This window comes from Cherax quadricarinatus, chromosome 32 (assembly GCF_038502225.1).
Source record: "Cherax quadricarinatus isolate ZL_2023a chromosome 32, ASM3850222v1, whole genome shotgun sequence".
NCBI lineage: Eukaryota > Metazoa > Arthropoda > Malacostraca > Decapoda > Parastacidae > Cherax > Cherax quadricarinatus.
In genome coordinates this window covers 10218389-10345888 of record NC_091323.1, presented here as the reverse complement: position 1 = coordinate 10345888, position 127500 = coordinate 10218389, and the positions used below count along the sequence as shown (strand labels likewise).

Here is a 127500-nt window from a genome sequence, read left to right as displayed (position 1 = left end):
ACTAAGTGTGCTAGAGAATGGAAACGATACAGAAGACAAAGGACCCAGGAAAATAAAGAGATTAGCCGAAGAGTCAGAAACGAATATACACAGATAAGAAGGGAGGCACAGCGACAATACGAAAATGACACAGTATCGAAAGTCAAGTCTGACCCAAAGCTGTTGTATAGCCACATCAGGAAGAAAACAACAGTGAAGGACCAAGTAATCAGGCTGAGGAAGGAAGGTGCGGAGTTCACAAGAAACGACCAAGAGGTATGTGACAAGCTCAACATGAGATTTAAAGGAGTATTTACAGTGTAGACAGAAAGGACTCCAGGAATTCAGAATAGGGAGGTACAACAACAAGTGCTGGATGAAATACACACAACCGAGTAGGAGGTGAAGAAGCTGCTATGTGAACTTGATACCTCAAAGGCAATATCTCTCCCATTGAAACTGGGCAACTACCTGAGATATGAAAGATGGCAAATGTAGTCTCAATTTTTAAGAAAGAAGACAGACATGAGGAATTAAACTACAGACCTGTGTCACTGACGTGTATAGTATGCAAAGTCATGGAGAAGAGTGGTAGAACACCTAGAAAGACACAAGTTTATAAACGACAAGGAGCATGGTTTCAGGGAAGGAAAATCCTATGTCACAAATCTACTGGAGTTTTGTGACAAAGTAACAGAAGTAAGGCACGAGAGAGAGGGTTGGATAGACTGCATTTTCTTGGACTGCAAGAATGCCTTCGACACACTTCTCCACAAGAAGTTAATGCAAAAACTAGAGAATCAGGCACGCATAACAGGAAAATCATTGCAATTGATCAGAGAATATCTGACAGGGAGGCAACAACGAGTCATGGTACGTGACGAGCAAGGTTCCACAGGGGTCAGTCCTAGGACCTGTGCTGTTCTTGGTGTATGTAAATGACGTAACGGAAGGGATAGACTCAGAAGTGTCCTTCTTTGCAGATGATGTGAAGTTAATGAGGAGAATTAAATCGTTCGAGGATCAGGCAGGACTACAAAGAGACCTGGACTGGCTACAAGCCTTGTCCAGCAGCTGGCTCCTTGAATTAAACCCCGCCAAATGCAAAGTCATGAAGATCGGGGAAGGGGCAAAGAAGACCACAGACAGAGTATAGTCTAGGTGGCCAAAGACTGCAAACCTCACTAAAGGAAAAAGATCTTGGGGTAAGTATAATACCAAGCACATCTTCTGAGGCACACATCAATCAGATAACTGCTGCGGCATACGGGCGTCTGGCAAACCTAAGAATAATGTTCCGATACCTCAATAAGGAATCGTTCGAGTCTCTGTACACCATATACGTCAGGCCCATATTGGAGTATGCAGCACCAGTTTGGATACCACTCCTGGTCAAGCACGTCAAGAAATTAGAGAAAGTACAAAGGTTTGCAATGAGATTATTTCTCTAGCTAAGGGGCTGTCCTACAAAGAAAGGTTAAGGGAAATCGGCCTAACGACACTGAAGGACAGGAGGGTCAGAGGAGACTTGATAACGAAATATAAAATACTGCGAGGAATTGACAAAGTGGACAAAGACAGGATATTCCAGAGATGGGACACAGAAACAAGGAGTCACAATTGGAAGTTGAAGACTCCTATAAGTCAAAGGGATGTTAGGAAGTATTTCTTCAGTCATAGAATTGTCAGGAAGTGGAATAGCCTAGAAAGTTACGTAGTGGAAGCAGGAACCATACATAGTTTTAAAAGGGGGCCGTGTGTCAAAAAATTGTAGCTCGTTTGTTTACCGTCCGATTTCCTCCAGTTTTAGTGTACAAGACAAAGTGTTTTCACTCTTTCTTGGAAATATTTATCAAAAATATACCTCAAACAACAACTGAGAAAAGACTGAAAAAGGACTGATTTACTGAAAATGCCCTTGTGTAAATTTTTTTTCCTATATGGGACGACGTGAGGTTGTTTAGATAATTGGTGCCGAGAGAACAATGCTTAAACGTATTTCTTGTGGATTAGTTTCCTCTAAATATCCTATCTTTATTTCACAAAAAAAAATAAAATTTGTTAGTTCTTGGAATGTTGCAAAATATCAGCCCTTTACTCCCACGTAAATCCCAAAAAATTGGAATATTTCCCAAAATATTCCACTACAAAATAGAGAAATCATTATTTTACAATTTCTGTGAATATTATTCTATTTAATTAAGTAATAAAGGATGAATATGTTACATTAGGTGAATAAGTTACTTCCGAGATATTGGCCGGAAGCGCCGGCCGGCCCCCGTCTCAATTTTTTTTTTTTTTTCCGCGAAAATCGCTTTTCCATACACAAATAACCCGCACATAAAAGAGAGAAGCTTACGACGACGTTTCGGTCCGACTTGGACCATTTACAAAGTCACAGTGTGACTTTGTAAATGGTCCAAGTCTGACCGAAACGTCGTCGTAAGCTTCTCTCTTGTATGTGCGGGTTATTTGTGTATCGTTCCAGTCACGGTATTGTGCCTTTTTTTGTTATTTAAAAATCGCGTTTGCTTGGGTGTATTTCTTAGTAAACTGATGTTCTAGTGCAGTTATCCTCTTCAAAACACCGTTTTCTCTTACTCAAAGACGACATGGAGAGGAGTAACTCATTTATATCGAAATATTCCCGACAATCTCTCGCCATATAATGGCCTATTTTATTCAGTCTAGAGTATATAACATGTTTGTATGTTATTTATAGTGTTTATTATATCATATTAGATCAATTCTGATAGATAAATAAGCCGTAGAGTTGATATATAAGCTGATATAAGCGTAATATAAGCCTGGTGGCCTGGTGGCTAAAGCTCCCGCTTCACACACGGAGGGCCCGGGTTCGATTCCCGGCGGGTGGAAACATTTCGACACGTTTCCTTACACCTGTTGTCCTGTTCACCTAGCAGCAAATAGGTACCTGGGTGTTAATCGACTGGTGTGGGTCGCATCCTGGGGGACAAGATTAAGGACCACAATGGAAATAAGTTAGACAGTCCTCGATGACGCACTGACTTTCTTGGGTTATCCTGGGTGGCTAACCCTCCGGGGTTAAAAATCCGAACGAAATCTTATCTTATCTTATCTTGATAATGAGCGGAGCGGTGGTAGACCTGGTAGGCTCAAAGCCTACGGATAAGCTCCGCCTACTGTTTTATGATGCCAAATAGTCAGTTATTATATTAGTAAGTAAGTAAGTAAGTAAGTTTATTCAGGTATACACAAATACAGTTACATAGAATTATCATACATAGCAGTATATGTGTAGAGAACCTAGGATAACCCAAAAAAGTCAATTAGAAAGAATAATGCAAGAAAAAGAGATAAAAAACAAGGAAAAAATTCCAAAATATATATGTGCAGACTCGCTAGCCATATCACCGTCACCATACCTGATATAAATGACTATAATTTCTTGTAGAAACGTCGTAGAACATTCATTCTGGTACCATTGTGTTGCCAAAGAGTTAAGCTATTTTTCGGTATAAATAACTCAATTTCCATAATTTTTCGATTTTTTTTGAGCGCGCTGGAAAAAATGGCTCACGGCCCCCTTTTGACGAGGTTTGATAAATCTCATGGAGCAAGTAGAGAGAGGACCTAGTAGCGACCAGTGATGAGGCGGGGCCAGGAGCTGTGACTCGACCCCTGCAACCACAAATAGGTGAGTACACACACACACACAAGTACTAATCCAGAAACTGTTGAGACCCACCAGTGTTCACCCTGGGTCTGAAGCATCGTTCACGAGCCACAGGAAATATATCTTAAAGCCTAGGTAAGGAGTGCCATGATGCTGCTGAAAGTTAAATCGTTGAAGCGACCCTCATTTTGGGTTAAACATTCTTTACTGTTCTTCATGCTTCTAGTTAATTACGTTGTATATCTCTATATTTATATACGTATTGTAAACGTATTATTTAATTTCAAATTACAATAGTTATTTCTGTTAATTGCTAAAACGAAAATATCGTTCTTTATAATATTACCTATATTTTATACTTACTTTATCGAATTAGTGGGTTCCGATAAAAAATTTCTGTGCTGGCAGATTCGAGGTTCTTTATTGGCTGTAGCGCAGCTTCTACATTTAGAATTAGTGTTCTTTAACTTATTCTGTTGGTGTGTCGTAAGTCAAAATGATTCAGGTTCAGAGTCTAATTTTATATTATAGACTGCCTCAGACTGGTATCTGTGCACTGTAGTAGTTGGGATTTGGAGGAAGTTGAACTCAGGTTCAGTAATTTGGGAGTTTTTTTTCCTCTCTCTTTCTAGCCGCTGCTGTCTGTATTCGGCTGCTGCGTGTTGCGCATTTCTTCCTGTTCTGCGATCTTTTCGTTCATTTGTTAAAGCAAGATGAGCTTTATCCTCTGATAGCAGTCAGACTATCTAGGGACTTATTTGATTTGTCGAGTTTTCTGCTAGTGATATTTAGTATTCTAATTTACAGTATTGTGCTAGATGGTATAGTTAATATTTGATATAATTACGGACCAACCATTTATTTGTGTGTGTGTGTGTACTCACCTATTTGTACTCACCTATTTGTGGTTGCAGGGGTCGATTCACAGCTCCTGGCCCCGCCTCTTCGCTGATTGCTACTAGGTCCTCTCTCTCCCTGCCCCATGAGCTCTATCATACCTTGCCTTAAAACTATGTATGGTTCCTGCCTCCACCACATCACTTTCTAGGCTATTCCATGGCCTGACTACTCTATGACTGAAGAAATACTTCCTAACATCCCTTTGATTCATCTGAGTCTTCAACTTCCAATTGTGACCTCTTGTGTCTGTGTCCCATCTCTGGAACATCCCGTCTTTGTCCACCTCGTCTATTCCGCGCAGTATTTTATATGTCGTTATCATGTCTCCCCTGACCCTCCTGGCCTCCAGTGTCGTCAGGCCGATTTCCCTCAACCTTTCTTCATAGGACAATCCCCGTAGCTCTGGGACTAGTCTTGTTGCAAACCTTTGCACTTTCTCTAATTTCTTGACGTGCTTGACTAGGTGTGGATTCCAAACTGGTGCTGCATACTCCAGTATGGGCCTGACGTAGATGGTGTACAGAGTCTTAAACGAATCCTTACTGAGGTATCGGAACGCTATCCGTAGGTTTGCCAGGCGCCCGTATGCTGCAGCAGTTATCTGATTGATGTGCACCTCAGGAGATATGCTCGGTGTTATACTCACCCCCAGATCTTTTTCCTTGAGTGAGGTTTGCAGTCTTTGGCCATCTAAACTATATTGTGTCTGCGGTCTTCTTTGCCCTTCCCCAATCTTCATGACTTTGCATTTGGCAGGGTTAAATTCAAGGAGCCAGTTGCTGGACCAGGCTTGTAGCCTGTCCAGATCTCTTTGTGGTCCTGCCTGATCCTCGTCCGATTAGATTCTTCTCATTAACTTCACATCGTCTGCAAACAAGGACACTTCTGAGTCTATCCCTTCCGTTATGTCGTTCACGTATACCAAGAACAGCACAGGTCCTAGGACTGACCCCTGTGGAACCCCGCTTGTCACAGGCGCCCACTCTGACACCTCGTCGCGTACCATGACTCGTTGTTGCCTCCCTGTCAGATATTCTCTGATCCAGTGCAGTGCCTTTCCTGTTATGTGTGCCTGGTCCTCTAGCTTTTGCAGTAACCTCTTGTGAGGAACTGTGTCGAAAGCCTTCTTGCAGTCCAAAAATACGCAGTCGATCCACCCCTCTCTCTCTTGTCTTACTTCTGTCACCTTGTCATAAAACTCTAGTAGGTTTGTGACACAGGATTTTCCTTCCCTGAAACCGTGCTGGTTGTCAATTATGCACTTGTTTCTTTCCAGGTGCCCCACCACTCTCCTCCTGATGATCTTCTCCATGACCTTGCATACTATACACGTTAGTGATACAGGTCTGTAGTTTAGTGCCTCATGTCTGTCTCCCTTTTTAAAAATTGGGACTACATTTGCCATTTTCCATACCTCAGGGAGTTGCCCAGTTTCAAATGATGTGTTGAATATCTTTGTTAATGGCTCACACAATATCTCTGCTCCCTCTTTAAGGACCCATGGAGAGATGTTGTCTGGTCCCACCGCCTTTGAGGTGTCAAGTTCGCATATCAGCTTCTTCACCTCCTCCGTGGTTATATGTACCTCATCCAGCACTTGCTGGTGTGCCCCCCTGTTCTGATTTCTTGGAGTCCTACTGGTTTCCACTGTAAATACCTCTTTAAATCTTGTGTTGAGCTCCTGACTTACCTCTCGGTCGTTTCTTGTGAATTCCCCATCACCCTTCCTCAGTCTGATTACCTGGTCCTTGACTGTTGTTTTCCTCCTGATGTGGCTGTACAACAGCTTCGGGTCAGTCTTTACTTTTGATGCTATGTCATTTTCATATTGTCTCTGAGCCTCCCTTCTTATCTGTGCATATTCGTTTCTGGCTCTTCGGCTGATTTCTTTATTTTCCTGAGTTCTCTGTCTTCTGTACCTTTTCCATTCTCTAGTACACCTAGTTTTTGCCTCCCTACACCTTTGGGTGAACCAAGGACTCGTTCTGTTCTTCCCATTATTTCTGTTTCCCTAGGGAACAAACCTCTCCTCTGCCTCCTTGCATTTTGTTGCTACATAGTCCATCATTTCTTGTACTGGTTTTCCTGTCAGTTCCCTCTCCCACTGAATGTCTTGTAGGAAGTTCCTCATGCCTGAGTAGTTCCCCCTTTTGTAGTTTGGTTTTTCCCAGCCTATTCCTGCTACTCTCTCCACTTGGAGCTCAACTATGTAGTCGTAGCACAGAACCACATGATCACTAGCTCCCAGGATCCTTTCATACATGATACCCTCGTGTGTGTGTGTGTGTGTGTGTGTGTGTGTGTGTGTGTGTGTGTGTGTGTACTCATCTAATTGTATTTGCAGAGGTTGATTCATAGTTCCTGGCCCCGCCTCTTCACTGGTTGCTTTATCAAACCTAATCTTGAAACTATATATGGGACCTGTCTCAACTAAGTCACTTTCCCGGCTATCCTACTTCCTGACATCTCTATGACTTAAGAAATAGTTCCTACCATCCCTTTGGCTCACTGAGTCTTCAACTTTGAATTTTGACGTTTCGCCACTGGATGGTGAAACGTCTACAATAAAGATACCCAGATGTTGCACATGTGTCTAATTTTTCAACTTGTCGGTATTGTATACTGTTCATGTACAACAGGACAAGTGTTTCCTGACGAAGGTCTTAGTCACATGACCGAGCCTTTCGATGGCTTACCGGTCCATCCCTTTAAAAAATTACATTATTATTAATACAGGAAAGCATAGTCTGTCCCCCTTCCCTGGACAATTCCTGGAACCGACGCTGGTGGAAGAGAGCAAACGCACAGGGGTCAGACACCGCCTGGGGAAAAGGGAGGTACCCAGGTTGACGGGAAGGGAACCTCCAGTTCCTTGAACCAAGAGCCCTTCACCAGCCTCGGTCACTACTCCTCCCTTCTCTTTGCTGGAACCATTCACTTTTTCTGTCATGACCTCGGAGCACCGGGAGGGAAACTAATATCTTCACAGCAAAGTATTAAATTCTTAAGAGTTGCAACAGAACAACACCTAGGGATGGGAAGATGTGTAAGTGGGAAAGATTTGATTCGAGGAAAAGATGATGGTAACTCAAATTACTTTGCGTCAAGAGACGTTGTCGCCAGCATCATGGTCTACCTCCCTCTCCTTTTAGGGTTCACAAGGAAAACTTTTCCTAGACTGATGCCTGGGGACACGCTGAGAGTAGAGCAACACCAACATATTTGTATATCAACCAATCCTAATAAATTCTAAGTTGGTTTTTAAAATATCGTTTTCAGCAAATTTCTCGTTTTACGTTATTTAAGTTTGGTTATTCATAAAGTTCGTCTCCTATGTGCGAGTTCTGGATGAAGTGTTCCAGTCAAGTGTGGGGAATTTGTATTGTTACGTCAGCCATATTAATAGTTTACGACACCGAGGGAGTGAACACCCGCCAGGACTGAGGGACTGACCACCTCAAATTACCTCTTCACGTCTTCCACGATTTATTCTCTGTACTGAAAACATAAAGCCACTGGTTGGCGAAATGTCTTCATAGTGTAGATAACCAAATGTGGCACACGAGTCTTAGACATCCGTGTTAGATTAGACTTAGGTTAGATTGTCGTTTGTTAATTGATATTACCCAATTGAACATGCTATTTCTACAGTAAATGAAATATTTCACATAGACGATAAAAATTTTTGAATCATGAACAGAAAATAAGTATACATGAACCCCACTCTACAATACACATTCAAATAATCTCATTGTCTTAGCCACAGTAAAATACTGACTGACTAAGAATGATGGGCTACATACATACATATAATAAAGATCAATACTATTTTAATAATAGTCGTAGAATTACCGACAAAATTTTAGGTAAAAGAACACAGTTGCGACTAATGTGACATTTTATTGTGGCAACGTTTCGCTCTCCGGCAGCTTAACAATAAAATGTCACATTAGTTGCATCTGTGTCCACTTACCTAAAAAGACTATTTAACATGACGTTTTACTCAGGATTGGGCAAAACATTGAAAATAAAGTCTTGATCAGCATTATGTGTGTTTACACCTCTCAACAGCTGTGTCTTGATGCTGAAGAGGGAGCTTTTAATTTAAGAAATTATCCTGCCTTTCCTTGGATGGATACTGATTGCCACATTTCCCTTCATGCGCTGTCTGACCCCTGACAAGTTCAACTTTCCTTCATGGCCAAGAAGATAATATAGTAATACACCCATTTCTTGGCTCAATGATCCAGTCATCAGTTTGACTACTTGCTTGACGATCAAACAAGCTGTAGTGTCCTAAAATGTGTTTCAATAGATACATTTTTAATTAAGGCTGCATACACACATTTTGAATTTCGCACCAAAATTGATTTACAACCTTGCTAAAACTATACACGTTTATAAGCCTCTTCTGTATACTATGGTTTTCTACAAATGCATGGTAGAGCTGTACTAAATTGTATAGTTCTACTATGAAGGAACGTTCACGGGCTATTCAACTTTAGGTGGATTTTTTCAATCGCATTTGTAAAACAAAATCGCAAAATTAAGAGAAACTTTAGTCGCCATATATATGATAAACACAATGGCGCTGTCACGACTTTTCAACGCCCTCCATCCATGTATCAGGGAAATTAACAACAAATCACTAGTTGTCTTCAAGAGGGAACTCGACTGAGTCCTCAAAAACAGATCCTGATCAGACGGGTTGTAGTGCATATGTTGGGTCGCGGGTGGACGGTACTAACAGCCTGATCGATCATACCAGCAACCAGGAAGCCTAGTCTGGGACTGGACCTCGGGGACGGTGACCTCCGGAAGCGACTCCAGACGAACCTCCAGGTAAACTCCATAAAATATTTTGGGAATTTATTTTACAGTTACAGTTAAATTTCAAGCATAATTTATCTTATAAATATATGTCGGAAGTAAGATGTACTAATGCCATATATATAATAAATATATCACCTTTAAATCCTTATATGTCAGGAGTGGTCGAGGCTGCTTTAATGTTGTCTAGTATATTGAGCAGACTTACACCTTCTCCTTCCTAGAACGAATAATTTATTGATTCTGTTGCTCGGCTTTGCTCGTGTACTCACCTAACTGTAATCACCTAATTGTGGTTGCAGAGGTCGAGTCATAACTCCTGGCCCCTCCTCTTCTCTGGTCGTTACTAGACCCACTCTCTCCCTGCCCAGTGAAATTTATTGTATATCTTCCTAAAGCTATGTATGGATCGTTCATTCATTACATCACTCTCCAGATTGTTCCACTTCCTGACAACTCTATGGCGGAAGAAGTACTTTCTAACATCCCTGTAACTCATCTGACTTTTCAACTTCCAGTTGTGACCCCTCGTTGCTGTGTCACATCTCTGAAACATTCTGTCCCTATCCACCTTGTCAATTCCTCTCAGTATTTTATGTCGTTATCATGTTCCCCCTATCCCCCCTGTCCTTCAGTGTTGTCAGGTTGAGTTCCCATAACCTCTTCTTGTAGGAGAACCCCCGCAACACCTAGACAAGTGTTATTGCAAACCTTTGTACTTTCTCTAATTTCTTGATGTGTTTAACGAGGTGTGGGTTCCATATTGGTACTGAATACTCCAATACGGACCTGAGGTACAGAGTGTACAGTGTCGTGAATGACTCCTTACTCAGACGTCGAAATGCTATTCTCAGGTTTGCCAGGTGCCCGTATGCTGCAGCAGTTATTTGGGTTATGTGCGGCTCAGGAGATGTGCTCGGTATGATGCTTGCAGCAAGATCCTTTTCCTTCAGTGAGTTTTGCAGCTTCTGACCTCTTAGGCCGTATTCCATCTACAGTCTTCTTTGTCCTTCCCCAAGCTTCATAACTTTGCACTTGCTGGGGTTAAACTCCAGGAGATATTTGACGGATCAGGCTTGCAGCCTGTCCAGATCCCCTTGTAGGTTTACCTGATCCTCGTCTGCCTGTATTTCCTCATTAGTATCACATCATCTTCGAACAGGGACACCACCTGTTCCATCATTTCATTTGCTGTCTTCCCTTCTAGCTCACTTACCCACTGCACCTCATGTAGGAATTGCCTCAATACTTATGTAGTCCCCTTTTTGGAAGTTTGTCTTCCTCTGTCCTTCTCATACTGCTTCCGTCATGTCATTCACATAAACAAGACAGAGCACCGGAACCATTGTGGAACCCCACTCACCACATGCATCCACTTTGATACCTCACCTCACATTGACACACGTTGTTTCCTTTCTGTCAGGTATTCCCTGATCCATTGCAGTACTTTCTCTCCTATTAATCCCTGCTCCTCTCGCTTTTCAACCAGTCTATTGTGTGGTACTGTGTCGAAAGCCTTCTTACAGTTCAAGAAGATGCAGTCTACCCATCCCTCTCTCCTGTCTTACTTCTGTTACCTTGTCATAAAACTCCAATAGGTTTTTGAAGCGGTGCTGGTTGTCATGTATGAGTCTATTTCTAGGTGCTCCACCACTCTTCACCTGATAATCTTCTCCATGACTTTGCATACTGTACATGTTAATCATACTGCTCTGTTATTTAGTGCAGCCTGTTTATCTCCCTTCTTTAAAATCGAGACTACATTTGCTGTCTTCCACACCTCAGCCAGTTGCTCTAATTGAAGATTGTTGCTAGTGACACACAGTGCATTTGCTCCTTGTCTCAGAACCCAAGGAGAGATATTATCTGGGACCACTGGCTTCGAGGTATCTAGTTCACCTAGCTGTTTCTTCATCTCAGTTGTGTGCAGTGTGTCCTGCACTTGTTGGTGCGCCCTACCACCTCAGTTTGCTGGAAGCCTCTCTGTCTCCACTGTGAATACCTCCCTGAATTGCAAGCTGAGCTCCTCATATACTTCCTGGTCGTTCATTGTGAGATCTCCTTCCTTCCTCAGCCTGATTACCTGGTCCTTGATTGTTGTTTTCCCCCTGATGTGGCTGTATAACAACTATGGATCAGATTTGGCTTATGACGCTATGTCATTCTCATATTGATGCTTTGCTTCTCTCCTTATCCATGTGTATTCATTTCTGGCTCATCGGTTCAACTCCCTGTTTTCCTGGATTCTTTGCCTTTTTCTATTCTCTGACACACTTGGCTTTGGCCTCTCCACACTTCCTGGTAAACCGTGGCCTCACTCTATTTTTCCCGTTGTTTCTGTTGCTCCTTGATATGAACTTCTGCACTGCCTCCTCGCACTTTGTGGTCACCTGTTCCATCATTTCACTTACTGTCTTCTCCTCTAGCTCACTCACCCACGGCACCTCATGTAGGAATTGCCTCAGTACTTATGTAGTCCCCCTTTTGGAAGTTTGTCTTCCTCTGTCCTTCTCATACTGCTTCACTCTCCATTGTTAACTCTACTATGTATTTGAAGCTTAAGACTACGTGATCGCTAGCGGCTATTGGCCTTTCGTGTGTGATATCCCCTCTGAGCTGTTCAAGGTGAATGTGAGGTCCAGCCATGCTGGTTTATTGTCTCCTCTCTCTCTTTGGTTGTGTTCCTAACATGTTGGTACATGAAGTTTTCCAGTGCTGCCTCAAGCATCTTGGCTCTCCTCGTCTCTGGTCCCCCATGTGGCTCCAGATTCTAACAGTCAATCTCCTTATGGTTGAAATCCCCCATGACGAGTAATTTTGTCCTACCCACGTAGGCTTTGCTGGCCACCTCTGCTAGTGTATCCACCATTGATCTATTTCTCTCATCGTACTCTTGTCTTGGTCTCTTGCTATTCAGTGGTGGGTTGTATATCACTGCTATCATCACTGTTGGAACCCTGGTCTGAAGCTTTCTTATTTTGAAGTAATCTGCTTCCCTTATAACCAGTCCTCTCATTTCCTGAAAATTCCACTGGTTTTTGATGAGCATTGCAACTCGCCCTTCTTCCCCTCTGTTTCCTCTATCTTTCCTCAGGCTCTGATATTCATATTTAAAGATCGCATCTGTTATCATCCCCATGAGCTTTCTCTCTGTGAGTGCCATGATATCCGAGCATGTCTCAAGGATTCGTTCTTACCATTCCTTAATCTTGTTTGTTATTCCAACTTCATTGGTGTACCATACCTTCGGCTTCCTTTCCAGTAATATATGTTGGAAGGAGGGATGGGTTGGTGCAGACTGGGGGGGTTTGGAAGGCAGGGTGGGATATTATGAAAGGTTGCTAAGATTATGGTATTAGTGCCAGGAGGGGTGATTTGTTTTTGGTTATTGTTTGGTTGGTATGGGGTGGTAAAGGATCAGGGGGTTCTGTGAGCATTTGTGTTTGGTGTCCCCCATGAAGCTGAACTTTCCTGTCTGTCGATGACTGCCCTGTCTCTCTAAACGATATTTTCCCTCGAATACCCCCAAGTCTGTGAAAATTTGTTACCTGGGATGTCTTTCTTTCCTGTTAATGTAATGATGCTCTCATTATCGCTTTCCTCCCAATGTTTTCTTTCATTATAGATCGTCCCTTCAGCCTCCTGAAGCCCATATATAATTACTGACCTCTCTCTTACTTCTTCCCATTTCTTTTCCCTCCATTTCTCTGAATCCAATTTAGGCATCTCCATTGTTGTTTCCCTTATCATCCCTTGGACACTCCAGTGGCCTGATATTGCTTCTGCAATGGACATCTTAGCTCCTTCTCTTTCAGTCCTCTCAATGTCCACTGATTTTTCTATTTCTACCACCTTGCTCCTTTCGGTCCCTTTCTTTATATTCTGCTTCAGCACTTCCAGTTCTTTCTTCATTCTCTGTAACCTTTCCCACTTGCTCTCTTCGGATATCTTCTCTACCATCGTAGTGCAAAGCTCGTTTATCTTTTTTCCCATTCCTCATCCATTTTGCTCTTGAGTTTTTATGTCCTATCTTCCTTCTAGACCAGCCATCCTCGGTTCCCTTGCCACCACGTCCTCACTTTTGAGATCCATTTTTTTATCGTTTTAGAATGCTCTAGTTTCTGCAATCTGTAAATTTTGTGCAGAGGTGTGTGTGTGTCTGTCAGTCTGTCTGGGTAGGTGGGGGTCACTTTAAGTACACTAGGCTACACAACTCTTCTAGGTTTTTAGAATTCTCTCTCACTTAATTCCTAATTAATTTACTAATATAATACCTCCTGCTGCACATATTTTTTTATTTAAATATCCATAGTACACTTAACACTGTCATGTAGTTTATTATATGCTAGGCTACACAGGTGTTTTGAAGTTTATATTTATCTCTCACTTTATTCCTGATTAATTATGTATTAGCAATTATTATTATATTTACTGATGCACGTGAGATCTTCTAAAAACACCCGTAGGTACACTCAGCACTGCTCATGTTTTCAAAAGTTTGTCCCTGTTTATAATATGCTAGGTTGCTGCTCCACTTTTCTGAAGTGTTTTTCTCTTGTATCGCTCTATTCATAATTATATACAATAACAGTTATTAAAGACATCCACATATACACTCATCACTTCCTCTCTACTTGAAAATTAGTCCTAATTATTATCTTAATGACTTCCTAATTATTCTGTCAAGGCTGCCCCATTTTATGTCGTGGCATGACTTACGAAATCGTAATGACACGATTGCAAACAAACCATACCACGGGTGGGGATAGAACCCGCTATCAGAGAGTCTCAAAACTCCAAACCGTCGCGTTAGCCACTGGACCAGCTAGCCACAATAAGATTCGTCCAACTAGATATATTTCTACACCATAGGAAGCTTAACATAGGCACCACTGTGACCACAAATGCAAGCTGGTCCAGTGGCTAACGCAACGATCTGGAGTTTTGAGACTCTCTGATCGCGGGTTCTACCCCACCCGTGGTATGGTTTGTTTATGTCCTGGCAGTCAAACATAGGGAACGAGTGATCCTATACAACCAGCTGGGCGAGACAAAAAACAGAGACAGTGATCAGATTCCTTCCACATATAGATGAGAATTTGGCGTCTGCAGCCACAGGCGTTGATAAATTAGACACGTGTGCAACTCTTGGGTATCTTTATTGAGGAATCGTTTCGCCACACAGTGGCTTCATCAGTCCATACAAAGGAGAAACGTTAAGAACAGGAGAAGAATGAGGTAATCAGTCCCTCAACCTTGAGTCGATGTGGTCAGTCCATCAATCTTGAACAGAAAACAGCATATCTGTAGAGAAGTAGTTTATATACTGTAGGCAGGAGAGGTGCAGCAGTCGTAGGTGGTGTCACATTTGTTCAGTGTGGAAGTAGGTCGTGCCCAAGAGTTAAGCAAGTGAAAAATTCCCAAGGATTAAGATCCCTAGAAGTTTCAGTGTCTGACAGGATTGTAGATGAATGGTTCAGAGAACCGACACGTTGATAAATTAGATACATGTGAAACTCTTGGGTATCTTTATTGAGGAAACGTTTCGCCACACAGTGGCTTCATCAGTCCATGCAAAACAGAAACGTGAGGAACAGGAGGAGAATGAGGTAATCAGTCCCTCAATCTTGAGTCGATGTGGTCAGTCCATCAGACACTGCAACTTATTGGGATCTTAATACATGATAATTCATCGCTTGCTTAACTCTTGGGCACGATCTACTTCCACACTGAACAATTGTAACACCACCTACGACTGCTGCACCTCTCCTGCCTACAGTATATAAACTACTTCTCCGCAGATATGCTGTATTCTATTCAAGATTGATGGACTGACCACATCGACTCAAGGTTGAGGGACTAATTACCTCATTCTTCTCCTGTTCTTCACGTTTCTCCTTTGTATGGACTGAAGAAGCCACTGTGGGCGAAACGTTTCCTCAATATAGATACCCAAGAGTTGCACATGTGTCCAATTTATCAACGCCTGCGGCTGCAGACGCCAAATTCTCATCTATATGCGGAAGGAATCTGATCACTGTCTTTGTTTTTTGTCTCGCCCAGCTGGTTGTATAGGATCACTCGTTCTCTATGTTTGTCTCGCCCAGCTGGTTGTATAGGATCACTCGTTCTCTATGTTTGTCTCGCCCAGCTGGTTGTATAGGATCACTCGTTCCTTATGTTTGACTGCCAGGACATAAACAAGCCATACCAAGGGTGGGGTAGAACCCGCGATCAGAGAGTCTCAAAACTCCAGACCGTCGCGTTAGCCACTGGACCAGCTTGCATTTGTGGTCACAGTGGTGCCTACGCTAAGCTTCCTATGGTGTAGAAATATACCTAGTTGGACGAATCTTATTGTGGCTAGCTGGTCCAGTGGCTAACGTGGCGGTTTGGAGTTTTGAGACTCTCTGATCGCGGGTTCTATCCCCACCCGTGGTATGGTTTGTTTGCTATCGCGTCATTACGATTCCGTGAGTCATGCCAGGACATAAAATGGGGCAGCCTTGACAGAATAATTAGTAAATCATTAAGATAAATAATTAGGACTAATTTTCAAGTAGAAAGGAAGTGATGAGTGTATATGTGGATGTCTTTAATAACTGTTATTATATATAATTATGAATAGAGCGATACAAATGAAACACACTTCAGAAAAGTGGAGCAGCAACCTAGCATATTATAAACAGTGACAAACTTTTGAAAACATGAGCAGTGCTGAGTGTACCTACGGGTGTTTTTAAAAGATCTCACGTGCATCAGTAAATATAATAATAATTGCTAATACATAATTAATCAGGAATAAAGTGAGTGATAAATATAAACTTCCAAACAGCTGTGTAGCCTAGCATATAATAAACTACATGACAATGTTAAGTGTACTATGGTTGTTTAAATAAAAAAAATATGTGCAGCAGGAAGCAGACTTAATCAAAGACATTAGTACTAAGAATAAAGTCTCTGTTGACGACATTTACAGACATGAAAACTCTACCATCTTCAAAATACGCTGCTCAACTCCTTCTGACGCCTCTACACTCTTTAATCAAGGAATCCTTGCCAAGACCATCCGCATTCCTCCAAACACTCTCTTCACTCCAAACTTTCACCCCATCACACAATGTCTGAAATGCTACAAATTCGGCCACGACAAAATCTCATGCACATCCACACAAATCTGCTCCAGATATTCAGCAACTGATCGCTTCTGGAATGCTTGCAACCTCCCCCTGAAATTCAACACCCATATCCAGCACATAACAAAAAAAAAAGTCTCTAAAACAGTCGGCATCCTCTCAAAGATAACGTTACTATGTGCTACGAACAGCACTACTTACACTATACTTTTCACTAATCTACCCTTACCTCACCTATGCTATTTGTGCCTGGGGCTCCACAGCGATCAATCACCTAAAACTAATAATAACCCAACAAAAAACTGAAGTACGAATGATCACACAGTCCACTGCTAGACAATCCCCCCCCCACTCTTCAAAGACCTAAACCTACTCACTATACATAACATTCACTCATACTATTGTGCAACCTACAGAACAATCAATTCTAATATAAATCCCGGCCTGAAGCGCTTTCTTGACAGTTGCGATAGGACTCACAGACATAACACTAGGCACAAAAGCCTCTATGACATTCCCAGTGTCAGTTCAAATCTTTTCATAACCTCAGTGTACATAAAGAGGTCCAAAATCTGGAACTCTCTGCCAGAAATCTCCAGAACCAGTGGTTCAGCTAGCATTTTTAAAACTACAGTAAAAAAAACACTATCTCTTCAACTAAATGACCATTATTTTTAAGGGGGTGGACCGGTAAGCCAGTGGAAGGCCTCGGTCAGATGACCAAAGCTTCAAAGGCGGGTCATCATCTGACTAATACCCACGTCAGGAAACACTTGTCCTGTTTCCTGACAAACCTTACCTAGCCGAACCTAACCTATCCCAGTCCATCTTAAATACATATGTAAAAACTATACATGCACTCATTCAATCTCATGAACATTGGTAAAACTTTATAATCAATATGTACTTACTCTCAATATTTGTATTCATATGTTAATCACTCCACTGTGTCCACCTAAGGTTAATAAACAAAAAATGCAATTCTTCTCTACAAGTGCAATTTAATAGAATATTTAGTTCTCTTGTATACATTGTAACTCACCTAATGACCACACGTACAGTTATTGCCTTATTAATCTTAAGTTAGTTTTGAGTCTGCCCGAAATACTTCGCATATAAAGGGGCTTTCGGCATGTACATCCAACTTTTATATTCCTTAGTACAAACATTATCATGTTGAAACAAAATGTTATTATTATTCAAGCTCACGTCTGGCAACACCAACTGCCGGAGGATTGACTCTATTTTCTGTTTTATCTTTCTTTTCCAAATTGTTCATTAATAACTATATCACTGCACTACAGCCATCATTGACCAAATATTTGCTCTTTTTACTGATTAAGGTCACAACATTGACCTGTTATTAATAAATGTTTGTTGTGATCACTTTTCGTCAACACTGCCGCCTGGCAGCGCTGACCGGCTGCTGTTGCCCCTCATTCACCTTCCAGTAAAAACACTCACATTCAAATTGTAATTTTTTTGACCTTATGACAGTTTTCAGACTCTGGAAACTTATTATACTTTTGTAGGAATGTTCACTGACTATGGCGCACAATGACCGCTGATAATATCCTAGAACTGCCAGAAGAACGCTAAATGCTGGGAGCACCGTTAGGGAATACTGCCTCGAATGTATGTTAGGAGTGTATATATATGTGTGTGCATGTGAGACAAAGTGTGTGCAAGACATTCTGCTCTTGACTCTTGCCCTGGCAGGTCATAGCAGCTCTCCTTACTTACTCAGTCTCCCTACGATCCCCGTTGGGGAGGGGAACCTTTACCAGCGTTGTCTTCACCTTGACTTGCACGATGAGCTACGCAAATCGTGTCAAGATCAAGCCAACAAGTGGTACCGTTGATGATTCAACGAAGATTGCTCTTGCAACTGTTGTTCAAGGAACACTGAAAGTTAAATTCAACACCATTTTGTCTCTGAAAGAAGCATTCATTGTTGTGTGTCACGATGATGCTGAAGCAGAGAAGCTACTCACTACAGATGCCACCACTACACTTACTGCTCAAGGGTTTACTGTTATGTCATCTCCTGCCCTCAAGGCCAGGAAATCAGTATTCCTTAAAAAACTAGACAAGATTCTGACGTCTCAATCACCTGCAGAACTCAAGACATCCATCGAGACGCAAAATACTTGGGCTACTGTTGACAGCATCACAAAAATCCCGAATGCATCGTCCATGCTCAAGGTCACCTTCACTGACGTTAACATGGCTGCCACTGCTCTGAACGAAGGTCTTGCTGTTTATTACTACTTCATCAGTCCAACTTACATCGAAGCAGAAAGATATCAGTACATCCAACACTGCTGGAACTGTTATTCTTACCATCACACCACCAAAGCATGTCCTGTAAAAGAGAAGAAGTTCTGCACTACATGTGGTAGTGAGGGACACACCTTCAGTTCCTGCACCATTGCTACTCCACCACAACCATCGTGCTTAAACTGTAAAAGTAACGACCACCATACACTGGCAGCAAAATGTCCTACACGTAAGGATATTGTGAAGAAAACACAAGAAGCAGCAAAGAAAAAACCTACTAGCAACACACCAACGTATGCAGCAATTGCAAAGATCCAAGCTAATACTACGAAATTACTTCAAGCTACTACTCAGCCAGCCTCCACCATTATCACTCCTCCAGCTTGTGACGTAACCAAGATCCACTACTGTCTACTATACGCTCACATGCAGAATATGGCTGTACCTGGATCTTTTAACTCTACCATCAACGAGTTATTTGCACTAAATAATATGCCATCATTTATATTCCCAGCATCTCCACCTTCGGAAGAAATACTCAAATTTACCAAGGATCTAATCAACACTTCTGCATCAGCAGCTCCAACACCACCAACACCTAGTGACGTCACTCCAACAAGGCCTCCTATTCGTCGATCGCCTCCTGCTCGTCGATTGGCTCGTCGTGGCGGCGTACCTCCTTCACCTCCACCCACCACTACTCATATGGACCAATCAGAAGCCACGATTCTCCCACAGTCTTCTACACACTCTCTAGCGGAGACACCAACATTGAAAGAACCTTCAATGCGGCAACCACCAACAAAAACCTCTCCAGCTATCTCTCGACGTATTAATATAGAAGACCAACATCAAGATCAATACCTGCACTGGAAAGATATAACTTTTTATACGACTCCTGACCAAGAACCTAACATGGATGTCGACACTTTGTACAAGAAAATAATCGACAGTAGAGTCAAGTTTACAAACCGTAAAGGATCCCACTGCTCCATCACTACTCTCCAGATGACCTTTGACCAGTTACTAGCCAACCCAGCATTTCGACCTAAGATTACAAGACTACAGATCGTTTCCATCCAAAAACTGCACAACATAAGGAATGCCTCCTTCACGAAAGAAACGAAGTAACTCCAGACACACATATAAAAGACACCTGACCAATCAAGAAGCTTGCCTCCCTTGACCACTCCTCCAGCTCCTGCCAGCCGCCAATCAACATCAAGATGCAGCAATTTTTCGTCCAGCAAGTTGCAGTCAGTGCCTGCAGAGCTCCTGTTGTATCTACATCGTCTTTTGTTATCGTTATTGTGGCTTAGCAGTTGGGTCTAGTCCTGACTCTTCTCTCTTCGACTCAAGACATTCCTCTCACCGTCTATTCTTCGCACTGTCCCCACTTGCCCCTCGCCCCTCGTGGGTACTTACCTGTGAGTCCTATCCTATCCTATCCAAAGTGTGTGTGTTAGTTACCATTGTGTCCTAGGCACATGTCGATTAGACACTAGGCCTGTTGTATATGCGTGTGTGCGTGTGTGTGTGTGTGTGTGTGTGTGTGTGTGTGTGTGTGTGTGTGTGTGTGTGTGTGTGTGTGTGTGTGCGCGCGCGCGCGCCTGCCTGTGTCTGTCTGTCCCCCTCCCTCCCTCTCTCTCTCTCTCGTGCCTAATAAGCCGAATAGGGCGAACTCGCTTAAAAATTGGACTCGAAAAAGAATTACAGATTGACAGTATAATTTTTATTTTTTTAATCAAACCTAACTTGGAAACCTCGCATAACCTAGCCATGCTTCATAAGGATCTGTGTGTGTGTGTGTGTGTGTGTGTGTGTTAGGAATGTATATGGCGGTCAGTGCATGTACTATGTATGTGTGTGTGTACTCACCTAGTTGAGGTTGCAGGGGTCGGGTCCAAGCTCCTGGCCCCGCCTCTTCACTGGTCGCTACTAGGTCACTCTCCCTGAACCGTGTGCTTTATCATACCTCTGCTTAAAGCTATGTATGGATCCTGCCTCCACTACATCGCTTCCCAAACTATTCCACTTCCTGACTACTCTGTGGCTGAAGAAATACTTCCTATCATACCTGTGATTCATCTGTGTCTTCAACTTCCAACTGTGTCCCCTTGTTGCCTGGTCCCATCTCTGGAACATCCTGTCTTTGTCCACCTTGTCAATTCCTCTCAGTATTTTGTATGTCGTTATCATGTACCCCCTATCTCTCCTGTCCTCCAGTGTCATCAGGTTGATTTCCCTTAACCTCTCCTCGTAGGACATACTTCTTAGCTCTGGAACTAGTCTTGTTGCAAACCTTAGCACTTTCTCTAGTTTCTTTACGTGCTTGGCTAGGTGTGGGTTCCAAACTGGTGCCGCATACTCCAATATGGGCCTAACGTAGACGGTGTACAGGGTCCTGAGCGATTCCTTATTAAGATGTCGGAATGCTGTTCTGAGGTTTGCAAGGCACCCATATGCTGCAGCAGTTATTTGGTTGATGTGCGCTTCAGGAGATGTGCCTGGTGTTATACTCACCCCAAGATCTTTTTCCTTGAGTGAGGTTTGTAGTCTCTGGCCCCCAGACTGTACTCCGTCTGCGGTTTTCTTTGCCCTTCCCCAGTCTTCATGACTTTGCACTTGGTGGGGTTGAACTCCAGGAGCCAATTGCTGGACCAGGTCTGCAGCCTGCCCAGATCCCTTTGTAGTTTTGCCTGGTCTTCGATCGAATGAATTCTTCTCATCAACTTCACGTCATCTGCAAACAGGGACACTTCGGAGTCTATTCCTTCCGTCATGTCGTTCACAAATACCAGAAACAGCACTGGTCCTAGGACTGACCCCTGTGGGACCCCGCTGGTCACAGGTGCCCACTCTGACACCTCGCCACGTACGATGACTCGCTGCTGTCTTCCTGACAAGTATTCCCTGATCCATTGTAGTGCCTTCCCCGTTATCCCTGCTTGGTCCTCCAGTTTTTGCACTAATCTCTTGTGTGGAACTGTGTCAAATGCCTTCTTGCAGTCCAAGAAAATGCAATCCACCCACCCCTCTCTCTCTTGTCTTACTGCTGTCACCCTGTCATAGAAGTCCAGTAGGTTTGTGACATAGGATTTCCCATCCCTGAAACCATGTTGGCTGCTGTTGATGAGAAATTCCTTTCTAGGTGTTTCACCACTCTTCTCCTGATAATCTTCTCCATAACTTTGCATACTATCCATGTCAGTGACACTGGTCTGTAGTTTAGTGCTTCATGTCTGTCTCCTTTTTTAAAGACTGGGACTACATTTGCTGTCTTCCATGCCTCAGGCAATCTCCCTGTTTCGATAGATGTATTGAATATTGTTGTTAGGGGTACACATAGCGCCTCTGCTCCCTCTCTCAGGACCCATGGGGAGATGTTATCTGGCCCCATTGCCTTTGAGGTATCTAGCTCACTCAGAAGCCTCTTCACTTCTTCCTCGGTTGTGTGCACTGTGTCCAGCACTTGGTGGTGTGCCCCACCTCTCCGTCTTTCTGGAGCCCCTTTTGTCTCCTCTGTGAACACTTCTTTAAATCTCTTGTTGAGTTCTTCACATGTGTGTGTGTGTGTGTGTGTGTGTGTGTGTGTGTGTGTGTGTGTGTGTGTGTGTGTGTGTGTGTGTGTGTGTGTGTGTGTGTGTGTGTGTGTGTATGAGTGTGTCTGGGAGTACTCACCTAATTGTACACACCTAATTGTAGTTGCAGGGGTCGAGACTCAACTGGCCTCGCCTCTTCACTGAACGCTACTAGGTCCTCTCTCTCCCTGCTCCATGAGCTTTATCATACCTCGTCTTAAAGCTGTTTATAGTTCCTGCCTCCACTAAATCGCTCGCCAGACTGTTCCACTTCCTGACCACTCTTTGACTGATGAACTGCTTCCTAACCTCCCTGTGACTCATCTGAGACTCCAACTTCCAAGAGTGACCCTTTATTTCTGTGTCCCCTCTCTGGAATATCTTGTCTCTGTCCACCTTGTCTATTCCAAGCAGTAATGTGTATGTCGTTATCATGTCTCACCTATCCCTCCTGTCCTCCAGTGTCGTCAGGCCGATTTCCCTCACCCTTTCTTCATAGAACATTCCCCTTAGCTCTGGAACAAACCTTGTCGCAAACCTGTGCACTTTTTCTAATTTCTTAACGTGCTTGACCCGGTGCTGGTTCCAAACTGGTGCTGCATACTCCAGTATGGGCCTGACGTACACGGTGTACAGTGTCTTGAAAGATTCCTTACTTAGGCATCGGAATGCTGCAGTAGTTATCTGGTTGATGTGTGCTTCCGGAGACGTGTTCGGTGTTATACTCACGCCAAGATCTTTCTCCTCGAGCTTGCAGTCGTTGGCCACTTAGCCTATACTCTGTTTGAGGTCTTCTTTGCCCTTCTTCGATCTTCATGACTTTGCATTTGGCGGGGTTGAATTCGAGAAGCCAGTTGCTGTACCACGTGTCCAGCCTGTCCAGGTCTCTCTGAAGGCCTGCCTGATCCTCATCTGATTTAATTCTCCTCATTAACTTCACATCATCTGCGAACAGGGACGCCTCTGAGTCTATCCCTTCCATCATGTCACTCACATATACCAAAAATAGCACTGGTCCTAGGACCGACCCCTGTAGTGCCCACTGTGATACCTCATCACGTACCATGACTCGTTGTTACCTCCCTGTCAGGTATTCTCTGATCCACTGAAGTGCCCTTCCCGTTATACGCGCCTGATCCTCTAGTTTCTGCACTAATATCTTGTGAGGAACTGTGTCGAAGGCCTTCTTGCAGTCTGTGGCATGCAAAGAGTACCTACCCTTTATTCGGCGCATGTACACACCCTCATTGAAAGGCTGTCTTCCCCAACCGGCGATCCAGGTGCTAAGGGTTGACGATGGGGCCCCATCGTTCGATCAGTACCCAGGTTCCAGCCAATGAGAAGATGGTTTTGGCAATCGCAGAGGTGTTGTGGGTACCACACACCTGTCTGTCCTTGTCATTCCCATTCTAGAGCTGGTTGAAGCACGGTTTGCTCTCTAGTGGCTTCTATTCTGCCTTGCTTATCGTGGAGTGCACTAATACCTATTGTTGTACATAGTGTATATAGTGTACATAATTCTGTTCTTGCTTGGTGAAGGATAATATAAGTCGAAAGTTTTTCTGCTCTGTTTATTTTGCTCCCTTTCCACTCAGGATAACAGGCCTTTGGAGTCCTGGGTTGTAATAAGGGTAGCCTGTCCGAGAGCTGAGCCTAGGGTGATGCTGGAAGCAGGAACATTGTGTAGCTTGCTGTCTGGCATTGCATTAGCTTTGCCAACTCTTCACAAACTTTGCGTGTCAGTTGCCTTGCTATGGTCAACCTTGCTTTATATGATCGTTGACAGCTCGCTACTAGCTTGTTCGGTGTGCTCGCTTCGCTACAGTCAATCTTGCTGTTGTATCAAGATTTTGCAGTCAGCTTTGCTATTGTGTATCAGCCTTGCCAGTGTATGTGCGTATTCTGCAGTCGTACTGTGCATAGCTAAGCGTGTCTTCCAAATAACGTGTTATGTTGGGGTACGAGTATTCTACAGTCGTACTGTGCATAGCAAATAACTTATACGTTGGGGTATGCCACCTAGACGAGTCAGACGTCTGGTGTCGGAATACTCGTTGGTAAACCTGCCTAAATTTTCCCTACAGCTTTGTTGGCAAATTGGTAATTCCATTGGCATTGATTACGAATGCATTCTCACAGCTGCGCAGCTTCGTACTCTTATAAGTATCAAACTTCGGGAAGAGATGGCCCATCAGACTCCTCCCTCTACGGGAGCCAGGAATAAAACGCCGTTGTTCTCGCAGGAGGAAAATGATACATCAACTGAGCAAAATCGTCAGTCTCGTGCAACAGGGTTGTCTGAAGGCGAATCAGCTGCGCTGGCTCTTGAGTTGGCGAAAATTAATCTTGAGCAGACTAGGGAACAGAGGGCATATGCCAAGGAAGAATTTGACAGGGAAAAAGAAAGAAGGTAGTTTTCTCAAGTTGTGAATGACTTTAGTTTACAGAAAGCAGTACAGCTTGTTCCCCGCTTCAATGAGGCAGAACCAGAAAAATTTTTCGAAACTTTCGAAAATCAGGCTCGAGCCTTAAGGTGGCCGGAACAGCATTGGGCATCATTGGTTCACACAATGTTGTTTGGTAAGGCTCAGGAATTTACATCAGTGTTAAATGACACTGAGTTCTGTAACTATCAGGTGGTGAAGACCACAGTCCTTGGAGCCTGCCAATGTATCCCCGCTAAGTATAGGAAGTCATTCAAGTTAAGCAGACGACAGCTTGGTCAATCCCTGGTGGATTTTGTGCGACAGCAGACCAAATCTTTCATAAGCTGGTATAAAGCAAGTTGTGTTGCTACCTTCGATGATCTCGTGCAGCTTGTCCTAGTTGACAACCTGCTGGAATCTGTGGGACCAGAGGTTAGTTTTGCAGGATCGTATCTTAACCACTGCATTGGAGGCAGCCAGGTTGGCTGATACCTTTGAAACAACCGCTCCTTGTCCGAGCAGTCCCATCTCTTTTCAACAGCCTGGCAAGAGCAGAGATCGTCAACATTAGAGGATGAAGGGCCAGCCGGAGGGGGAACATCTACGTCAGCCAACTAAGTCACCTGGTGAGCCACGCTATTCAACTTATGGTCAACCTGGTGAGCGACCAACCACTCAACATGGTTAAACTCGCCAACAGTAACAAGAGCGACACCAGCCAGAGCGACATCAGTTGCAAAGTCAGGAGGGACTTAAGGGCAAGCCTGTCGTCTGCTTCCTTTGCAACAAAGTAGGTCACATCCATCCCAACTGTCCCCATAAGCCCCAACTGTTATGGAAAATCTATAGTGTCCCTAGTAGCATGTCCCTGAAAGAGGTAGACAAAGGGATGGCTCCTTATTACTGTCAGAGTCGTATTTCCCTTCAGGAAGACTCAAAAACAACTGAAGTCAGAGCCTTTAGAGATACTGGAGCATATTGCTCACTTATGAGAGAGGGAGTACTTCCCCTTTCCGAACATACTTCATTACAATCTTATGTTTTGCTGGAAGCATTCGGAGGAGCGATCTGTTCTCTCCCCTTGCATAGAAACTGTGCAAGGGGTGTATCCGAAGGATTTCCCATGAAAGATGCCATGTTATTTCTGGGTAATAACATTACTACTGCTAGTGTATGTCCTGAACCCATAATGATTAATTCTTCTCCGGTGTTGGCCATAACTCGGGCAACATCCCAAGGGTTGTCTATCCTTGGACGACTCTGATCTCGGAATAGCCAATTTGTTATACGAGGAAAACTGGCCAGAGCCTCGTAAATTAAGTGAACAGACCCAGATCAAGCCTTCCTATTCCAGAGTTGTAGGATTGCCAGATATCTTTTTCCATGCCCGAGGGACTGTCTTCCAGGAGGAACAACGAAAGGACCCTTCTTTGAGTTTTGCTTTTCAGGCAGCCATGGGTCAAGTATAAACTTAAAAACGACTATTTGATCTGCACTGAGACTGGTAAGGAGATAGAGGGCCTGCAACTGTCAGACAGTTTAGTGGTTCCAACAAAGTTTAGAGCTCAAATATTGAATATAGCTCATAATACTTCATTAGGAGGTCACCTAAGAATTACTAAAACATTATATAGAATAACAAGAGAATTTTATTGGCCAAAATTAAGGCAGGATGTGAATAATCATATCCAATGTTGCCGAGAATGTCAGCAAGTAGGAGAAACCTGGACATTCCATTAAACCTGCACCTCTCCAGCCTATACCTGCTGATGGAGAACCTTTTGAAGAATTAATTATAGATTGTGTAGGTCCACTACCTAAGTCAAAGTCTGGAAATCAGTACTTATTTACCATTATGGATAGGGTAACTAGATACCCAGAAGCAATTACCATGTGCAGTATTAATACTAAAGCCATTCTCAAGGCTTTAACCAGATTTATTTCTTGTTTTGGCATTCCTAAATCTGTTCAAAGTGATCAAGGTACTAACTTCACTGCCAAAGCATTTAGGGAAGCATTAACTAGGTTAAGGATAATCCACAGATTATCCACTGCCTATCATCCTCAGTCTCAAGGCGCCTTGGAAAGATTCCATCAGACGTTAAAAGCCATGATTAGAACTTTTTGTATACATTTTCCTACAGACTGCGATGAATCACTACCTTTGTTGCTGTTTTCAATAAGAGAAAGTGTGCAGGAGTCTACCGGGTACAGTCCGTTTGAGTTGATCTTGGGCCACAATGTACGAGGTCCTCTTCCGGTGCTCAAAGAAGGATGAATGGGAGAAGACGTAAGCTCAGCACTCTAGGTGGCACGTCAGTTAGCCAAGGCTAACCTAAAGGCAGCTCAAAACAAGATGAAAGAGAGGTATGATAGAAATGCACAATTTCGCTCCTTCCATCCAGGAGACAAGGTGTTGGTACAGGAACCTAAACCTGGCCACACCTTGAAAGCTAGATTTACGGGACCTATGCAAATTGTAAGTAAATTATCTGATGTATCTCCCCTTGAAAAGACCTCAAAAACTAAAACTTAACACAATAATCAAATAAAATCGTTTCATACACCAGATAAAGTCCCAGTAATGAATCTGTCCTCTACCTCTGAGGACGACTCTGACTCTTTGCACTCTATTTCTGAAATTAATGTCAAGCTTCCAAACAAAAGTTTAACTGCGCTTCTACGGTCATACCCTGATATTTTTTTCGGATGTGCCGAAAAAATGTACGTTAGGTTATCATGACGTAGATGTGGGAAATCCTAAACCTATTAAACTCTCCCCCTACAGAGCTAATCCTGAAAAGCAGAAGCTACTTCAGCAGGAGGTAGAATTTCTGTTAGAGCATGGGTTAGTGGAGGAGTCATCTAGTCCATGGGTTTCACCGTGCATCCTTGTTAAAAAAGCTGATGGAGGTTTTCGTATGTGTACAGACTACCGTAAGGTGAATGAAGTCACAATCACAGATGCTTACCCTCTTCCTCGTATGGATGACGTAATTGGCTTTGTGGGTAAGGCTACTTTTGTGTCCAAGTTAGATTTCCTTAAAGGTTACTATCAGATACCTTTGACGGATAAGGCGAAGGAAATCTCTGCCTTGGTAATTCCAGGAGGTCATTATCAATATAGTTACCCCTTTCGGAATGAAAAACTTCTCTTCATTCCAGAAACTTATCCATCAGGTTATTAAAGGACTTGAGGGCACGGCAGCCTATTTAGATGACATCCTAGTGGTGTCTGATACTTGGAATCAACACCTGTTTAGGCTTAAGGCTCTCTTTGAGACCTTCCAGAGTTCCCATTTAACTGTTAATTTATCTAAGTCTTCCTTTGGCCAGGCCACTGTTACTTTTCTAGGCCATGAAGTAGGTAGTGGCAAAGTTGCTCCTAAATTTGCTAAAGTTCTTGCCATTAAAGATTACCCAATTCCCCATGATAGGAAATCTCTTCAACGTTTCCTAGGCATGATAAGGTTTTACAGAAAATTTTGCAAAAATTTTTCAGATATTGTAGCCCATCTTACCTCTCTTACCAGTCACAAAGTTCCCTTTAATTGGACCCCAGAATGTCAAAATGCTTTTACGAAAGCAAAAGGATTATTGTGTACTGCACCCATTCTTTTGTCTCCAGACTTCTCCAAACCTTTCTCATTAGAGGTTGATGCTTGTGAGTCTGGGTTTGGGGCAGTACTGATGCAAAACGGGGACGAGGAGTTGCAGCCTGTAGCATTCTACTTGTCAAAGTTCCAGTCGCACCAGAGGGCTTACTCTATCATTGAAAAAGAAGCCCTCGCGCTGGTACTGGCTTTGGAACACTTCGATGTTTACGATGTTTACGTGGGCCAGACTTCACGGGTGGTCACTGTCTATAGTGACCACAACCCTCTGGTATATCTCCAAGCCATGAAGAACCACAACACAAGGCTCATGAGATGGAGGCTACGACTGCAACCCTATTCTCTCAGAATATTACACATTGCCAGCAAAGAAAATAAGTTGGCAGATACATTATCAATAGTATTTTAGGTTAGGATGTGTTAGGGACCTGTGGTGACCAGTTTAAGTTTTTTTTTTTGTCCCCTTGTGTGGGTTTTTTTTTAGTGAGGGGAGACGGGCTACCATCTGCCCGTGTCTTGGACCTATGTTAGCCCTACTTTCTGCTGTCTCACTCTGTGTTTAGAGTTTGGCATTATGTCGCAAATAAAGCTGAGCTCTAAGAGTTGGATGGTTGAGAGGCAAGGCGGTCTCATTATATGGTGCCATGGTGGCACGGTTACCAGTGGGATGTGGGAGCCTATTCCTGAGTCCTCTCGGGGTTGGGGTGTGGCATGCAAACTTTGCGTACCCTTAATTCGGCGCATGCACACACCCTCATTGAAAGGCTGTCTCCCCCCAACCAGCAAACCAGGTGCTAAGGGTTGACGATGGGGCCCCATCGTTTGATCATTACCCAGGTTCCAGCCAATGAGAAGATGGTTTTGGAAATCACAGAGGTGTTGTGGGTACCACACACCTGTCTGCCCTTGTGATTCCCATTTTAGAGCTGGTTGAAGCACGGTCTGCTATCTTGTGGCTTCTATTCTGCCTTGCTTACCGTGGAGTACACTAATACCTATTGTTGTACATAGTGTATATAGTGTACATAATTCTGTTCTTGCTTGGAGAAGGATAACATAAGTCAAAAGTTTTTCTGCTGTGTTTATTTTGCTCCCTTTACACCCAGGATAACAGGCCTTTGGAATCCTGGGTTGTAATACAGTCCAAGAAGATGCAATCAACCCACCCCTCTCTCTCGTCTCTTACTTCCGTTACTTTATCATAAAACTCCAGAAGGTTTGTGACACATTAGTGTGTGTGTGTTGTACCTTGGATATAGGTCATCATGTAATATTTAGCTATTGTCTGAGAATGTGATTATCTCTTAATATTACAGCGCAAAAACCTCCATTTATAGCTAAAATAGAGATTTTTAGCGTTATATGTAGTATTATGATTATATATATAAATATATATATATATATATATATATATATATATATATATATATATATATATATATATTTATATATATATATATTTATATATATATATATATATATATATATATATTTATTTATATATATATTTTTATATATATATATATATATATATTTATATATATATATATATATTTATATATATATATATATATATATATATATATATATATATATATATATATATATATATATATATATATATATATATATATATATATATATATATATATATATACCGTGGAATTGCTATTACTACTATTATTGTTGATATCGATGATTATTTTAGTTATTATTATGTTAGGTAGGATCTCTTAGTATAGAGAACAAACAAAATATCAGGAAACCATCAGGTAAATTATTGTTCACTTGTTTAAGTCTAGCTTACTGAGGTTTCGGTCACGTGATCCAACATTATGACGGGTCAACAGACTATCAAAGACTACTGATCATATATCTGTTCTCCCTGAGATTCACTCAATTGAATTTGCTTGAGAATTTGAATTAAGAGTTGGCTCATAGTTCATTCAATATTGTTCAGAAGACTGATTTATTCATATTCTTGGGCAATCTTTAGAGATATGTCTTTCAGACAAAATCTTGTTGTCTATCACTTTATGACGGAATTCAGAGGTGTTCAATTTTGCACATTTATGAAGTTGGTTTTAAGACATTGTCTTGTTGAGGTAAAGTGTTTGATGTTTGTGAAAACTCAAATTGTAAAGTGCTAAGATTAATATTCATCGTTAATGTGATATTTCCATGCGATTGAACTTTATATATATATATTTTGTAAGCTCATGAGTTAGTTTCCTTTAAATAAAACTATTGTACATACAATATTAAGCTATAATATTATGTAAGAAGAGAAGACAAAAGTATTGTATTCAAATACTTTGAAATTAAACATCGTAAAATTTTAATATTATTGGATTTAGTTTCCTAGTTGAAATAATTATAACCCCTAGAGTCTAAAAATATATTAAACTAGCTTTTTATCCAATACCGTCTTGCCTGAAAGGGGTAATATTTCATATACGCCAAGTTCTGAAGTTCTTCATAAAATTCTAAGGAATAAAAATTCCTCTTAAGTCACTTATTCGCAACAGTGTGTGTATATGAGTGTGTGTGTGTGTGTGTGTGTGTGTGTGTGTGTGTGTGTGTGTGTGTGTGTGTGTGTGTGTGTGTGTGTGTGTGTGTGTATGTGTGTGTTTATGCATCTGTATGTGATTGCAGGAGTGAAGTCTCAGCTCCTGGCTCCGCCTGTTCGCTAGTCGGTACTGGGCTCACCACTAGCATCTATAGCCGTATCATACCTCTTCTTAAAGTTACGTATTAGTCCTGCCTATACCACTCCACGGCCCAGACCTCTTCAAGTGGGGCTCCTTGGCGTAGTGAAGAGGCTCTTGGTCTGAGGAATTAGACCTTCTGGTCTCTTTCAATCCCCCCTACCCTATCCCATCCTCCCTTTTTCCCTTTCCTAATCCTCCTCCCCATCCCTCCCATATTCCCTTCCTTTCTCGGCCATTGGGATTCTTCCCACATGCATTCTGGTTCCTAGGTAGGGGGAAGGGTACCGGGGTCCATCCCATTCCGTTGAGGTCCTTGGCAGTGGTGTAGTTTGCTGTGGAATCTAGATCATCTGGGGATGTCCCGATCCCTCTCCAGTCTCCCGAGGAGTGGTTTTGGGTGTCTTTTGGGCGACGGGTGTATCTCTGAAGGCTGCCTGTCGGATTCCATGGGTTGGTGGCCAAAGGAGGTATGCTTGTGGAGGGTGCCCGGCCGCCCTCTCTTTTGTCCACCGAGGTGGTTCGGTGGATGTGAGGTTGCTATCCTGGATTGCTGGTTTACTGGCATGAAAGGTAGGATATGGCTCGGGTTCCATGCCGCATCTGCTCAATCAGGACAGGGCAGGTGTCGAACACTATATTAAACACGTTAGTTCCTGTAACCACCCACTGGGATGAGTTGCTACCCAGATTATTGTACCCAAGAGTTCTGTCACAGAAACATAATTGAATCTTCTCTCTTGAAACATGATAGGAATACCGTATATAACTCAAATTAGGGGTATTACGAGCTCAATAGCTATTTAGTAGAGTCTATTGTACACAATCTTAACAATGCTATACACAATCACAGGACTGCTTATTGTGCCAGGTGCTTTTATGATGGATTGGTGGCACTCGACTAGTGTCTATGCACCAAAACATCATGCTACGTGCGTCTGTGGTGAATGGTTATATAACGCGGTTAGCTGCTACTGCACCATACAGTAACTTGTACACAAGATTACATGATAGCATAGGTAGTAGGGTTAAAGGATATTCGATGAAGAAATTTGGGTCATAGAAATATTATCGGTATGGTATAGAAGATTCTCAATTAAGGCATATTTTAATCGATACTGAGAAGACTGGTAGACTATATTTTGGAATACTATAGGAAAAGATACTTCTGAGTACTCCTTGGAACATTCGAGTACTTCAGACTAGGGCATTTACACGGACAAAAGAGCACTTTCATGTTTTTGTTAATTAAAAAATTTACACAGAATAACAGCAGCCAATATGTACATTATCCATTGTGAAACGTATTTTCTCAAGTCATGTAGCCTGTTCTAAGCTGCTAGGAAAAGCTTGGGACTGGCTAGTATATATTCTAATCTCATATTCCTTGACTTCTCAAAACCAGGAGGCCCTCTCCTACCCCATATAGGGGGATGGGGATTGTGGTGGTGCTGGTGCAGGTGGCACCAAACCGTTGGCTCACATTCAGAGGCTGCAGCAGGTGTCAACCCGCACTGCGCTATTCTGAGGAAAAAAGCTTGCCCTCACTCCTTCAGCTGTTGTCTCGCAATATATATATATATATATATATATATATATATATATATATATATATATATATATATATATATATATATATTATATACACCAAACTGCGGCTGGCCAGGACTCGACCCTACGAACGTTGTACCTCCTCGTGAGACAACACAACGTACGCATCACCTTTACCACTCAGCCACCGATCTTACAAGAACCAAGCACACAACACAAAGCTGTGTGTTTTACCTTGGTCCGAGGACACTCGTGGAAGTGGTATCTCTAGAGTTAATTTCAGCCTCCTCCTGTTTGAATAACCGCCTCAACAAGCAGTCTAAATAGCAATGAAATCACGAAACAAGTGATTTTAATTCATTCACCAAACTGCGGCAGGCCAGGACTCACGAGGCAGTACAAAGTTCGTAGGGTCGAGTCCTGGCTTGCCGCAGTTTGGTAAATTAATTAAAATCACTTGTTTCGTGATTTCATTGCTATATAGACTGCTTGTTGAGGCGGGTATTCAAACAGGAGGAGGCTGCAATTAACCCTTGAGATACCACTGCCACGAGTGTCTTCGGACCAAGGTAAAACACATAGCTTTGTGCTGTGTGCTTGGTTCTTGTAGGATCGGTGGCCGAGTGGTAAAGGTGATGCGTACGTTGTGTTGTCTCACGAGGAGGTACAACGTTCGTAGGGTCGAGTGCGTGCGTTGCGTTGTCTCGCGAGGCGGTACTCATTCTTGAACATTTCTCTACATTCTAAGAAATCATCAGCACAACCACTCAGTAACAACTAAAACCTGCTTAAAAATCGAGTAGAATATATTAAAACTCTTCGGGTATAAATTTTTGCCCATTAAATAAGATGAGTATATAAAAAATTGCAATTATAAGTTGGTTGACATCCTATTGTCGTCGGAGTCAGCCTTGGGCCTGGCTGTAGCATAAGCAGGGAGAGACCATCTCATCCACGGGTGTATCATTGATGGCTCCACGCGACGACCTCCAGATTTACCTGTGGATACGAAGAAAATTGGTGAGTGCCGTCAGTGGGACTATAGATAATATATAATGCGGACGGACAATCCCGCTAACACGTTGTCTTGATAAATAGAAGAAGGATCAAGCCTCTACTAGCCCTCACGCGTTTAGTAATTCATATAAAGTAGTCAAAAGAACATGTTAGGACACACAGGAGCTGTTTGAGGGCTAAAAGTAAACAGTTTTTTATAAAAAGCAGAGCATTAAGGCCGCCCACTAAACTTCATTATCACTTCCTATAAATATAATTTTAATAAACATGTGGAATGGAAGGTAATCAGAATTTAATGTATAAGTAATGTTACGTGTCGGGAGCTCCTCTTTCCTATGTGCGGGTAATTTGTGTAAACATTACATTAATATGCGATTTAATCATTGGTGGTCAAGTGATGATGGGAGAGGTCAGGTATCGATGGAAGCAGCCAAGTTCCAGTGGAAGAGGTCAGGCACGGGGTCGGGGGGAAGGACGAGGTGCTGGTGGGAAAGGTCACATGTCGCTGGCAGAGATCAAGTTCCGGTGGGAGAGATCAGGTGTCGCTGGAAGGGGTCAAGTTCCGGTGGGAGAAGTCAGGTGCCAGTGGGAGAAGCCAGGTAATGGTGGGAGTCAGGTACTGGTGAGAGAGGTCAGGTACCGGTAAGAGAGGTCAGGTACGGGTGAGAGAGGTCTGGTACTAGTAGGAGAGGTCAGGTACTAGTAGGAGAGGTCAGGTACCAGTGAGACATGTCAGGTATTTACCCGTGGAAGAGGTTAGGAACCGGTGGGAAAGGTCAGGGATTAAGACCCTCTTTATATATAAATACTGTTTCTTTAATTTTTCAATTAAAAACTAAATTTCATTATCATATTGACCACTGACCTAAACAACGTGAGAATGTGTATAAAATTTCAACAGTATACTAGATTAGACAAAAACGAACGTTCGGCAAATCGGAGATAATTACAGTCTCTGATTAGTCAACATACATCTAGTTGGAAATACATCTAGTTTTTTCATGCTTTCATGAAAAAAACTAGATGTATTTCAATTGCTGCGCGATCTCAGAGAAGTATCCTTCTATTCTATTACCTTTTTGGAACGTTAGAAGGTATGCCACTGGGAATTTTGGAATTAATCTGGGCCATTCCATGATGCCGAGAATGGATTCAATAACTTTGGTCAAAGGGCATGCGAGCATGCCAAGTGTTCTAAGAATTTTGTCCCCGCTACCCTATACAAGTGTTGAAATTTTGAAGACGATAGGATGAAATATTCTTGAGTTATGAGCAAAATAATATCAGAACCTTAAAGGAAGAAAAAGAGGGGATAAAAATTCAAGCAACCTCTTAAAGGTACCTCTTTGGTAGTTTTGGTACCTTTGGTGGTTAAGAACCCTCTATAAGGTCCCGAAAAAAATATTTAAAAAGTAACCAGTAAAGGTTAGTAAAAATTAGAAATCAATTAGTACATCAGGTAATCCCCCAAAGTTTATTTCATATTGCTGGCGATTGAGGAATAAAGCAAAGGGGAGTTTTGGGTCATGAAGAAATGCTGACTGACCTGTGAGGAAGCTGACGAGGATTCCCACCAGAAGACCCACAACCAACCCCAGAGGACCAAGCTGTGTGTATGAGAGGCCGAAGATTTTTTGCGGGTACTGTAGGTCGGAGACTCTGTAGAAGAAGACAGTTGGTCTGTATTGTGACATCCCAAGAACTGGAAAAGGAAGACATATAAATGTGATGTACTGACACGGTAGAGCGAAGGTTTGTAGTGGGATGCCCTAATGTGGAGAACTGGTTAGATAAGTACAGTTTCCTGCATGAAACAACATATAGCCATCATTACTTATCTGTTAACAGCACGATGGTCAACAGGCTCTCCCTGACCATCCCTTCGGAATGCCGTTCCAGGTTCACTGTGGCTGATGATTAACAATTTTGTTATTTATATAATTTGCCCAAAAAGAGCATATATCTGAGCATTTCAGTATCACCTGAAATGTGTAGTGATACTTTGGGTGAATCACCCACCCATGACGGGATCTATTGGTAATTCTAGCCAAATCTCACCCCTACCTATTAGCTGCAGGTAACATAATTAGTTTTGGGTATGGTTGGACTTACCTGGTATTGTAACTGACCCAATTTCCCCTAGTTTGTGGTAGGGGAAGTATGACCCCGGTATCGATGTCTCGAGTAGGCTGCTACAGATGCGTAGTTATGTCCTCTCTCGTTGATAAGGAGTCAGTTTGGTCAGTTTTTACACGATAGGGTGATATTTTGTCCCTTTGTTCATAACACCTGAATGCATACCGCAACACAAACTTTACACTTATCGGGATTATACCGAAGACAATACACTAGATTTTTTTTAACACTAGGTTTCCTAGTGGAGATTGACAGTATTTCAGAGGTATAGCACAGTCAGTATTTTCTTTGTTCTCAGCGGGGGGTATGTGACGTGTGTTCACGTTCTGATGAGTGAATTCTACCTAGCTTTTCCTCTGCCCAAGAACACACCAATATACCCTCCTCACAAAAGAATTGCTGAGTTCAGCTTTATATTTTGTCTTTGTTATACACTGCAACAGTACTCAAAACAAGAAGGTAGGTTTCTTGTTACCTAGCTACAGACTAGAATTTCTAATAGTCCCAACTTGTAGATAAAGTGGGACAGAGGGTTTACCTTAATTTTCCTGCTATGGAGAAAAAGTAATCACTCTCGGTTAACTGTCACTGTGTAGGTGATCAAGAACTCTAGCAAGGAGAGAAAGGCGTGCCTCGTGACGCCATGGTACAAACATGTGGGTTAATGAAGCTGTTTGCGAGGAAGGAAGAATACACTAGCCCCTTCTGGGAGGACTAAGTCCCTCCGAGGGCTGATGGGGAACTGAGAGGGCTGAGAGATTCCCCCTTTATTGGAGAATTTTCTCCACAGCTAATACAGGAGAGTGAAGGCTTGTAGTGGGACGCTATATAGGTCGCGAAGATATCAAAGTTCCAATATATGAACAATACAGAATTTTTTCAAGTGAAGTGAAATGTAAACAAAATTATCTTTAGTGTGAGTCAATGACCAAAAGCTCCAAGGAATCTTTTTTTCATAATTTACTCTATCTTGAATGTTAAGCTACAATGCTGGCTAGGAAGGAGATGTAAACAAAACCCTCAGATTATTGCATTCTAATGAACATTTAACTGGAGTACATTATAAATCAGTTTTTGTTTCAAAATGTTGCTCTTCAGGAGGACTGATTCTGGTAATTCATGGAATTGAAGTCATCCTGTCTCCATTAAATATAATTACTTCTCATTTTCCCAGTCACTGTACGGCCTCTGCGGGTTTAGCATTTCCTGGTGAATATAATAATAATGATGACGACATTCGCTGCCTGACCACGGTAGAGTGCGATTGTGCTCTGCACCCCTCTGCTGTTTTCAGGCAAGCTACCTTGTACAAACATGGCGCAGAGCGTGAGGCGTCGCATAAGCACCATCGGTATAGAGCTGCTTCGTGGGGAAATTTCACCCACTTCAGCGCAGGTGTTACTCCCGACCATCATTAGGGAGATGTATGGTATCCAGGACGATGAGGTGTATGGTGTTGCCCTGAATGGAGCATATAGGAACTTCGTTAAACTGAATTCCACATCTGTGTACGAGTCATTGGTGCATAGATTTCAAGACATGAGTCTTGATGCTACTCCAGCTGTGAAGGTGCGTTTGATTGACGTACCCCGCCACTTTACGTGGGTCAAGCTCCGTAATGTACCATTCGAGGCAGATGAGGCTGACATACAAAGTGTTTTTGAGGCATGTGGAATCGTACATCTGGCATAGCAAGGCAAGTGGGCAGCAGGTGCTTATATGGGCCGTCTAGAGGGGACATTTACCTTGAAGATGACCCTAAGACATTCCATACCGTCTTATGTTGTACTGGAGGACTTTAGAATGCAGGTTCTTGTATCATACGCTGGAACGAGATGTACATGCAGGTTATGTGGGGCATACGATCATTTGGCGGCTATGTGTGTGAAGCAGCGGCTGGCACATGCACAAACTAGTGAAGCATATGTTACCAGTGTGGACGCTGTTGCTACGAGCCCCATGCACAAGCAAGAGCGTGGGCGATTGTGGAGTGAGGTGGTGGAGCCCCTCGAGAAGCCTGGTGTGTGTGAGGCAAGCTGTGACTTACCAGAAACCGACAGTTTGAAGGAGCCGAGCGCAGAAGTGTGTGTGCAGGAGGAGGTAAAGGTTATTGAGGAAGAGCTTGAGGATGTGTTGAGGACTTTGTCACCACCTGTAGAGGAGGATGTACCCGCACGAGTGCTAGACACTGCTTTGACAGCAAAGGAATGTGCCACACAAACACATAGCATGGAAGGCGAGCGGTGTGGGAGAAACGGCGCCGTGTTTCGTGGGACGAAGCACGGTGGAGGTTGAGGTCCATTGTGTGGCCTCCTTAGACGATAACATGGAGGACGAGGTCATCACGAGGAATAGAGTGGCGGCATCAGACTGATAATGTCCTGACGCCGGCGCAGAGACCTGGGAGGGTGGATGAATTTTGTTGTGGTAGCCAAGACAAGAGGCACCAGAGGAAGAGGGAAGGGAAGGAAAGTGATGTGAAGACTTGTAGAAACCCAGGTGCAGGTGGACCTGGGAAGAATGGAGAAAAGAGGCACGGGTGGAAACTTTAACAGCGGCCTCAGGTGTATGACTGTGAACGTGAATGGACTGTGTAAAGGTGTAAAAAGGGAATGGTTTAGAATGCTTCTGCTCAAATATAGAGTAGATGTAATGTTTCTTCAGGAGCATAATTTCAAGGAGGGGAAAGTGCTAGAAGTGGTAGAGTTTCAGGTGGTGACTGTGCCATCTGTACATCTGAAAGGTGGTGTGGGTATCATGATCTGGAAGATGAGCCCGTTTGTGTTAAGAAGTGAGGGGGAGGGGGGGAGAGTATTGCGTGTGGACAGGTGGTGGATGGGGCAGAGGGTATCCTTTGTAAGTGTATATGCATAAGCAGAAAATGATGTGAAAGTAAAGAGGGATTTTGTATGTGAAGTACTAGTTTTCTTCTTATGTGGTTTACCTGCAGTGGCCATCGTTGGTGGGGACTGGTACTGTGTTATTAGGAGGGCTGACGGGGAACTAAAAGGGGCGGGGCACGTCACGGCGGCCTTACGAGATCTCTTGAGGGATATTCAGTTGCGGGATGCGGTTGGAGGAGGGGCGTGGGAGGTAGAGCACACTTTTGTAAGAAGGGATTACACGGCTAGGTTGGATAGGCTGTATATATCTCAAGGGGTGGGAGTCATTAGAAGGTATCTCTAGGGGATATTGGAAGTTAAATACGAGTGTGTTAGGCAATGAGGAGGGGTTAGAGGGATTTGCAACACTGTGGGAGGGGTTAAGTGGAGAGGTAAATGGGGTGAAGGATGTGGTGATGTGGCGGGATAGTGTGGCTAAAGAATGGATTAAGCAATATTATGTAAGAGAAGGGAAACGCATCAATTCTTTAAAATATGGGCTTGGCAACTATTTGGAGGAAAGGTTACAGAGTTGTTATGCGAGGGGGGCGGTGGCGGGCACTTATCCTATGGATGATATTATGGCAGCTAGGGGAAGGCTGCACGAGGTACAGGATGAGAGGTTCCAAGCGGTGTGGGTAAAGGCAGGGGTGGAAAAGGTGTTATGGGGCGATAGGCCTTCATTGTGCGTATTTCGTAGGCAAAAACAACTACAGCAGGCAACAGCTATTCCATGGTTGGAGGGAGGGAGGGGCAGGTCATACAAGCTATGGAAGGAATGGGGGCGTTTGCAGATAAGTGGTATGAGAAGTACTGGCAATGAGAAAGGGTAGAGGCTGGGGTTTTAGAACAGGTGTGTATGAGTGTGATATGTCAGTTGTGTAACAGTAATAGGGAAGCACTGGGCGGGGAAATAAATGAGGGGGAAATATGGAGGGCTTTAAGTGGAATGCGAAAAGGCAAAGCACCAGGAATTGATGGACTCCAGCAGAATTTTATCAGCAGCATTGGGAGCTAATGAGGGATTTTTTGGTTAGGTTATTAAACTGCATGAAGGAGAGGGGTGAGTTGGGAGAGAAGCAGGCAACTGCTGTTGTAGTCTTGGTACCAAAGGGTAAGGGGCAGCATACACTTCGGGATTACCGAGCGATCTCGTTGTTATGCACGGATTGTAAGTTGTTTGCTAAGATTTTGGGGAATAGGTTTAAGTGCATAGTGGGGTGGGTAGTATCGAAAACTCAGTTTGGTTTACAAGGGAGGTGCATGGTGGAGGAGCATGGATTACTTAGGGATTTCGTGGAGGCAAAAGGGGGGAGGGGGGAGGTTTGGTGGCACTGGATTGGCAAGGGGCATACGATAGAGTGGACCGAGAAGCATTGAGAGCCATCCTCAGGGGACAGGGGTTTGGGGAAGAAATAGTGGGTTGGGTTGAAGCATTCTACCGAGGTGCAATGGCGAGGGTTCAGATTAATGATCGATAGGGTGAGAAGATTGTAATGGGTAGGGGACTTAGGCAGGGATGTCCTATGTCACAATTATTGTTTGTGTGCATACAGGATCCCTTTTATAGAGTGATGGAACAGCGTATGTGTAATGGAGAGGGAGAAGGGAGTGGAGTTGGGACGGTTTGGCCAGTCTTAATAATGTATGTAGATGATACCACTGATCTGATTCGGGAGGGGATGTCAATGGATACATCAGATGGGGTAGTACAAATGTTCACATGGGCAACTGGTATGAAGGTGAATTCAGACAAGTCCATGGTCATGGGGTTAGGGGCGTGAGCAGGAGGGGTTGAGTGGGGTAGTGCAGTCGTGAGGAGGCAGGTGAATTCGTTAAAAATTTGTGGTCTTATCTATGCAGACCATCTGACTGTGGCACACATGGAAAACTCGATTAGGATGGTAGACAGGATTCAGGGATGCTTGGGTGCAATGCGACCTTATCATTTGACCCTTGTGCAGCATGCCATTGTTATTAATGTCTTATTGTATAGCAAAATATGGCACATGGAAGCCGTGTTCCCATTAACTGGGCTGGCAATAATGAACATACTTAGGAAGGTTTTTAAATTCTTGTGGGGTTCGAGCTGTGATTGGCTTAAAAGGGATATGGTAATGTTACCTGTGCACCAGGGGGGGTTGGGATTGCTGGACTTAAAGTGGAGGGTCAAATGTGTCTTTATTAAAAGGGAGGTGATGAGGGAAGGTGTGGGTGGGGGGAGGTTTGGCCAGGATCCATAACAGATTGAAATGGATATATACAGAAGTTGAGTTGTGTGAATGTGAAACTGTTTTGAGGGCTATGGCGTGGGATCGAGAGCGGGGGAAGGTCAAAATAGGTAGGTTGTGTAGATTGTTAGCAGGGAGGGTTGTAGTGCCTGTAGAGGGAATTTTCCCCATGTATGCATGGAGAAGTATATGGAATAGGTTGAGTAGGATGAGGTTGCAACCTCATGGTTGTGACGCAATGTATCGTTTTCTACATGGCATTTTACCATCGGGTGTGGTTCTATGGGATAGACGAGTGGTTAAAGGGGGGGTGTGCGGGATATGTGGTGGGGAGGAGTCGGCGTTTCATGTAGTATATTTTTGTGAAAGGCCGAGGAGTGTCAAGGGGTGGTTGAATAGGGTGATATATGGGATAGGGGGTCAAGGAATTTCTGTATTGAGAGCATTAAGTCTCGATGTGGGGGGGTGGGATGCGAGTGTCATCAGAGCTGTGGGGTACATTATAGTAGATTATATATATATAGCGTGGGGATTGTGGGGAAAACAGGTTAGTGAGGTCAAGAGAAGGGTGTTAGCAGTAATGTTCTATAAAACAGTATGTAGAAATAGGGAAATTTATGGGAGGTGGGAGAGGGATTTTTCAGAGGGATATAGGCAACTTACATTACAGGTTTTATTAGACTTGTAATGTACGAGGGAGGGGAGGGTACGAATGGAGAGTGTTGCTGGGGGTAGGGAAGTCATGGGTGGAAACAGGGTCGCCTTCCTGGTTATGGATGAAAACAAAAGTTTGTGTGTGTGTTGGATGAGTGAAGCATGAGTGAATAGTGTATGGACCAAGGGCGCAAGCACCTATGGAGATGGCCAGTTTCTTATGTGTCACGGACTATACACCATTCATGTAGTCCTCATGTTCCTTCAAGGAAGTAGTGAATGATGGGTAAGGTATAAATGGGAGGGGGGGGGGGTCTTTTCCTCTATCACTGTGCAGAGTGATGAGTAGAGCAGTATATTGTGTTGGAAGTGATGGACAGTTGCTTGTCCAGTGTGGTTGTACTGTCTAATGTGTAGATAATAAGCATATTATTGTATGTAGAAAGATGAGACCGCAGACAAGTTGGATACGGACCTGTACAATGAGAATTACTCACTTACTCCTGATATGTTAAGGCGGATTTATCAACTGTGATGGCTTATTCAAATTCGATTTATTATTATGTTCTTATCTATGTACATAGCAGTCTTAAGTCATATGATGTGAGTTGTGTTTAGGCACATTTGTCTCTCGACCTCCGGGGAGAGAGGATGCACACCTAGTAGCTACACCTGCCCTCTGGTGACGTTTTGCAACTGGAAGACAAGATGGCGGTTCGAGTGGGCCAGAGGATCAACGCTGTTTGTACTGATCTGGTATGTGGCACGCTCAGCGGCAATACAATGAATACCTTGCTACCTGCCATCATCAGAGACGTCTATGGTGTCCCCAACGCTGAAGTATATGGTGCTGCTTTGAACAGGATGTCCAGAGTATTCGTGAAAATGAATTCTGCTGGCTTTTACGACAGGGTCGTTGACGAGTACCAGGAGAGGAAGATGACTGTGAACTCGACGGTGGACGTCGTCTTGCGCGACATATCTAAATACTATATGTGGGTGAAGGTGAGGCAAGCCACAGTGGCATAGAGGGAAGCCGCCATTCTTATAACTTTCAGGTGTGTCACCCTGAATGTGAATGGTCTCAAGTCTGAGATCAAAACTATGTGGTTGGTATGGTTTTTACGTAGATTTCAGGTGTGCACATGTTTCTTACAGGAACACAATCATAAGATTGGTAGTGAGTTGTTGTTGAATGGGTATAAGTTGTATGTTAGTTGTTCTCAGCAGTTGAAAGGGGGGGTGGCGATAGCAATAAAGGAGACCAGCCCCTTGCGTGTCACGAGTTGGGAGGAGGCAGGGGGAAGAGTTGTGAGGGTAGATGGTGTATGGGGTGATAGAAGGGCATGTTTCATAGGAGTGTATGTGCCGGCATCGAGCAATACACGGGTAAAGGCGGATTTTGTGAGGGAAGACTTATTGTATCATCTGCGTGGATTGCCTGCCATCACGATCATTGGTGGGGATTGGAATTGTGTAATACAGGGTTGGGATGTTGAACCGAGGGGGGCGGGTTGTGTTTTGCATGTTCTGAGGGATGTGTTGAGGGACGGGTGTCATAGATGTTGCAGGGGAGGGAGGTTATATGGTGGAGCACACGTTCGTTAGTAGAGGGTATGTGGCAAGACTAGACAGAATTTACGTCATGCAGGGATTGGAGGTGGGGAGGGTGCAGACATTTGATGTAGGTTTCTCGGATCATAGGGCGGTGATAGTAGATCTGTCGTGGGAGGGTGTTGTGCATATTTACCCTGGCCATTCGAAGTTGAATGTGTGGCTGCTCGGGGGTAGGGTGGGGGAACGGGTTTTGAGGAGTGGTGGAATGGGTTTTGGGGTGCTAGGGATCGAGCTATGGAGCTTATATACTGGTGGGAGTTGCGGGCGAAAACTGGGATTGCGGATTTTTATAGGGTCAAGAGATGTGAGGAAGCAAGATGGAGATATGGATTGCAGAATTATTTGGAGGGACAGTTGCAGGCATGTTACAGGAGGGGAGGAGGGGGGGGGAAGATATCGCACTGCTTCAAGGTAGGATTGAAGAGATTCATAACGAACGTTTTGATGCATCACATTTTCGAGGGTTGGACGATGCGTTGTGGGGATATAAACCGACTGGGTATGTTTTGTGTAAGTTTAGGGAATGTAGGAGAGTGACTGCGTTAATACAGTTAGTGACTAGTGCAGGGGTGGGGGATTACCCGGAAGGTGCGGTCCTCATCTCCTTGGAGAGTATGAGCATTTATGCTGATGAATGGTTCAGGGGAAAATGAAGAGAGTGTGTGAGGCGGGGCACCTGGCAGGAGTCTTGAGGAGGGGGGTTCATAATGCTATATGAGAAAAGGATAGGGTGGGGTTGGAGGCTGATATTAGTGAGGCTGAGGTGGTGGATGCTGTCTTCGGCATGAGCACGGGTAAGGCGCCAGGGATTGACAGTTTGCCTATAGATTTTTATAGGGCTCATTGGGGGTGCATGAGGCATTGTTTTGTTGGGGCTTTGAACATGCTAGGTGGGCAGAGAATGGATGAGTCACAATGTACGGGCATAGTAGTATTAGTACCGAAGAAGGGAGGGGCACAGGTGCTGAGTGCTTTCTGGGCAAATTTCTTAATGTGCGCAGACTATAAGGTGTTCACAAAGATTCTAGGAAATAGAATGAAGGCGGTTCTGGGATCGCTTTTACACTGCGGTCAGTCTGGAATTCCAGGGAGGAGTATGCGGGAAGGACACGGGCGCATAAGGGATTTCTTAGAGTTCTGTGGAGGGGGGGCTCAAGGGGTGGATTGGGAGAATGCCTATGATTGTGTGGGCAGGGTGTTTTTGAGTGAGAGCTTGAGTGGTTTGGGTTTTGGAGCCAGAGTGGTAGGGTGGGTGGATGCACTGTATGCGGGGGCGAATATGAGGGTGTAGGTGAACGGTCGGTTGGGTTGTAAAATTCGTATGGGGAGGGGTTTGCGGCAGGGTTGCCCGCTTTCACAGCTGTTATTTGCTTGTGTACAGAATCCATTTTATGAGCTTGTAGACCAAGAGTTATGTGGGGATGGGGCTGAGGGGAATGAAGGGGGGTTGTGGGTTACGTTGATGATACGACGATCTTACTTAGTGGAAAGGAGGATTTTTCAAGGGTGGGTAGAGTCATCGAAAAGTTTGGGGCCGCAACAGGAATGAGGGTAAACAAAAGCAAGTCGATGTTATTAGAGATGGGCACTTGGGTTGGCAGGAGATTGGGTCAGGGATTTGGATGGAATGTTGTGGAACAGATCAAGATTTGTGGGATTTGGTACACAGCAGATAGGCAGGAGAGTAGAAAAGTTAATTCAGAGGTGGTTAGGGAGAGGGCGGTGGGTAGGCTACGTGGCCTGCAGGCCAGGGATGTTATGTTGCACCAAAGGGCAGTGGTTGTGAATTCGTTGGTATACAGTAAGGTTTGGGGGCAGCGGCAGTATATCCCTTGAGGAATTGTGATGTAATAGACATCCAGAGGAGGGTGTTAAGGTATATATGGGATTATGGGAGGGCGTGGTTGGGACATGACGTAGTAATGTCTGGGGTGCGTCAGGGAGGGATTGGGTTTGTTGGCATTGGGGCCCAGGGTGAGGGCAATATATGTCAAGATGCGATACCTCAGAGGGGGGAGGGGTCGGGGGTCGGTATGTGGGAAAGGTGATGAGGGACGTTCATTGTTGGTGGAGTGGGAGGGACCTGGAGGTGTGTGAGGATATGTTGAGGTATATGTTAAGGGTTCGAGATGTGCGAATAGGGAGGCTGGTGGGTGTTGAGTATCGTCGGGAGATCCTGCAAGGGGTGGCTGTCTTCCCCACATATGAATAGGGTGTAATATGGGGGGAATTTCGAAAGCTAAGAATTCCTGCAAGGGTGAGAGAAATGGTGTACAGATTCCTCATGGGAACATTGGCGTCAAAAGAGGTGTTGAGGCAGATGGGATATGTGAGTGATGCTTCATGTGCGCATTGTAGTTACGTGGAAAATGCCTTCCATGTGGTGTATTTTTGTCCTTTTTTGGAAAATGTACGGGTGTGGTTGAGGGGTGTTTTGGGATTACTGGGGGAGAGGGGGGAAGTCCTCAGGGCTTTACTTTTAGACGTGGGAGGAGTGTCTCGTGAGGTAGCGAGAGCGTTAAGGTATGCAATGGTGGATTTTTTGTATGTTTCTTGGGGAATGAGGGAGGTGGGCGGTAATGTCAGAATCAAGGCTTTAGCGGCGAGTTTTTATAGGTCGGTGGGTAGGAACAGGAGCTTATATGGGGGTCAGTGGGCTACTTTTTCCGGAGGGTTATCGGGGTTTGACGGGGTTTGACGGTGGCACGACTGCTACGGTTGGTGCCGGGGAAGGACGGCAAGGGGTTGGCTCCCGGAGGTGAGTGATGAGTACTTGGGGATGAATGTAGTAAGGAAGTGCGGTGATGGTGGCTGCTCCATTGGTGTATGTGAGATAACTTTTGTTTTAGTGTTCTTTGTGTGAGGTTGGAATGCGTCAGAAGAGTGTGCATCAATTTCCAGGATGAGGAAGATGCCAGATGTCCTCGAGACTAGTATACTGGCGGAAGAGATGGACGCTTGTATTCCTTTATAGTTCACAGGTGGTTTAAGTTTTCGCCTGTTTTAGTTTTACCTTGTCTGGTAATTGATACATGTCTTAACGAGCATTCATTCATAGAGTGGGAAGTGTGCCTCTAGTTTCTTCGCTGTTCATGTTTGGTTCAAGAATGTATGTGCTTATAGTGTGGTGGCACTGTATATGGTTTGGGGTATGGGTGGAGAAGAATAGAAGAATAGACGTTGTATCCTCAGGCACAGGAACCCAAGGTATTGGGTATTATATACCATTCTTGCACAACTTGTCAGACTGCAACATCATGGAATCTTGATTCTGAGGATATGTACATAACCTTCACGACTACGACAACTACTACTACAATTAACCCATCTCTTTGGGAAGGACCTACTTCCACTGGGGAATCCCGCCTACCAGTGACTATGCCCTAGTCTGCTACACATGACGTTACGATAAAAGCGCCAGGCTCCTTGCTTCTGCTTCAGAATCTCCACGACTACGGTGCTCTTCGCACCTACTCCTAGGTTGAGGGACTGATTACCTCATCTTCTGTATATAGTCCTACTGTCTTCAATCTATGTCCTAGAATCTGTATTGATAAAGCCACTGGATGGCGATATGTCTACAATAAAGATACCCAGATGTTGCACATGTGTCTTAATTTCAGCTATTTTTTTGTTAAGGTAATTTCAGGTGTAGGTTGTCGTCTGTTTAGTTCTAGTAATTTTTTTTATCTTATATGTTGCTTACTTTTTCTTGTTAAGTCATTATGTATAACAATATGCATAATATATACTGTGTTTTTAAATAAAAATATAAAAAAATGAGAATTACTCTCTTACGCCTGATATGTTAAGGCGGATTTATCAACTGTGATGACTTATTAAAATTAGATTTATTATTATGTTCTTATCTATGTACATAGCAGTCTTAAGTCATATAATGTGAGTTGCGTTTAGGTGTAGTTGCCACAAAGTTGTTTTAGTTTATCTGTGTTAGGGAAGTATGTAGAATTTTTTGTCCTGTAGCCGCTACATGGCTGGAGTTTTATACTTTATACCTTTGTATTCTGTGATTTTTTCATAACATAAAGTTCTTATTTATATACTTTGTTGAATGAATAGGGTTTACATGCTAAGATAATTGCACATAAGTTGCCTTTGGGAGTTGTTGACATTCATTGTTGCAACCTTAGAAATATTAATCACTTGAAGTGTATTTTCTTTCACCGGGTTGAGGTGTCATTGTGTTAAATAAAGACATGTATCCCATTGTTAATAGTGTTATTAATATTTTTTGTGTCTTTGTTGTTACTGTATCACTCATGATAGTATAATTACTATGTTTCCTTTAATGTCAAGTTAAGATGCAATCAGGTTGGTGATGGTTATATTATTTTGCGGGTAGGGGGGGGGGGCGAAATTGTGACAAAAGTTTAAGACTTTAAAGGTAATATCATTTTGGTATAACACTGGATGCAGTATGGTGTGTGGAGTGACAGGGTGTCAGAACACTTTTGTCTCGTGCAGTCATTTTTGTGTAAGGGTAAATTGGGGATTTTTGATTTAACTCATTTTGTGTATCTTTTTAATATAGTTTCCACCTTGTATTGTAATGTTTTAAATAAAATATATATATATATATATATATATATATATATATATATATATATATATATATATATATATATATATAAAATAATAATGATGACAATTGTTAGTCATAACCCATTACCAAGTGATGTATTGTGATAGTAGTTTAAAAAATTTTTTAAAGCTTTAGGCTCGATTCATATTTTTATACACAGCAATATATTTCTCCTTTCAAAGTACTATTTCAAGTACAACACGGAAATAGCATACAACAGTCCCAGGGGACATATTTAGCATGTCTGTCTCACTATTAGCAGACGGAGGTTCGAGCCTAAATGTTAACCATTACGCACCTGACATATATCATACGATGTATTGTTTATTTTTTTATGTTGAGTATTAACTAGTATAAAGTCTCAGTCATGTGATCAGAAGCTCCTTTGACTGGGTTATCACATGACAGACTCGTTTGAAGGGTAACTCATATAACTGTAGGATGAAACGCCATGAGTCCTACCTGACTGGGTGGGTGTCTGAAGGAGGAGGTATTGTGAGGTTGGCAGGGCAGGCGTCTGTAGAGGTGGGCAGCATTTCTGCTGTGATGCCCAGGATTGTACCACCGAAGCTGAAGCCAAGTGTCACAGCCGTGCCCACGACCAGCGCTGAGCACGCCCCCTGGTCACACGTCATTAAATAGACATAATACATACCGAGGGGTGCATGTCTTCATGTATATACACTGAGAATATAATCTAATCCCGTTGTAAAAGATTGAAACATTCTTGATAGGTTACATGCAACCTTAATGAAGAATAAAAAGGCACAATAAAATGAATGGAGCAATACACAAATAATATCCCGCACATAGGAGAATGAAATTTACGACGACGTTTCGGTCCGACTTGGACCATTGTCTAATCACACAATTAGTAAGTTTATTCAGGTATACACAAATACAGTTACACAGATTATCATACATAGCAGCATATGTGTACAATACCTAGGATAACCCAAAAAAAGTCAGACTGACATATTTCTATTGAGGTCCTTTTACCTTATTATAATATAAAGGAAATAATATCTTATTATGATGATGTAAAGAAGATAATATCTAATTATTATTCTATAAAGGAGATATTATCTTATTATCATACTATTCAGACTATCTACTACACGAGGGTCATTAGACTATCTGCTACACCTGGGTCATTAAGAGTATCTGCAATACGAGGGTCATTACCAGGAATAAGATAAAATTACACATGTGTTAGCTAAAAAAATATGAAAAATCATTCCCCACCCTTTCTGTAGTTATATTCATCAGGCACCTTTTGGTTCTCTTCATGAACTGGTTCATGGAATAGAATGCAGGCATTCTATTCCATTCCTTAATTGCTGTACAATAAAAGGTGTTTGAAGTCTGGCCACTGACTGCGGGTGCTACAAAGTTGTACTCTCTTCCCCTAGTACTGTGATTGCTTTGGTTCCCAACCTTGACAAAATTGGCAGCAAGATATTCTGGACACTGTTTATGAGCAATTTTATAAACTTGATTTAGCTTCAGTTGTTTTGCTCTGTCTTCAACATTCAACATATCCAATTATTGTAATTCATCCTGGCCTACATGCTCTCTTAGACCCAGGTCTAGGATGAATCTTACCATTTTGTTCTGGGTGATTTGCAGTCTATCTTTCATTTTTTTTTGTCAAGGCAGAGTACCGTGAACAGCAAGCGTAGTCCATATGGCATTGTTTAAGGCTAGACATAGGGTTCTGCGAGCCTCAGTAGGTAGGCATTGTGCTTGTCTATAGAGGAATTTCAGTCTGTCATTCGCTTTCTTTACTACACTGCTCCCTATCAATTCTTCTGACACGCATGGGTCAAAGAGGATTCCCAGATATCTTACTGAGGAAACTGAAGTGGTGGTCTCCCCATTACACTGGACATTAAAATTATTTACCCTTTTCAGTTTATGTTTCGTGCCAAAGAGAATGGCTTCAGTTTTCCCGAGGTGTAATGATAGATAGTTTGTTGTCTACTAACCATTTGCTGCAGGACTCCAGTTCCAGCGTTAATACATTAGCTATATTTTGTGGGTCTTTACCTGACACTAGCAGAGCACTGTCATCTGCATACAGTAGGAGTTTGCACTTGACACTGATAGGCATGTCATTGACATATCATAAGAATAATAAGGGACCCAGAATACTACCTTGGGGAACTCCATATGCTATCGGCAGGGGTTCTGATACCGTTTTGTTGATTTTGACAATTTGTCTCCTGTTGCTAAGGTAGGACTAAACCAGTCTTCAGAACTTATACCGATAGCTTGAAGTTTCTTACCTAATATATTGTGGTTGACCATATCGAAGGCTTTTTGCAGGTCTAAGGTTACCATACCTATGAGGTACCCCATTGACATTTCAGTTCTCATGCAATCCATCAGATTAATTAGGGAGGTGTCTCTTCAGTAAGATCTTAAAAACCCTGAGTGATAGCTATGGAGAATGTTGTTGTCATTAAGGTACTTAACTACTTGACAGTAAACCGCTCTCTAGAATTTTGGATATTACACTGAGTATACTAATATACCTATAGTTGCTTACATCAGACCTACTATTTTTCTTGAAGAGAGGAGTAACTCTGGTCTACTTGAACCCATCCGGTACGGTATTAGCGATGGACAAATTTATTATGTGAGCTATAGAGATTGACAATTCAGAAGCACCATCTTTTAGGAACTTAGGCGGGATGTTATCCGGGCCAGTGCTCTTAGTTGTGTTTAACCTGCTTAGTTCTTTTTGAATAAAGTCATGAGATACACTTACTAGTTGACAACTGTTTGGGGTTACCCCTGTATTGGTATAGTATGTTTGAAACTTATCAGAGTCTGTGTTAAAGGTATTTGATGCTGCTGGTAGTTTACTTACTAGTGTTGATGCGACAGATGTGTAGTAGGAATTAAAATAATTTGCCACTTTAGTTGTTTGGTGGCATACCTCAATATCGATAGTGAGTACTATGTTAAACCTATCTACTGGTTTATGGCTATACCCCAACTGTTTTAGTTGTTGCCAGAACTTTTCTGGGGTTATCTTTATACTCTTCAATTTTTGAGCAATAGTGCTTTGCCTTTGCTCCTTTTATAAGTCACTGTACTCTGTTCTTCACCCTTTGTAATTCATTTAGTGCTGCAATATCCTGTTTGTTTTAAATCTTTTTAGCAGCTGGTCTCTGAATTTCATATTATCTAATATCTCAGTTTTTAAGTGACTCAAGAAATCGTAATGGATCGTAAGATTGGATAAATCTAATTGTGGCTAGCTGGTCTAGTGGCTAACGCGACGGGCTGGAGTTTTGAGACTCTATGATCGCGGGTTCAATCCCGGCCGGGGGTATGGTTTATCTCAGTTTTTTTTTTTTTTTATTTTATTTAAAACTCAGGTACAAAATAGATATGGGTGCATAAAATAATATGTCAACGAGATACCAGGCACTAACTAGGTTATTATTATATAATAAATAATAAATTCAAAACACAAGAAAATATAAACACTATACAAATAAACAATGTGACAAAAACAAGCACACAGAATTACACACATACACAAGCAATCACGTGTTATACAACGTGATACTTCATCTGGCATATAACTAGGCGTGGCTTCCGCCTGCCAACACACAACGTATCCAAGACTTAATCTAAGAACTCAGGTGCCTTAATTAAAGAGCACAACAATACGTTAATTTGGGCGACTACCACGGGGTTATTATCATTGACTAAGGATAGGCATTACAGTTCAAAGGTGGAACAGGATGACGCTACAATTCACAACAATGAAAATATCTAATATAACAAAACGAAACTACACTGTGATATTTGACATCTCAATAAACACAAATGTAAGCAGCTAAAGTGAACTTATACACTGACGAGATGCAAACATTGAAAAATACTGCTTCCACATATAGTTCAAGCTCCATCACAGCTTACAGAAAAACAAATACTTGCATAGATACATATACTATTGAAAAGCACACGAACACGGCATAAAGTATAAACGGAAATAAGAAAACGTTCAACTGTGCTAGGAAGCACACCATATACAAAATGTACACCAATGACTTGTAATTGAGGCATAAATGACGAGAAACATTCCTAAAAGTTGTATATGCAAAGCACGTAAGATATATCGTCATCACCGTTACATAGGAGACACATAAACTCGGAGAACACAAAACATTCACGCACTTGACAAACACAATTAGACACAGCTGACCAGCCCGTTAGATTACCCACTGAACACTCACAACTGTCTCAAATCTCGTAACTCCAAGGCTTTATATTCAGGCGGGAAGTCTCTCTCCCATCTCCCCTCATATACCAACCTATTTCGACATTTTGTCCTATAAATCGTCCCCGCTAAAACTCTAATTCTACTGTTACCATCAACGTGCCTCATAGCCCATGACACGAAAATATAATCGGCCACAACGTACGACACCACACGTTGTACAAGCAAGTCAACCCCACCTACATCAAAGCTCAACGCCCGGAGTACCGACAAACCTCCCCCCCCCTGTCAAACGCAAAACCCTACTGAACCACTCTCGTACCATACCTAAAGTCTCACAGAAATACACAACGTGAAAAGCAGATTCCTCCATCCCGCACGCCGGACAACCCCAGTCTTCCTCCAAACGCCTATTATACAACACCACCCCGGACGGCAAGATTCCATGTAAAAATTTAAAAACCACTTCCCGTACTTGAGCAGGCAGACGCAACTGTTGAACTCGCCTCCATATGTTACCCCACGCATACATGGGATACATTCCTTCAACTCGCACCACGACTACCTCCCTACCCGCCCTTTCTAAGGTACATAATTTTACACAGCGCATGTCCCTCATGTTCAATAATATGTGAAGCATCGCATCGCACCAAATTAAATTCCTCCCTCTCCACCACCTGCGCAGGTCGTGATACAATTCACTTAACCCACCATGCATCCCACCCAGTCGGAGAAAACGACGCTTCACGTAACATGCCATGACACGAGCCTCTAGAGGAATGAGACCCAACCCTCCCTGATGCATTGGTGTCTCCACCACCGCTCTTGTGAGCCAATCGCATCCTGAACCCCACAAAAATCGATAAACTCTATGCAAAAGACGTTTGACGTCCCCCTGCAACAGAGGATACAGTGCAGGAACGTGCCATACTTTGCTATAAAGCAGGACATTAATGACCACCGCCCTCTGATGCAGGGTTAAATGTCGCGGCCGTAAACTATTTAACCTCCCCAAGACACTATGTACAACCCTCCCCGAATTGCACGCCCTCATCTGATCGACCTCGCGCATATAATGAATACCACATATAGTGATACGATCAACCACAGTCCACCCCTCTGCATCCACCCCATCCCCCACCCACTCCCCCAACTCCATAATCTTCGATTTTTCTCTATTAACACACATCCCCGTAGCCTTGCCAAATATGTCAACAAGTCTCCCAACAAAACCCAATTGCTCCCGTGAACGTAATAACACAGTAGTATCATCTACATAACCCACAAGGGTCGGTCGACCATTACTCGGACCCCACGATGTCTCTATTCCCAGCCCACAAACAGCCCAGTAAAAAGGGTCCTGCATACATGCAAAAAACATTTGAGACATGGGGCATCCCTGACGAATGCCCCTGCTCAAGTGTACAAAAACACCTAACTTGCATTAATTTGTACTTTAAAACCCGCTCCATTGTACAACGAACGGGCCCACATGATGACCTCATTTCCAAAACCCTGCCATCTCATAAATTTCCACAGAACCTCCCTTTCCACACTACCAAAAGCGGCTCGCCAGTCTAAAGCCAAAACACCACCCCCACCCCTCACCCCGCATTCCTCAACAAACTCCCTGATATTCCCATGACCATCATACATTGACCTACCTGGCACACCAAACTGACTCTTATGGATTACGTTATCAAACACTTTCTTAATTCTATTCATCAATATTTTCGCATATATTTTATAGTCGCTACACATCAACGATATGGGACGGTAGTCCTTAATCGCTAACGGCACATCACATTTCCTAACTAAGACCAACACTGCCGTACGCTGAGACAGACCTAACACCCCCCCCCCCTCCTTCATCGCATTGAGTAAACGAACCATAAAAGTCCGTATTACCTCCCAATGTTTGATATAAAATTCACAAGGGATGCCATCAATGCCTGGAGCCTTCCCCTTACTCATTCCTTGTAGTGCCTCCCACACCTCTGCCTCAGATATAGGCCCACCCATGAGAAGGCGATCATAATCATTTAACTCGCATCGTACTCCTCTCCCCAAATCCTGTATCGCATGCTCACTCACGTCTTTATTTTGCATCTGGAGCTTACTCCAAGTATCGACATAAAAACTTATCCCCTCAGTTGTTGTTAAGACCTGTCCCTCACTATACCTGTCAATTTCATCCTGCACCACTATCCTCACAATTTCAGTCGCTTTTCGCCTTTGTGTCTGACATCGTAAGACACAAGCAGACGGCTTGTCACCCCACAAAGCCTCCTCCACCCCACTCGAAATGCGCGCCCCATCGAAAACCTTATTTTTCAATACTGGGATTTGTTCTTTAATAGCATCGATCTCATCCACTGGGTAAACCCCAGATGCCTCTCCCTGCACATAACATTGTCGTAGATGACCCTCCAGGTACCTCTGAAAACCATAATCCAAGCAAGTGGCCTCCTTACACCGATGCACATAAAAATTCTTAATTCGAGGCTTCACAACCTCATCCCACTGTCATACTAAATCCCACCCCTCCCAGGAGTCTACTCCCATAGACGCCCAGAAGTCCGCGAATAGTTCCCTATCATCCGCACTTTGTAGCATCTGCGTATTCAGTTTCCAGTATCCCTTAAAACGATGTGGGAGACCTCCCCAGTCGAGCTCTACAAAAACTCCCCGGTGGTCGGAGAAAAAGACATTCAATACACGCATATTGATTACGACCACCCGCTGAGACACATACACCCTATCTAAACATGCCGCATAGCCCCTACGCACAAAAGTATGCTCAATCCCCAAGTCACGTCCTCCGCGTACATCTACCAACCCCAACCCAGACAACAAGTCACCCAAAACAAGCGAACAGAAACCCGCCCCCCTTGGTTCAACATCTTTACGGCGCACCACACAGTTCCAGTCACCACCGATCACTGTAATTTCTGGCAGGGACCTCAAATAATATACCAAGACATCTCTAACAAAAGTATTTTTATTATTAACATCATGTTCAGCCGGCCCATATACCCCTACAAAACCAACTCTTCTACTACCCCAATCCCCCACGACTCGCACCACGCGACCCTCCCCCCCTTCCTCCCAATGTCTCAACACAAGCGGGCTGGTCGCTTTTATCAACACAGCCACTCCACCTTTCAGACGTCTGGAGTGAGTCACATAAATGTCATAACCATCCATCTCAAACAAACTTCCTACCTTATGGTTATGTTCTTGCAAAAAACACACATCCACTGCAAAACGATTCAACCACTCACGCACCTGCACACACTTTCTGACAGATTTCAAACCATTAACATTAATAGTTACACACCTAACTGTGTTAAAGGTGGCTTTCCTCTAGGGGCTACCACTCCCTTTTTCTCTTTGCACCGGCAAGCACCCAAGGCACTTCCCGCACCTTTGGCAATCCCCGTGATATTACCTGCTGTCCTGGACTCGCGCGACCTCCCCCCACCCGTGATTTCCGACCACGTCTTCTTCCCTGAACGTTGTCCAGGGGTCAAGACATCATCGGAGTCGGACGGGGTAGCCGCACGCTTCCTAGAAACAGCATCTTCAGACATGTCAGTATTTGGAGTGTTCTCCTTGTGAATTTCTGCCTCAACAGTATGAACTCTCGAACTCTCCAAATCTCTCACTTTAGCTATCTGATCAGCATCATCTGCACATAATCTCCCATCATCAGAACACGGCACAGAATCAGACTCATGCGATGCTAATAGGTCACTTAACGCAGATACAATTTCGGCCTCCATATCACCTGCCTCACTTGCTAGAGGGATTTCACTATTCACATGTTCCACCTCGTCAAGGGAGGCATTCCCAGGTAGAGTCACACAAGATGACTCTAGTAGCATGGCCCGATCAACCTCAGCACTCCATGATGTCAGACGCGGCGAGTTCTCGACAACCTCCTCTTCCAGAGCCTGACGGGGTACCTCACCGTCAGGACGATGACCACGCCCCGATGGTGGCTGGCGCTGAACACACTGAGCCGCTATGTGATCCAAAGCGCAGCAGAGGCGGCAAGTTCTTCTCTGTCCAGGATACATAACGTACACCTGGGAACGAAAATCCTCCAGTTGTACGTACGAAGGAATCGGCTGACGCAGGGATATTTTTAACGTAAATGACCCATCCTGAAGACCAGCATAGTGGCCGTCAGACCACCTACCCATGGTGACCAGGTGGATCTTCCCATAACGTTCAAAAACGTCACGTATATCAACTTCATTGGCCTCAAATTGCACGTTTCGCACACGTACCCACGTATAGTATCGTGAAACGTCATGCAACTGGACAGAAACTGCTGGGGTGACTTGCTTACTTATATCCTGGTACTGGGTCACAATCTTCTCGTAAATCTGAGTGTCACAAAACTTGACGAAGATCCGTGAAGTTCCATTCAAGGCGACGCCACACAAGGATTCACGTTGAATGCCATATGTATCACGAATGATTGCTGGCATTAACACATTTACTGATTCGCTGGTGATAGAGCCCTGCGTTAGTTGAATACAAACAGTATTAACACGTCGGCGAAACGCAGTCGCCATTGTTGTTGATGTTGTAAAAACTCCTCCACCAGGTGTCGGGACTGAGGAGAAGCAGCTGACAACCGCTCAGCACAACGTCTGAGCAGAGAATGGTAATATCTCAGTAGTCATCCAGGGTTCAGTTCTTCGTTTAATCCTGACCTCTTTAACTGGTGCAATATTATCAAGGATGGTAGTGAACATTGTTTTGAATTTTTCCCAGGCATCGTTTACGTCCGTGCAACTTGTTATCTCTGTCCAGTCACAACTGTGTAGCCTATTTACCAGTGTTTCTTTACTGTAGTTTCTAGTTGACCTCATTTTTATTGTCCTGTGTAGGCCTATCCTATCCCTAGTGATTTATTTGGTGCAGTAAATGATGAGATGAACACTAAGGCCTGTGGTAATGACGCCTGACTGACTAATGTTCTCTGAGCGGTTACAAAGTATGTGGTCAATTAGGGTGGCTGAGAACTGTGTGATCCAGGTTGTACTAATTAGCTGAGTGTAACTATTTAAACCTAGAATTTGCTTGTACCTTATTTTGCTGCTGAAAACGGATATTGAAGTCTCCCAGTATTAATGTCTCGCAATTTTTTTCAAGTCTGGACAAGACTCTGGAAAAGTCTTTAAGAACTAATCATGATGGGAAGACGTTAACTAGTTCCTACTAAGATGGGTTTGGTTTTGGGAAGCAGCACTTCAAACGATAGAATCTCCAGTTTATTGTTATTTAAATCAGGTCTTGGGTTGTAAGCTAAGTCATTTCTTATGTAGGCACATTCCTAAGCATTTTATATTGTAACCTTCTATTTTGACCTCGTCGTCAGTCTTTGTTTTATATATTTTATTTAAAACAGTACAGAACAGTAAATAAATAAAATAATAAAGGACCTATCCGGCAACAGATGTAATAACTTTCCATTGCCTAAAAAAATCACAACACACACAACCCCGTGTGGGTTCCCATCATCCCTCCCCCTTATCCCCCTCCTAATCTAAATCAAACAGGTTTACCACAGCAACCTGCATTAATCTTGCAGACATGTTGACATATATACATTAATATTACACTTGTCATTCTAGTCCACAAAGGGTATTACACGACCATAAGACTGCTTGAACAATGTACTAACAACAGTCATAGTTTAGGTATGTATCAGAATAATCAGCACATTACCACAACATGAATACATTTAGCACACACTAAGTCATTCACTGCAGGTAATGACACCTATTCCTAAAATTCTTCCCAGCACAAACGTGTGGGAAGCCTCAACCCCCCCCCCCTCCTTTTTGCCTTTCTCACCCAAACCTACTCTCAACCAAACATACAAATTATACAGTAAAGAAAATGAATACAACATCTTATCACATTGATACAGTACATGTATATACAATAGCCCATTTCGCAGCATCCTTAAGTAATAACAAAGATACTAAAGTGAACGTTGGGACACCCTCTTATTACATAGGTTCTGTACATGTGTATACAAGAGGCCACATAACAGCAGCCCCCTCACAACGAACACTACCTTTTTTTTTTTTATAGTGTGAATACATAGGTATAATATACATACCCAATACTAGACAATATTCTATAAAACATAAGGATGCTCCTCAAACCTCCACTATACAGACCCCACCCCATAATATTACACAACTTAACATAATAGTCCAAAATTCATACACACACACACCAGCGGCATACATCACCCTCAACCACACCAGCGTACCTTTGGCGCACACAGGCGTAGGCAGCAACACCTCTAAACAGGACCTAACACCTCGTACTCCACAATTTACAAACACAAGCCACTTTCATCCTAACACTGGGCACCCATGCCCCACCCCCAAGGCGCACGCTTAATGGCGCCCCAAGACACGCACTTCATTAACTGGCACTGCCATCATGCAGCATACCTGCTACGACGTGTCCCAACCCTACCTAAACCCCGCTCTCACCAGGCTAAGGTTTCCTCCCTCGCTGCCCCACTACTACTTTTGCATGCCCACCTGGACCCTGGGGACCACGTTTGCCATGCTCTTCACGCACGATACCCGTCCCACCAGGCACCTCCTGCTGTCGCTGCTCACCTCCACTAACACACCGCCCCCCCCCGCCTACCGCTACTTTCTTCCCTGAACGTTGAGCAGGCATCAGGACGTCGTCAGAGTCCGACATTGCTGCCACCCTCTTCCTCGTCCCAGCGTCCTCCTCCATGTTTGTGACCAGGATGTCCACACGATGAACCTCCACCACCACCTTCGTCGATGTCTTCTGACCAGGGGTCATTACGTTCCCGCCAGCCTCACCACCACCACCAACCGCCTCCTGCTGCCCGACCGGCAAGGACACGAGCTCCGGACTGGCCGACGGCACAGCCGGAGAGACCACATCCGTAGACGGGAACATGGTATGCAAAAGCGACGCTAATGTCGCATCCAAGTCCTCCACTTCTGCCATCGCCTGGTTCTCCCCAAAAGCCTGCTGTACCACCTGCGATGCAGGCAACTCGGGAGACCTCAGTTCCAATTCCAACTCCACCACTGGCTCCTCAGTCTCCTCACTCCAAAAGCGACCACGCCCACCATCTCCTTGTCCATGTATGGGAGCCTCCTGCCCAACGTCATTTTTTGTTCCACCGGCCGGCCTCCTGGCCTGCCCTCGCTGCCCACACTCTGCCGCCATATGATCATAGTTGCCACAGAGGCGGCACATACATCGTTGACCAGCATACGACACCATGACCTGTGTGTGGAAGTCATCCAGGTACACATACGATGGTATGGCCTGGTGTAGAGACATCTTAAGGGTAAACGAACCGTCTGGGAGACCAGCATACGCCCCAGCCACCCACTTGCCTTGTTTAGCCATGTATACCACTCCGTATCTGCTGAAAACACTGTGGAGATTCTTTGCATCGGCCTCGAAGGGCACATTGCGCAGTTTCATAAGAACATAAGAATATAAGAAAGGAGGAACACTGCAGGAGGCCTGTTGGCCCATACTTGGCAGGTCCTTTACAATTCATCCCACTACATCTACGCAGAGATCTTGAAATTGCTCAAACAGCTCCTCATACACTGGCCCCATAAGTAGTTTCACAAATATCCGGTAGACTCCATTTAATGCCACACCGTACAAATCCTTGTCCGCAATACCATAAGTGTCACGGATAATCTTGGGTAGCAATACTTGTGCAGTCTCAGACGTAATCGCCCCCCGAATAAGCTCTATACCAACAATATTCACCCGTCTCCTCACGCTGAATACCATGACCTCACTGGATAGCTTGTTAGGATGTCAGCAGAGATGTGCGAGGTACATCAACACTCCCTGGCAGCTAGGTCGCGAATGGTGCCTATGTCGTCAGTCACCGTATCATCCAACCAGGATTCAGATGGATGTAACTGCCACCCTAGTTCTGTTAGCTAGAAACCTAATCTCTGCCAATTTTGGAAAAAGTGATCTTTCGTTGACATTAATAAAGTGAAGGCCTGTTTTCATAAAACAATTATACTCATCAATATATGGCAATGAGTCATTTGTATTAAAATTAGGTAAATCAATGTCATCATTGCTAAAGGGTAACTGTGCCAAATTATATCTGTTACACACAAAATGAATTCTGGCACCATTACTATAATTGTACACATCCATAATGCACTCACCCCTTACACATTTTACATAAGGTGTCTTTTCTGTTCTTCTTTCGTACTTTAGTGCAGTGTATGCACCTGTTTGGTGGTGTTTGAGATAATAAGAATGGCTGTATTGTCTCACATTGACCTATGTATACATTACATATGGAGTTAAGGTTATCATTCCTCGCTACTAGACCGTCATTATCACCGTCATTAATCTGCCCGTTTTGCCTCTGCACAATAGTTTGAGGTCCTGGATTAGTTTGGATATAACCACTTAATAGCGCGACTATAGGAGCTGTGTGCCACTGTTTTCGTTTGGGTATGCGGTGTTGCCATACCTTGCGGCGATAGTGACATTTACATTTCTGGTAGGATGGCAACTGTTGGGCTTTTACTGTCCAGGGTGCTGTTACCCCATTCGCCTTTTCCAGCCCCCATGACTGATTTCTTTCATCATGGAATTGCAGGAGAAAGATAAATATAATTATGGCAGCCTGTACTTCCCTAATACCTGCCATTTTCACTCTTCACTCTTATTATCATACTCAACAATATTTATTTCTCTTTTCCAGTCACCTAGCAAACCCTAGTAGCTGCTCTAGCAGTCACCACTGATTACAAGTAAATTACGATTCGCTGCCTGACCACGGTAGAGTGCGGTTGTGCTCTGCACCCCTCTGCTGTTTTCAGGCGAGCAACCTTGTACCAATATGGCGCTGAGTGATAATAAATTAGACACATGTGCAACTCTTGGGTATCTTTATTGAGGAAACGTTTCGCCACACAGTGGCTTCATCAGTCCATACATAGGAGAAACTTGAAGAACAGGAGGAGAATGAGGTAATCAGTCCCTCAACCTTGAGTCGATGTGTTCAGTCCATCAATCTTGAGTAGAATACGGCAGATGAGCGGAGAAGCAGCTTATAAACCGTATGGCAGGAGAGGTGTAGCAGTCACAGGAAGTGTCACATTTGTTCAATGTGGAAGTAGGTTGTGCCCAAGAATTAGGCAAGCGAAGAATTCCTAAGTATTAAGATCTCAAGAAGTTGCAGTGTCTGACAGGTTTGTAGATGAATGGTTCACAGAACCGACATGTTGATAAATTAGACACATGAGCAACTCTTGGGTATCTTTATTGAGGAAACGTTTCGCCACACAGTGGCTTCATCAGTCCATACATAGGAGAAACTTGAAGAACAGGAGGAGAATGAGGTAATCAGTCTCGCCACTTTACGTGGGTTAAGATTCGTAATGTCCCATTTAAGGCAGATGAGGCTGACATCAGCAGTGTTTTTGAGGCATATGGGACCGTACATCTGGCACAACAGGGCAAGTGGACGGCAGGTGCTTACATTGGCCGTCTGGAGGGAACCTTTTCCCTGAAGATGACTCTGAGACATCCCATACCATTTTATGTCGTGTTGGAGGACTTCAGGACGCAAGTTATGGTATCGTACGCCGGACAGAGACGTACATGCAGAATATGTGGGGCGCCAGTTACCAGCGTGGTAGCTGTTGTTGAGAGCCCCACGCGAAAGCAAGGGCTTGGGCGCTTGTGGAGTGAAGAGGTGGAGGATTCCAAAGAGGAGAATGGCGTGTGTGAGGTAAGCTGTGACGTAAAAGGATCTGTTACTAGGCAAGGGAAAAGTACAGAAGTGCAAGTGCAGGAGGTGGTGCAGGCTCTAGAGGAAGAGCTTCAGGAAGTGTTGAGGACATTGACGCCGCCTGCAGAGGATGTTCCTGAGCTGGTGAGAGGCACGGCGTTGCCTGTAGAGGAATGTAATGATAAAAACCATAGCAGGGTTGACGGGCCAACTAGTAAGCGTGAGTTGTCGCCGTGTGCTGTGGAACGAGACGTGGTGGAGGTGGAGGTAAATCGTGAGGGAACCTCAGAAGATAACATGGATGTGGAGGGCATCACGAGGAAGAGAGCGGCGGCGTCAGACTCAGATGATGTCCTGACGCCGGTGCAGAGGTCTGAGAGGAAGGAAGAGCACTGTCGAGGCAGTCACGATAAGAGGCATCGAAAAAAAGGGGGGGGGGTTGATGGTGTGAAGCCTTGTGCTGGCTCTGGGACAGGAGGCCCTGGGATGAATGAAGAGAGGCGGAAGGGTTTGAAAATATAAAGAGGCCTTAGGTGTATGACTGTGAACGTAAATGGACTGTGTAATAGTGTGAAGAGGGATTGGTTTCGAATGTTTCTGTATAAATATAGGGTGGATGTAGTGTTCCTGCAAGAACACAATTTCAAGGAGGGAAGAGAGCTCGAGGTGAAGGGGTTTCAGGTTGACTCTGCCATCTGCACGTCTGAAAGGTGGTGTGGGTATATTGATCAGGGAGGCGAGCCCGTTTGTGTTGCTAAGAAGTGAGGGGGGAGGGGGGAGGGGGGGAGAGTATTGTGCGTGGATGGGTGGTGGATGGGGCAGAGGGTATCCTTTGTAAGTGTGTATGCACCAACAGAAAATGATGTGAGAGTAAAAAGGGATTTTGTATGTGAAGAACTAGTTTTCTTCTTAGGTGGTTTACCTGCAGTGGCCATCGATGGTGGGGACTGGAACTGCGTAATTAGGAGGGCTGACGTGGAACCAAAAGGGGCGGGGCACGTGTCGGCGGCCTTGCGAGATCTTTTGAGGGATATTCAGTTGCGGGATGCGGTTGGAGGAGGGGCGTGGGAGGTAGAGCACACTTTTGTAAGACGGGGTTACGCTGCTAGGTTGGATAGGCTTTATATATCTGAAGGGGTTGGGTTGACATTTTTCCGTACAATAGAAGTAGCTTATTCGGATCATCGGGCAGTAGTAGCAGAGGTGGGGTGGGAGTCACTAGCAGGTATATCTAGGGGATATTGGAAGTTAAATGCAAGTGTGTTAGGCGATGAGGAGGGGATAGAGGGATTTGCAACGCTGTGAGAGGGGTTACGTGCAGAGGTAAATGGGGTAGAGGATGTGGTGATGTGTTGGGATGGTGTGGCTAAAGAACAGATTAAGCAATATTACGTAAAGGAAGGGAAACGTATCAATTCTTTAAAATATGGGCTTGCCAACTATTTAGAGGATAGGTTACAGAGTTGTTATGCGAGGGGGGCGGTGGCGGGCACTTATCCAATGGATGATATTATGGCAATTAAAGGGAGGCTGCGTGAGGTACAGGATGAGAGGTTCCAAGCAGTGCGGGTACAGGTGGGGGTGGAAGAGGTGTTATGGGGCGATAGACCTTCATCGTGCATATTGCGTAGGCAGAAACAAAGACAGCAGGCAATGACTATTCCATGGTTGGAGGTTCATGAGTCGATAGGAGGGTACAGGGAGGGGCAGGTCATACAAGCTACGGAAGGAATGGGGGCGTTTGCTGATAAGTGGTATGAGAAGTACTGGCATCGAGAAGGGGTAGAGGATGGGGTTTTAGAACAGGTGTGTGGGAGTGTGGTATGTCAGTTGCATAACAGTGATAGGGAAGCACTGGGTGGGGAAATAACTGAGGGAGAAATATGGAGGGCTTTAAGTGGAATGCGAAAGGGCAAAGCACCGGGAATTAATGGACTCCCAGCAGAGCTTTATCAGCAGCATTGGGAATTAATGAGGCATTTTTTGGTTAGGTTATTAAATTGCATGAAGGAGAGAGGTGAGCTGGGTGAGAAGCAGGCAACGGCTGTCGTTGTATTGGTACCGAAGGGTAAGGGGCAGCATACACTTCGGGATTACTGGGCGATCTCGTTATGCCCAGATTACAAATTGTTTGCGAAGATTTTGGGAAATTGGGTCAAGTGTGTGGTGGGGCGGGTAGTATCAAAAACTCAGTTTGGTTTGCCAGGGAGGTCTATGGTGGAGGGGCATGGGTTACTTAGGGATTTCGTGGAGGCAAAAGGGGGGGAGGGGGGTAGGTTTGGTGGCGCTCAATTGGCAAGGGGCATACGATAGAGTGGATTGGAAAGCATTGAAAGCCATCCTCAGGGGTCAGGGGTTTGGGGAAGAAATAGTGGGATGGGTTGAGGCGTTGTATGGAGGTGCAATGGCGAGGGTACAGATTAATGGTCGATTGGGTGGGAAGATTGTAATGGGTAGGGGACTTAGGCAGGGGTGTCCTATGTCACAATTATTGTTTGCGTGCGTACAGGACTCCTTTTATAGATTGGTGGAGCAGCGTATGTGTCACATAGAGGGATCAGGGTGTGAGGTTGCGAGGGTTTGGCCAGTTATAATTGGGTATGTGGATGATACAACTGTTCTGATCAGGGAGGGGTTTGTCAATGGACACATTAGATGTGGTAGTACAAATGTTCGCAGGGGCAACTGGTATGAGGGTAAATTCAGATAAATCCATGGTCATGGGGTTAGGAGCTTGGGCGGGTAGGGTTGATTGGGGTAGTGCAGTTGTGAGGAGGCAGGTGAATTCGTTAAAAATTTGCGGTCTTATTCATGCAGATGATCTAACTGTGGCACGCATGGAAAACTCGATTAGGATGGTATTATTATTATTATTATTATTATAATCAAAAAGAAGTGCTAAGCCACAAGGGCTATACAGCTCTGCAGGGTAGGGAAGGAAGCGAGGGTATTGGATGGCAGAAGGGAGGAGGGATGATCAGTAGGTTACAGAAAACAGCGTGGCAGGGGATAGTACGGGGGTAGAGGGTAGCAAGAGATTGAAGTAGAAAGGGCTGAAGGTATCAGAATTTGTGAAGTAAGTCAGTTGTTGAAAAAAAGTCAATGAGAGAGTCCGGATGAAAGGTGGGTCCATCAGCGAGAAGGGAAGGTAAAGGGAAAGCAGCGGAGCGAAGACGACGACGGAGGTAAATTCTGCGTGCTCGTTGATAAAGTGGGCAGTCCAACAGAATGTGGCTGACTGATAATGGAGCTTGGCAATTCTCACAGAGAGGAGCAGGGCGCCTCTCCATGAGATATCCATGAGTAAGACGAGTATGGCCAATGTGAAGATGGGAGAGAGTAGTCTCCCAACCTCGACACTGGTGATAAGAAGACGGCAAGTAACCTATACTTGGTTTAATAGATTGAAGTTTGTTGCCGAGCATAGTAGACCAACGGTGTTGTCAACGGGTGTGAAGGTGGGAAGATATTGCAGCAAAATAGTCCGTAAATGGAATACCTCTATATGAAACTGGTAGGTCATGTACTGCTGACTGCGCAGCAGTGTCTGCCTGTTCATTGCCCTGTACGTCAACATGACCAGGGACCCAACAAAAAACAATATCTTTATGCTTGGTAAAGATGCGGCGTAGCCAAAGTTGGATACGGAGGACTAAGGGGTGAGGTGTATCAAATTTCTGTATAGCCTGTAAAGCACTAAGGGAGTCTGAGACAACCACAAATGATGACACAGGCATAGATGCAATACGGATAAGTGCTGCAAGGATGGCATACAATTCAGCAGCAAAAAATACTAGCCGAAGATAGTAAATGCCCTCGTACGACGCTGTCCGGAAACACTGCTGCGAATCCTATGCGTCAGAAGACTTAGAGCCATCTGTGTACACAGCAATGACATGAGAATGAGAGTGAAAGTGGTCAAGAAAAAGAGAGCGGAAAGCGACCATAGACAGTTGGGCTTTCGAGCAAGGGAGAGAGAAAGAACAGACTCGAACAGCTGGAACTTCCCAGGGGGGTAGGGAAAAGTGAGATGCTACATGAACATAGAAAGGTGGTAATTGAAGAGAAGACAAGAGCGAATGAAGGTGAAGAGAGAAGGGACGGGGTAAACAGGGGCGGCGAACAAATAATGTCTACTAATATCAGTGACCATTCTATAAATGGAAGGATTGCGGAGATCAGAGCGTACATAGTAGCGAAGGCAATGGGCATCACGGCGATCGGATAAGGATGGAACGTTCGCTTCTGCATAGAGGCTCTCGACAGGGGAAGAGCGAAAAGCACCAAGGCATAAACGTAATCCTTGGTGATGAATGGGGTTAAGGCTAGAGAGAGTAGCAGGAGATGCCGCTGAATAGATCTGGTCACCATAATCAAGTTTCGATAAAATAAGGGTGGAATGTAGGCGAAGGAGGGTTCGACGATCAGCTCCCCATGAAAGATGAGCAAGGGTTTTAAAAAGGTTCAGCCGGCTGTGACAAGTTGCCTTCAGAGAGGTAAAGTGAGGTTTCCAGGATAACCTACGATCAAAGAGGCCCAGAAACTTGACTGTATCACGTTCAGGGATACGGGAGCCATAGAGGTACAAATTCAAATTCAAATTCAAAGTTTATTCTCTATAAAGATTACAATGTTGAATTTACAGAATTTGGTTGTTGTGTGGTTTACATGTAGTTAAATAATGATTACAGAGTGTACCACTAGAACGCCTAGCATGGCTAGGCATTTCGGGCAGACTTAGTTTAATTCTTTATTTTAAAATATTACAAATTATGAGGTAAGTTGGTATTATGGCTAAGTGACTAAATACTAGTTTGTGAGTTTAGCAATGTGAATGCTTTTGTTTTGGCACAGTACATAGTTTCAGTATTGGAGTATCATAGGATTCATTATTTTAAGATTGAGATTAATATTTCTGTTTATGGTCAAATGGGTGAGTGAGTGTAAGTGTGAACCACCAGGTGGTATTCGTGTAGTTAGTTGATGGGGTTTATCAGGGAGATAAGATGTTTTCTAATGGTAGTTTTGAAGGTGATGAATGTGTCTGCAGTTCTAGAGTTCTCAGGTAGGGTGTTCCAGATTTTAGGGCCTTTGACATACATTGAATTTTTGTAAATGTTTAGTTGGACATGGGGAATGTCGTAGAGATGTTTGTGTCTGGTGTTATGCCTGTGGGTTCTGTCACAACTATCAAGAAAGCGTTTTAGGTCAAGGTTGATATTGGAGTTTAAGGTCCTGTAGATGTAGATTGCACAGTAGTAAGTGTGGATGTACTGAACAGGGAGTAAGTTTAGATCTATGAAGAGTGGGAGGGTGTGTTGCCAGGGATGGAATTTAGTGATTATTCTTACTGCAGCTTTTTGTTGGGTTATTATTGGCTTTAGGTGTGTTGCTGCAGTTGATCCCCAAGCACAAATAGCATAGGTGAGGTATGGATAAATAAGTGAGTGGTATAGTGTGCGAAGGGCATTTTGCGGCACATAGTATCGTATCTTGGAGAGGATCCCAACTGTTTTGGATACTTTTTTGGTTATGTGTTGGATATGGGTGCTGAAATTCAGGTTGTTGTCAAGGTATAGGCCTAGGAATTTGCCCTCATTATGTCTGGTAATTAGAGTGTTGTCGATCTTAATGTTAATTTGTGCATCTCCTGCTCTGCTACCAAACATAATATAGTAGGTTTTTTCAATGTTAAGCGTAAGTTTATTGGCTGTCATCCAAGTCGATATTTTGATCAGCTCCTCGTTAACAATGGTGTGGAGGGTGGCATGATTAGGGTGAGAGATGACATAAGCCTTGTCGTCAGCAAAGAGAATTGGTTTCAGGTGTTGGGATACGTTTGGAAGATCATTGATGCATATGAGGAAGAGCAGGGGACCAAGGACACTTCCTCTGCGGAACTCCAGTATCAAGTGGCCGTGTTGTTGATGCTGTGTCTTTAATGGTAACATACTGATACCTATTAGTAAGGTAAGATTTGAAATAAGCAAGCGCATGGCCTCTTATACCGTAATGGTCAAGTTTGTGGAGTAGGATGTCGTGGTCTACTGTGTCAAAAGCTTTTCTTAGGTCAATAAAAATTCCTAGTGGATATTCTTTATTTTCCAATGCTGTGTAAAGCAGATCTAGCATTTTTATGATTGCATCATTAGTGCTTTTATTTTTCCTAAATCCAAATTGGCAGGGGTTGAGTATGTTTTGTGCTGTTATAAATGAATATAGTCTCCTGTGCACGAGTTTCTCAAAGATTTTGGATAGCAATGGTAAGTTTGATATTGGCCTATAGTTGTTTAAGTCTGTAGGGTCACCACCTTTATGTATTGGTGTAACCCTTGCCATCTTGAGTAGTTTCGGGAAGGTGCTAGTTTCTAGTGACTTGTTAAAAAGTAATGAAATAGCATGCGAGAGGATATGGGCCGCTCGCTTGTATAGTAATGGTTGGACATTAGACAGATTCCCTGAGTTGTTTTTAAGTGACTTTATAATCTCGGTGACTTCCGAGGGCTCAGTTGGTGCAAGATAGAAGGAATTTGGGAAATTCCCATCTAGGTAGTCCCCGGCATGGGCATTAGTATGTGGGATTTTATTGGCGAGATTAGATCCTATGGTTGAGAAGAAGTCGTTTATCTTGTTAGCTGTGTCAGTGGGATGTAGTGGTGTTTCATTAGGTTTAGTTAGGACAATATTCTTGGTTTTTTTCAGTTTGTGGGTCCCTAGAATCTGAGAGAGTGTTTTCCAGGTCTTTTTTATATCTCCTCTAGCGTCTGTGAATCTACTGGAGTAGTATAGTTGTTTGGCTTTCTTTATTACTTTGGTGAGAACTGATGAATAGTGTTTAAGAATATCTTTGTGTATTAAGCCATGTCTATATTGCTTTTCATATTGGTGTTTCTTGTCAATGGATTTCAGAATGGTGCTGGTTAGCCATGGGCAACCAAGCCGTTTGTTTGTGATCCGTTTCGTTTTTATAGGACAATGTTTGTTGTATAGTCTAAGTAATTTGTTAAGAAAAATGTCTGTCCAGTCATCAATACCATTGGCCTTGGAGAATTCTGTAGGCCAGTCAACAATCTCTAGGTCAGTTGTGAACTTCCTTATTGAGGCCTCGTCATGGAGTCTAAATGAGACTTTGTTGTATTCAAGTGGTGGTTTATTAATGTTTGTCAGGAGGAAGGTAGGGTAGTGGTCTGTAGTGCTATCTGTGATTATCCCTGATTTAAGGGGGGCTAGTATATTGGTCCATATGTGGTCTATTATGGTTGCACTTGTCTCAGTGAGCCTGGTTGATTTAGTTATTGTTGGTATGAGAAGTGTGTTGTTCATATTGTTGATGAAATCAGTTACAGGCTGATCATCTAGTAAGCCAAGGTTGATGTTGAAGTCTCCAGCTAAGAGAAGGTGGTGCTTATTCATTTGTCTGTTTGTTATTAGTGACTTTAATTTCTCACTGAAATTTGGGATGTTTGTGAGAGGTATCCGGTAAATGGCACCGATTGTTATAGGTGTCATAAGGTTTTTTACAGTAAAATTAGCAAAAATGTATTCCCCATATTCATCACTAAAGCAAGTGGTGCTAATACAAGATAATTGGTTAGAGTAATAGATTGCAATACCACCCCCAACTTGGTTTGGTCTGCAGTTGTGAATTGCTGTGTATCCTGGTAGAGGGTAGATATATATTGTGTCCTGCTTAAGCCAGGTCTCAGTAAGAATAATGCAGGAGAAGGGTGTCTTTAGTGATTCAAAGAGTGCCAGGAGGTCATCATAGTGTTTGCTTAAGGACCTGATGTTGTAGTTAAGTACTGATAGGCTTTTAGCATTGTTTAGGATAGTGCTGGCTTGTGATGCTGTGTAAGAAAGGCAGTTACTTTCCAATAGGTTTTGATTGGGTGTCAGATTATGGAGGTTTAGATCAGGGTCAACGTGATCAACCATCTTCTAGGTTTAAATTATGGTTATTTATATCCTAAGTTAAGTGTTGAGTTCTAGTACTGATATCTGTAGTGGTGGGAAGCTTGGATAAGTATATAGCTAGAGTATTTTGGTCATATAGAGTATAGTCACTACTACACATAATGAAGTTGATGTTGTCTATGTGTTGTGCTGGAATGAACTAAAGTACAACTAGGTATAAACAAGTAATATAAAAATACAAATTTAAAATAGAATAAGACTCTCACTTGTAATTGCACTAAGGTCTAACATAATGACTTTTGTTGAGTCTATGTTTTGAGCTAGGATGATCGGATATGACAGAGCGTCTAGTGAAAGTAATTTTGTGGGTTTTAGTGCTGGAAAATTTAAACCCACTTGTGGTGGCCCAATTGGAAACATGGTCGACTGCATGCTGGAGAGAAACTGTAATGAGGTGACAGTCAGCGCCTGCACAGGCAATAGCGAAGTCATCAACATAGAGTGATGACCAAATATTTGATGGAAGACTAGAGGCCAAATCATTAATAGCAAGGAGAAAAAGTGTTGTGCTCAGAACACATCCCTGGGGGACACCTTCAGCTTGGATAAAGTCCGGGGAGAGCACATTATTAACCCGAACACGGAAATGCCTGTCAGTTAAAAAGTTCATAAGGAAGGATGGTAGATTGCCTCGAAGGCCTAAGGAGTGGGCTTGGGCTAAAATATTATACCTCCAAGTTGTGTCATATGCCTTCTCAAGGTCAAAAAATATGGCAATAACTGAGTGGTTATTCGCAAAGGCATTACGAACATACGTATCCAAGCGTAGTAAGAGGTCTATGGTAGAACGTCCCTTACGAAAGCCATATTGACGAGTGGAGAGACTGTTGTGTGTCTCTAAATACCACACTAAACGTCTATTTACTAGGCGTTCCATCAATTTGCAAACTGCACTGGTAAGAGCAATGGGACGATAGTGGGAGGTTTCATGTCCCGTAGTGCCTGGTTTGCGGAAAGTGAGAACAATGGCGGATTTCCACAGCTGTGGAAGAACTCCTTGTGACCAAATAAGATTGTAAAGGCGTAATAGGACTGCAAGGGCTGACTGATGTAAATGTTGTAGCATACGAATATGAATGTCGTTGGGCCCAGCTGCCGATGATCGGCAAGCTGAGAGTGTTGCCTCCAGTTCTTGAAGTGTAAAAGGCACATTATACTGTTCTTCTCTGAGAGAAGAAAAGTCCAAGGGTGCTAACTCTCTGGCAGACTTTGAGGAAAGAAATGAGGGGCATAGATGGAGTCCCTGAGAAATACGGACCAGATGATTGCCAATTTCATTGGCAACATCTAGTGGGTTTGCTATATCAACACCGGCAACCCGCAGAACAGGAGCCGGGTCAGGAGAATATTTACCACTCAGTTTTCGTACTTTTTTTCCAGACTGCACTCATAGAGGAAGCAGAGGTGATGGTGGAGACATAATCTCGCCAGCAAGTGCGTTTAGCGTCACGGATGACACGGCGAGCGATCGCACGCTTCTGCTTAAAATCAAGAAGTCTCTCTGTGGTTCTATTGTACCGGTACCTGCCCCATGCAGCGCGTTTCAAACGTACTGCACGAGCACATGCAGGAGACCACCAAGGCACGCATTTCTGAGAATGCCTGCCCGAAGTTTGGGGTATAGAATGAGAAGCTGCGGTTAAAACGGAGGACGAGAAGAGGTGTAAAAGCTCATCAATGGAGGATGAAGAAGGAACCTCTCTAAAAACAGTTAGGTGTGAGTAAAGGTTCCATACACAACCATTCTCTCTTTATTCTGCTACATAGGCCATTAACATTGACAGTCATACACCGAAGGCCTTTTAAATTTTCCACCCCTGCCTCTTCTCCTCACTCTTTTCACCACTAGAATTAGTATTTCTTTATGTGATCTTCACAATACCTTCTTTTCCCCCTCCCTCCTTCCGATGTCTCTTATCATGACCACCCCCATCGCCACCTCTTCCCTCTCCTACCACCCCAATCTGCTTCCCAGGCCTCTGCGAGTCTGACGTAGCTGCCTGTTTCCTTGTTGCAATCATGTCCCCCATAACATGGTCTGGGGAAGCCTCACGGTGAACCTCAACATCCACCTTACAATGATTTATTAATCCCACTGACGTCTCCGTCACATCATCATTCCCCAAATTCTCATATCGTTGACAAGCTGGAAGCGATAAATCTCCAGCTACTTCTTGCTCAGATGTAACTCCCTCCTCAGGCGGTGACAAGGTCTTTAAAACTTCCTCCAATTCTTCCTCTATGTCCAACACTTCCTCCCGTGGTACCATCCCTGCAGAAGTCACTGGAGGAGATTCTGGGGCAGGGAACTGAGCGGGGACTCACCCCCAGTCCTAAAAGCTTGCTCCACCATCTCGCTCCACAAACGACCACGCCCTCCATCAGGTGATTGATCCTCACCTGCCACCCGTAAGACAGGGGCTGCGTCTTCTACCACAGGTTCAAGCACGCGTCTTTTCTTCTCACATGCTGCAGCTATGTGGCCATACTCACTACATAGGCGACACGTACGCCTTTGCCCGGGATATAAAACCATGACCTGTGTCCTGAATTCCTGAAGATAAACGTAAGACGGTATGGGATGTCTCAATGTCATTTTAAGGTTAAAAGTGCCTTCTGGCAAACCTGCGTAGGCGCCTGCTACCCACATACCATGCTGGGCAAAATGAACTGTCCCATATTTCTCCAAGACTTTTCCGATATCAGCTTCATCCGCCTCAAAGGGAACGTTACGTAACTTTGTCCAGGTATAATGCCTGGATACATCACTCATTCTCACACGTACAGCAGGTGTAACATCAAGACTCACGTCCTTGAAACGATTAACCAACGATTCATATACCGTTTCAATGAGCAGTTTCACGAATATTCTATGTGCTCCATTTAAAGCCACTCCGTATAATTCTCCATCTTGAATTCCATACTTCTCTCTGATGATCTTAGGTAAGAGAACCTGCGCTGAACTAGGCAAAATCGTCCCTCGGAGAAGCTCAATACCAATAGTATTAATCCGGCGTCTATGACAAACCGCCATGTTGACAGCAGTAATTTTCCGGAGGTGCCAACAGAGGCGCGACTGCACCACCTCACACCAATGCAGCCAGGCAACTGAGGAGCGTTTGCGCAGTAGGTCCAGTCAGCCCGAAAGCGAAAAGGACAATCAATACATGAGGATTGGTTGTAAATGATATGGTCATACGCCACGAGTGGTGAAACGCTTTTTATTTTTTTTTAATAAATATCCTGAACTGTACACGAAAGTCCTTTTCCACAAACAGAAGAGGATCATTAAAGCTGCAGGTCAAGGCCCCTCAGGGAAGGTTCCTTGATTTTGGTGAGGGGGCTGGAATTGGATCTGTGCTCCAGTTCCCCGAATTAAGCCTGAATGCCTTCCACATCCCCCCCCCAAGTGCTGTATAATCCTACGGGTTTAGCTCTTCCCCCTTGATTATAATAATAATAATGCAGGTCAAGAGTACACCAGAAAACTTGGGTTTTATAATCCCTATGATATTTTAATCCCGAAAATAGAGATCAAAGTAAACTTTCACTGTATCTACAAGGATAGATACTCCAAGTGCATGTACACCAGTGTATATACACTAAGACAGACAATGCCTATCTGTGCATATACAAAGAAATATATATCTCGGTGTGCTGAAAATATTATAAATACTGACAAGCTGATGAGTGAGACACTTGCCCACCTCAAATACTATTCCTCCAAGGTTGATGGACTGAATACATTATCTTCATTTCGCTACTACTACACCTGCTGCTTCTATATTTGACTGAAGAAGCCCACTGTGTATGTGAAACCTTTCAACAATAAAGATACCCATCTGCTGCATTACTGCATTACTCATACCTTGGAGTACAGAATATGTACTGATAGATACACAACTTTTGGTGTATATGCACTGGGATATGCACATCTCTTTGTATTAAAAGCCTAAAACTACATTTTTTATTTCTATGATTAGTTCCTAAAATCTGTAATCTATCAAATTAGTGTAATAATGTGCTGACTTATGATTTCCGCCACCTGCCCTGTCGGCGTGGATTCTAAAGGTCTCTACTACTTGATTACAATGACCCTATGGGATTTCTTGAACTCAAGAAATGAGTGGTCATAACTCCCTACCTCGTTCGGCTTACCTGGCGGTTCGTATTATGCACCACTCATTCTCATTACTCCCCCTGATATCTTGGTTTCTGCTTCCCCCTCTCTCTGGTGTTACAGGGAATTCATGTGGAATCGTGCCACCAATGACATATCCAACTGGGGATCTGTATAAACCAATTCCTTCCTTAAAAGTCCGTCGTGTGGACAGAAAGTCATCTATTTGGCCGGCTCTCACCAGGATACCTACATTGGCTCTACGCCAAGGTCCTTCACTCGCTTGGCTGCTGCAGCAAGACTTCTGGCCATAATTGTCGTTGGTAGCCGTTGGTAGCGTCTTTACTACCAAAGCTGTAATACTTCGATGTCCACCTAATATAATGGTGACATCTACAACAATTGTCTCTTGGCATACTGGTAATTAGCATCAGTAGTTTGGTAGTGTCGGACTGAATCAAATGCTTTGCCCTTGAGCTGTGACCGTAAATACTGCGATTTGACTGCATCCGACAAATGATATCTGTCATCTATCTGGGCCTTAAGTGATAGGATGAGGGAACAGAGGGGGGGGGGTTGTACCCACACGGAGTTGTAAGTGTGGTGTGTAATGTTAGCTGTAGGTAGGATTGGGTTAATTTTATAGCCCTACATGAGTTTTATATATTATATTTTTGTACTGTCATGTTTTAAATAAAATATAAAAAAGAATAGGTCAAGCTTGAGTGAGTGTGGTTGAGGAGGTGGGCATCGAAGAAGTGGCAATCCTGTGACTTACTACAACTAAGTCCCACTTACCTCAGAGGTGTAACTAACCTTGATGAGTAATAATTGGTTTTAGTTACACCTAACCCAAATTAATTGCACGTAATAATTCAGATTAATATCTGTAAACCTCATGCAGGTAATTTCTCACTGTGCCAGGTTTATAAATAAAGATACTATATGCAAACAATGTGTAGTTGAGGCCAGAGTTGGGCAGCCAAGTGTCAGTCCTACCCGACAGAGGAAGATATGTATCCTCTGATGATTTAGTAAGACGACTTGTTAACTCCCAAATAACCTACTCTCTTGAGATGCAATTTTAGACGTTTCAAACCCTCCTGGACTAAAATCAAGTCACGGCTTGATAATGCTCTGACTTGATAATGGTGCATGAAAGACTGAAAACACTTAAACGTTTTCCATATTTGTGAATTGTTCTAGCTACAGCATTTTCACTTTTATTCTTCAGGTATGTTAGTGTCACAGTTGTCTCTGTCTTTAAAGGTACAGCAGGGTATGTTCACATATTTAAGAGACTGTAAGGACATCACAATAACTTCTTTGCTATCGTGAAGGTCCTGAATGGAGTTATAATGAGTATAATTTCTCTATTCTCGAGTTACATTAGGATGTCATTATTGACTCGTAGGACAGGAAGAGGTGTTAGGATCTTTGTACATTATCTGTGGAAAATTTGACATAATTTTCCTAAATAAATAATGTATAAATTTCAGTTATGTAAATAATGTGTAAAATGTGTTGCTGCTCTAAATTTAATTTTCGAGTGAAAAAAATCCAGCAGCCACAGAGAGAGGGAGAGGGGGAGGACGCCAAAATAAAAAAAAAAATGGGGGACGGCTGGTCACTATAATTGCCGAGTGGAATCGGACTCACCAGGGTGCTGGTGGCTTGCCTCCAACACGCCTTGGATAAGTAACGCTCACGCATTATGTACAGTAGTTTTACGTTGGCCTTCATAATTTCTAACTGTCTAAGTATCGATAGGGTGTATTCCATCTTTTCTCCAAATGGTAAGTGTAAATATTAAAAATTTATTTATTGTGTTCACCATATGCTGTTATAGTTTTAAAATCAAGTGCAATAGACCCTATCACGTGTTCACTTAAGTCCCAAACAATTATACAGTCCACGAATGCAATTTTACCAGAGTTACTGGTTTTCTTAAATATTAATGTATAATAGGTCCCGCTTGGAGTGAGTGTAGCTGAGGAATATGGACATCGGAGGAGTTACTTTTCTGCGACCTATTGTGACTTAAGCCCCACTTGCCTAAGAGGTGCAACTAAATCTAGTGAGTAATAACTGTCCTAGTTACATCTTACCCAAATTAAATGTATGTAAATAATAGTGAATTTCGCGCATGTAATTCCTCACATTACCTTTGTATTACTGAATGGCATGAATAGAGCCACGAGGAACACCGCCAGCAGAACTTTGAAGATCTTTACCTTGGAATTAGTGAAAGGCATGAAGAGAGCCATGATGAACACCGCCATCAGAGGTCCATTTACGGAGGAGGTGACAGCGACAACTGCCTGAAGAACCCCACCCAAGTTCCCCGCCAGGAAGGCAAGACCCACCGCCAGGAAGCCGTATCCCAGAGCTGTGGAGGATACACTTAAAAGATCAGAGGAAAAATACAAATACTTATTATGTTAAACAGAGTAAGGAACCAGTAGAAGCCCAGTCTTGTTATAACTCTATCAAAATTGGGAGAAATAGTTTTAAATGCTACTGAAATATTGCAGTGGAATGAAAGAGAGGAGAGCGAAACTGCAAGAACAGTGCATGCACACACCAAGAACAACCAGAACGAAACACCAAAGAGCAGACGTAACAGAATACCAAGAGAAGCTTAACAAAACACCATAAACAAACAGAACGAAACATCCAAGAACAAATGGAACAAAATGCCAAGAATAAATGGAACCAAGCATACAGAGCATAGATAGGGTAGGAAGACAAACAGTATTGTGCACACACACACACACACACCTCCATGGGTACTGAGAGAGGGAACAGAGGTGCTATGTGTACCACCAACAACAATCTTCAACACTTCTGTCGAAACAGGGCGACTACCTGAGGTATGGAAGACAGTAAATGTAGCCCTGATTTCAAAAAAAAAAAAGGAAACAACACGAAGCATTAAACTACAAACCAGTGTCAATGATATGTATAGTAAGCAAAGTCATGGAGAAGATTATCAGGAGAAGAGTGGTGGAACACCTAGAAAGGAACGAGCTTATCAACGACAGCCAGCACGGTTTCAGGGAAGGGAAATCCTGTGTCACAAACCTACTGAAGTTCTTTGACAGGGTGACAGCAGTAAGACTGTAAAAAAGCGTTTGACACAGTTCTACACAAAAGATTAGTGCAAAAGCTGGAGGACCAGGCAGGGATAGCAGGAAAGGCACTGCAGTAGATTAGGGAATACCTGTTAGGAAGACAACAGCGAGTCATGGTACATGGCGAGGTGTCAGAGTGGGCGCCTGTAACGAGCGGGGAGCCACAGAGGTCAGTCCTAGGACCAGTGCTGTTTCTGGTATTTGTGAAGGACATGATAGAAGCAATAGACTCAGAAATGTTCCTTTTTGCAGATGATGTAAAGTTGATGAGAAGAATTTAATTGGATGAGGACCAAATAGAACTACAAAGGGATCTTGATAGACTGCAAGCCTGGTCTAACAACTGGCTTCTGGAGTTCAACCCCACCAAGTGCAAAGTCATGAAGATTAGGGAAGGGCAAAGACCGCAGACCGAGTACAGTCTAGGGGGACCAGAAACTACAAATCACACTCAAGGAAAAAGATCTTGGGGTGAGTATAATGCCGGGCACATCTCCTGAGGCACACATCAACCACATAACTTCTGCAGCATACGGGCGCCTAGTAAACCTAAGAACAATATTCCAACTCCGCAATAAGGAATTGTTCAGGACCCTGTATACCGTGTACGTTAGGTCTATATTGGAGTATGCAGCACCAGTTTGGAACCCATACCTAGCCAAGCGCGTAAGGAAACTACAGAAAGTGCAAAGGTTTGCAGCATGACTAGTCCTGGAGCTAAGGGGCATGTCCTACGAGGAGAGGTTAAAGGAAATCGACCTGACGACACTGGAAGACAGGAGAGATAGGGAGGATATGATAGTGACATATAAAATACTGAGAGGAATCGACAAGGTAGACACAGATAGGATGTTCCAGAGATGGGACACAGCAACAAGGGGTCACAGTTAGAAGTTGAAGATTCAGATAAATCACAGGGATGTTAGGATGTATTTCTTCAGTCACAAAGTTATCAGGAAGTGGAACAGTCTGGGAAGTGATGTAGTGGAGGCAAGATCTATACACAGTTTTAAGAAGAGGTATGATCAAGCTCATAGAGCAGGAAGAGTGATCTAGTAGCGGCCAGTGAAGAGGCGGTGTCAGGAGCTGTGAATCGACCCCTGCAACCACAACTAGGTGAGTACAACTAGGTGAGTTCACACACACACACTAAAGCAAAAAATTAAAAGAAAATACTAAAAATTAAATAATATACTTTTAGAAATGAATGCAGTTACGGATAACTTACCCAGGAACTTGGTAAATAAGGCTTGTCTGATGCTGGTGAGTTTAGCGAACCTGGGAATGTTGGCGAAGGCATCTTCCCAGGTCACTGCTGCTTGTGAGTTGACCCCAGAGGAGATTGTGCTGAGAATGGAGGTCAGAAGTCAATAGGTGCGGGAGTTAGTGTCTTTGTGTATCTTAAGAATATAAAAATGTGACACCACCTACGACTGCTGCACCTCTCCTGCCTACGGTATATAAGCAACTTCTCCACAGATATGCTGTATTCTTTTCAAGATTGATGGACTGACCACATCGACTCAAGGCTGAGGGACTGATTACCTCAAATTCCTCCTGTTCTTCACCATTCTCCTTTGTATAGACTAATAAAGCCACTGTGTGACGAAAAGTTTCTTCATAAAAGATACCCAAGTGTTGCACATGTGTCTAATTTATCAACTTATCAGTTCTCTGAACCATTCATCTACATTCCTATCTGACACAGCAACATCTTGGGATCTTAATACAGGGAATTCTTCACTTGCCTAACCCTTGGGCACGACCTACTTCCACACTGGAAAAATGTGATACCACCTACGACTACTGCACCTCTCCTGCCTATGGTACATAAGCTACTACTCTGCAGACAAGCTGTATTCTTTTCAAGATTGATGGACTGACCACATCGACTCAAGGCTGAGGGACTGATTACCTCAAACTCCTCCTGTTCTTCACCATTCTCCTTTGTATGGACTGATGAAGCCACTGTGTGGTGAAACATTTCCTCATTAAAAATACCCATGTGTTGGTAGATAAGACACATAGGCAACATTAAGGCAACTTTATTCCAAAACGTTTCGCTTACACAGTAGGCTTCTTCAGTCGAGTACAGAAAGTAGGCAGGAGCAGTAGAGATGAGAAGACGATGTAATCAGTCCATCACCCTTGAAGTCGTAGATTTGAGGTCGTCAGTCCCTCAGCCTGGAGAAGTTCTGTTCCAAAGTCTGGAACTAACTGAAGATCAAGCGACAGTGTTGAGACTTAAATACTGTCGGAAGGAGAGGTGCAGAGTAGTAGAATGTAGCTACTGGGAAGTCATGTCCCTCTTAGATCAAACGATTCTCACTTGAAAAGGTTGACCAAGGTGTTTTCTCTTCTGTACCAAGATGCCATTGTGTTGCAGTGTCTGACAGAGTGATTATCAAATGGTATACAATACCGACAGGTTGATAGATAAGACACATAGGCAACATTTAGGCAATTTTATTCCGAAACGTTTCGCCTACACAGTAGGCTTCTTCAGTAGAGTCAGACTCACACACACACCTTCATCGACCAACGATCTCGCCTCTCTAAATACCCCGTGTTGAGAGAGACTTTCCTCAGAGTGGTGGTTACTGGACCTTCGTCTTCACCATCAGGATTGGTGCGTCGGTGGCTGCCTACCCAAGGGCAGGAAGCCTCCCTCTGCACTCCTGTTGCTGTCCGAGGTCTCCACGCCTCAGACTGTATGTGTAGTCTACACGCCATACAGCTAGTGTTGCCTCTCCTCGCCGCTCACAGCCAGTGTTGCCTCTTTTCATCCAGTGGTGGTTACTGGACCTTCGTCTAGACCAGCAGGATTGGTGCGTCGGTGGCTGCCTACCCAAGGGCAGGAAGCCTCCCTCTGCACTCCTATTGCTGTCTGAAGTCTCCACGCCTCATCCTGTATGTGTGGTCTGCACGCCATACAGCCAGAGTTGCCTCTCCTCACCGTTCAGAGCATACAGTGCTCCATCAAGCTACAGCTCACCTCCTCAGTGTCCTGTGCCTCCAGCGACGGACTCCACAAGAAAACTTTAAAGTTATAACCAGGCAAGTACGTGTGTCTACTTCACACGTACTTGCCTAGCCAATTATTCTCACAGATTTGGCCGCTACATCTAATTTAAGATGCCTTCAATGCCTATCACTTCCTTCTCCCTTACCATTCCTCCTCTACCGCCAGCACCTGCCTCTACTCTGTCTACTCCTGCCTCTAAGGCCTACCCTGCCTCTACCTCTTCCAAACCCAATTCTTTCTCGCTTAACCTCAAATACTCTAAATCTGATCATGCCACTATCTGTCCTGGAAATTTATTGTACCAGATCACTGGCGCACCTCAGCTGAAAGTCTTTAAAATCAACTCAGGCTTCAAACTCCATCTTGACAGACATTCCTATGAAATGTACACCTCAACCGAGACCAGACAAAAACTTCTCAATGCAGGCTTCACTATTATTTGGACTCCTGAGCACCGCGCCAGATGCACAGTGATCGCAAAACACGTAGACTATTCTCTCCTGACTGCCTATGACACAGACAAAGAAGGCTTAATCAAAGACGTTAGTACTAAGAACAAAGTCTCTGTTGACGACATTTACAGACATGAGAAGTCTACCATCCTCAAAATCCGCTGTTCAAATCCTTCTGACGCCTCTACACTTTTTAATCAAGGAATCCTTGCCAAGACCATCCGCATTTCTCCAAACACTCTCTTCACTCCAAACTTTCACCCCATCACACAATGTCTAAAATGCTACAAATTCGGCCACGACAAAATCTCATGCACTTCCACACAAATCTGCTCCGGATGTTCAGCAACTGGCCACTTCTGGAACAATTGCAACCTCCCCCTAAAATGTTCTAACTGTGGTGGGTCACACACTGCAGTTGCAAATTCCTGCCCTTCTATAAAAGACATTCTCTCCACTCTCAGAGCCAGCCAACCTCCCTCCTTCCCCAACCCCTTCCCTGCACCTCCCTCCCCTACCATACCTTCCTCTCCTCCCCCTAATGCCTGGGCTACTCCACGCATTTGGTCTACCTCTCCTACTCTACACACCTCAAACACCAACACACAGACTACAAGCACTTCTCCTTCTACATCTACACCTACACTAGACTACAAAACTAACTGCCAACTCGCCACTGCTGCCCACTCTGTGATGGTAATCTTTCAAGTTTACCAATAAGACTACTCGCATGTCCTTAACCTAATCTTGTCTGCAAACAATCTTCCCTCTTTAATTATACCTCCTTCCTGCTTCTCTTCTAAGGTCCCTACAACCTCTACCTCCTCCCTCTCTCCCACCTCCCCCACTTCCTACACCCACCAGCTCTCCTCCTCCCCTACCCCTCTGCACTACTTCTACCCCTCCCACCTACTGCTGCTGCTACGAACACCCCTCCCCCCACCTCCTTACCCACTCCCTCATCCCCAACCAAAGCTTCCACTTCCTCATCCCTTACCATAGCTTCCACTTCGTCATCCCCTACCAAAGCTTCAACTTCCTCTGCATCTTCCTTCGCCCACTCCACCACAACCAAAACTTCATCCAGGTCCAACTCCACCTCCTCCAGAAAAAATCCACTCAAACCTAAACCTGCCCCAACTTCTGACAGACAGACCAAAAGACATAAAAACAGATCCATCTCTTCCTCCACCTCCAGGAAACGGGACCATAGCACCTACAAACACACATCCACTGATGGCACCACTATCACGGGCTTTAATCCAAACTCTTCCCCCGACATTAACTTTGCTATGACGAAACCATTAAATCATGTTTAAGGTGATTCAGTTCAACGTACGTTCTTACTTTACAATTAGACACCTACTGGCCAAGCTCCTTGAAGCAGAGAGGCCAGATATTGTTTTGCTAAACAGTACCTGCCTCAAAAGCCCCTCAACGTATCCACCATTATGGTTATACTGCACTACAGTCCCCCTATGATCCCCACGATGGGGTTGCCATCCTTGTCAAATCCAACATAAAACATGAATTTCTCCCAATCCCTTTTATACAACAACACTGTCTTGCGGTCACAATACACACCCACGTTGGCCCCTTTATCTTTTTCACCACCTATGCTCGCCCAAACACTACTCTCAACATACATGACCTTGGAAATAAATGGTATAAAATACCGACACAATGGAAATATAAACACAAATGCAGTATAATGTGATCCTTTATTGACAACGTTTCACCCACACAGTGGGCTTTTTCAAGTCACACACGGATCTACCTGGGGTTGGAAGGTACGAGAGTATTTATAGTCAGAATGTTGAGGTCAGGTGGAGAATGCTGCATCTGATGATCTACCGGGTGGGGTTATAGAGTCTTGGGTAGCTTGGCAGGGGTATTGGACAAGTTGTAGACCTTCTGCAGTGTTCTATGTTCTTATGTGGGATAGCGATGAAGAAGTTTCTTGGCGAGTGGTTCAGCTATCTTATAGAAGCCATTGTTCTGGTTGAAATTGTTGGTTATAGAGATAAGCGATGATTCCAGGATTCTTCTGTATTGAGTGTTGTCTTCTGTGGCTATAAGTCTTGAGTTTCTGTAGTTAATTAAATGGTTGTGTGAATTGCGATGTTGTACACAGGCATTCCTTGTATCGTCAGTCCTGCTTGCATATTGGTGTTCTGAAATGCGTGTTTGGAGGTCTCTTGATGTTTCGCCCACATATAATTTGTTGCAGTCATTACAAGGGATTATGTATACCCCTGCAGAGGATGGAGGCTTGTCCTGTCTACTACTGGTGATGTCCTTGATGGTCGTGGTTGTGGAGGTAGATACTTGGAATGATGTTTTGGCAAAGATGTTGGAAACATGTTTGGCAATGGAGTTGTTGGGGAGGACTATGTATCTCTTCTCGGCCGTGTCTTCTCTGGGTGTGTTGAAGATCTTTAATGCCCGCCGTCTGCAGTCTCTGATGAAGTGACGAGGATAGTGGAGTTTAGAAAATACTTGTTCAATTATAGTGCATTCTTCCTCAAGGAACTCATTGCTGCAGATTCTGAGTGCACGTAGGAAGAAGCCTATAATCACACCACGTTTGGTTTTGGTGTCGTGGTGAGAGTAGAAATGGAGAAGATCGTTTTGGTTGGTGGGTTTTCGATAGACTTTAAAACGAAGTTCGTGGTCAGCTTCGCAGAGCAGAACATCAAGGAAAGGAAGAGTGTTGTCGACTTCTTCTTCAAGTGTGAACTGGATTGAAGGCTCGACCTGGTTGAGCTTGTTTTGGAGAGCTTGAACGTTGAAGCGTTTAGGAGTTATGAGGAGAATGTCGTCAACATAACGGAGCCAGGTGACAGACGAAGGAATAATGGTGGAGAAACGTTCGGCTTCTAGATGTTCCATGTATAAGTTCGCCAGGACTGCACTGAGTGGCGAACCCATGGGTAGTCCAAAAGTCTGCTGAAAGAGGTGATTTTCGAAGGAGAAACACGTAAAGCCAACACATAGTTCAACAAGGTCGATGAAATCGCTGGCTGGAATGGGAAGATCAAGTGAATCGTCAATTTTCCTGCGCAAGAGATCGATGGCTTGTGTAGTAGGTACTTTGGTGAATAGGGAAGTCACGTCAAGGCTGGAAAGTTTCTTGTTCCTGATGTTGATGTTGCGAATGCGATTGAGAAGATCACCCGAGTGTTTGAGATGTGCTGGACTGATAGTGCCCAAGAGTTTAGAGAGGTGTTTGGCGAGAATTCCTGAGAGCTGGTGGGGAGCACTGCCTATTCCCGAGGATATGGGCATCAGTGGGATACCAGGCTTGTGAGTCTTTGGCAGGCCGTACATTCTGGCAGGTCTGGGGTTGCTGGGCATGGTGTGCAGAAGTTTCTTCCCTTGTTCTGAGCCCCTCAGAATGCGGCGAGTCCTTTGAAGAAAAGTTTTAGTAAGGTTGTCCACTTGGTTAGTTGTGAGAGGTTTGTAGGTATCTGGGTCATTAAGTAGATTGAGCATTTTGTTCCTGTAATCGTCAGTGTTCATGATAACAACACCACCTCCTTTATCAGCGGTGGTGACCCTAATGGTCGTGTCTTCTGCTAAATCTTTGAGTGCATTGATGTAACGTCGAGGTATGACTGGGGAGCTGCGTGTTGAGATGGCTGCTGAGATGATGCCTTGAAGATAGCCTTTTTGGAAGTCGGAGTCATTGTGTCTGTAGTTTTTGGCCATGAAATTGAGGTCTTGTTTTGGTTTCGTAATTCCTGTTGCGAATTTGAGGCCTAAGCTGAGGGCTTCAGTTTCTGTCGTTGACAGTGGACGAGATGAAAGATTTTGAATAATTTCAGGTCTTCCTAAACTTTTCCAATTACTATTATCGCAGAGTGTTTGTAGTTTTCTAGTAAGTCTGATCTTCTGTTGAACATTCGCTGTGGTAACTCTGCTGCGAATGATTTCGGCGGTGCGTCTGTTCATGTTGCCCCGGAGTGTTGTGCCTAGTGTTCTGGCTTGGAGAAAAGCTTCCTTTGTAGCATTGTTTAAGTCATCTGCACACTCTTCAAGGTAGGTGTTATGCAGGGTTCTGCATGACATCGTATGTACATATTAGTGGGGAAGTGTGCCATAATAATATGAATATTGTAGTTGTAAGGAATAATTTTATAATTCATAATGTGCTTTTGGAGGTACTGTAAAGTACTCTAACTATAATTATAAAGAATGGAGTTAGTGATTTATTTTCCAAGGATGTTTGGGTACGCAGAGTAAGGTGGAGGAGGTGACGTGACGTAAGGATGGCGGTAGAAGCTGGCGTCGGAGATGCTGTATATTTTAAGCTAAGTTTGCAATAATACACTCATTTTGTTTATCCAATTCAAGCCATAGGCTTTCATATGGCTTACCTGTATGTTAACCCAGGCACTGACATGGTCAGGGTGCTGTGGGATTAGTGATGAAGTAAGAAATGAGGTTTGTGGTGCCATGACGGCCTGACGCTGACGAAGCCTAGTATTATGGTGGCTGAACCTCCAGCCAGCTGTGTGTACCTTCATTTGGGCGTGTAGAATTAAGGTTTTTATGTTATGGTGATTAAATAGATATATTTTCCTAATTGGGATTTTTACCTAACCCTCTGTTAACCAACCCATGGAAGTAATACATTCTGGTTTAGCGCTTTCTGTTTTGACTGGGATAGCCCTGGGTGGCCTGTTTATGCTTGAGATGTGTGTAACTTTTACCTTTGCCCTTAGACAAAGCTCAAGCCCCCAGCTATCCCACATTTCTGCGTAACATGGGGGCCTGTAAATGGGAGAATTATCAAGTTTTTGTGGTAATTCAAGTTTGCAACCTGGAAAGTCAATAATCATTCTTTACTGGGTTGGTCAGAGGAAGCATTCACTATAACACTCACACTAAAATAATAATTTACCTTTGTTTGCAATATTGCTAGTTTTTAGGGTGTTATTATTAATTAATACCCTGTGAATAATTTACTTTTGTGTGCAACATTGCTAGTTTTTAGGGTGTTATTATTAATACCCTGTGAATAATTTATTTTTGTGTGCAACATTGCTAGTTTTTAGGGTGTTATTATTAATTAATACCCTGTGAATAATTTACTTTTCTGTATAATATTGCTGGTTTTAGGGTGTTATTATTAATTAATACTCTATAAATCATTTACCTTTCTGTGCCATATTGTTGATTTTTAGGGTGTTATTAATACTTGATATTTTGTGCATAATTTACCCTTGCAGGTACAATCTTGCTGATTTTTAGGGGGTTATGCTTACCTAAATTTCCGGAAATAATTTACCTTTGCAGGTGCAGTAGCTCTTATTTTTTTTTCTGCCAGGATTTTCTTTTTGTGTGCAATCCTGTTTAATTTGAGGGAGTCACATGACAACTCCTTGTGAAAATACTACTTCAGTATATGTACCTTGCTGTGTGCTTTATTATTTTATATCAGTAAGTTCTGTGGCTGGTAGTAAGATTTGGTGCTATTATTTCTCAAAATGGCTCACACTGGTGAAAATTCTGAGGATGACATGCATTTGGAAGGTGACATTGCATCACATCCCCATGATAGGGACCTGGATAAGGAAGTAGTAATTTTACAAATGAAATTAACCCTAGTTGCAGAAGAAAAGGAACGGTTAAGAATTGAGCGTACAAAGATCCAGGAACAGAGAGCCTTAGAGGAGCTTAGGGCTCAAGAAAGAGCAAAAGAGAGGCAGCTTGCTTCTCACCCAGACACAGACACAAGGGTAGATGTTTTTCATTTGGATAAAGCCATAAAATTTGTGCCCAAATTCCTAGAGAAAGACCCAGACCAGTTTTTTCTGTTATTTGAAAGTACGGCCAAATCCCAAGGTTGGCCGGAAAAGGAATGGGCGACATTAGCAAGAACCCAATTAGTTGGTAAAGGGTTACAGGCTATTAGTTCTTTAGAAGGATCTCCCTTTTCTGATTATCATAAGCTAAAAGAGGTAGTTTTACTGGCTTATCAAATGTTGCCGGAAAGGTACAGGCAGAAATTCAGAGGACTAAAGTTTCAGTCAGGGCAGTCTTTGGTGGAATATGGTAAGGAGAAGATGTCACTTCTAAATAGGTGGTGTCGCTCAAAGGGGGTGGTAGGCAATTATGAAGGTGTAATTACCTTAATTTTGTTAGAGGATCTTTTGAGAAATGTTCCTCCTGACCTTAAGGCATATCTTGAGGAGAAGGATCTTGATGATTTTAATAATGCTTTAGAGCTGGGTGACAGATTTTTAGCTAACCAAAAATTTGGTAGCAGTTACCACACCCCACATACTAATAATGGTAAGTTTTCTCCACCCACAAATAGGAATAAGAAATTTCAGAAGTTTAAGCCACCCATTTATCAGCCTAATAACCACAAGAGTTTTAATAACCCTAATTTTCCAGTATCCACTCGAGGAGGTTTTAAGTCAGTTGTCACAGGTCCAGGACTACAAGGAACAGGTGGGACGAGCCCAGTTTCCCAAGATCATGGGCCCCAGCCTATGTCAAACGGGCAGGGGGCCTTTAAACCATATTACTGTACTTATTGTCATAAACAGGGCCATCTGCAGCCGTATTGCAAGAAGATGCGTAGAGATCAGGCGCTTGCTGGAGTTTCTAAGGTAGATACACCAGGTACCCACATGGTAGCTAATACTGAAGCACCACCTCCGGGTATGTCAGGTACCTCAGCAGGTTTGGACCCTCGGATGAAGGTCTTTACAAGCAAGTCCACCGTGGCCTTACACCAAAATGAAGGTAGGGTAACAGGTGTTCTATCTTTAAGGGACATTGGTAGCACATACACTTTGCTTCGTAGGGGCATACTGCCAGTGTCGGATGACACATACACTGGGTTGGACGTTTTGCTCAAAGGAATTACAGGATGCCCTGTCAAGACTCCAGTGCACAGGTTATGGGTGGAGTCTGCATACCAGTGTGGTTACTTAGCTGTAGGTATCACAGAGGATATACCTTGTGCAGGGGTTGACCTACTCTTAGGCAATAATGTCATGGGTTGTCTTGAAAGTGAGGAACCTCTGGTTTGGAGGGACCCAGCCTCACAGAGTTGGGAGGAAAAAGCTAGGGCTACATTGCCCGAGTTATTTCCGTTGTGTGCAGTAACCAGGAAAATGTCAAAAGAGAAGAGGGCAGTCTCTCGCTGTGACTCGTTAGATCCTGGGGATGATTTGGGTTTGGGAAATCTATTCCTCGAGCCTAGCCTGCAGTTGGCTCGGGGTTGTGATGAACCATCCCAGGCAAGATCCTGTTTGAGTGGGGGTCTTGGAGCCGGTATAGGGGGGGCGACTCCTACTCGTGAGCAGCTGATCGAGGCCCAGGGGTGTGACGACACCCTACAAGCTATTCAGTCATCTGCTGTTACCGAGGAAGAGGCCTCTCAACTGTTTTTTTTTTTTGCAGACGGTATTTTAATGCGAAAGACCTTATCGGATGCGACATCTAATGATGGAGCACGGCAGGCACTCTACCAAGTGGTGGTGCCGGAACCATTTAGATATCAGGTTTTGCGTTTGGCCCACGATGTTCCCATGGGAGGACATTTAGGTGTTAAAAAGACTATGGGCAAGATTTCTAAACATTTTTACTGGCCCCAGGTATGGGAATCAGTGGGTAAGTATGTAGAATCATGCCCAGTTTGCCAAAGAATAGGAAAACCTAATCAAGGAATTAAACCTGCCCCTCTTAACCCTATAACAGTCGCCGGAGAACCTTTTAGCAGGCTGGTGGTGGATTGTGTGGGGCCGCTACCCAGGACCAAGATGGGAAACCAGTACTTACTTACTATTATTTGTTCCTCTACCAGATTTCCGGAGGCCATTCCACTACGTAAGATTACCACACGTGTAGTCTTGAGAGCACTGGTGAAATTTTTTACGCAGGTCGGGATCCCTAAGGAAATTCAAACAGATCAGGGGTCAAATTTTACATCTAAACATTTTCGCACAGTTTTGGGGGAGTTTAATATTAAAATGACGACCTCCACTGCCTATCACCCAGAGAGTCAAGGAGTTGTGGAGCGGTTTCACCAGTCTCTCAAAACTATGCTGCGGGCTTATTGTGCCCAGTACCAGAAGGACTGGGATGAGGGTATCCCCCTCCTTTTATTTGCCGTGAGGGACAGCACTCAGGATTCATTACGCTATAGTCCTTTCAAACTGATCTATGGTCACCAGGTAAGGGGACCACTGATGATTTTGAAGGATTACTGGCTTGGTGAAGATTGTGATGCTGCCCCCTCGGAGGATTTTCTCGCTTTCAGAGACCGTTTGGCTCACATGAAGCATCTGGCGGCTGCGAACCTGCACATCAGCCAAACCAAGATGAAGAAACAATTTGACCGCAAGGCCGTGCCTCGTACCTTTGAAGTAGGAGAGGAGGTACTAGCATTGGAGCCAGTGCCTGGTAATGCCTTAAAAGCAAAGTTCAGTGGGCCGTACAAGGTCGTGGAAAAGGTCACGGATCAAAATTACAGAATTCACACACCTGGGCAACGGAAGTCTGAACGGGTGGTACATATAAACAGGCTGAAAAGGTACCACCAAAGAGGTGTGGCATGTGTAAATATAGTAGGTGACCCAAGGGTGGACACTGATGCACAGGGGGCCACAGATGTACACCTTAGTAACAGGGCATTGTTAAAAGATCCTTCACAATGTATGTTAGGTCTTAGTAAGGAAAGGGTTGCTGAGTTGGTTCAGCTTCTCTGGAATTTTGAGGATTTGTTTGGGGATATCCCTCGTGTAAGCAAGCTAAAGCCCCATGATATAGATGTAAGGGAAGCTGAACCAATTCGGCAGGTCCCTTACAGAATGAACCCACAAAAGAGAAAAAGTATGGAGAAGGAGGTGAAATTTTTACTTGACAATGATTTAATAATACCAAGCGAGAGTGAGTGGGCATCCCCCTGTCTGATGGTTCCCAAACCAGATGGCACCATGAGGATGTGCACTGACTACCGTAAGGTTAATTTAATAAGTAAGGCTGATTGTTTTCCTCTTCCTAGAATGGATGATGTCATTGATGCAGTGGGGGGAGCTAAATATGTAAGTAAGTTAGACCTGTTGAAGGGTTATTACCAGATACCTTTAACCCCACGTGCCAGTGACATCTCTGCTTTTGTAACGCCGGATGGGCTTTTTCAGTACAAAGTTCTCCCCTTTGGGCTTCGTAATGCACCCTCCTGTTTTCAACGCAGAATGCAGGAGGTTATACGTGGCCTAAAGGGCGTGAGGTGTTATATTGATGACCTGGTTATTTTTAGCGACTTGGTCAGAGCATGTAAGGCAGCTTCGAGAGCTTTTCTCTAGGCTCGCTGGTGCTCAGCTCACAGTTAATTTGGCAAAGAGTGTTTTCGGGCAAGCCCAGGTAACTTTTCTAGGACATGTTATTGGCCAGGGGAAGGTGGCCCCAGTGAATGCCAAGGTGGAGGCTATAGACAATTATCCTGTACCAAAGACCCGGAAGGAGGTTATGCGTTTTGTGGGCATGGTAACATTTTATAGAAAGTTCTGTCCAAATTTGTCAAAGGTGATCTCTCCACTCACTGACCTGACTAGCCCCAAGTGTACATTTGTGTGGGATATGAAGTGTCAGAGGGCATTTGAACATGTAAAAGCTTTGCTTACAAGTGCTCCGGTGCTGGCTAGTCCTAATTTCACATTGCCATTTTCTCTACAAGTAGATGCCAGTGATACTGGTGTTGGGGCTGTACTACTGCAAGAAGTGGAGGGACAATTGTTGCCAGTCAGCTACTTTTCGGCAAAACTTAAGAAACACCAGCAGCACTATGCCACCATAAAAAAGGAGGCTCTTGCTTTAGTGTTAGCAGTGCAACATTTTGAGGTTTATGTCTCCTCCTCAGTTCACCCTATAACTGTGTATAGTGACCATAATCCCTTACGTTTCCTTCACTTAATGAGGAACCACAATCAGAGACTTACGAGGTGGGCCTTGTTTCTCCAACCTCTTAATCTGGTGATTCGTTATGTGAAGGGAGCGGAGAATGTGGTTGCTGATGCCTTGTCTCGTGTTTAAAGTGCACAATGTAGTGTATAGATCACTTATCTATTCTTATTTTGCAGTGGTTTGCGGTAGACGAGTAGATGGAACTCTGGGCCACCCAAAGGAGAAGGGCAGGTTGAGCTGGAGCTGGAGGTATCAGGATTCCCTAGTGTGTGTGTATTTAGGGGGGTAGACACATCAAAGACCATGCCTAGGTAAGGTATGCTACGTTTTTTAGGTGTTGGCTGGAATGCCTCGCCTCTGTTTTATGTTGGTATAGGGACTGTTGGACCTAACGTTTTAGTGAATGTGGGGCTGGCGGTGATGCCCTCCACTGTTTGGGTCATGTCTTTTGATCCGAGGTGTTTTGGTTCTCCAGGACTCTTTTTTCAATTTTTCCTTTTTGGATCACCACTGGGGTGACTCCAGGGTCCTTGGAATGACATATAGGTGACGGCCTGGGAGGTCCACCTTTTTGGGGTCTTCAGTGATGACTCCAGGGTTTTACGGCCGCAGTCCCACCAACAAGATTTATGTGCCTATCCACCCGTTGTTTTTAGGGGCCTGAGATTTTCCCCTCTCCTGTGCTCTCCTGATTCTCGCAGAGGTGTGTCATGGGGAACCAGTTTTGTTTACTAAAGATTGCTGTGAGATGGGAGTGATAATGTGATGTTGTTTTCTCCGTAGAATTTAACATGTAACATATGTTTTTCTTTTCTTTGAACTCCTGGAAAATGTACTTGCTGTTTAAAAGTTTTTTTGGTGGCACCTACAGTTTGGTCTGCCTTGCAACATACTGAACTTTGGTGTTACTTCATTAAACGGCATTCCTCAGGGGCACTTTTGTACAAAGTTTACTTGCTTGTATATAAGTTTGCTTGATGTAATTTAGGTAAAATGCATCAACGCCAGCGCCTGGCCAGCACTGTGTTGTAATGGTGCCTTTTCCTAAAACAGCTGTCTAAGAGTGTGACTGTGAGCTCGTTGGACATAGAACTTGATCACTTTTATGTTCGACGAGTTTCATATGTCTGCACTCTAGTACCTCAGTTTGTAAATATTGCATATTTGTAGTACCAAAAGACCGTGATTGTATGGTGGTCATTTCCCAGTTATCATTTTGCCAGTTTGCCTCAGACCTTAATGTGGGGCTTATTTTCTTTTTTTTTTTCTTTTTGCCTAGCGGTGTCCGTTGGGACCCCGCTAGCAGAGTGAGACCTATGGTCTGGGGGTGGGGGTGTTATGCAGGGTTCTGCATGACATCGTATGTACATATTAGTGGGGAAGTGTGCCATAATAATATGAATATTGTAGTTGTAAGGAATAATTTTATAATTCATAATGTGCTTTTGGAGGTACTGTAAAGTACTCTAACTATAATTATAAAGAATGGAGTTAGTGATTTATTTTCCAAGGATGTTTGGGTACGCAGAGTAAGGTGGAGGAGGTGACGTGACGTAAGGATGGCGGTAGAAGCTGGCGTCGGAGATGCTGTATATTTTAAGCTAAGTTTGCAATAATACACTCATTTTGTTTATCCAATTCAAGCCATAGGCTTTCATATGGCTTACCTGTATGTTAACCCAGGCACTGACATGGTCAGGGTGCTGTGGGATGAGTGATGAAGTAAGAAATGAGGTTTGTGGTGCCATGACGGCCTGACGCTGACGAAGCCTAGTGTTATGGTGGCTGAACCTCCAGCCAGCTGTGTGTACCTTCATTTGGGCGTGTAGAATTAAGGTTTTTATGTTATGGTGATTAAATATATTTTCCTAATTGGGATTTTTACCTAACCCTCTGTTAACCAACCCATGGAAGTAATACATTCTGGTTTAGCGCTTTCTGTTTTGACTGGGATAGCCCTGGGTGGCCTGTTTATGCTTGAGATGTGTGTAACTTTTACCTTTGCCCTTAGACAAAGCTCAAGCCCCCAGCTATCCCACATTTCTGCGTAACAGTAGGTCCGAGCTGTAACAGAGAAAGGTGGTTTGATGTTGGCAATTTGAGGAGGTGTAGATCTTGGTAAGACCATTTCTTGGATGCAATCACGAAGAAAATTGTGTCTGTTGCGAAATGAGTAAGTCTTTATCATGAACACTGACGATTACAGGAACAAAATGCTCAATCTACTTAATGACCCAGATACCTACAAACCTCTCACAACTAACCAAGTGGACAACCTTACTAAAACTTTTCTTCAAAGGACTCGCCGCATTCTGAGGGGCTCAGAACAAGGGAAGAAACTTCTGCACACCATGCCCAGCAACCCCAGACCTGCCAGAATGTACGGCCTGCCAAAGACTCACAAGCCTGGTATCCCACTGATGCCCATATCCTCGGGAATAGGCAGTGCTCCCCACCAGCTCTCAGGAATTCTCGCCAAACACCTCTCTAAACTCTTGGGCACTATCAGTCCAGCACATCTCAAACACTCGGGTGATCTTCTCAATCGCATTCGCAACATCAACATCAGGAACAAGAAACTTTCCAGCCTTGACGTGACTTCCCTATTCACCAAAGTACCTACTACACAAGCCATCGATCTCTTGCGCAGGAAAATTGACGATTCACTTGATCTTCCCATTCCAGCCAGCGATTTCATCGACCTTGTTGAACTATGTGTTGGCTTTACGTGTTTCTCCTTCGAAAATCACCTCTTTCAGCAGACTTTTGGACTACCCATGGGTTCGCCACTCAGTGCAGTCCTGGCGAACTTATACATGGAACATCTAGAAGCCGAACGTTTCTCCACCATTATTCCTTCGTCTGTCACCTGGCTCCGTTATGTTGACGACATTCTCCTCATAACTCCTAAACGCTTCAACGTTCAAGCTCTCCAAAACAAGCTCAACCAGGTCGAGCCTTCAATCCAGTTCACACTTGAAGAAGAAGTCGACAACACTCTTCCTTTCCTTGATGTTCTGCTCTGCGAAGCTGACCACGAACTTCGTTTTAAAGTCTATCGAAAACCCACCAACCAAAACGATCTTCTCCATTTCTACTCTCACCACGACACCAAAACCAAACGTGGTGTGATTATAGGCTTCTTCCTACGTGCACTCAGAATCTGCAGCAATGAGTTCCTTGAGGAAGAATGCACTATAATTGAACAAGTATTTTCTAAACTCCACTATCCTCGTCACTTCATCAGAGACTGCAGACGGTGGGCATTAAAGATCTTCAACACACCCAGAGAAGACACGGCCGAGAAGAGATACATAGTCCTCCCCAACAACTCCATTGCCAAACATGTTTCCAACATCTTTGCCAAAACATCATTCCAAGTATCTACCTCCACAACCACGACCATCAAGGACATCACCAGTAGTAGACAGGACAAGCCTCCATCCTCTGCAGGGGTATACATAATCCCTTGTAATGACTGCAACAAATTATATATGGGCGAAACATCAAGAGACCTCCAAACATGCATTTCATAACACCAATATGCAAGCAGGACTGACGATACAAGGAATGCCTGTGTACAACATCGCAATTCACACAACCATTTAATTAACTACAGAAACTCAAGACTTATAGCCACAGAAGACAACACTCAATACAGAAGAATCCTGGAATCATCGCTTATCTCTATAACCAACAATTTCAACCAGAACAATGCTTTCTATAAGATAGCTGAACCACTCGCCAAGAAACTTCTTCATCGCTATCCCACATAAGAACATAGAACACTGCAGAAGGTCTACAACTTGTCCAATACCCCTGCCAAGCTACCCAAGACACTATAACCCCACCCGGTAGATCATCAGATGCAGCATTCTCCACCTGACCTCAACATTCTGACTATAAATACTCTCATACCTTCCAACCCCAGGTAGATCCGTGTGTGACTTGAAAAAGCCCACTGTGTGGGTGAAACGTCAATAAAGGATCACATTATACTGCATTTGTGTTTATATTTCCATACATGACCTTCCCTTAGTCTTCAACTACACCAACACACCAACATACCTACTAGCTGATATGAATGCCAAACACACAGCCTTTCATCACACCAGTAACAACCAACTTGGTCACCAATTACTCAACTTCACAAACCATAAACACCTAATTCATTTCTGCCCAGACTTCAACACCTTCTACAATCACACTGGCCAAGGCAAACCCGACATCATTCTGGCAAACCAAGCCAGCTCTCTCTTTCAACACTACATATCACCTGGCCCTATTACAGGCTCTGATCACATTCCCGTCATCTTACACATCTCCTCCAACCCTATCCTCATCCCGGCCACACATTCCTTCTCCTACAAAAACACTGACTGGGATGCCTTCAAACAACACATAGATAATACTAACCTCACCTATGACTACAACAACAAACCCATCTCTGACATTGACATTCAACTTGCTCTATTCCAAGACACCATTACACAAGCAGCCAACACCGCAATACCAAAGAAAACTCACACCACTCGTTATTCCTTCAAACCCTCAATCAGAACAAGAAGACTAATTATTTGTTACCACAACCGCTTTCTCTACAACATACATAGATTTAATCAAGTCCAATTAGATCTCACTTACCTCAGAAACAACATTCTACACAGTCTAGACCAAGACCACAAAAATCACTTGTCACAGCTCATACTACAAGCGGACAAACAGCATATCAAAAATACCAAAGCCTTCTGGAACTTTATCAAAAAAATCAGAGGCACCAATACTACCATCAAATTCAAACACATCACCCACAACAACACACACATCTCAGACCCGCAAGCTGCTAATAACATCTTCAAACACATCTGGGCGAACATCTTCCACCCTCACCCACCCCACCCTAACGCTACTGAACACATTCAGAACATGGAACACTACACACACACACGAAACAACATCAGACAGCCACATCCATCTGGACTCTCTTACCTCCTCCCAAGAACTCGACACTCCTTTCACCAACATAGACATTAAAACTCTACTCAGACACCTTCCTCCCAAGGCTCCTGGTGCCTCTGGTCTAAACCATATTATCCTAAAACACCTTCCTGACTCTATCATTACTGCCTACACAAACCTCCTCAATGCCTCCCTTGCCTCTGGATACTTCCCTTCCCTCTTCAAGGCTGCTACTGCTATCCTCCTTCCTAAACCCAATAAAGGCCACTCTGATCCTAGAAACTATCGCCCTATCAGCCTCCTCGTAACTTTAGGAAAACTCTTTGAAAAACTTATCAACCATCGCCTTCGCAGATACCTGGAACACAACTCTCTACTTTCTGATGGCCAGTTTGGCTTCAGAACTCACAGATCCACATAGGATGCCATTAACATCATTCTCAACTACATCCACATAAACACAAAACAAAGAAACAGGACAGCCTTGGTTGCAAAAGACGTTGAAAAACCTTTTGACACTGTCTGGCACGAAGGGCTCAAGTACAAACTCTGCACTAACTACACCTCCACAAATCCCTAATATGTCCTCTGACAACTTACTCTCCTCTAGCTCTTTCTCTTGCAGCTGAAACGAACTTACTTAAACTGCAGCATCAGATGGGAGGACATCGCCACAAGCGAGTCTCTCCATGCCCAATTAGACATGCCTGCGCTGAATCTGTACTGGAAGACGCTCGGTGACAGATAGACAAGCTTGAGACAACATGGCTACTGGACCTCTCTCCTTGACGAAGACATTCGCAGACCCACAAACCAACACAACCTTTTCTACTCCTTGTATGATCCTGCTACTAACCCTATTTACAAATAACCTTGGATTCACTGACAGGTACCTTCCCTGACAGGTACCATTCTCTGACCCACTCTCGCCTTTGGTTTAGGGTTAAGACATGGCTCAATTCTACACTCCTGTCTAGCGCTAATCTTCGCCTGTCCTGTCCTCCCCGCTCACCCCACCGGAGTCCCAATAGAAGAGCCTGAATTTCTCTTCTTAGTATCTGTCCCACGATCGCCTTCGCTGCTGGGTTAAGCCCTGGCTCTGTTTCTTCGACTAAGAACACTCCTCTCCAGCACTATTCTTCGTCTGTCCCATCTTCCCCGCTCATCGCATTTGGGATCTTACCTGAACTATCGTTCATTCGTTCGTACCTGTGCTTCAGAATCTTTACAACCACGGTACTGTCAACACCACCTCCAAGGCTGAGGGACTGATTACCTCATCTTATGTATATAGTTTTTCTGTTTTCTAATGAAGTCCAAGAATCTTTATTGATAAAGCCACTGGATGGCGAAATGTCTACAATAAAGATAACCAGATGTCGCAAAAGTGTCTTAACTTCCAAGATGAGGAGGTAATCAGTCCCTCACACTGGAATCGATGTGCTCAGGCCATCAATTTTGACGAAAACTGGTTGTGAATGTCCAATCTCTTTACGAAAACTGATGGACTAAACACATCGACTCAATGCTAAGGGACTAATTACCTCAAACTCCAGCTCATTTTCCACCTTTCTCTGGATTGGACTAAAGAAGCCAATGCTTGGTAAAATGTTTCCAGAATAAAGATTCCTAAATGTTGCACAAATATCTCTTCATCAATTTGTCGATGTTCTAAACCATTTATACACACTTTAATAGATGTTGCACTCAAGATTGAGCTTTATATTCTTCATATATCACTTGCTTTTTACCCATATGAGAGGTGTTAGCACTTACGGACTGTTTACTTGTGACCTCACTGCCTCACCAGCTCTGTTTCACTGACTTCTTTCAGTGCTATGCCTGACCGTAGAGACAAATGGTTTATTGGCCATTTGATTCATATTCCTGATGCGATGCAAAGCATCTTATTAAAATAAACATTTTGTCATGTGATTATATTTTGCTTGAAACGTATTCTGATAACCAGTATGTAATTCATATTTGAAAAGCATTGCATGTGACAACACTCAAGAAAAGCAGGGAAAAGAAGCTGGTGTTTAAATAACGAAAAGAAGTGGGCTAAGGTGCGTGATGTATCACCCCCACATCCTAAAAGAAAGATTGAGAAGGGAGATAGGCAGACTCATAAATATACAAATACGCATATATATGGCATAGATCACCTACCTGAGGGCACCAGAGAAGATACAGGCGACAAAGAGTCCAGGTAAACAGGGGATGGAGCTAAGACGGTCCATGACATAGAAGGGAAGGATCTGATCCTTATTGGTGATGAGACCAGCCGCAAGGGGATCACATCCCTCGTAAGTTGCAAATATCACGAGACCTGAGGATTCAACAACCCAACTTCAGGATCCAAATAATAATCTCAGAAATATGTCTAGGCGTGTCGTTAGCAGTTTTTTATCGTTACTGATGCTGTTGACTCTAAATGAAAACACATGAAGCCTGTGTTGTCTTGTGCTCTGAGAGTTTTATAGGAGCATTGTTGACACAGGGAGTGCTGAGAATTTTAGAAGTAACAGGATGACGTAGCTCAAGCACATTTACAGTGCTACTGCCATACAAAAAAAAAAAAAAAGAAAAAAAAAAAAGAGAACATCATGCTGAAAAAGAACACTTGTGTACAGTCTAAGATTTTTAGAGGAAACCTTTCGCCATGACTGGCAAAAGTCATTCGTGGCGAAACGTGTGTTCTTTTTCCAGTTTGTCAGCCTCACTATTCTATTTACAATCAAAACCCATCATTGTGCCTCACATGTTCACCATTCATGCAACAATCACCATTCTGCACACTATCATCTAACTACCCCACAATATCATTGTCTCACACTCCATCCCCATCCCACACACTGTAATAATGTTGGTAGAATTACCGACAATATGTAAAGTAAAAGGACACAAGTGCAACTAATGTGACATTTTTATTGTGGCAACGTTTCGCTCTCCAGGAGCTTTGTTAAGCGGCTTGACAAAGCTCCTGGAGAGCGAAACGTTGCCACAATAAAAATGTCACATTAGTTGCACTTGTGTCCTTATACTTTACATCCCACACACTGTCACCAAACCATACTATCACTGCCGTGCACCATCACTATCATACACTATCAATACCACACACCACCACTATCACACACCATAACTACCACACACCATCACTACCACACACCATCACTACCACACACCATCACTATCACACACCATCGCTACCACACACCATCACTACCACACACCATCACTATCACACACCATAACTACCACACACCATCACTATCACACACCATAACTACCACACACTATCACTACCACACACCATCACTGTCACACACCATCACTACCACACACCATCACTACCACACACCATCACTATCACACCATCACTACCACACACCATCACTACCACACACCATCACTACCATGCACCATCACTATCACACACAATCACTACCACACCATCATTACCACACTATCATTACCATACTATCACTACCACACACCATCACTACCACACACTATCACTACCACATACCATTACTACCACACATCATCACCACCACACACCATCATTACTACACACAATCATTACCACACTATCACTACCACACACCATCACTACCACACACCATCACTACCACACACCATCACTACCACACACCATCACTATCACACCATCACTACCACACACCATCACTACCACACACCATCACTACCATGCACCATCACTATCACACACAATCACTACCACACCATCATTACCACACTATCATTACCATACTATCACTACCACACACCATCACTACCACACACTATCACTACCACATACCATTACTACCACACATCATCACCACCACACACCATCATTACTACACACAATCATTACCACACTATCACTACCACACACCATCACTACCACACACCATCACTACCACACACCATCACTACCACACACCATCACTACCACACACCATCACTACCACACTATCACTATCACACACCATCACTACAACACACCATCACTACCATACACCATCACTACCACACACAATCACTATCACACACCATCACTATCACATACCATCACTATCACACACCACCACCACCACCACACACCATCACTACCATACACCAATACTACCAAACACCATCACTGCCACACACCACTACCATACACCATCACTATCACACACCATCACTACCACACACCATCACTACCACACACCATCACAACCACACACCACTACCATTCACCATCACCATCACACATCATCACTACCACACACCATCACTACCACACACCATCACTATCACACACCATCACTATCACACACCATCACTACCACACACCATCACTACCACACACCATCACTACCACACACCATCAGCAAGCTTCACCTGTGATCAAGGTGAGAGAGACGAGCAGGATGGAGACAGGAATCATCATAAAAATTGACCTGTAAACATCAGAAGTTCAAAAAGCTTAATTGTAATACCATCCACCAGGTATCTGTAAACACACTTGGTTTTCCCAGCATAATTTTGACTAATGGACGCTAATGACCCCTTGTCCAGGGAACCTAATTAAAAGAAAAACCAATTACAATGAAAAAAAAAAAAATTTGAAAGCAAATAGCAAAGGTATTTTTTTGTTTTAAAATTTGATTAAAATGGGGCAGCAATAAAACAGTTTCAAACTCTAAACGGATGACTGAAAATAGTTTCAGAAAATGATATACCAGTAAAGAGCATCTACTTAGTTCTGTCTTAGTAGCCTATTTTGCCCGAGCATGTGCTGAACTTTCTTCAACACTGATGGACTGAACTCATTGATTACAGGCTGAGGGACTGATTACCTCAAATTCCTCCTCTATTTCCACCGTTATTCTTTGTACTGGATTGATGAAGCCACTGTGTGGCAAAACATTTCCTCAATAAAGATTCCAAAATGAAAATATTGTACAAGTGTCTCATTTTCAGGTTTCAAATTATTGGATGCTGTTGCTTCCAGAGTACTTTTCTTAATGTTCTTTCTTTAGTTTTATGGTACTTATAAAACATTCCAATATGTATTACTCTGACGTTTATTAGTTAAAATTACTAAGATATGAAGTCAGAAGGTATGGTCTGGTGTTGTAACATTGTTCACTGCACAAATAACCAGCACACAGAAGAGAGGAGCTTATGACGACTTTTCGGTCCGACTTGGACCATTTGCAAAGTCACACTAACAAAAAGGAACGAACGATCCCAATGGGATGAGCGGGGAAGACGGGACAGGCGAAGAACAGCACTGGAGAGGAGTGTTTTTTAGTTGTAGAAATAGAGCCAGGGCTTAACCCAGCAGCTAAGACAAAAGCGAACGAACGAACGACCAAGTTCAGGTAAGATCCCAAATGGGATGAGCGGGGAAGACGGGACGGACGATGAATAGCACTGGAGAGGAGTGTTCGTAGTCAGAGAAATAGAACCAGGGCTTAACCCATCAGCGAAGGCGATCGTGGGGGAGATATTGAGAAGAGAAATTCAGGCTCTTCTGTTGGGACTCCGGTGGGTTGAGCGGGGAGGACGGGAGAGGCGATGATTAGCGCTAGAGAGGAGTGTAGAACTGAACCATGTCTTAAATCAAAAGCTAAGGCGAACATGGGTCAGAGATTGAACAGCTCAAGGTACCTGTTAGAGAATCCAAGGTTATTTGTAAATAGGGTTAGGAGCAGGATCATACAAGGAGTAGAAAATGTTGTTTTGGTTTGTGGGTCTGCAAATGTCTTCGTCAAGGAGAGAGGTCCAGTAGTCATGTCGTGTCTCAAGTTTGTCTGTCTGTCTGTCACTGAGCGTCTTCCAGTAGATTCAGTGCAGGGATGTCTAACTGGGCATGGAGAGACTCCCTTGTGGCAAAGTCCTCCCATCTGACATCAAGCACCCAGCACAGTGCTTTGTTCTGGACACGCTGCAGTTTAAGTAATTTTGTTTTAGCTGCAAGAGAGAGGGCTAGAGGAGAGTAAGTTTTCAGAGGACGTATTAGGGATTTGTAGAGGTGTAATTTGGTGCGTTGGGAGGCATGTTGCAGCTTGTAGAGGCCTGCAAGGGCCTTAGTAGCTATTGCATGCCTTGAGTGAATATGACCATGTAAGCGAAGAAGGTAGTCAAGATTAACGCCAAGGACAGTGACAGATTGTGTGATGGGGATGTAAGTGCGGGTGTCAGCTGTTTTGAGCTCGACAGGTAATGGAGGATCACGTTTCCTGTAGTTAAAATATATAATGCTGGATTTAGCTGCATTGGTTTCGATCCTCCATTTTTGTTCCCAGATGGCTATCCTGTCGACCTCATTTTGTGTTTTGTGTGCGAGTGTATCTATATTGGTGTGAGTGATGAGTTGTGTAATGTCGTCTGCATAGGCTAGTGTGATTAAGTTGTGGTATACAGGTGTTGGAATGTCGTTGGTGTATAAAATATAGAGGGTAGGGGAGAGGACAGATCTCTAGGGTACTCCAGCATTTAGTGTGAAGTAGTCAGAGTAACAGCCTTGGAATTTTAATCTCATGGTACGGCCGTCTAGGAAATTGCAGAGGAGTTTACGAGTAGTGAGAGGCAGGTTAAAGTTAGTGGGAGTTTTTACTTGAGCCCTTCGTGCCAAACAGTGTCAAAAGCTTTTTCAACGTCTTTTGCAACCAGAGCTGTCCTGTTTCTTTATTTTGTGTTATGTGGATGTAGTTGAGAATGATGTTAATGGCATCCTGTGTGGATCTGTGTGTTCTGAAGCCAAACTGGCCATCAGAAAGTAGAGAGTTGTGTTCCAGGTATCTGCGAAGGCGGTATAAACACAAATGCAGTATAATGTGATCCTTTATTGACAACGTTTCACCCACGCAGTGGGTGAAACGTTGTCAATAAAGGATCCCAAGACTCTATAACCCAAGACTCTATAACCCAAGACTCTATAACCCAAGACTCTATAACCCCACCCGGTAGATCATCTGATGCAGCAATCTTCACCTGACCTCAACGTTCTGAACTATAAATACTCCCGTACCTTCCAACCCCAGGTAGATCCGTGTGTGACTTGAAAAAGCCCACTGCGTGGGTGAAACGTTGTCAATAAAGGATCACATTATACTGCATTTGTGTTTATATTTCCATTGTGTCGGTATTTTATACCATTTATTTCTATCTGCGAAGGCGATGGTTGATGAGTTTTTCAAAGAGTTTTCCTAAAGTTTCGAGGAGGCTAATAGGGCGATAGTTTCTAGGATCAGAGTGGTCTTTTTTGGGTTTAGGAAGGAGGATAGTAGTAGCAGCTTTGAAGAAGGAAGGGAAGTATCCAGTGGCAAGGGAGGCATTGAGGAGGTTTGTGTAGGCAGTAATGATAGAGTCAGGCAGGTGTTATAGGATAATATGGTTTAGACCAGAAGCACCAGGAGCCTTGGGAGGAAGGTGTCTGAGGTGAGTTTTAATGTCAATGTTGGTGAAAGGAGTGTCGAGTTCTTGGGAGGAGGTAAGAGAGTCGAGATGGATGTGGCTATCTGGTGTTGTTTCTTGTGTGTGTGCAGTGTTCCAGTGTTCTATGTTTTGAATGTGTCAAATAACGTTAGGGTGAGGTGGGTGAGGGTGGAAGATGATCTCCCAGATGTGTTTGAAGATGTTAGTGGCAGCCTGCTGGTCTGAGATGTGTGTGTTGTTGTTGGTGATGTGTTTGAATTTGTTGGTGGGAGTTGTGCCTCTAATTTTTTTGATAAAGTTTCAGAAGGCTTTAGTGTTTTTAATACATTGTCTGCTTGTTGTACGAGTTGTGACCAGTGATTGTTGTGGTCTTGGTCTAGGCTGTGTAAAATGTTGTTTCTGAGGTAAGTGAGATCTAATCAGACTAGATTAAATCTATGCGTGTTGTAGAAGAAGCGGCTGTGGTAGCAGATAATTAGTCTTCTTGTTCTGATTGAGGGTTTGAAGGAATAACGAGTGGTGTGAGTTTTCTTTGGTACTGCGATGTTGGCTGCTTGTGTAATGGTATCCTCGACGAGATCAGGTTGAGTGTCGATGTCAGAGATAGGTTTGTTGTTGTAGTCATAGGTGAGGTTAGTATTGTCTATGTGTTGTTTGAAAGCATCCCAGTCAGCATTCTTGTAGGAGGAAGGTGTGGCTGGGATGAGGATAGGGTTGGAGATGTGTAAGATGACTGGGATGTGATCAGAGCCTGTAATAGGGCCAGGTGAGATGTAGTGTTGAAATAGAGAGCTGGCTCGGTTTGCCAGAATGATGTCTGGTTTGTCTTGGCCCGTGTGGTTGTAGAAGGTGTTGAAGTCTGGGCCGAAATGAATTAGGTGTTTATGGTTTGTGAAGTTGAGTAATTGGTGACCAAGTTGGTTGTTACTGGTGTGATAAAAGGCGGTGTGTTTGGCATTCATGTCAGCTAGTAGGTATGTTGGTGTGCTTGTGTAGTTGAAGACTAAGGAAAGGTCGTGTATGTTGAGAATAGTGTTTGGGCGAGCATAGGTGGTGAAAAAGATAAAGGGGCCAAGGTGGGTGTGTATTCTGACCGCAAGACAATGTTGGTGTATAAAAGGGATTGGGAGAAATTCACGTTTTATGTTGGATTTGACAAGTATGGCAACCCCATTGTGGGGATCATAGGGGGACTGTAGTGCAGTATAACTATAATGGCGGATACGTTGAGGGCCTTTGAGGCAGGTACTGTTTAGCAAAACAATATCGGGCCTCTCTGCTTCAAGGAGCCCGGCCAGTAGGTGTATAATTGTAAAGTAAGAACGTACATTGAACTGAATCACCTTAAACATGATTTAATGGTTTTGTCAAAGCAAAGCTAATGTCGGGGAGGAGTTTGGATTAAAGCCCGTGATAGTGGTGCCATCAGTGGATGTGTGTTTGTAGGTGTTACGGACCTGTTTCCTGGAGGTGGAGGAAGAGATGGATCTGTTTTTATGTTCTTTGGTCTGTGTCAGAAGTTTGGGCAAGTTTAGGTTTGAGTGGATTTTGTCTGGAGGAGGTGGAGTTGGACCTGGATGTAGTTTTGGTTGTGGTGGAGTGGGCGAAGGTAGATGCAGAGGAAGTGGAAGCTTTGGTACGGGATGAGGAAGAGGAAGCTATGGTAAGGGATGAGGAAGTGAAAGCTTTTGTAGGGGATGAGGAAGAAAAAAAAAAAAGAGCAGGATGGGTACATATAGGCAGGAGGTGGTGATAGTAGTAGTAGTAGTAGTAGTAGTAGTGGAGGGAAGGAAGTAGTAGTGGCGAAGTGGTAAGAGTAGGAGGGGCAAGTAAAATACTAAAAAAGAAGAGCACTGCAAGGGATCTAGGTGCTCACAGAGGGTAAGAGCAAGAACACCGAGGAGGGGAAAACAAATAAAGAAGGAACAAATACACAGGGCAAAAGAAAGACAACCCAATGGAGAAAAAGGAAAGAGAAAAGGGGAAGAGGGAGAAGAAGAAAAAGGAGGAATCAGGTTAGGTCACGAGTGTTCTGAAGTTTGCAGCATTTTACAGTGTAGTGGAATAGGAAGGCATCTACAGAGACAAAGCCAGGAAAGTTGTGTATTAGGGAGGATTCAACCAGATGACTACTATTAAAGTTAGAAGTAGGGAAGACAGTTTTAGCAGAAGACCAGTCAATAGGATGGCTATGATCTCTGACGTGACAGAAAAGAGCATTGTTAGTGTCGGCAAGCCTAACACTATTTTTGTGCTCTCTAAGTCTGTCAGAAAGAGATCGACCAGTTTCTCCGAAGTATTGAAGAGGACAGGAGGAACAAGAAATAGAGTAGACACCAGGAGCATCTGTAGAGGGAGGAGAGGCATGAACGAGATTAGTGCGAAGAGTGTTAGTCTGGTCCAAGTCGGACCGAAACGTCGCTGTAAGCTCCTCTCTTCTATGTGAGGGTTATTTGTGTATTGTTCCAGTCACTGTATTGTGCCTTTTTTTTGTTATTGTTCACTAGTTTTGTATAATATGAAAATTACATTATACACCCTCCAGAGTGCAAGCATGGCCCTTCCCACCTCCAGGACTCAAGTTCAGCTGACTGGTTTCCCTTAAACCCCTTCATTTATAAACTCAGTCTGGTATAAAAAGTTATTAATCTTTTATAGAAGCAGTTACATGGCCTCTTATAGACTTCAAAAAATAGAACTGGGAGTAAACTTGACACATGCATAACAATATTTATGGGGTATACAGTACTCACATATAAGCATGAGTGAGGGACTTCATGCTGACATAGCGTTGGATGGCGGTCTGAGTACACGAATACTGTGACATCATACTCACTATGGTACTTACGACGATATTAGCGACGGTGTGACGTTCCATGGGGTTATACCCGTACCTGCAGGACAGCAAGAGGGAATGATGGGTAAGCAGTGTCCAAAAATGTGTTAAATAAATACACAACAGAGAAAGACTTTAAACAACGTTACAACGATGAAGATTGAGTTATCTTTGAGCGAATTGCTGTAATTACGAGCACTTAGTCTCCTCTAAGTGTCTTTACATTACCAATGATACATAATGGGAATATCTCCTTTGTATAAAATATATTTAATTTTGCCCTATTTAGGAACAGATCCATAAGCAGACTTCACCGTTTGTGGAATATATGAACATATTTGGCTCAAGTGAACCCAAACAGATATGAGAGAAAAGGAGAGAATAAAGATAATGTATATTTCAGCCTAACACTGCTGCACTTTTTCAGCAAGCTTTGATGAAGGTCTCAATCTGACAAATATACAGTACTCATATTCTGATGATTTATCTCCAAGTGAAATTATTTTGCCTCAGTATATATTATGATGATGAAGTGTAGAACACATGTGCAACACTTAGGGACAGGTTCGCCCAAATACTTGAACTTTTAATTTTTCGTTTGGTTTCGTTTCTTTTTGGTGTACCTTTAAAAGCATTTCTGTACTAAGATCGGCCAACAAACAAATGAGAATTTTTTTTTTTACTGAGTATGGCACTCAGCAGCACTTAAAAACTTCATAGTGGCACTGAGTCACTCGGCGGGCACTCCCGGCTGATAGAACAAGTCCTACTCGAATATCCAATGTAATACTTTAATATAATATACCTTGTTTTCATGCCGAAAAACAATACATTTGGAACGCTTTTGATATTCACTAAAATATTTGCCTTTTAAATCAAAAAATATTTGAGATATTCCAAACATCTGTACATAGGATAATCAAACATACTTTGTTTTATATTGTCTGTGAAATCATTTCAATATAATCAATAATAATGGCATATCGTCAAGTAATAGGCCAAAATTATACTTTCAAGATATTGGGGTAAACGCGAGCACACCTTTTTACATAAAAAATAGCAAAAAATGCGCGACTTTTGACATTTCTATGCAATATAAGTGATTTTTTATTGTTTCCCCTGTGTATTATAACGGTTTCTTTAGTAAGAGACCAGACATAACAGAGAAAACCATTCCTTTATAGTAAGGAACTTGAGTAAAAACCATTGACCGCGGCTGCCACCAACCCTCCGGTACATGCCATATAAATTTAGTGTATTGGAAAGAAAAATAGACAAAAAATAAAAGAAAATCACCTTCCCATCACGCATATATTTACATCGGGCGTCATCAAAAGACAGGTTCAAATAGATATAGTAATTTGCTTTAGAAACATTGCATTACAATAGGACTAGCTTCTCCCTACGAGCCCCGTGAGGGCGGGGAATGTGGCTAGGCCTGGGGACACTTGGTCCCAAAGATGAGGGGGTACTTGTACCTCCTCCCATGGGAGACTTAGGTCTCGAGATACTCCCCATATAGGGAGCCAAGGCCGGGTCACCACTACTTGGAAAAGACCCTGGCCGGGAGAATACCGGCGAATAAAAAAAAAAATAGGATTTCATTACTGATAATAACAATGGTTATAAATGACCATAATTTTTAAAGGGGTTTACCGGTAAGCCAGCTGAAGGCCTCGGTCAGATGACCAAAGCTTCTGTGGAAATTTGTCTGGACTGCCTCCATGTGAGTTGCCTACCCTAGCAAGCTCTGTTGACACTGAGCCCTGAGGTCGGTACCTCAACCTCACAAGCGGCTTATAGGACAGATTTCCATGAATGACTGATGTTGCAAGAAATTTCGCCTGCATGCACGTATAAAGGACTAACTTACTTGGTGTTGGAGAATGTATCCCGGTCTTCAACCTCCCTAAGCTTTAGCCCCTCTGGACTTCCCCTCAGAACCACATGCAACCAGGAGCCTTAATTCCTGCAATATTCAGTCAGTATTAGTGACCTGCCTGCACCTCAGAAATTCCTGTTTCCAAGGGGGTGAGTATCCCATAGTACAACTATGCAGGAAGTGACACTAGCTTCTAAGCTTAACAATGAGGAGATGCTGGAACATACCGATCATAGGCCGTCCGACTGCACAAAGATCCACAGTTCAACTCACTTGCAAATTCCCCTCAGAAACTGGCCAGAATACTGAGAAAGAAACGGAGGTCTTGTCTTACTGTATGGGCCTGACGGAGGAGGTCATCTACGGTACTTTGAGGTGCCTCCACCAGATTTCCCCAGGGCCTAATATGTATAGACATGTGAGGTGCCACCCTGATGTTACGGCGGTGTGCCTCATTCGGAGTTTCGACAAAGAAGAAGGCACTGCGGTCTCAAAACCCCATGCCTCAATGTTCAAACTTGGGCTACCAGTTCTCCCTAGTTAACGTAACCTAGTATCTGCCTACTACCAGCCTATTACAACCTATGTTAAGGTCTTAGATCTATATTATTATTATCTACAGTTGCCTCAATAGTCCTAATATTAGATCACTAACAGTATAAACTACCAACCTCTTCATCGAAGGATAAATCTATCAATTAAATGTACCTTCCGACCACCTTCGCCAACCCGGGCGTGTGTGCGTGTGTGTTTTGGGTGAGTGTAAGGGCCACCCAACCCAGCCGCTCCATCCATGACATGTTGGGATCCTTGTATGACGTATCTGCCCTGTGAGACTTAGGACGGAATAAGTTCCCACAGCTTCAAAGGCGGGTCATCATTTGACTAAAACGTACGTCAGGAAACACTTGTCCCCATTTCCTGAGGAACTTACCTAACCTAATAGGATTTTCACCAAAATGTTGCCAGATTATTAAACTATTTTTCTGTAAACAAAACTCATTTTCCATATTTTTCGAATTATTTTCTTACCCACAACGAGAATGGTGAACCTGTCCCTTAGGTGTCTATTAAGGATGGTAAGATATAGGAGCAACATTAATTAAGATAAATTTATTGATGAAATATTTCGCCTGTACAGCAGGCTTCATGGAAGGTGATTATAATACTGGATTACAATGCTGCTGCTTCTACCATTGTAATCACCTCTGTACTAAACGGATGATGCCAAGTGAGCGGTCAAAACATCTGTCAATAAAGACAAAAAAGTGACACACAAGTGTCTTACTCATCAATTTGTCGATATTGTATACTATTTATTTATCACAATATATGCTCATCACATAATATGCTACAAGTGCAAAACCACACTTATAAAAAAAAAATTAGGGTGGTAGAAGAAAATACTCATACAGTCACCACGAGAAAAGTCAGGAATTTTCCATGAAAGTCTTCTCAGCTATTTTCCGAGACTATGGGTCTTTATGGAATTGTTACACTGGTCAACAAACAAAAATTTCGTTCCCAAAGATATTTGAACGTATTTAGGGTATTTTGAGGTTGCTAAATTCGAAAATGGCAGTAGGTTTCTCAAATTTGCTCCAGTTTATGAGATATTGCATACATACCCTTAATTAATAGGAACTTAGCCATAATGCATGTACATGCATTTGTAGTGTCAATTTGTATATACAGATACAGTGGACCCTCAACCAATGGCATTAATCCGTTCCAGAGGGCTTGCCGTTGGTCGAAATTGCCGTTGGTTGAGTTAATTTTCCCCATAAGAAATAATGGAAATAGAAATAATCCATCCTGACACCCCAAAGTCTGAAAAAAAAAAAATTTACATGAAATATACATTTCCTTATATGGAAAGGAATGGGACATGCAAAATAAGCAATAATTAAATGCCACTTGCCTTTATTGTGGAGTTGTTGATGAGTGATGTGCCAGCAGCAGGGGAAATTCAGAATTGTCTATGGCTTGGAAGGAGAATCCCCTTCCAGAAGGACTTCAGGTACCAAGTTCTTTGGTGGGGTTACCTCCCTCCTTGGTTTTTAATGCCACTAAGACCAGCTTGAAAGTCACTGGACCCCTGTTGCACAAAATAGCTGTCCAGAGAGCTCTGTTTCTCACGTGCCCTTAGGATTTCCCTAAAATGGGACACAAGAGTGTCATTGTACATGTTGCCAATGCGGCTTGCAACTTCGGTGACAGGATAAAATTCTTCGATAAATGCTTGCACCTTCGTAAACATTGAACACATTTCCCTAATCTTTGATGAAGTCATCTTCCTCTGTCTCTCTTCATCCTGCTCTGAAGAACTTTCCTGAGATGTGATCTGTTGCTGTTGTTCCTGAAGCTCTTGCAGGTCTGCAGTGATTAGTTCTTCTTTGTCGTTCTTCTCCAACTCTTCCACATCCTCGTCACAAACCTCCAACCCCAAGGACTTCCCCAGCGACACAATAGCTTCCACTACTGGCATAGCCTCCTGCGGGTTAGCCCCAAACCCTTCAATATCCCTCTGTTCTACACATTCTGGCCACAGTTTCCTCCAAGCAGAGTTCAAGGTCCTCTTAGTCACTCCCTCCCAAGCCTTTCCTATGAGGTTTACACAACTGAGGATATTGAAGTAATCTTCCCAAAACTCACTTAGGGTCAACTGAGTGTCTGAGGTCACTTCAAAGCACTTTTGAAACGCTGCTTTTGTGTAGAGTTTTCTGAAGTTTGAAATAATCTGCTGGTCCATGGGCTGGAGGAGAGGAGTTGTATTAGGAGGCAAAAACTTCACCTTAACGAAACCAAACTCCCCTGCAATTTCCTCTTGCAAGTCGTGAGGATGAGCAGGACCATTGTCCATTACCAGGAGGCACTTGAGTGGCAATTTCTTTTCCTGGAGGTATTTTGTCACAGTGGGGCCAAACACACCATAAAGCCAGTCCAAAAAAAAATACCCTAGTAACCCATGCCTTACTGTTTGATCTCCACAGCACACACAAATTAGCCTTGACGATATTGTTTTTCCTGAACACTCAGGGAGTTTCAGAGTGATACACCAATAAAGGCTTCACTTTGCAATCACCACTAGCATTACTACACAACATTAATGTCAACCTGTCTTTCATAGGCTTATGTCCTGGGAGTGCCTTTTCCTCCTGAGTAATGTAGGACCTGTTTGGCATTTTTTTCCAAAACAGGCCTGTTTCGTCACAGTTAAACACTTGTTCAGGTTTTAGGTTTTCAGTCTCTATGTATTCCTTAAAGTCCTTCACATATTTTTCAGCCGCATTTTTGTCTGAACTGGCTGCCTCACCATGCCTTCACACTTTGTATGCCACTACGAATCTTAAATCTCTCAAACCAGCCTTTGCTGGCCTTAAATTCATCAGCAGCAGCACTATTTTGAGGCATTTTCTTAATGAGATCATCATGCAACTTCCTTGCCTTTTCACAAATTATAGACTGAGAAACACTATCACCTGATAATTGTTTTTCGTTTATCCATACCAATAACAGTCCCTCTACCTCTTCAACTATTTGTGGTCTCTGTTTTGAAAACATACTTAAACTTTTTGCAACAACAGCTTCCTTGACTGCTTGTCTGTTCGCCAAGATAGTACTGATGATTGAATGTGATTTGTTGTATTGCCTTTCCAACTCAGCCATACACACTCCACTCTTGTATTTTTCAATGATCTCCTCCATTTACATTGTAATTCTCACTCTTTTTAACACAGGCTTGGCACTAAAAGCTTTCTTCGGACCTATGGTGGCTTATTTAGTGGTTACAAGCACTAGAAATAGTGGAATAATCCAAAATATATGGGAGGCACACGTGGAAACCGACCACAACAGCTTGTAAACAATGGCACGCTGACTCTTGGAGTGGCTGGGCCCGCTCAGGCTACGCTCTGAGCACATCGACACATTCGGGACAAACGTCGTTGGTTAAGATTTTCGCCGTTGGTTAAGGCATTTTTTTCTACGGCAAAAAGCACCGTTAGACAAAATTGCAGTTACTTAATGCCATCGTTAGTTGAGGATCGACTGTAGTTTTAATATAGATTAGAATGCTGTTTTTAAATTATTTAATATTTAACGAAAGGAGTTTTATCAACAACGACCAGGTGGCATTATTGTAACCTTTATTTTGTTATTTTTTTCTGATAAACTTGAGTTTTTCATGAAGAGTCTGCCTAAACAATCCCAATACATTTTGCTAACTTTTTGGCGAATGCTGTTTGCAAAAACAAAGAAAAAAAACACAGATTTTGCAAAATAAGCTTAGCTTGCTTATTTTGGAGTGGCACTTGGTGAATAAGATAAGTCTTGGGCTCCCTGAATGGTTTGTAAAACCTGTGTAGAATGCTTTCAACAGTGGAAAAATAAGCAAATGAAAAATTTGTTTAAACTTTGGTGTGTCTATGGTGTGGAGAAAGCCGAAAAACCACCGCAACGATTGGAGAATATGAAAGGCTTCTACTGATACAAGAAATTCAAGTGGGAATATCCTGATTTAGAGTCAGCAAGGAGACCTGTGTCACACAGTGAAGACAGTCCCATACCAGTGTTTACAACACTACCTGGCCTTCCCTTGTCACATGTTGAAGAAACTTAGGGTTTAGGATATAACACAGGTGATAGCAGTAGAAGTGAATATAAAATAAACATTTCAACACCCCGGCAGTTCCCCTAAGAAGAACTCAAATATCTGATTATTGCATTTCCGAACACTTGTTGTATGCCATAATCGTCATATATTCTCTATTACTATCATAACGATACTGTGTCCGAGACTGACACAAAGAGATGGAGTCTTCTTCCACATCCAAGCAGTGTTCTTGTGTGCTGGTTCAGTGGAGCTGTGATTCATGGAGTACCAGGAGGTCATCATAGTGTTTGCTTAAGGACCTGATGTTGTAGTTAAGTACTGATAGACTTTTAGCATTGTTTAGGATAGTGCTGGCTTGTGATGCTGTGTAGTAAAGGCAGTTACTTTCCAATAGGACGTGATTTTAGTCTGTCAAGGAAAACATCTGAACTTTTAGCATCCAAACTAAAAGAAAATAACTGTCTACAACAAGAAGTTTAAAAGAGCAGCTTAGCAGACAAAAGAGGTTGAACTACTTTTCTTCAGCCAAGAAGAACTTGTATACTGCAATAATATCCTTGTACTTCTTCGAATGTGACTTGAATATCGACCAGGAGATTGGCGGCTGTTTATAGACAGCTCCATTAGAAGCCTGAAATGTATCTTATTGCACAGTGGTAAACAATATGCATCTCTTCCAATTGCGCACTCAACAAACTTAAAAAAAAATATCAAAGTGGTTTTCATATGCATTAATTAGTGGAATTTGAATGATCTTACCATGTTAGTCTGTTATAATATAGAATGAAATGCTAGTATAAATTATATGATTCGACTTTTGCATGATCTAAAAATAATTTTAATGCGATTTGTAAGTTAGCCTCGCCTGAAAAATTTATTTATCACATCTTTTATGTTTTTCAGTGGGATACCAAATTTATCAAAAACTAGAGCCAATCAAGAAAAACCTATGACATATTCGGAATCAGTTCCACAAACGTACCCTAAAATCGGAGTAACATCATTAACCAGAAAATGAGTGTTGACTAGTATTATATTCCCGGAAAAGCGTTAAACACGTTGGAGGTCATACAGCTCCTTAGATATAACAGACAATCCCCCCCCCCCCGAGAGGGTAATCTTTGAAAAATAAATAGAAGGGTTCCATGGAAAATTCTTGAGATTTTCTTTGATGGCGTTCGATTGCTATTACCTGGAGTTTACCTGGAGAGAGTTCCGGGGGTCAACGCCCCCGCGGCCCGGTCTGTGACCAATTATTTTTTCTTTAAAGCTCTTGTATTCTCTTCTTCGAGGATAAATAACTTCATGGAGTGCTTTTCAACACCCTAATTGACTAGATATCTGTTAGTGCATGACAGATCGATCCTGCACTACTCCTTGCCATGAATAACTCATAAAAAATTGAATTATAAAAAACAATATGTCAAAGATGTGTAGGACCTCACAGAATTAGCTCTTAAGTGAATTATTATTATTATTATTATTATTATTATTATTATTATTATTATTATTATTATTATTATTATCATCATCATCATCATTTTCATTATTATTTTTATTCATGGGGTATCTGTAAACCTATAATGAGGTAATCAAGTTTGGTCCCAGGAAGAGAAGGGAAGCTACATTTTTTTGGTCTCGGAAGTCCTTCATCTGTATGAAAGCACCTTCCTTGAAGAGTCCCCGTGAAAGCACTTTTGAAGGGTTCCCATGAAAATTCCTTCCTTGAAAGGCCCTCATGAAAGTCTTCTTTGAAGGGCCTTCAAGCACGTTTGAAGGGTGTCCATGAAAGTGCCTTCTTTGAAGGATCCTTACGTAAAGATCTGAGGTCCAGCTCTGTCGTGTTGGACGCTGATCTCCCACACCCGCTGGAAGCTGCCTATGTCGATGAGTCCCTTGATGATGATGGCGATGAGGCCCAGGATGAGGATGAAGAGCTGCAACACGTCAGTCCACACCACCGCCTTCATCCCTCCCTGAGACAAATTAAAAGTTATTATGTTAATAGTACACAATACCGACAAATGGGCTATGGGACTGAACACCTTCCGTCAAGGCTAAGGGGCGGAATACCTTTCGTCAATGATTGAACATCTTCCATCATGGCTAAGGAACTTCTGTCAAGTCTAAGGAATTGAACACCTAATAATTACCTCTTTCCTTCTTCCACTGTCTCTAGCTTCATAAAAGTAACTCCTGTATTCGACTGAAAATGATTTTCCCACCACCAAACAACATCACCTTTTAAAATCTGTCCATTTTCCCTTCTTATATTTTTAAAGTGTGATGTATACTTTACAAATTTATCAAAGTGAATATTTACTAGACACGAAGTAGTATGTTACAACGACCTTCCGTAATAAAAAATATTTCATAAATGGAGTTACAAGAGGTAGTAGTAGTAGTAGTAAGAAGTATTGTAGAGGTGGTAGTAGTAGTTGTAGTATTTTATTTATTGTTATTAGAGTTACGCTAGTACTAGAGTATTAATAGCACCTGAAATTGTAGTAATTGTGACTGTAGCAAAAAATGACGTTGCGATAGAGTAATAGAAGTAGCGCCTACTGTAATATAAGTATTATCATCATAATGTTGACAAAAAAGACAAGTGGTGTTGCAGCAGCTGGTGAACCTCTGTTCTCCCTCAATGTCACACTAGTGACGCTGGTGATGGCCACAGGTGCAAGCGTGTAAGGGTTGAGACTGTAAATGTGTACCTTTGTGCATCCAGGTTTCAACCTTAGTTTCCTCAAGGAAATTGCTATAGTTAAGTAACATCGTTAAACTGATAGTATACCTACCCAGTTGTTGTGATCTGATTGCCTAAAGGGAAACCAAAGAATATATCCTACCAATATCTTTTTATATTCGCGGATTTGTTTGTAAATTCTGTCAGTCATCTCCAACCTACTGTACTAAGCAGACGATCTCACCTTCGAAGACCACAACAATGTATCTACCTCATCTGCTACAAAAATTATAGGATGGATATTACAGCCCAGGAGTTCCAAAGGCCTGTTATCCTGGGTGTAAAGGGAGCAAAATAAACACAGCAGAAAAACTTTTGACTTGTATTATCCTTCACCAATTTAGAACAGAAGTATGTACACTATATACACTATGTACAATAACAGGTATTAGTGCACTCCACAGTAAGCAAGGCAGAATAGAAGCCACTAGAGAGCAGACCGTGCTTCAACCAGCTCTAGAATGGGAATGACAAGGGCAGACTGGTGAGTGGTACCCACAACGCCTCTGCAATTGCCAAAACCATCTTCTCATTGGATGGAACCTGGGTACTGATTGAACAACGGGGCCCCATCATCAACTCTTAGTACCTGCTTCGCTGGTTGGGGGAGATAGCCTTTCAATGAGGGTGTGTACATGCGCCGAATAAAGGTTAGGTACTCTTTGCATACCAAGCCCATGATGATTCTCTTCAAATCGCTTGTTCTCTCTAGGCTGGAATACTGCTGTACAATAACTGCACCCTTTAAGGCAGGCAAAATTAAGTCAGTACCTGACCACCCGGGCTGTGGTTCCTACGTTGGTTTGCATGTGGCCAACAGTAACAGCCTGCTTGGTCAGACCCTGATCCATCATGAGGCTTGGTCTCAGATCAGGCCGGGGGCGTTGACCCTTGATACCCCCTCCAGGTATACGTTTTAAGATTGGGCTTTAAGATTTAATTTTATATATAAAAAAAGTCTTTTGTGTACGCGGCATCAGCTAAGCAAGAAGACTTCCATGACTCTTAACAAAACCCAGGTAAACATTGTGAGATTTTTTTTTATAAATATTTAGTTATTCAGATAACTGCAGAACTGCTTAAAAACGAGTGATAACACGAATGAAACATTCGCTTTCCGTCACTCTCGTGGCTGTTTGTTGGCTGATAAGAACCTCTGTGGGAAGCAACGTTATAGGCGGTTTCAACGAACCCAAACATTAAACTAAGATTAAAACTAAGATTAAACTAAGATTAAAACAACATAAATACAGCATTAGAACTGGACAAGATTCTAATGCTCTGTTTATTCATGTGAAAGATTTTAACCATCCAATTGATTTTCAAAAGACTGAGAAAGTTGTATCAGGCAAGTCCATGGTCGACAGGAATATAATATTTCATGAAAAGCAGTTTTGAAAATAATATGAATATTTCTTTTGGTTTATATATATTGCATTCATTTATAATTAATAAAATTTGGGAAGATTTTAATGATACATTAGACAAGAAAAAAATCTTAATGCTTGGGTAGAGTATCAGGTGCATTTCACAGAGTCGGGTGTTGGCAGGCGACTGTGAGGTGTAGCCTTGTTGTGGTGACTTGAAGGTGAGATGTAGTCTTGTCCATTATATATATGCAAGGAATTCGCAAGAGCAGGCAAAATATACACAAACACTGATCTCCGGCCGAAGGAGACTCGAACCTACGAACCTTGGAACAATATACGCAGTGCTATACCATTCCCACCACACTGAACAATACCTTGGCGCCTAGCACAATGATAAACGTTGATCCAAGGCAGTCAGCTTACAGCTTTTCATCTCATCCCCTGCATGCATCAATCTTACTAGAGATTTTAATAATGCAAGGAATTCGCAAGAGCAGGCGAAATATACACAAACACTGATCTCTGGCCTATTGAGACTCGAACCTACGAACCTTGGAACAAGGTACGCAGTGCTATACCATTCCCACCACACTGGACAATACCTTGGCACCTAGCACAATGCTAGACGTTGATCCAAGGCAGCCAGCTTTCAGGGAGAAGGCTTACAGCTTTTCATTCGGCCAGAGATCAGTGTTTGTGTATATTTCCCCTGCTCTTGCGAATTGTTTGCATTGTTAAAATCTCTAGTAAAGCTGATGCATGCAGGGGATGAGATGAAAAGCTGCAAGCCTTCTCCATGAAAGCTGGCTGCCTTGGATCAACGTCTAGCATTGTGCTAGGCACCAGGGTATTGTCCAGTGTGGTGAGAATGGTGTAGCACTGCGTACCTTGTTCCAAGGTTCGTAGGTTCGAGTCTCCTTCGGCGAGAGATCAGTGTTTGTGTATATTTCGCCTGCTCTTGCGAATTCCTTGCGTTGTTAAAATCTCTAGTAAGGCTGATGCATGCAGGGGATGAGAAGAAAAGCTGTAAGCCTTCTCCCTGAAAGTTGGCTGCCTTGGATCAAAGTCTAGCATTGTGCTAGGCACCAAGGTATTGTCCAGTGTGGTAAGAATGGTATAGAACTGCGTACCTTGTTCCAAGTTTCGTAGGTTCGAGTCTTCTTCGGCCAGAGATCAGTGTTTGTGTATGTTTCGCCTGCTCTTGCGAATTCCTTGCATTGGTAAAATCTCTAGTAAGGCTGATGCATGCAGGGGATGAGATGAAAAGCTGTAAGCCTTCTCCCTGAAAGCTGGCTGTCTTGGATCAACGTCTAGCATTGTGCTAGGCGCCAAGGTATTGTCCAGTGTGGTGAGAATGGTATAGCACTGCGTACCTTGTTCCAAGGTTCGTAGGTTCGAGTCTCCTTTGGCCAGAGATCAGTGTTATATATTTTATTTTTTTTTTATTATCACACTGGCCGATTCCCACCAAGGCAGGGTGGGCCGAAAAAGAAAAACTTTCACCATCATTCACTCCATCACTGTGTTGCCAGAAGGGTGCTTTACACTACAGTTTTTAAACTGCAACATTAACACCCCTCCTTCAGAGTGCAGGCACTGTACTTCCCATCTCCAGGACTCAAGTCTGGCCTGACGGTTTCCCTGAACCCCTTCATAAATGTTACTTTGCTCACACTCCAACAGCACGTCAAGTATTAAAAACCATTTGTCTCCATTCACTCCTATCAAACACGCTCACACATGCCTGCTGGAAGACCAAACCCCTCGCACACAAAACCTCCTTTACCCCCTCTCTCCAACCTTTCCTAGACCGACCCCTACCCCGCCTTCCTTCCACTACAGACTGATACACTCTTGAAGTCATTCTGTTTCGCTCCATTCTCTCTACATGTCCGAACCACCTCAACAACCCTTCCTCAGCCTTCTGGACAACAGTTTTGGTATTCCCGCACCTCCTCCTAACTTCCAAACTACGAATTCTCTGCATTATATTCACACCACACATTGCCCTCAGACATGACATCTCCACTGCCTCCAGCCTTCTTCTCGCTGCAACATTCATCACCCATGCTTCACACCCATATAAGAGTGTTGGTAAAACTATACTCTCATATATATATATATATATATATATATATATATATATATATATATATATATATATATATATATATATATATATCAATGAAATCACGCAACAAGTGATTTTTAAATCATTTACCACACTGCGGCAGGCCAGGACTAGACCCTACGAACCTTATACCGCCTCCAGAGACAGCACAATGTACGCATCGCCTTATCACTTGAGCCAGAGATCCTACAAGAATCACGCATGCAGCTGAGCTACATGTTTTTCTCGTGATCCGAGAACACTCGTGCCAGTGGTATCTCGAGGATTAATTTCAGCCTCCTCTTGGCTCAAGTACTAAGGTGATGCGTACATTGTGCCGTCTCTGGAGGCGGTATAAGGTTCGTAGGGTCGAGTCCTGGCCTGCCACAGTTTGGTAAATGATTTAAAATCACTTGTTTCGTGATTTCATTTCTATATACACTGCTTGTTGATGTGGGTATTCAAACAGGAGGACGCTGAAATTAATCCTCGAGAAACCACTGCCACGGGTGTCCTCGGATCACGAGTAAAACATGTAGCTTAACTGCATGTGTGATTCTTGTAGGATGGCTGGCTCAAGTGGTAAGGCGATGCGTACATTGTGCTGTCTCTGGAGGTGGTATAAGGTTCGTAAGGTTGAGTCCTGGCCTGCCGCGGTTTAGTAAATGATATATATATATATATATATATATATATATATATATATATATATATATATATATATATATATATATATATATATATATATATATATATATATATATATATAACAAGTCGGCCGTCTCCCACCGAAGCATGGTAACCCAAAAAGAAAGAAAATCCCCAAAAAGAAAATACTTTCATCATTCAACACTTTCACCTCACTCACACATAATCACTGTTTTTGCAGAGGTGCTCAGAACACAACAGCTTAGAAGCATATACGTATAAAGAGACACAACATATCCCTCTAGAATGCTAATATCCCGAAACCCCTCCTTTAGAGTGCAGGCATTGTACTTCCCATTTCCAGAACTCAAGTCCGGCTATATAAAAATAACCGGTTTCCCTGAATCCCTTCACTAAATGTTACCCTGCTCACACTCCAACAGATCGTCAGGTCCCAAATACGATTCGTCTCCATTCACTCCTATCGAACACGCTCATGCACGCCTGTTGGAAGTCCAAGCCCCCCGCCCACAAAACTTCTCTTACCCCTTCCTTCCAACCTTTTCGAGGACGACCCCTACCCTGCCTTCCTTCTCCTACAGATTTAAATGCTCTCCATGTCATTCTACTTTGATCCATTCTCTCTAAATGGCCAAACCACCTCAACCCCTCTTCAGCCCTCTGACTAATATTTTTATTAACTCCGCACCTTCTCCTAATTTCCACACTCCGAATTTTCTGCATAATATTTACACCACACATTGCCCTTAGACAGGACATCTCCACTGCCTCCAACCGTCTCCTCGCTGCTGCATTCACAACCCAAGCTTCACACCCATATAAGAGTGTTGGTACTACTATACTTTCATACATTCCCTTCTTTGCCTCCATAGATAACGTTTTTTTGTCTCCACATATACCTCAACGCACCACTCACCTTTTTTTCCTCATCAATTCTATGATTAACTTCATCCTTCATAAATCCATCCGCCGACACGTCAGCTCCCAAGTATTTGAAAACATTCACTTCTTCCATAATCCTCCCCAATTTGATATCCAATTTTTCTTTATCTAAATCATGATACCCTCATCACCTTACTCTTTTCTATGTTCACTTTCAATTTTCTACCTTTACACACACTCCCAAACTCATCCACTAACCTCTGCAATTATTGTTTAGAATCTCCCATAAGCACAGTTTCATCAGCAAAAAGCAACTGTGTCACTTCCCATTTTGTATTTGATTCCCCATAATTTAATCCCACCCCTCTCCCGAACACCCTAGCATTTACTTCTTTTACAACCCCATCTATAAATATATTAAACAACCATGGTGACATTACACATCCCTGTCTAAGACCTACTTTTACCGGGAAGTAGTCTCCCTCTTTTCTACACACCCTAACCTGAGCCTCATTATCCTCATAAAAACTCATTACAGCATTTAGTAACTTACAACCTATTCCATATACTTGCAACATCTGCCACATTGCTCCCCTATCCACTCTATCATATGCCTTTTCTAAATCCATAAATGCAATAAAAACATCCCTACCTTTATCTAAATACTGTTCACATATATGCTTCAATGTAAACACTTGATCTACACATCCCCTACCCACTCTGAAACCTTCTTGCTCATCCGCAATCCTACACTCTGTCTTATCTCTAATTCTTTCAATTATAACCCTACCGTACACTTTTCCCGGTATACTCAGTAAACTTATTCCTCTATAATTTTTACAATCTCTTTTGTCCCCCTTACCTTTATATAAAGGGACTATACATGCTCTCCGCCAATCCCTAGGTACCTTCCCACTTCAACACTATATCCTCCCCCCCCCTGCTTTGAACATTTCCGTCATGATCCCGTCAGTTCCAGCTGCTTTACCCCCTTGCATTCTACGTAATTCCTCACGTACCTCCCACACACTCACATTCTGCTCTTCTTCACTCCTAAAAGATGGTATACCTCCATGGCCAGTGCATGAAATTACCATTTCCCTTTCTTCGTCGACATTTAAAAGTTCCTCAAAATATTCTCGCCATCTACCCAAAACCTCCATCTCCCCATCTACTAACTCCCCTACTCTGTTTTTAACTGACAAATCCATTCGTTCTCTAGGCTTTAACTTGTTTAACTCACTCCAAAATTTTTTCTTATTTTCATTAAAATTTCTTGACAGTGCCTGTCCCACTCTATCATCTGCTCTCCTTTTGCACTCTCTAGCCACTCTCTTTACCTTTCTTTAACTTTCTATATATTCTACTCTTTTTATAACGCTTCTGCTTTGTATAAGTGTATAAGTGGAAGATAGGTATTAATAAAGGGGATATTAATAAGGTCTTGAGGATGTCTCTCCAAGAGAGAACGCGCAGTAATGGATTTAAATTAGATAAGTTTAGATTTAGAAAGGACATCGGAAAGTATTGGTTTGGAAATAGGGTAGTTGATGAGTGGAACAGTCTACCTAGTTGGGTTATTGAGGCTGGGACTTTGGGTAGTTTCAAATCTAGGTTGGATAAGTACATGAGTGGGATGGGTTGGATTTGAGTGGGACTTTCACATCAGAGCTTATTTCTTGGGTGGCATTGAAAATTGGGTAGGGCAAATGTTTTGTTAGTGGGATGAATTGTAAAGGACCTGCCTAGTATGGGCCAGCAGGCCTCCTGCAGTGTTCCTCCTTTCTTATGTTCTTATGTTCATAAGCTAACATTTTCTCTTTTATCACACCCTTTACTTCATTCCACCATTCACTCCTCTTTCCTCCTGCCCCCACCCTCCCATAACCACAAACTTCTGGCCCACATTCTAATACTGCATTTTAAAAACTATTCCAACTCTCTTCAACCCCCACTACTCATATTTATCTCATATATATATATATACATATATATATATATATATATATATATATATATATATATATATATATATATATATATATATATATATATATATATATATATATATATATCTGGAGTATCTGAGAGAGTTAGAGCAAAGGAAGGGGTAGCAGTAATGTTAAATGATCAGTTATGGAAGGAGAAAAGAGAATATGAATGTGTAAATTCAAGAATTATGTGGATTAAAGTAAAGGTTGGATGCGAGAAGTGGGTCATAATAAGCGTGTATGCACCTGGAGAAGAGAGGAATGCAGAGGAGAGAGAGAGATTTTGGGAGATGTTAAGTGAATGTATAGGAGCCTTTGAACCAAGTGAGAGAGTAATTGTGGTAGGGGACTTGAATGCTAAAGTAGGAGAAACTTTTAGAGAGGGTGTGGTAGGTAAGTTTGGGGTGCCAGGTGTAAATGATAATGGGAGCCCTTTGATTGAACTTTGTATAGAAAGGGGTTTAGTTATAGGTAATACATATTTTAAGAAAAAGAGGATAAATAAGTATACACGATATGATGTAGGGCGAAATGACAGTAGTTTGTTGGATTATGTATTGGTAGATAAAAGACTGTTGAGTAGACTTCAGGATGTACATGTTTATAGAGGGGCCACAGATATATCAGATCACTTTCTAGTTGTAGCTACACTGAGAGTAAAAGGTAGATGGGATACAAGGAGAATAGAAGCATCAGGGAAGAGAGAGGTGAAGGTTTATAAACTAAAAGAGGAGGCAGTTAGGGTAAGATATAAACAGCTATTGGAGGATAGATGGGCTAATGAGAGCATAGGCAATGGGGTCGAAGAGGTATGGGGTAGGTTTAAAAATGTAGTGTTAGAGTGTTCAGCAGAAGTTTGTGGTTACAGGAAAGTGGGTGCAGGAGGGAAGAGGAGCGATTGGTGGAATGATGATGTAAAGAGAGTAGTAAGGGAGAAAAAGTTAGCATATGAGAAGTTTTTACAAAGTAGAAGTGATGCAAGGAGGGAAGAGTATATGGAGAAAAAGAGAGAAGTTAAGAGAGTGGTGAAGCAATGTAAAAAGAGAGCAAATGAGAGAGTGGGTGAGATGTTATCAACAAATTTTGTTGAAAATAAGAAAAAGTTTTGGAGTGAGATTAACAAGTTAAGAAAGCCTAGAGAACAAATGGATTTGTCAGTTAAAAATAGGAGAGGAGAGTTATTAAATGGAGAGTTAGAGGTATTGGGAAGATGGAAGGAATATTTTGAGGAATTGTTAAATGTTGATGAAGATAGGGAAGCTGTGATTTCGTGTATAGGGCAAGGAGGAATAACATCTTGTAGGAGTGAGGAAGAGCCAGTTGTGAGTGTGGGGGAAGTTCGTGAGGCAGTAGGTAAAATGAAAGGGGGTAAGGCAGCCGGGATTGATGGGATAAAGATAGAAATGTTAAAAGCAGGTGGGGATATAGTTTTGGAGTGGTTGGTGCAATTATTTAATAAATGTATGGAAGAGGGTAAGGTACCTAGGGATTGGCAGAGAGCATGCATAGTTCCTTTGTATAAAGGCAAAGGGGATAAAAGAGAGTGCAAAAATTATAGGGGGATAAGTCTGTTGAGTGTACCTGGTAAAGTGTATGGTAGAGTTATAATTGAAAGAATTAAGAGTAAGACGGAGAATAGGATAGCAGATGAACAAGGAGGCTTTAGGAAAGGTAGGGGGTGTGTGGACCAGGTGTTTACAGTGAAACATATAAGTGAACAGTATTTAGATAAGGCTAAAGAGGTCTTTGTGGCATTTATGGATTTGGAAAAGGCGTATGACAGGGTGGATAGGGGGGCAATGTGGCAGATGTTGCAAGTGTATGGTGTAGGAGGTAGGTTACTGAAAGCAGTGAAGAGTTTTTACGAGGATAGTGAGGCTCAAGTTAGAGTATGTAGGAAAGAGGGAAATTTTTTCCCAGTAAAAGTAGGCCTTAGACAAGGATGTGTGATGTCACCGTGGTTGTTTAATATATTTATAGATGGGGTTGTAAGAGAAGTAAATGCGAGGGTCTTGGCAAGAGGCGTGGAGTTAAAAGATAAAGAATCACACACAAAGTGGGAGTTGTCACAGCTGCTCTTTGCTGATGACACTGTGCTCTTGGGAGATTCTGAAGAGAAGTTGCAGAGATTGGTGGATGAATTTGGTAGGGTGTGCAAAAGAAGAAAATTAAAGGTGAATACAGGAAAGAGTAAGGTTATGAGGATAACAAAAAGATTAGGTGATGAAAGATTGAATATCAGATTGGAGGGAGAGAGTATGGAGGAGGTGAACGTATTCAGATATTTGGGAGTGGACGTGTCAGCGGATGGGTCTATGAAAGATGAGGTGAATCATAGAATTGATGAGGGAAAAAGAGTGAGTGGTGCACTTAGGAGTCTGTGGAGACAAAGAACTTTGTCCTTGGAGGCAAAGAGGGGAATGTATGAGAGTATAGTTTTACCAACGCTCTTATATGGGTGTGAAGCGTGGGTGATGAATGTTGCAGCGAGGAGAAGGCTGGAGGCAGTGGAGATGTCATGTCTGAGGGCAATGTGTGGTGTGAATATAATGCAGAGAATTCGTAGTTTGGAAGTTAGGAGGAGGTGCGGGATTACCAAAACTGTTGTCCAGAGGGCTGAGGAAGGGTTGTTGAGGTGGTTCGGACATGTAGAGAGAATGGAGCGAAACAGAATGACTTCAAGAGTGTATCAGTCTGTAGTGGAAGGAAGGCGGGGTAGGGGTCGGCCTAGGAAGGGTTGGAGGGAGGGGGTAAAGGAGGTTTTGTGTGCGAGGGGCTTGGACTTCCAGCAGGCATGCGTGAGCGTGTTTGATAGGAGTGAATGGAGACAAATGGTTTTTAATACTTGACGTGCTGTTGGAGTGTGAGCAAAGTAACATTTATGAAGGGATTCAGGGAAACCGGCAGGCCGGACTTGAGTCCTGGAGATGGGAAGTACAGTGCCTGCACTCTGAAGGAGGGGTGTTAATGTTGCAGTTTAAAAACTGTAGTGTAAAGCACCCTTCTGGCAAGACAGTGATGGAGTGAATGATGGTGAAAGTTTTTCTTTTTCGGGCCACCCTGCCTTGGTGGGAATCGGCCGGTGTGATAATAATAATAATAAAAAAATATATATATATATATATATATATGTCGTGCCGAATATGTAAAACTGGTCAATTAGCAAGAACTCATTTAAATTTAAGTCCTTTCTAAAAATTTCTCTTATACGTTTAAAGATATAATTTTTTCTTTAATGTTGATGTAAAAATTTATAATTTTGCACCGAAAGGAACTTAGAAAACTTACCTAATCTTATTATAACAAGAACGATTTATTTTAGACTAACCCAACTATATATATTTTAAATTTGTTTACAATAATTTAATATTAAACAAACACAGTGAAATATATTTTTTTCGTTAGATTCAGAATAATTTTGGCGAAATTATTGCATACACAAATTTTCGCTTGTCCTATATGGCAAGATGAACGTTGCTATTTAAGCCAAGATCGCAAGTTCTGCCTGTTCGGCACGACATATATATATGTCATGCCGAATAGGCAGAACTTGCGATCTTGGCTTAAATAGCAACGCTCATCTTGCCATATAGGACAAGTGAAAATTTGTGTATGCAATAATTTCGCCAAAATCATTCTGAACCTAACGAAAAAAATGTATTTCATTGTGTTTGTTTAGTATTAAATTATTGTAAACAAATCTAAAATATATTTAGTTGGGTTAGGCTAAAATTAATTGCTCTTGTTATAATAAGGTTATGTAAGTTTTCTAAGTTCCTTTTCGTGCAAAATTATAAATGTTTACATCAACATTACTGAAAAAAATATATCTTTAAACGTATAAGAGAAAATTTTAGAAAGGACTTAATTTTAAATGAGTTCTTGCTAATTGACCAGTTTTACATATTCGGCATGACAAATATATATATATATATATATATATATATATATATATATATATATATATATATATATATATATATATATACATATATATATATACATATATATATATATTCATATATATATATATATATATATATATATATATATATATATATATACATATATATATATACATATATATATATATATACATATATATATATATATATACATATATATATATATACATATATATATATATACATATATATATACATATATATATATATACATATATATATATATACATATATATATATATAAATATATATACATATATATATATATATATATATATATATATATATATATATACATATATATATATATAAATATATATACATATATATATACATATATATATATATATATATATATATATATATATATATATATATATATATATATATATATATGCAAAACAACCACTCTGAAAGAACAGAGAAATTCCAAGTGCTTTCGTGACTACTCACATTATCAAGGATCTATGAAAGTAAAGCATCCAAGGAAGCTTCATAAGGGGTCTGGCCAGCACCTCACTATCAGATCCCACAACGGTTAAATAGGTCCAAGGACCTATCCAAGTTGGGTCGGTGCGCGTCAGGTGTTTAACCGTTGTGGGATCTGATAGTGAGGTGCTGGCCAGACCCCTTATATAGCTTCCTTGGATGCTTTACTTTCATAGTTCCTTGATAATGTGAGTAGTCACGAAAGCGCTTGGAATTTCTCTATTCTTTCAGAGTGGTTGATTTGCATATATATATATATATATATATATATATATATATATATATATATATATATATATATATATATATATATATATATATGTATATATATATATATATATATATATATATATATATATATATATATATATATATATATATATATATATATATATATGTCGTGCCGAATGTGTAAAACTGGTCAATCAGCAAGAACTCATTTAAAATTAAGTCATTTCTGAAATTTTCTCTTATACGTTTAAAGATATTTTTTTCATTGATGTTAATGCAAAAATTTTTAATTTTGCACCAAAAGAATCTTAGAAGACTTACCTAACCTTATTATAACAAGATCAATTTATTTTAGCCTAACCCAACTAAATATATTTTAAATACGTTTACAGTAATTTCGTACTAAACAAACACAATCAAATATATTGTTTTTCGTTAGGTTCAGAATGATTTTGGCGACATTATTGCACACAAATTTTCACTTTTCCTATATGGCAAGATGAACGTTGCTATTTAAGCCAAGATCGCAAGTTCTGCCTATTCGGCACGACATATATTTCTTTCAACACACTGGCCGTATCCCACCGAGGCGGGGTGGCCCAAAAGAAAAAACGAAAGTTTCTCCTTTTACATTTAGCAATATATACAGGAGAAGAGGTTACTAGCCCCTTGCTCCCGGCATTTTAGTCGCCTCTTACAACACGCATGGCTTACGGAGGAAGAATTCTGTTACACTTCCCCAAGGAGGTAAGAGGAAATAAACAAGAACAAGTAAGAAAAATGGAAGAAAACCCAGAGGGGAGTGTATATACATATA

The 127500-nt window shown here is 42.8% G+C and overlaps 1 protein-coding gene across 1 annotated transcript; it reads right to left on the bottom strand.

The window, feature by feature from the left end:
* Positions 1–33307: 33307 nt before the first annotated feature.
* LOC138853504 (sodium-dependent multivitamin transporter-like) lies at positions 33308–114197 on the bottom strand. Its single transcript, XM_070090455.1, has 9 exons — positions 114043–114197; positions 105648–105788; positions 99850–99908; positions 97624–97783; positions 78320–78438; positions 76192–76346; positions 48266–48423; positions 35227–35339; positions 33308–33662 (listed from the first exon to the last, which is right to left on the bottom strand). The coding sequence occupies exons 1-9, from the start codon at positions 114195–114197 to the stop codon at positions 33535–33537; spliced, it is 1188 nt and encodes a 395-aa protein (XP_069946556.1). The 3' UTR covers positions 33308–33534.
* Between the last annotated feature and the right edge of the window lie 13303 nt (positions 114198–127500).

Coding starts and splice junctions, on each gene's coding strand:
- LOC138853504 (XM_070090455.1), bottom strand. CDS start 114,197: ATGAAGGCGGTGGTGTGGACTGACGTGTTGCAGCTCTTCATCCTCATC. Junction 105,789..114,042: donor GCTGGACCTCAGATCTTTAC/GTAAGGATCCTT, acceptor GCTGTCCTGCAG/GTACGGGTATAACCCCATGG. Junction 35,340..48,265: donor TCAGACACCCACCCAGTCAG/GTAGGACTCATG, acceptor CTTCTTCTACAG/AGTCTCCGACCTACAGTACC.